Source organism: Cucumis sativus, chromosome 6 (genome assembly GCF_000004075.3).
Source record: "Cucumis sativus cultivar 9930 chromosome 6, Cucumber_9930_V3, whole genome shotgun sequence".
Lineage (NCBI taxonomy): Eukaryota > Viridiplantae > Streptophyta > Magnoliopsida > Cucurbitales > Cucurbitaceae > Cucumis > Cucumis sativus.
The window spans coordinates 8,379,163-8,516,581 of NC_026660.2; the positions used below are offsets into that span (position 1 = coordinate 8,379,163).

At 31.9% G+C, this 137,419-nt stretch overlaps 8 protein-coding genes and 4 long non-coding RNA genes across 14 annotated transcripts; 3 read left to right on the forward strand and 9 right to left on the reverse strand.

Annotated features, from left to right (window-relative positions):
- Nucleotides 1-21,177: 21,177 nt before the first annotated feature.
- LOC116404381 lies at nucleotides 21,178-21,700 on the reverse strand. The gene is made up of 2 exons (XR_004217226.1): nucleotides 21,593-21,700; nucleotides 21,178-21,494 (listed from the first exon to the last, which is right to left on the reverse strand). It is a non-coding gene; the product is annotated as an uncharacterized LOC116404381 (long non-coding RNA).
- Nucleotides 21,296-26,945, forward strand: LOC101212949 (probable flavin-containing monooxygenase 1). Its single transcript, XM_031886719.1, has 5 exons — nucleotides 21,296-21,778; nucleotides 24,816-25,056; nucleotides 25,162-25,337; nucleotides 25,427-25,782; nucleotides 26,499-26,945. Exons 1-5 carry the CDS (start codon nucleotides 21,323-21,325, stop codon nucleotides 26,839-26,841), a joined length of 1,572 nt encoding a protein of 523 aa, XP_031742579.1. The 5' UTR covers nucleotides 21,296-21,322; the 3' UTR covers nucleotides 26,842-26,945.
- LOC105435783 lies at nucleotides 23,608-32,311 on the reverse strand. Its single transcript, XR_969735.2, has 3 exons — nucleotides 32,026-32,311; nucleotides 31,080-31,088; nucleotides 23,608-24,318 (listed from the first exon to the last, which is right to left on the reverse strand). It is a non-coding gene; the product is annotated as an uncharacterized LOC105435783 (long non-coding RNA).
- A 1,524-nt stretch (nucleotides 32,312-33,835) lies between these two features.
- LOC101211087 (protein ROOT HAIR SPECIFIC 17) lies at nucleotides 33,836-37,766 on the reverse strand. 3 transcript variants are annotated; one of them, XM_031886522.1, is made up of 11 exons: nucleotides 37,670-37,766; nucleotides 37,162-37,554; nucleotides 37,014-37,079; nucleotides 36,834-36,924; nucleotides 36,626-36,702; nucleotides 36,218-36,306; nucleotides 35,904-36,087; nucleotides 35,623-35,804; nucleotides 35,243-35,345; nucleotides 34,774-35,105; nucleotides 33,836-34,658 (listed from the first exon to the last, which is right to left on the reverse strand). In XM_031886522.1, the coding sequence occupies exons 2-11, from the start codon at nucleotides 37,390-37,392 to the stop codon at nucleotides 34,199-34,201; spliced, it is 1,815 nt and encodes a 604-aa protein (XP_031742382.1). In that variant the 5' UTR covers nucleotides 37,393-37,554; nucleotides 37,670-37,766; the 3' UTR covers nucleotides 33,836-34,198. The 3 variants fall into 3 exon arrangements, with proteins under 3 accessions (XP_031742382.1, XP_004139967.1, XP_031742383.1); XM_004139919.3 differs by lacking the exon at nucleotides 37,670-37,766 and having other exon boundaries at nucleotides 37,162-37,631; XM_031886523.1 differs by lacking the exons at nucleotides 37,014-37,079; nucleotides 37,670-37,766 and having other exon boundaries at nucleotides 37,162-37,631.
- A 17,283-nt stretch (nucleotides 37,767-55,049) lies between these two features.
- On the reverse strand, nucleotides 55,050-55,856 carry LOC101212709 (calcium-binding protein KRP1). Its single transcript, XM_004140007.3, has one exon. The coding sequence runs from the start codon at nucleotides 55,693-55,695 to the stop codon at nucleotides 55,354-55,356; it is 342 nt and encodes a 113-aa protein (XP_004140055.1). The 5' UTR covers nucleotides 55,696-55,856; the 3' UTR covers nucleotides 55,050-55,353.
- Nucleotides 55,857-63,759: 7,903 nt separating this feature from the next.
- On the forward strand, nucleotides 63,760-65,700 carry LOC101210597 (frataxin, mitochondrial). The gene is made up of 5 exons (XM_004139917.3): nucleotides 63,760-64,100; nucleotides 64,517-64,589; nucleotides 64,698-64,745; nucleotides 64,831-64,925; nucleotides 65,318-65,700. The coding sequence occupies exons 1-5, from the start codon at nucleotides 63,775-63,777 to the stop codon at nucleotides 65,445-65,447; spliced, it is 672 nt and encodes a 223-aa protein (XP_004139965.2). The 5' UTR covers nucleotides 63,760-63,774; the 3' UTR covers nucleotides 65,448-65,700.
- A 6,770-nt stretch (nucleotides 65,701-72,470) lies between these two features.
- Nucleotides 72,471-74,010, reverse strand: LOC101210838. The gene is made up of 2 exons (XM_004139918.3): nucleotides 73,308-74,010; nucleotides 72,471-73,232 (listed from the first exon to the last, which is right to left on the reverse strand). Exons 1-2 carry the CDS (start codon nucleotides 73,482-73,484, stop codon nucleotides 72,756-72,758), a joined length of 654 nt encoding a protein of 217 aa, XP_004139966.1. The 5' UTR covers nucleotides 73,485-74,010; the 3' UTR covers nucleotides 72,471-72,755.
- A 2,212-nt stretch (nucleotides 74,011-76,222) lies between these two features.
- On the reverse strand, nucleotides 76,223-81,819 carry LOC116404606. Its single transcript, XR_004217553.1, has 2 exons — nucleotides 78,454-81,819; nucleotides 76,223-77,844 (listed from the first exon to the last, which is right to left on the reverse strand). It is a non-coding gene; the product is annotated as an uncharacterized LOC116404606 (long non-coding RNA).
- A 3,083-nt stretch (nucleotides 81,820-84,902) lies between these two features.
- On the reverse strand, nucleotides 84,903-86,709 carry LOC101210352 (uncharacterized GPI-anchored protein At4g28100). Its single transcript, XM_004139916.3, has 2 exons — nucleotides 85,591-86,709; nucleotides 84,903-85,487 (listed from the first exon to the last, which is right to left on the reverse strand). The coding sequence occupies exons 1-2, from the start codon at nucleotides 86,161-86,163 to the stop codon at nucleotides 85,146-85,148; spliced, it is 915 nt and encodes a 304-aa protein (XP_004139964.1). The 5' UTR covers nucleotides 86,164-86,709; the 3' UTR covers nucleotides 84,903-85,145.
- Nucleotides 86,710-97,083: 10,374 nt separating this feature from the next.
- On the reverse strand, nucleotides 97,084-99,175 carry LOC116404652. The gene is made up of 3 exons (XR_004217634.1): nucleotides 99,001-99,175; nucleotides 98,572-98,778; nucleotides 97,084-97,363 (listed from the first exon to the last, which is right to left on the reverse strand). It is a non-coding gene; the product is annotated as an uncharacterized LOC116404652 (long non-coding RNA).
- Nucleotides 99,176-115,187: 16,012 nt separating this feature from the next.
- LOC101212222 (putative cyclin-D6-1) lies at nucleotides 115,188-117,250 on the forward strand. Its single transcript, XM_004140005.3, has 6 exons — nucleotides 115,188-115,649; nucleotides 115,719-115,805; nucleotides 115,896-115,991; nucleotides 116,066-116,267; nucleotides 116,352-116,482; nucleotides 116,598-117,250. Exons 1-6 carry the CDS (start codon nucleotides 115,476-115,478, stop codon nucleotides 116,856-116,858), a joined length of 951 nt encoding a protein of 316 aa, XP_004140053.1. The 5' UTR covers nucleotides 115,188-115,475; the 3' UTR covers nucleotides 116,859-117,250.
- A 14,509-nt stretch (nucleotides 117,251-131,759) lies between these two features.
- LOC101211981 (transcription factor MYB10) lies at nucleotides 131,760-133,151 on the reverse strand. The gene is made up of 3 exons (XM_004140004.3): nucleotides 132,835-133,151; nucleotides 132,593-132,722; nucleotides 131,760-132,471 (listed from the first exon to the last, which is right to left on the reverse strand). The coding sequence occupies exons 1-3, from the start codon at nucleotides 133,043-133,045 to the stop codon at nucleotides 132,003-132,005; spliced, it is 810 nt and encodes a 269-aa protein (XP_004140052.2). The 5' UTR covers nucleotides 133,046-133,151; the 3' UTR covers nucleotides 131,760-132,002.
- Between the last annotated feature and the right edge of the window lie 4,268 nt (nucleotides 133,152-137,419).

Genomic DNA, 137,419 nt, shown 5'->3' on the forward strand with positions numbered 1-137,419 from the left:
TCTTGTATGCGCCATTTGTATAAACTTCTTTAACAATGTAAGGTCCATCCCATTTAGGTGTGAACTTATTTCCTGTATGCCTTGTTGTGATGATCGGTCTCCTTACGGCAAGTACTAGATCACCGACTTGAAAGGAGCGAGGTTTAACGTGTTTATCAAAAGCTTTGGACATTCTCGCTTGATAACATTCCAATGCTTGCTGAGCCTCTAATCGCTTTTCGTCAAGTGCTTCTAATTCTTGAAGACGTAACTTCACATTATCTTCGGTAGTCAATCCCTCTTGTACTGCCATTCTTAGTGACGGAATTTCCCTTTCGAGAGGAAGGACAGCCTCCACACCGTAAACAAGCGAATATGGTGTAACCCCTGTAGGGGTGCGATGAGTCGTCCGATAAGCCCATAATGCCTCGCCGATCTTTTCTTGCCAATCCCTCTTTGACTTGGAGACAATTTTCTTTAAAAGATTACACAATGTTTTGTTGAATGCTTCTGCTAGTCCATTCGCAGCTGCGTTGTACATGGATGACTTATATTGCTTGAATTTGAATTTTTCACATAACTTGTCCATCATACTATTGGAGAATTGCTTTCCATTATCCGTCACGATTCGATGTGGAATACCGTATCGATAGATGATGTGTGTTCGAATAAAGTCTGCCACGTTCTCCTTCTTGGCTTCTCTCAATGAAATGGCCTCAGCCCACCTTGAAAAATAGTCTGTTGCTGCTAGGATATAAGAATGTCCTGCTGATGATTTTGGTGTAATGGGCCAACCAGATCGAGTCCCCAAGCCTCAAAAGGCCAAGAAGCCACAGTTGGATGAAGAGGTTCTGGAGGTTGGTGTATGAAGTTTGCATGGTATTGACAAGGCTCACACTTCTTCACATAGTCTATTGAATCTTGGATCATCTTAGGCCAGTAGTAGCCCATTCTTCTTAGCTGGAATTGAAGCTTTGGTCCCGATTGATGTGCTCCACAAACACCTGCATGTACTTCCTTTAGAGCTTTTACCGAATCTTCCTTTCCGAGACATCGAAGGAAGAGCCCTTCAAGAGAACGGCGATATAAAGTTCCCTTGTAATAAATGAAGTGTGCTGCCCTTCTTCGTATCTCAATTTTATGACGAGAATCCTTTGGAAGCTTTCCATGTTCAAGATACTCTATGATGGGTTGACGCCAATCTTCTTCATCAATCAAATAGGATGTTGCCATGTTCACTTCCTGACATTCAGGCCTAACTGGGGGTATAATCCATCGTTGACAAAGTGGTATGTTCAGAGTTACATCATCTGGCATGGTCAAGGCCGTGGCTAAATTTGCCAATGCATCCGCTCTCTTATTTTCTACTCTAGGGACATGTTCTAACATCACATTATCAAACTTTTCCATCAATTGTCGAGCATAAGCAAAATATGGCTTCAAGTCTTCATGTTTCACGTCATATTGAAGCGAGAGTTGATTGATTATCAATTTTGAATCACCATAGACCTCTATGAATGACACTCCGATTTCTAATGCTATTTGAAGGCCAATTATCAAAGCCTGATATTCAGCCACATTGTTTGAACACAATTCGGAAAGTGCAAAGCTATAAGGCAACATATGCTTCTCAGGAGAAATGAGGACAATGCCTGCCCCCGCACCACTTCTTCGAGCTGCACCATCGAAGTACATAGTCCAAGGTTCCATAACTTCTGTGAAGAAAACCTCATCGTCTGGTAGGTCATCACATAACTTCCAATCCGAAGGAATTGGGTGGTCTGCTAAAAAGTCTGCTAGCGCTTGTCCTTTTATCGCCTTTTGGGGAATATAGACAATGTCATATTGTTGGAGTAGAACCGCCCATTTGGCTAAGCGTCCAGCGATGATTGGCCTGGATAGAACATACTTTATAGGGTCTGCTTTTGCCACTAGATGAACCGTGAAGGCCTGCATATAATGCCTCAACTTATCAATGGCAAAGAAAAGTGCAAGACACATCTTTTCGATAGGAGAATAGTTAACTTCAGCCCCAATTAATGTTCTGCTTAGATAGTAGAGAGAACGCTCCTTTCCCTTTACCTCTTCTTGTGCCAGTAATGCTCCTAAGGACCTTTCTTGTGCAGCAATGTACAATATTAGTGGTTTGTCAGGTACTGGAGCTCCCAGCACTGGGGGAGTAAGCAAGTATTTCTTTATGCTATCAAAAGCGTTCTGACAAGCTTCATCCCACACAAAATTTTCTCCTTTTCTCATCAACTTTTGAAAAGGTTGACACCGACCGGCCAAGTTAGAGATGAACCTTCGGATGTAAGCCATCGTCCTTGGAGACTTCTTAGGTCATGCAAACTTTTAGGTCTTGACATCTTCTGAATGGCATCAATCTTGGACTGGTCTATTTCGATCCCTCGATGCCTTACAATGAAGCCAAGAAATTTTCCTGAAGTTACACCAAACGCACACTTGAGAGGGTTCATCCTTAGCTGATATTTTCGCAAGCGATCAAACACGACTTTTAGATCCTTCAAATGGTCTTGTCGTCTCTTTGTTTTGACTACAAGATCATCAACATAACATTCAACATACCTGTGCAACATATCATCAAACACTTTCTGCATGGCACGTTGATAAGTAGCGCCGCATTTTTCAATCCAAAGGGCATCACCTTGTAACAGTATATTCCCTTTGGAGTTCTGAAAGCTGTCATTTCTTCATCTGAGAGGGCCATCCGTATTTGATTATATCCAGACGACCCATCCATAAACGACAACGCCTCGTGTCCAGTAGTTGCATCAACCATGATTTCGGTGATGGGCAAGGGAAAATCATCTTTAGGGCATGCATTATTCAGATCGCGAAAGTCTACACAAACGCGAAGTTGTCCATTTTTTTTTCTAACAGGGACAATGTTTGCTATCCACGTTGGATATTTGACCTCGCGAATGAATCCTGCTTCGATCAACTTGTTGACTTCCACCTCGATTTGAGGGATAAGCTCCGGTCGAAAACGTCGTTGTGCTTGTTTAATCGGTCGATATCCGGTTTAATTGCAAGATGATGGACTGCTACTTTTGGGTCAAGTCCTGGCATCTCCTTGTACGACCACGCAAAGATGTCCCTGTATTCGGTGAGCAAACTCATATATTTATCCACCTCTTCGTTAGAGAGGGACGCACTAATGAAGTCGGAACGTGGTTCCTCTATTGTACCAAGGTTCACCTCTTTTAGCTCGTCTACAGTAGATTGGCCACCATCCTCTAAACTTTGTGGGACATTTTCTACATCTTCTTCATGAGTTCCAGTCTCCGATTCCTCAATAATGGTGATGTGATGACATGAAGTTTCACATTCCCCTTGTTCCGACCCTTCTTTTTCAGGATTCGTTAGTATAACATCATGTCTTTTTACCTTTAACGAACCTTGACTTGTATTGAGAGTAACAAAAGTTTTTCTTTTCATGCGAGAAGGAACGTTGCTATGAATTTCTCCATTTTCCTTTGTCTCGCAAGGAAACTTCTTACTACGATAATTATCGACATCTGTATGCTTAATTCGACGCCAAACTTTCACACGAGACATTGGTTCCTTCTTCTTTGTATCTATGTTGGAATCAATGTTGTCGTGTGATCCTTTATCCCGAGATGATTAAAAATCGGAGCACGGGGTGCTTGTACATTTTTCTTTTTAGACACACCTAGCCTTTCAAAGGCTGATGGTCTTGTAGTTGTCAAGGCATGGCATGTGCTTTCTTCCTTTATGGGAGTCGTAGTTAGCCTTCGAAAGACCGAATGTCTCTCAAGGTTTGGTACTGACTGGAGCCTTTCTCTTTCTGCCTCTGTCATGCTTAGCCTTTCAAATACTACGGGACGTGCAACAGATGGTCTAATTCGATCAAATACTGAGATTCTCTGATTATCACCTTCTTTTACGTCAGTATTGTCATCCTCCTCTATAGTTATATGATTGATGTCAACCACTTTTTCCTTCCCCTTTTTAGTTATACGGATCGGTTCTGGCGACTTGTATCCGAGTCCTTTTCTCGACACGGGTATAGAATGTCCTTCCCGTAGAAGCTTCTTTTGAGTTGAGGAGAGCTCAGGTCGGTCATGAATTTCCAAGCTTTTAAACTCGGTGTGAGCTGTGAAGTCATAACCTGCTTTCGCCATCAATTTGTAAGCCTTGGGGTCGAATCCGTCTTTCGTTCGCCTTTGGGGCAAGTTTGCTTCCACCAGATCTACCTTTACCTCTTGCTTCGCTATCTTAGTTAGTGGTGTAGTGAAGCTTTCTTTTATGATTTCGATGTCCCAACTTTCAAACCTTTTGGAGACTCCATGAATGGTGATTCGCCTTTCTTGCGCCTTGACAGAGGGACATAACGCAAAACTGGTGTGTTTGCAGCATTTTCATCTTCAAGATCATACCCTTTGTGCTGCGAGTGTATGCTTCACCCTTTCCAGAGTTAAAGGTTCTCGCACTTTCATGTGGTTCTGTGGTTGCGAGTGATTTCAGTTGTGAATTATCTTCTCCTTTTGTAAGAGGGGTTTCTGCAGGCAAAACTTCTAAAATATTATTATTCTTTGAATAAAACTTTGCATCTGCGAAGTGAGACTCAGCTTCTGAGAATGGATTAGAGTCGGCTTCAACCTTCTTTACACCGTCCTGATAAAATTTGAAGCACTGATGCAGTGTTGAAGTTACTACTCCGTTTCCATGAATCCAAGGACGCCCTAGTAACAACTTGTAAGTAGTCCTTGAGTCTATGACATGAAACAATGCACTGGCCTTTAGGTCGCCAATTATGAGTTCTAACCGTATCATGCCTATTGCTCTTTGGCTACCTTGGTTAAAACCTTGAATTACTAGCTTGCTATTTGAGAGCTCGTCCATCAAGATGCCTAATTGCCACATAGTCGACTTTGGCATTATGTTGACAGCTGAGCCATTATCAATGAGGATTCGATCGACTCTCTGTTCTCGAACGTATCCAGAAACATACAAAGGTCTATTATGAAGTTTAGATCCCAACAACAAATCCTCATCTGAGAAGTCTATAGACATACAATAAGAACCACTCTCATATGTCATAGTCGGAGTACTCGAACTTGATGCTCTTGAATTTAGCAATGCATCAATAAGGATGGTTTTGGTCTCTTGAGGAAGTGATAATAGATCCTCTACATTAAACCTTGAAAGGTCTTTTGATACTCCCTCTCCTTCTAGTGATCTTGGAGGGATTATTTCTTCCTCCGTTGTGTTGATAGCATGACACGCAACGACTTCTGGGTCTTCATCCTGATGATCACAAAGGAAGCTTTTTGGAAGGAAGTCTGCCAAGGTCACTAAGCGTTGAGGTCGAGAGAAATTCATGTCTTCATTATGTACGAGCTTAAGCTTATGAGTCTTCTTCTTTTTCTTATTCTTTTGAGTCTTATTTCCTCTTCTATAGTTTTGGTAAGAGCGAGACTCTCTTTGGGTCGGGATCGACTGTCTTTTCTTTCGGTGGGTCACCACTATCCACCCTTCATCGTCTTCTTCGATTGGTCTTTTCTCTCCTTGAGGATCCTCGTATGAGATTTCCTGAAAGAATTGGACAACTATAGGCTCAAAGGTCCCGAACTGGACCAAGCTTTTCCTTTGCTCAAAAATCAATCTCGACGAAGAAGCCTCAGACATTATCGTCACTTCAGCGTGGTTTGTTTGAGCTACTTCCTCCAAATCTAGCTCAATCCTTTTCTCACGAGCCAACCTTAGAATTAGCTCCTTCAGCACGAAGCATTTCTCTACTGGATGACTGATGACCCGATGATACTTGCAGTAATTGGGATCATCTACCTTTCCTGCTTGCTCAGGTCGTTTACATTCTGGCAGCTGGATCAGCTGCTTCTCTAGTAGTTGCTCTAGCATGTCAGCGATATCTGAATCAGGAAATGGGTAAACTTTTTCCTGCCTTTCTTTTAAAGTCAGACGTCGCCTTTCGCTTCCATCATCCTTCTTTTCAACCCTCGCTTCCTTTCCTTTGGAGAATTTCAGCGGGGTTGTGTTTACGACCATAGATTCTTTCGGTGCTTTTCACTATCTTTTCAGCACCTTTCATCTCTTTCTTATCTTTCTTTACTTCAGGAACAAGAAAATCTTTAGTTCCTCTACTGGCGATGCTCAACTCCATATCATGAGCTCGAGTTGCCAGTTCTTCAAATGTGCGGGGCTTTATTCCCTGCAAAATGTAGAGGAGTCCCCAGTGCATGCCTTGGGTGCACATTTCTACAGCCGACAGTTCGGTGAGCCGATCTTTACAGTCAAGACTTAGAGCTCTCCATCTATTGATGTAGTCGATGACTGGTTCTCCCTTTCTTTGTTTCGTATTTGTAAGCTCCATCATGCTTACAGTACGCCTGGTGCTGTAGAAGCGATTGAGAAACTCCTTTTCTAGTTGTTCCCAACTCTCAATGCTTTCTGGCTCCAGATCAGTATACCATTCAAAAGCATTTCCTTTCAAGCTTCGAACAAATTGTCTGACTAGTTGATCTCCTCTTGATCCTGCATTCTCACATGTTTCGACGAAGTGAGCAACGTGCTGTTTTGGATTGCCCTTTCCGTCAAACTGCTGGAATTTTGGAGGCTGATATCCAAGCGGCATTCTCAAGTTGTCGATTCTTTTGGTGTATGGTTTAGAGTACATGAAAGAAGTCTGAGATGGGCCTCCATATTGTGCTCTGATGGAGCTTGTGATCATATTTGTAATTGTTGAACCGAGAGAGAAGCCACAGAAGTTGATTGTTGTTGTGGCTGATTTTCTTGTACCACGTTCTTCCTTTGTCATCAACTTTAACGACAGGAGTTTGACTCGATTCAGCAGTTCACGAGTCTGCATCTGCTCCTTTAAAGCTGCAATTTCGTGGTCTCGTTCATCAACAACCTTCATCAGGAGATTAATTTTCTCTCCATCTCCGCCATGGCAGTCTCGACTGCTACATCAGCCATCATGACGGACATCACATCTGGGTGTGCTTCTTTCAGTGACCTGCTAGAGGCAGAATCATAATCATTATATAGAGGATTTTCCTTGATGACAATTCCAGCTTTAGGAGATTCCATCAATTGCTTCAGGATGCTCTGCGCGATAGCGGAACCTTGGTCTTGCCCATGGATGATCCCCTTGGAACGACTACGGGTGATAGGTCCCGTGTAGGTGTCGCTTGCAGCTGAAGATTTGGATGCAGCTTTCTTTGATGCCATTGGTTTGCTTGTAGATGTGATGAGAGAGAGATGAGAGGTAGAGATGGTCCCACTGGGCGTGCCAATTTGTTCGCACGAGATTTCCGGAGAAATTTAATTCGTGGACTTGAACTTGGTTGATGTTGTATTTTTGTTGATTTGATGCGATGCGGTTCAATCTCTAGAATTTGATCCTCTGATTCTCTCTCAACTGTATGTCTACGCTTGATTTGGGGGAAGCGGAGCACGTGATGTTCTTGAAGTTTGTTGAACGTCTACGCTTGATTTTGGAGAAGCGGAGCACGTGATGTTCTTGAAGTTTGTTGAACGTCTACGCTTGATTTGGAGAAGCGGAGCACGTGATTTTCTTCAAGTTGGTTGAATGCTTACGCTTGATTTGAGGAAGCGGAGCACGTGATGTTCTTGAAGTTTGTTGAACGTCTACGCTTGATTTGGAGAAGCGGAGCACGTGATGTTCTTGAAGTTTGTTGAAACGCTTGATTTGGAGAAGCGGAGCACGTGATGTTCTTGAAGTTTGTTGAACGTCTACGCTTGATTTGGAGAAGCGGAGCACGTGATTTTCTTCAAGTTGGTTGAATGCTTACGCTTGATTTGAGGAAGCAGAGCACGTGATGTTCTTGAAGCTTGTTGAACGTCTACGCTTGATTTGGAGAAGCGGAGCACGTGATGTTCTTCAAGTTGGTTGAATGCTTACGCTTGATTTGAGGAAGCGGAGCACGTGATGTTCTTGAAGTTGGAGTCTTGGGAGAAAGTTTGTATCTTCAAAACAGCTTCAATCTTCGAGGGTGGTCAACTTCAGAAGTTAGGGAGTCTTCTAGCTTTTGGAAGAATTCTCTTCTAGCTTTTGGAAGAATTCTCTCTGGATCTTCTAGAGTCAAAATTTTCCAACCTCTACAAATGAGAAGAATTCCTCTATTTATAGAGTTTACTGGTGGGCTTTATGGGTTTGAATCTGGTTGGTCCATGGACCAGACCCATGGGCTCAACCATATGGACTTAGGTTATATTTAGTCTTTGGGCTCAATTAAGCTTTTTTTTTTTTGGCTTAATTGAACTTAGTCCAAGTAAATAATATTTAATTGAACTAAAATGATTAACTTAATCCAACGATTAATATGAAAACATGTGGCATTCTTAGAATGACCAATTTATTTATTTTAACTCTTTAATTTGGAGCATGTGTCAATTTTAATTAGTCCCAAATTTAATTATTTGTATTTTTCATCATTAACTTAATAAATGATGTGGCAACTTGTGATTGGTCTCAAAATTTCTTATTCAACAGCGCCAACTAAAGATAATCATTTCAAATATTAGATTCAAATTAATTGAGTATATAGCAACATTTTAAAAAATTTGTAAAGTATAGCAAAATTTATCAAATTCTATCAATGATAGGAGTCTATCACCGATAGACCATGTTGCAAATATTAGTCTATCACTGATAGACTCAGCGATAGCCTATCACTGATAGTTTTGCTATATTTGCAAAAAAATTTAAATGTTGTTATATCTTAATTATTTTTGCTAAAATTGCCATTAATTACAACTACTCATATTTTATTGTTGTTGTTATTATTATTTTATTATTATTCTTATTCTTCTTCTTCTTATTATTATTATTTTATTGTTATTATTATTATTTTATTATTTTTTTTATTTTTGTTGCTCTATGTACGTATCTCTATCTATCTATATATATATATATATACACATATACATGCTTTTAAATTTCTTTTTAAGCAAAATTTTTAACTTGTAAAAGGGTTGAATATTGCAACATTTGTTCTAAGCTTACAATATTAAAAGTTTAAAATAACAAAATTCCCATAAAAATAACTTTTTTGTAAAATTATTTTCATAAAATTAAAAAAAAAATGATTTATTTTTTATTCTTCAATCACACATACATATATACACACACAATTGGTTTATAATTGATTTATACCATATCCTTCACTTTATCCTTCCATCTCTTATTACCTATATTTTTAATAACAAATAATTTCTAATTTTTACGAATTTAAAATTACTAAATATTTTTTTATATCAAAATTGAACATTCAAAAATTAAATCTATACAATATCAAAAGTTACACAGTTGAATTTTAAATAAAACATCCAAATATAAAAAAAAAAAGTTTATTTTATTAAAAAGTTAATTTTGTTAAAAGCGGAATAAAGTAAACAATAAAGTTACCATTTACCTTCCTACTTAAATATATTATTCCACTATTTTTTTTATAATTAAATAGTAGTAGTAGTAATATTTAAAAAGAATAATTTATAGATATATTATATTAACAGCTCTAATCAAATGAGTCATTAGGCAACTAGACAAGGATGATGTGATAAAAGGAGTAAATTCTATTTATGCTTTGTTAAACTTCTCATGATATGCATATAATACAAGTTTTCCTCTCTATCATCCAGCTGCAAGCAAAGAGAGGTTTTCTGAAAAGTTCAGAATCGAGCACAAGGAATTAATGTTCCTATTGAACCTCTCATGTAGCTAAACCCTCACCACATTTTCAAAATCTCGCATAAAAGAGGCGTACAACAAGGACAGCTAGGCGACGAAAGAAATTTTTATGTGATCAAGGGGGAGGAGAGTATTGTCACCCCACGAACGGATCATGTGATATGAAGACACTATGCATTAAACTGAGAAGGCATTGAAACTTCCTTCCCTCGAAGGAAAGTGATGACATTTTGTTATCCTTATAGTGAATCGGTGATTGATTTGACTCTATCGTCCAATCAATGATAGAATAAGGAAGTGACAGTAGCACGTGGCATTTTGATATTTGAGGATCTCCACCGCCAGCCAGAGGTAATCATTTTAGCAAAGAAAAAATCACCAAAAAAAGGACTTGAAATAAAGGAATTTCGCTCAATTGATGAAGTTAGTTCACCAAAGAAAGATTAAGGAAAACCACGAATTTTCTATCAATTATCACCCTGCCAAGATTGTGAAAAGTTCCGTGGGATTTTGAAAGCATGGGCTATTTTAGAAGACAACTCTCCAATGAACACATGGTTTATCTAGAAATGTTTGCAAATCTTTTAGATTCTAGTCAAATTCTGGAATTTCAAATACATTTATACTTTGAGTCTTGAACCATGAATTTCCTATCATAAAATCTTGAACTATATGTTGCTTATGATATCTCATATATTTTTAATTTGTGAAATAGTACTTTTATGAATTATGATATGATAAAATGATTTTTTACCTTATATAATGAAAATACTTTATCCCCACAGTGTGATTTGGATAAAATGCCCTATTCTTGCTATGTGATCTATAAGATGTCTCATAATTGATACGTGATCTAGTATGGAATAAAAGTTGCTTGTTGTTTGATCTAACATTGGTGGACATACCTTGTATTATAGTTATAATAAGATATCAATTTTGATCTAACATTGGTGGACGTACCTTGTTTGATCTAACAATGATACCAATTCCCTGTTTTCGACCATAAATTACCCAGAAAACCTATTATTTTGCTTATACTTGGACAAGCAATATGAAAACTTGTATTCAACAAGGACTTAGTAAGAATGCGATGAAGAGAGACACAGTGAGCATCTTACATGGAATGATCATGACCAATGACTCACTGAATAGAGTTAGATATAGACATACACAACACTGCACAATAGATTCAAATCTATCACACCACGGGGTCCCTTGTTCAAGACTTAGATTCAGTCTTTAAGGGAACAACCTATCTACTGACCTTAAAGCGGGTAGGAGAAAATTTCATCTTGCACTCTATGTCCCTATCCATCCATCTGGTCTTGCCCTTGAAATGGGAGGCTCATTAGCCTAACGGTATTGAGCTACCCTCACTAATGCAGATCTAAGGATAATTCCCTATGAACAGAAGTTCATAGTTAACTCAGGAATAAGATTAAGTTACCTATGTCATCAATAATCGAAATAGTCAATTTTATATAGTCGACGATGTTATAACTTGAAAGTGATCATTTCATGATTCCAATCTTATGTAAACTGTTTACATATGATGCCCCCAAGTTCCATGTCTCTATATGAATTATTCAGAATCACATCGTTGATACTAACTACAAAGCATACCGCATCTATAGCGTGCTCGGAATAAAGCGCTCACTCTTATTCATACACTATATATCGTTTGGGTTATATACTCAAACTTAGTCCATGTTTATGTCTCTACATAAAGTTCAAGTCTACACTAGTTAACTTCGAAACCTTAGTTTACTGTCTTCAAGATTATAGTATTCAATTTTCATTAATAAGTCTTCAATAGCCACTTTATTGAATATAATATAATTTTAAACTAATAACTATGAGTTTTAGAACATAAATTCCAACAATAAATACAAAGGCTACCTCCTCAGAACAAAGTGTGCGAGAATCTGAAGAACAAGTTCAACTTCATCCCATACCTCCCTTCTATGTTTTTGGTGAGCTTTAAGAATAGTTGAGAGGAATCCATACCCCACTCTCCCTTCAATGTAATAGGCAAAAATTGGAGCTACTACACAGAGGTTCGACCTCTTTGTTTATACTTTCACTTTTATCTTCTTTTTATTTTGTATTTGTAATTTGAACCCCTTGACCAAAAGGCCTAAATTTTTATTATAAATGTCAATTACTACTACTTTCATTTTCCCATTTTTTTTATCTCTTCACAACACTAGTTCTTTGTAAACATGATATAATGCATGGCATAATTAGTACTAGAGAATATGGATGTTCGTATTATTCATCTTGTTCAGTTGAGTGTTGAAATTAATACCTCCTTCTGTTCGAGAGAAAGAATGAAGTGTTGAATATTGTCACTCGAAAGAGTGACGACCTGGACTTAACTAAACAGACGGTGATGAGAATGTAGCAATAATTTTATCATTGAATTTCTCCTTAACATACATATCAGAAATGCAAGTGTGTGTGACAATAAGACATCGAGAGGTGCTCACCTTAATATAGGATGTGTTATAAATAATGCAATCAAATAGAGTAGATATAAATCATTTGGTAACTTTGAGTATTTGCATCCGAAAAAGGCGAGCAACTATGGCAAAGGCACCAAGAAAATGCTCATAATGATTTGTATGCAAACTAGGCCCTAAATTTGAAGTTAACAAATGATTTGCATTGTCTCAATCAACTAATTAACCTCGATTGAGTCAAGTTACATGGACATTCTTTCTAAACAAAGTTTAGTTCATATCACGCATAACCACTACATCTACCTCCATCTTGTTTCTCCACACACGTAGTATAGTTATACTTAGAGTAGATAATACTGTGAATATGTTTATACTATATAAACACAAAATGAAGTTAAATCACATGTTATAGCCTTGAGTTCAACGACTCTTTGTATTCGACCTCAAGTTACATGGAAAACCTCTCTTTTCGCTTGTAGTTGGGCAAGAGAGAGGAAAACTTGTACGTACATAACATACCTTTAGACATAGCAGTGCTTAAGTAGGTGTCAACCACTTTGATTGCATGACTCTATCTTAGTCACATAGTTAGAGCCTAAATTTCACATCTATGATAGCTCTAAGTACAACATATACACGTGAGCGAAACAAGCATGCAACAAAGCTATGGGCAATTCCATGACAAAAAAGCCTATAAATACAACGACATCTCCTTTATTTTAGGGTGAGTGACCAGCCATGAGAGAATAAAACTTCATTCCTAACCTTTCTTTTTATGTTTTAGGTGAGATCTTAGAGCGAGAGTTATAAGGAATCCCACGCCCCATTTTCCCTTAATTTTATATTAATCATAAATGGAGCTAAAGAACACAAGAAATTGTGGTCAACAGCTCACACATTTCTCTTCTTGATAGTTTAAACTCCATGACCAAGAGGCCTAAAGCTTTTACTATGACTGTAATATTATTTCAGTTTCCCTCTCCCATATCTTTACTTATCACGTGCATGAGTTTTCTATGTTACAAATTACACAAAGAAGTAGTTAGTTTCTTGAAAATATGAAAGTTTGTATTACTTATCTTCTTTAGTCAAAGCTCCATTCAACGCCTAATTCTATTAGAAAGAATGAATTGTGTATTGGAAGTTAACTACTTGAGAGAGCAAGTAACTAAGACCTCATTATACAAGTGTTGGAGGAATTTTAGTAATATTATCACTTCTCTAAATCTCTTTTTAACATACATATCAATAATGCGAGTGTGTGTGACGTCAAGGTGTCAAGAGGCTACTTTCCATAATACAAGACAAATCATAAATAAAGGAACCCCAAGGGTTAGATATGAATAGCATCACAATTTCGGTTTATGCATCTAAAAGACGAGTAAGTATGGTGAAAGCTTTGAGAGGATACCCACCTTAATTAGGAATTAAATATAAAATTTATATCGCTTCAAGAAAATACTTACTTTTTTTGTACGGCGTCATAATGTAAAGAGCTTTCCTTCATTATTATTGCTTATAATAACAAACTGAGTTCAACAACGTACATAATCACCAACTCCATTCCCCCTTTCACTACACACTTTTAGTGTATATAATAATAAAATTAGTTAGACAATACTATTAATAGAATTTAATTATTGTATAGATACCACATTAGACCTTTATAAGCATTTTAATCTAAGATTACTCAAAACTCCATATGCTCGACTCCAAGCTTACTCTGGAAGCATCTCTTTTCACTTTAACATTTGAACAAGAGGAAGGAAAACAAGGAAAACTTGAACGCAATAGATACATGATCAATAGAGTTAAGCAATAGATACATGATCAATAGAGTTAAAACAATCCATAAGATTAAGTTAGCCCCTTTTTATGGCATGATCTTAACTGTCTTCTAATTTAGTCACACGTTTAAAATTACACTGCCATATTCACGATGAGATTAAACCAAATACATAAAAGAAAACAACCACATGCGCATGCAGCTTCCCTCCTCATTCGATTTGGCTATTTAAGCCATTTTTCACTTTCCATACTTTCACTTCATTTTTCAAATTAACCAAAAAAAACTGGGTCAAATCTCTTGTAAATTCTTTCTCAAGATCAATAAAAATGTTCTCTCAATTCTTTTAAGAAATGTCTCGCTTTTGTCTGAATTTCTTCTTGAAGCTTCTTTGGGAATTCTCAAGAACTTAGCTACTTTTCTATGATAATGGAAATTCTAGTATTTCTTTCCAATTTTCTTTCTAATTTCAATCGTTAATTGAATTTCAATCTTGCTTTTGTATGAATTCTTGTTTGATTGGTTTGGTTACCCACAGTTGCATGAATTTACTTTAATGTTTAATGGTAATAAGCATGATTTTTGAAGCAAGATTGATTGACATCAAGCACATGTATTTTTCCTTTTGTTATTTTCTTTGATTTTCAATTAAAATTCAATTAACTAATCATTCTTTTAAGATAGAGACTTTTCTTGTTTTTGAAGGATACAACATTCAAACCTAGAAACTCAAAGCAAACATAAAAGAAAGCATGAAAACCCCTCAGATGAAAAAGTTTTCTTTGAGTTTTACTCTGAATTTGGATTCTTGTTCATTAACAAAAGTTCACTAGCGTTTTTGAGCTAGTTGTGAATTGAAATTGATTACAAAGAATTTATTTGTTGTAGGATTGAAAGAATGATAGAATGCTCCATTCCTATTTTAATTTTTGATTGGGAGAATTCTGTTTCTTTGTGCTTAATATTCTAGAATTCCAAAAAGATTTACTGCTTACATTTACTTTTTTATATTGTCACCATACCCCTACCCCATCCCCATCCTTTATATACTAGAATTCTTACACACCACAAGAAATTTGATCTTTGGTGTCCGTTTAAAATCGATATTAATGGCTTTTAGTATCGGTTGACAACCGACATCTATGTTAGTGTTATTAAAGGCCTTTAATATCATTTTCCTTTGATGTCGGTTTAAAAACGACATTAAAGGCCTCATTAATGTCGGTTTAAAAATGACATTTTTTATGGTGTTATTGAGTCTTTAACGTCGGTTGGCCTTTGATGTCGATTTAAAACTGACATTAAAGAACCCAACAATGTCAGTTTAAGTCTTGTTTCAAAGTCCATTTTCACAAATATATTTTTATTAAATTGTTGCATTATTATCCATTTTTTTATTTTGCCAAATAGTTAAAAACTGACATCATGAATCAATAAATATTTTTTCTTATGCCAACAAATAAATAAAATTAATATTATTTTATAAACTATAATATTTCTCTTTTTACATATGTATATATATAATAAAATCTTAATATTGTGGTTATATATACATTCTACAACAATTACATGAACAAGATCTTAATACAAGACTTAAATAAGAAAATCCTAAATGTCTTCTCAGTGTTCAACCTTCATCGATCGCTTGGCTACCTACACAATCGCTTAGCTTTCAATCTGATAGGACTTCAATCGTTCTACAAACAATATCTAATCAATCATTTAATCTTTAGAATTTTAACAAGGCAGATTTGAAAAAAAAAAGTGTAATAAAAACGTTTCTAAACACTATAGTATAATTCAAGTAAAAGATAAATACATTTGAAACTAAATCGATGAGCCAAATATATGTAACAAAAGGTTGCAAGTATTGGTAAAATTAAATAGAATAAATACCTCAAAAATCAAGCTCCACAACAAAAGGCATTATAAACTGAATATACGTTTGGACTCGAGCAATATCTTTCAAAAAAATAAACAATAGAATATGAGTCAAATCAACTCAACATTCCAAAATCAATCAAATATTATAAACTCAATGCTTATCTCTACCGAACAATCTAGATATTTCTATCAAATCTATGATTTCAACTCGCTATTATTTCTTAGTTAAGTGATATACACCAAACAAAAAAAATAATCAAGAAATGAAACATTTTTTATTTAAAATTTGTGTTCCTTAACATAGACTTTTTGGGTTCGGCCCCAAACTTATTTTTTACTACGTTGTTACTAATACTTGTTTGATTTCTCTTTTAACGACATTTTGAATTTTCAACCTAACAATGAAGTAAAATACTTATAAAATACAACAAAATTTCTTATTCTATCAATAATACACATGAACTTGTATAAGATCGTTATTCGATAACAATAAAATTTTGCTATGTTTTGTAAATGATTTTAGGAGTTTTGTCATTTACAATAATTATTTTTAACTTTTATCAATGTGTTGAATAATATTTATCGTTTAACTAATTAATCTATTACCTATTTTAACTAATTAATCTATTATCATTGGATAGATTTTCATTTTTATTTTCATAAATTAAACACAAGAGAATAATTTTGGTTCATAAAATTCTAATAAAACTTCTCATTCCTTTCGTTCTCACTCATCTTAATTCTAAAACATCCTATTTTGGGCGTATTTTATTGGTAGGCATCTATAAAATTTCAAATCAAATTACCCTTACATGGAAAGAGATGGAAACTAAAATGGCCTTTTAAGAATCAAAACGTAAAGAGGAATATTTGCTACAAAAGTTTCAACAAATTGTTTTTTATATAATTTAGAAGTTGGAGTGGGATAACTAAAGCACCTTTAGTTTACTAATTTAAAAGATAAGAAAAATTGAAGTTGGTAGTTTTTGAGAATATGCTATACCAATATAATATGTTGTTTTAGAATTTTGAAAATATGATAAAAATTTTAATTTTATAAATACTTTCATCTTAAATGCTATTATTCTCAAGCTATCCTTCCATAATCTATATTTTTTAGTGTCCTATTCATCTCTTCTTTTAGATCATTTAAAAAAATATAACAAAGTAGAAAAATATTTAAATTGTATAGAACGATTTTGAAAACGGAAAAAGTCCACAGGCGTACAATGAAAAATTCAAAAAATGTCCTGATTAATTGGCATCTAGCGTGCGTAGTATATTTGGAAAACAATTGTTTAGTATTTGGAAAACGATCGTTTATATTTGGCTAGTATTTCCTACACGATCGTTTAGATTTGGGATTGATCAAATCTAAATCTAAACGATTTTTTTCATAATTTTTTGGTACACGGGTTGTCATATTTCAACAACTTTTTTCAAGATTTTTTTTGTATTTGTTTATATTTGAAAAGCTATAGTTTAGATTTGGTATACTATCCTTTATATTTTATCGTTCCAAATCTAAATGATTTTTTTAGGATTCTTTGTACACGATCGTTTAGATTTGACTATTTTGCTACACAATCGTTTAGATTTGGTTATCCAATATCTCAACCATTTTTTTCACGATATTTTATATTTGGAATAATCAAATAACAGTTTGAAAAAAAAGTAATTAGATCATTTATATTTGGTACACGATCTTGAACCAAATAACAAGTTGAAAAAAATAAAAGAAAAATTGCATAAGAAGAGAAAAAGACGATGGAAAGAAAAAAATCGCAAAAGAGAAGAAAGACGACGATAAGGAAGAGCAACTCTGAAATATTTATTAAAAAAATGCTAGTTTCGTGGATTTTTTCATTTTGTTACACAGCCGTAAATATTTTGTCAGTTTGTTATATTTATGATAATAAATCTATTTTTCCCACTTTTTAAGGTCGTATTTTTTCACTCCTTTTTAAGACCCTAATCATTCTTTTTTATACCAAGAAAACAACTTGTTCTTCCTATATCTTAACCTTGGATTTAGGATATCATTCAATGGGACATTATTTTCAATATGAAATATAATGGTTGTTGATCAGATTGATTTGTGATTTTTCTCTACTTTCTTCGATGTGTATTTTGAGTTAAATCTAATTTTAAATTATTTTGTTTTATTTTTTTACGTTGGTTTTGTTTTGATTTTACTTTGTATTAGTTTTATATATCAATGTTGTGATGTACTTATATTATATATATTAGTTGATTAATATATTTACTACGTGATTTTCATTTTTTTCAAATTTTATACAGTTTATTATAGTTTATTGATTAAATAAGTATATGAATGGTATAACTTAGCTTAGTGTATCGTTACAAAGTATATCAACATATTAGTAAAGTGAATCATTATCAGGTATATCAATCAAGTTTATAAGTGTATGAAGTGTATAAGTAGGATTTCAAGCATATCAAGTGTATTTAATCAATTGATTGAGTGTATCGGTGAAGAATACTAAATGCATATATGTAGTACATCAAGTGTATTAAACTTATCAATGTAGCATTTAAGTGTATTAAGGCCAAAAGGGTGTCAAGAAAAATCAAGTGTAATAAGGAGTGTTAGACTATTTGACAAAAATGAAACTAGTTTTACTTTTATTTAAAGAAAGATAAAAATATATTCTTCATCTTTAGGATCATTTATAAATAAGGAGTTAAAAGATCTTCCTTAGATATCTCTTTTAAAGAAGAAGATAAAATATATTCGTCATATTTAGGAATATTTTATTGTAAAGAAGTTTTTCTTTCTTGGCTCTTTAAAAAACAGAAGTTATGAACGTAAAATCCATTCTTCATGACTGTTGTTCAAAAGTTTATATTTTTTGTGAAGAATTTGTACGAAGGTAAACCGGTTACCTTATGCATTATGACAAATTATTGAAGATCGTCAAGGGATTTGATAGAGTATCGATTGATAAGAAATATGAATAATGGCTGAGATAATTGTACTGCAGTCAATAAATTCAAGGGGACCTAAATTCGTCTTCGAAGAGATTCAAGTTTAACGTTAGAGGGAGCCCTGAGTTTATACATTTAAGTTATGGTGATAACTTGTTAATGTAACTTTAGGGCTTAAGTTACAAGCTTTTAAATCTCAATAATATTTCTTATATGAGCAAAAAAACTCTCCAGATGTAGGTCGTATTGTTCAAACTAGGTTATCAAAGCCTTATGTGTTATTTGTTGAATCTCTACTTTAGCTAATTCTGCAGCTGATAACTTTAAATATAACTAAAGATTATTTTTTATCATACTACTTTTCAAGGAGCATTATGTCTATCAAGGTGTTTCATGTGTATCAAAGGTACCAAGTGTATCAAAGAGTATCATGGTTCATCAAGTGTATCAAGATTAAAAAATTATCAAAGAGTATCATGGTTCATCAAGTGTATCAAGATTCAAAAGTTATAAAAAAGTATCAAAATTATATTAAGTGTATCAATGAATATTTAGGTTCATTAGTTGTATATCAAGTGTATCAAATGTGTATTAGTAGAGCGAGGACATTTGTGACATTTTACATCTTGTATAAGTGGATTGAGCTTGTCATTTTTGCAAACAATAAATGAGTATTCTATGGACTTAATTATTATAACTTGTTTTGTTTTTTTTTAACAAGTGCCTTGAAAGATAAAGTATTGACTTAATCAAAATACGAACAAAAAAAAATTAACGCATGATAGTAGTTTCATACACCATTATTTGTGTAATTGCATTAGATCCATTGAAAAAAACTAATATATCATGTATTAAATTAAGAAATGTTAAATCCTACTGTATTTTAGGGGAGAATTATTTTCGAACGATTCTACCCGTTGCCAAATTCTAAATTTACAATATTACTTTATTCTACTCCGGGCCAAATTTTAAATTAAGAATATTAGCTTATGTATTAGTATCAATCTTAAGTTATTTTTTTTAATTTATAAAAAAGTCTCACACACATATTGTCATTCTTTTGTTGTGTATTAATGTCAATCTTAAGTTTTTGTCATTTAATATACTTTTAAAAGAAAATAATGAAAGAAAACCCCTTACTACCTCTTCTTTAATAATCATTTTAATTTCTTATTTGGTTGGTGATAATTAATCATTTTAATTTACCCTTACAATATTTGTTCAATTATCACTTAATAATAAACAAATATAAATTTTATAATAAATATAGAGGAGGGAAAATGTCATCCACATGTGAACAAGTAAAGAACTATTATCTATGTGAATAATTTTTTAGAAATTATTTAACCATATTTGTAACCATCTTGCATTCAAACAATGTAAGTTTGGTCCAAATGCCATAACTTAAAAAATATAAGTTTTTTTTTTAATATGGAAAATAAATAACTTGTAACATTTTGTAGAAATAAATATAATAAAAAATTCCTTTTAAAATTTCACAACAAGAACCATGAATGGTCCAATTTTAGTATAAATGTCGATGCATGCTTTGAGTTTAATTTGCTATCCAAAGTTTTTAATGTTACCTACTCATCTTTTGTGCCAGCTAAAAGAAAAAATCAATCTAAAGTAATGCTAATATTTATATTTTATTGCATTTGTTTTGTAAGTTAATTTTTATTTTCACTTATAAACTGCATATTTAATGGAGCATTTGGTAATATGATGTTTTGAACATTTTCAAAATAATTGGAATCCGAAGGAGTTTATTCGTAAATATATATATATGAAATTATAAGTGAAGAAGTGTTAGAGGTATTGAAACTTTGTTATAAATGAACATGCCTACATATTTATTAAATTTAATTGTTTTTCACTTTCTCTTTAATTCTAATCTAATTGTTAATAATATTATTTATTAAGATTTAATTATAGTTTATTTTGTAAGCTTTTCACATTCATTACTTAAAATTATACTTATACAACAACTTACTTAATATACTAATATGTTCTTTTTCAAACAACAAAAATTCAAATTAGTCTACACAATGACTCGAGCAAAAACGTCAACAGAAATATGAAAATATAATAAAAATTCAAATGTTAGAAATGTAAGAAAAATGTTTGTATATAAAGAAATATTTATTTAAGATTTACTATAGTTATTTTTTAAATGTAGTATTTATTCATTTTAGGTAAGATATATATTAACAAGATTCTCACACATGCAACAACGTCCATTTTTAGTTATCTAGAAAAATGAAAATGTGAGTCATCGTAATGTTAGAAGTGTTTCTATTAAAATATAGCACAACCATACCTTCTCTCTTACTGTGTGATCCTTCATCATAAAAACATTTTTTCTTTTTCCTTTTTAACTTTTGGCAAAAGGTAGAATATAGTCATTTCAATCTCTCAAAGCATCAAAATTACTCAAAAGGTTATATTCGAGTTCTCTTCCACTGTACTCTTTTTGTCACCTATAAATTTGGCAAATTTTCATTTGTATTTGTATACATATCTTTGTAAAGAAAAATAGGTAATATGTCGAAGATGATGGAACAAAAGAAAGTGGCCATCATTGGAGCTGGAATAAGCGGCCTAGCGGCTTGCAAGTTCATTATATCCAAAGGAATGGTCCCAATTGTGCTCGATGCTAGAGGTGTCATTGGTGGTGTTTGGAACGAGACGCTTAAGTCGACCGTACTGCAAACACCTACACACATGTTCAGATTCTCAGATTTTCCTTGGTCGAAATCAGTGACTGCAGAATTTCCAATGCATAATCAAGTTCTCGATTACATCAAATCTTACGCCGAACATTTTGGATTGTTGAAGTACATTAGACTCAACTCCAAAGTTGTTAGTATTGAATATGAAGGTTTCTCTGATGAGGAGATTGAAGGTTGGACTCATTGGGGCCACTCCGGCAACGCCTTTGCTAAAGGGAGCAAATGGAGGCTTAACGTTGTTGATGCTCAGACTAATGCTCCGCTTCAGGTGAGTTTAATGTTGTTTTTCATTGACTACTCATCCTTTTAAAATATGTATAATAATGGAGTCTTTTTTAAAATAGCAAAATAAATTAAAATATTTATAAGATATAACAAAATTTTGGATTCTATCAATAATATAAATTAACTATCTATCAATGTTATTGATAAGTGTCTATCAATGTCTATTATTGATAGAATGTGACATTTTGACATATATGGTAATTATTTAGTCAATTTTACTATTTTTTTTTTTATAATTTCTCTATAATAATAATTTGACAAATTTATATCTTTAGTCTTTGAATTAAACGTATGTTTTCTTTACCTCTTTCACTTTTTAAAATGTATTAATTTAAATAAGAATAAGAATGGATGGATTTCAAAATTTTAAACATTTTATGTTTTATTTTGTCCCAAAAATTCAAGAATGTGTTTAGAAAGTCCCTAAATTTTTTATTATAATTAATAATCATAACATTTCATATTATAAAATAATAATTGTCTCAGAAAGTATAGATATTTTTTAAAATTATTTTTCTAATTTCTAATTTCGAATTTCATAATTTCAAAAAGTCTATTTTAATTCCTAAATTTTTTAAAAGGACTTATATTTCAGCCCTTACTGTTAGGATTTTGTTAAATATTTATGAAATTATTTTAGATGAGTGGATTGCCAAAAAAAAAAAATAAAAAAAAAAAGATAATCACCATTAGAAATCTAGGGTTTTAGATAAATTTATTTTATCAAAGAACTAAAAAATTTATTTTATCTCCAATATTTTGATTGTCGTCATTTTGGCACATTAGAATTCTACTTCACTATCTCAATTTGTATGCTAGATGATTTCCTGTCGTTCTGATTCAAGTATGTATTGATTGTGTTTCTATGTGAATACACTAGTAAGATTTGTTGATCTTTTATTACTTTAGTTAATATGAGTAATATAACGCTTAATCATCCAAATATAAGAAGCACATCATATCATTCCTTTTAAAAGTTAACAAAATTCTAATACAACCTATATTAAAGTAAGTTTTCTGTTTTTAAGTTTGGAGATTAAAACAAATATATTTAAAAGTTGACCAAATAAAAATTAATAAAAAGTTTAGAACCAAAATAAGATTTAAACCCTAGATTTATATATCCTTATGAATTAATTGGATAAATTTACGCTAACATACTAATATAGCTTTAGTTAGGGATATGTTATGCATAGATTTGTATAGAGATATTTTATTTCTAAAGGATATCATCTTTTCCATTTTGATTTCCATAATTTAATTGTCCAATTACTTTCAAACTTTATTTATGATTTATTTATAATATACCTTTTAAATTATATCTTGAGTAAAATAAGAAAAATGGTGAATTATGGAGATCACTTTCTACCATAAATTATACGTAAAAGTGTGATTTTAGATAGTTACTAAAAATAATATATTTTAGAATAATTAGTTGAATTTTATATATAAACATTTTCAAATATAACAAAAAAGAAAATCAAAATTGTTTACAAATAATAGAAAAATATATTGTAATAGATATAGGGACACTTGCAAAAGTGACAAAACAAGTTATCATAATTAAGTCTATAGAACACATACTTTATTATTTGTGAAGATGATAAAAACAAAGCTCAATCCACACATATAAAAGCTTGAATTTGATTATTTTTTTGCTATATTTGCAAAATCACAAACACATTTTTGTAAAATGCCTAAACTATATTGGCACCCAATACAATTTTCGATAGATTAGATTTAAACTTTTTTAATAAAATAGAGTGGGGAATGGATGCTAAAGTCTTTTAATGGTCACATACTCAAATGGAGTTTTGATGGTAAATCTTGAACATATAAGAATTAAGTAATAAAAATTTAATTTTATCTTCTAAAAACATTTAATTGAATAAAATTCATAAATTCTTTAAACTATCGAATAAGTTGAGGTTGCTATTCAACATAAAATTAATATATTAAATAAAAGAGCAAAACTTCCCTGCAGACTCTCCACATTTCATAATCATATTAGGCCACGTTCCAAGGTTTTATATATATTCTTCAATTCAGAATTTTGCGTGAAATCACCGTTTTTTCGAGGAAGCTTTCTTTTCGTTTCTTTCCTTTGTTTATTCTTTCTTTTTCTTCGTCTTCTTCTTATTCTTAAATGAGTTTTGGGGTTTTGTTAAACGTGAATCTATCTCCACCTTTACGCTAATTGATCCACTCGGAAAGAAAATCCCAAAAAGAAGAAAGAAAGAAAATAAAAAGAAAAGAAAGAGAACGAGCACAGAAAACCGGCGAAAAAAAAAGAATGATTTCACGTAAACTTCTGAATTGAAGAGTTATATATTAAACCTTGAAACCTGGCCTAGTAGGCTTAGGACACTTGGAGGGGTTTGCCAATACAATTGGGGAGTTTTGCTTTATTTTTCATACCTTAACTCTTCTAGTGCTTCCTCTTCTTCTTTCCCTATTTTTCTTTTTCTTCCAAATCTCACGGTTGCAATAATTTTCTTCTTCAGATTAATTGGGTTTGGTAGCCTTTGGTTGTTAGGATTTTAATACACACCAAAAGAAGAAAAAAATTAGTTGAAGTTGGACTGAGAAAATGAATAGAGTAAAGCTATGGTGAACAAGAAGAAAGATTAAGTACAGTGAACTTGAGAGATTGAGAGGGAAGAACAAAAATAAACAAAATTCAAGCAATTACAAGAAAAAGAAGGAAATGAACAGAGTAAAGAAAAGAAAAAGAAAAAAAGTTGGAGCCACAAGATTTGAAAGAAAAAGAAAAAGATGAAAAAGTAGAAAACTGACAATTAACGAAAAAGGAACGAGAAGAGAGAGGAAAATATTTTTAAAACACACATGGCACCGTAAGAATGGGCCACGTATCTGAGGCAGCAGGTCTGGGTTCAGCTAAGCTTTGCTCAGCTCACAATAAATGAATGCATGTACTTAGATTCTTGTTTTGAAATAAAGAAAAATTTTAAGTTTATTGGCGGTATTAATTTTGCATGGCAATGATTGAGGGTTTGTAGGAGGTTGTAGCGGATTTTGTAGTACTCTGCATTGGAAGATTCAGCGACGTTCCAAATATTCCAAATTTCCCTCCCAATAAAGGCCCCGAAGCTTTCAAAGCCGGTAAAGTTCTTCACTCTTTACAATATTCCGCCATGGATTTCGACAGTGCTGCGAACCTCATCAAGGACAAGCGAGTCACCGTTGTCGGTTTCCACAAGTCTGCTCTTGACCTTGCCATGGAATGTGCCAATACAAATGGTAAACTCTCTTATCAATTTTCTCTCTCCTTGAAACATTTGATTATATATTTCTCCCTCCATGCATCCTACTCATCATCCTTATCTTCTTCTTTTTAATTTGCAGGCCCTAAAAATCCTTGCACTCTGCTTTACAGAACTAAGCACTGGAACCCACCTGATACTACTCCATGGGGGATTTCTTTGGGTTTTCTCTACATGAATCGATTTGCTGAGCTTATGATTCACAAACCTGGAGAGGGTTTGCTTCTCTACCTCCTCGTCATTCTTTTTTCCCCAATTGTAATTTTCATCTCTCTCATTTATCTCTATTTTTCTTTTTCTTTCTTTCCTCTATTTTGAGTTATAGCTTTAGGATTTTGTGTTTTCAGAGATGGTTGATCTCGAAGCTAGTGGAAACCCACATAAAGAGGAAGGTAAAATTGGCGAAATATGGGATGATCCCAAAACAAAGCTTTCTACAGGACATCAGCTCGTGTGTATACGCAGGATTGCCTAATAATTTCTACGATAAAGTGGACGAAGGAAGTATAATTTTGAAAAAAGCACCGAGTTTTAGCTTTTGTGAAGAGGGTATCATGATCAAAGGAGAAACCAAACCGGTTCACTCAGATTTGGTCGTTTTGGCTACCGGATACAGAGGAGATTTGAAGCTTAAAGATATTTTTGCTTCCTCTACTTTTCGAGATTACATGTTTTTTGGCGATTCAGTAGTTCCCATGTACAGGTTAGGCTTTTGTTCTTTTCAAAATCTCCATATCTCGCTTTCAACACTATCGAATTCCTAGCTAGGGAAATTTTCTTCACATTTTTTTTTATAGTTAAAAGCTTAAATTTAGCAGAACGAGTTGATTAGTAGGCTGATTTTACTAGATTACGTATCGGTAGAAGTAGCTTGGAATCTACATAACTAAAATCATAAGAAAACAAGATTGTTTACATTATGAAGTATCAAATTTTAGCACCATGCATATAGTTTCATCATAATATGAGTCCAACTTGAATCCATCCCCATATCAAAAGCCTAACTACTAAATCTAATACAACTAAGTTAACATTATTTTTACTAACAATGGAGTCTTTCGTTGTAGAAGCGAGTACACATTACATAAAAGTACGTATTTAACTTGAACTTCCATTATTTCTTCAATCAAATCATGTATAAGGACAGCAAATTGAAAAATCGTGTTGCAATTCACACATGTTCAAGAAGGTAATAGATGGATTCGGTTGTTCTATATATTTTATTTATGATGCTAGTGTTTCGTCTTACAAAAGACTTAATAATGTTTTTTAAAAAAAAAAAAATCAAATAAATAATAATATTTTTATGTACGATATTTGTGTTTCGTCTTACCAAATATGATGATTCGTCTTACGAAAGCTAACTTCTACAAACATTGAATCCTAACAATATTTTGTATTTTTGCTCCATTTGTTAAGGCAATGCATTCATCCTAGAGTCCCACAGCTAGCTGTGATTGGATTTTCAGAAAGTAATTCAAATTTGTACACGTCAGAAATACGAAGTCGATGGCTGGCGGAGTTTCTGGATGGCACATTCAAACTACCAAGCGTCAAAGAGATGGAGAAGGATATAGCTAACTGGGAGAAGTGCCTGAAGCTTTACTCAGGCCCTTTCTACAAGCGAGGTTGTATTGCCACTTTGCATAATTGGTACAATGATCAGTTATGCAAAGACATGGGGTGGAACCCCAAAAGGAAAAAAGGCTTCTTTGCCGACTTGTTTTTGCCTTATGGCCCTACAGACTATGCCTTCCCATGACAATTACACCAACTTAAACCTATCTATATCGCTATTTTATTCTATCCAATAAAAATTTATATTGTCATTGCTCTAGTAAAAGCAATGCAATTTCAGCACCTCCATTTACCGATTTTAGTTAGTTCAACTTGTTGCCTTTCGTGTCTTTTCGTTTGGTTTTGAACCAAACTAACTCTAAAGTTTTATAATTGATCTATATATATATATATACACAAACATATGGTTAATATACTTTATATAACCGAGTGTTAATAAAATATCTAAATTAAAGATCTTTTGAAAGATTGAGTGAGAACATTTTTGGAAAGCATGTGAGCTAAAACTTAACGAGTGACTAATTTTAAATACTTGGAAAGTAGACACACAGATTTGTGATTTTAAATAAGTTATCAAACAGTTTCCATAAATATATTTTTTTGCAAAGTAAAATAAATATATGTTTCTCAAACTCAAGATAAAAGTAAAATAAATATATGTTTCTCAAACTCAAAGAGTTTATCTCTAATATTCCCTTCCATTTGCTATACCACATAAATCAGTGTGTATCTACGAGACAAAAATCTAGGCATGGAAACCTTATCTCATGATATGATACTTGCGAGACAGAATCTAGGTATTAGTAGTGCCCTATTTCATTATAGCTACTATGAGATGGAAAATCTAGGGTGTCCATAGAGGCTCTCATCTCTAACCTAGTACTAGTGATGAGAAATCTAGGTATCTACTTAATACCCTCATCAAATGACCTTTGTGCTCAAGAAAAATCTCCCCTAAAGGGCTACATATATTTCATAACAACTCCGGCATAAACTAAAACATGCTAAAACATTTCATACTGTGAAATCATGTAATCTCAAATTCAATAACTTGTTTAGAAATCGTTCTTGCATTAAGCAAATCACAAGTTCTAGATAAGCTTTGCTAACACATTTAGTAAACTCAACTATTTTGCTCAAACATGCTTTCAACTTTCTAACCTTTTAAACACATGCTTTGTAAATCTCAACATGAATTAGTAAATTAAGCTCAAACATTATATGTCAAAACATGTTTTCAATATTAACTAGTATACATATTTATAAACCACTTTAAAAATTCATTTTGTCACTCACAATCTAATTTAGCCAGTTCACTAGTGATCTGTAAACTCGACCCATTTCCTCCCGGCCTGATGATAACTTGTAAAAATACAAGTTTTTATATTCTTTTAGATAGAATAATGAGACCAAAATATGTATTAAATGTATCAAAACACGTAGTTTATCTTGTAAATTCATAAATATTCAAAATTACACTTTACATAAGCATTTATGTCTGTTTCACCTTGTTTTTAGTATCTTAAAGCAGGATTTGAACAAAAGAAGAAGATTGGCGAATCACAAAGGAGCTCACATGAAGACTACACGAGAATTTATCAGCATGCGAGAAGTTGTTCGTTAGAAGACAAAATTGGTAGATGGAGTTGATGTGACTTGACACAGGCAGCTTTTGCCACTAACATGTTCAGGAAAATAAAAGTTTCCTGCTCGAATATGCCTATAAAAGAACTTCATCGCCACTAAGAAAATGAGGCTTGGATGGGGCAAGAGATGCTTGAATGAGCCGAGTGGAAGGTCGGTTGAGAGAAAAGTTAAATGTTTGTACTAATCGACCCAAACACTAGAGAGAGGTGGAAATGAGGAAAACATTTCCACCGTCTGTAAAGTCCTTCTTCTGCTTTGTTGTTAGTGATTGAGTGAAAGCTTGAGGTCCAAGTGGAGGAGGGTCCATTTTCCATCTCCCCCTAACTTGTATTATTATCTCAATTCTTTTGCATTTTTGTATTTCTCATTGTAATGTATTTGTTCATATTGTATAGTGGTCTGAGGCTTATATTCTTTAATACATTGCATATTTATATCTTTTCAATCCATCACGTCTTTACTGTTTACTTGTCAATGTGTTATTTGTAGTTTAGGTATCCGATAGATGCTTGATAAGAAGCTTAGCTTATAATTCTTATCGAGTTAGCTGAGCAATATTCATTGTGTTGGAATTTATGTCATAAAACTAGTAGATTGTAAATATAATTCATTGATCGTTATTAATAAAGTGTTATTATTGTAATAATTGTTATTGATTAAATTATTAGTTTTGTCTTAATAACCCAAATCCAATAAACTAATATCCTATGTTGTTTAATGAGTCTTGAACAATATGTAAAGACATATAGGGATCAATATTCAAGATCAGCTTAAAGGGTCTATACTCTATAGTATAGGGATAAGATTGGGTACCTTATCCTAGTAACACTATGGATACGACTCACTTTGTATTTGATACAAATACAATGATAAAACACGTTCGTGTAGTTGACATGCGAGTGAGGGTATCCTATGCAATAAGATTGCATAAGACCGAACCGCGAAATAGTAACCACTATATGTAACTTCGTTAACTAGTTATGTTTCCATTTCACTAGGACAATCCTGAGTGTATTATGAACTCGTGCTTGCAAGGGATTGTCCTTTGATTTGTATTGATTTTGTTTCCTTAAATGGTGTCTTCAGGTCTTGAACAAAGGATCCTACTTTAGACGTATGACACGAGAGGGGTTCATTGGAAGAGCAGTTGGTACGAATACTTGTGAAGAAATATATCTACAGTGAGTAAAGTCTTTAACTCACGAATATTGATTAATGTGGTTAATGAGTTTAGCCAATTAATCTCATATTGGTTGTCACCCAACATAGAATTTGAAATGTTCAAATTTACTTATATTGGTTATAATTAAAGTTTATCAAACTTTATTATATAAATATATCCCTTGTGACCTTATATCCCTTGTGACCTAGCAGCATCGTCCTTACTATTCTTAATAAACCAAGATGAGTCCTTTCAGGATACTTTGTCCTCACTCACATGCATCCTAGGAAAATTCCCAGAGGGTCACCCAACATAGAATTGGTCCAAGTTAAGCACTCTTAACTTTAGAGTTCTTATGATCAAGCCACCAGCAATAGGAAGGTGCACCTTGTTGGTATAGGTAGTAACTTTTAATTCTTTTAAGTATTTCTTAACATTACTTTCATGTACTCATTTCATGTATTCAGGATCCCTCTCATTCAGATGTGATACCGATTCATTCATGTTTTTCTCCTAATCTCGGGCGTTACAAATAGAACGCTCAATAAACTCATTTAGAGCACCAACTATTTATATATGTTCGACCCCGACCTTACCAGAAAACCTCTCTTTACGCGTACAGTAAGGCAAAAGAGAGGAAAACCTATGCTAAAATATTGAATATTATTATGAAATTAGCAACGAGTAGGTAGAATGTGCTCCTTTTATCGCATAGCCCTAGCCTAGCCGCCTACTTAAGTTGCATAATTAGAGCCCATCATGACATTCACGAATTTGTGTTGTAATGTGATTTGCGGAACAAGCAGTAAACTACTGACAAAATCTGCATCGTAATATGCTACCAAATTAAAACTCTACATTTCTAGCACTACAAGAAAATGGGGATCTCCTGATACACAGAAGTGTTAGAAGATATATGAAAGTGCATCGAAAAAAGATCTCCCGACGCATAAATGCCCGTCGGGACCGATATCGAGAGAAATCTATAGGGAGAGGAATTTTCGACGCCTTTATGGACAGTGTTGAGATTTTCCATGAAGAACTCCGAACGCTACATGTTGTGCATTGGGAAATCCTTTGATTTTTTTTTTAAATGTATATATATGCGCCCTTAAGTTCCTAATATCACCCTCCTACATTCCTATTATGTAGCCTTAAATTTTTTTAATTCCAATTAAATCTTAACTACTAATTAAAATTTAATTAACTAAAATTAAGGGTGCAACTAAATTCAAAACAACACTCATTTCCTCTTCATCCCAAAAACATTGTAGTAGGATAAATACGCAACTACATCAAATTAGAAGACAAAAACATTTTAATATAAAGAAAACTATAGAAAAATCGAATCTTAGTCATAAAAGTATAAGGTATTATATACTGAACTATAAGCATTTACGTGGAGCTTCCTTTGCTATTTTGAGCATGATATTTCTTTCTATTTTTACATGTAAAGATCAGAAGAAAATTAAAAATTTTACAAATTAAAATAACACAAAACAAAATTAGACAAAATCAGGGCATTGTGAAGGATGAGATTTCGGATGAAGCGGTGATTAGTATTTATCAAAAATGGGAGAAAAGTAGAATGTCAAACCAATACAAGAGCATACCTTGCAAATCTTTGGAGAGACGATCGTGATCGAAGCAGCCATTCAAGTGGGTTCCATGGAGATGAAGATTGACGATGAAGAGGGTTTGAAGACAAGAAAAGATAGTAGTGAGATGAAGAGAGGAAAGTTAAAAAGAAAAAAGAAAAGATTGGGCATCTTTAAGCTCCGTGTTCTGTGAATAAAGAACAAAAATAGATAGGAGATCTCCTGACGCATCTTAAAGACATTAGGAGATCCCACTATTCCTGACGTCGTAAAGAGAAACATTGGGAGAAGTTAAATATATTAAAATTATAATTTTTTTGACGTCATGCATAACGGCGTCATGAAAAGTTTAAAATGTTTTTTATTACACTACCTTATACCAATGTCGCCTTATGTCGCGTTGAAATTGTCAACCTTTTTCGACAAAACTTGTACGACATCGAGAGAAGCTTTTTCTCCCGACATCTGTGTTATGCATAAAAAAATACATATTTTCTTGTAGTGTAGGATACCATAATCTAACATCAATAGTTCCAAGCAAATATTTAAGTATCGTTTTAACAACGTGCAAATGTGATTCTTTAGGACAATCTTGAAATCTAGCACAAAGACATACACTAAACATGATAGTAGGTCTACGAGCGGTCAAATAAAGTAAAGATTCGATCATACCTCGATAAGTCTTTATATCCATAAATTTACCTTTTTCATATTTGTGAAGCTTAGTGGTAGTAGTTGTAGGTGTTTTTTCACTTTTACCTTCCTTGAATTTGAATTTTTTGTGCAAATTGGTTTGTGTATATTTTTTTACTTATGAAAATGTCATCCTTAAGTTGTTTGATTTAAAAACCAAGTAAGAAACTAAGTTATCCCATCATAATCATCTCAAACTCATTATGCATACACTTAGAAAAATTATTCACACAAACATAAATTTACAATACAAGTATCTGGTTGTTACCTTAATAAAGAGCATAATATCACTCTTTCTCATCTTAAAACCATTCTCAAATAAGCTTTTTGTGCAGCTCTTGGAATCAACAAAAGACCAGAGACTTGTTGAATTTCCTTGTCTTCTCCGGCCCAAAACTTCCAGACTTCTTCTTCTCTCAACTTCTTCCCCTCGAAAATGCTCCGAAAATTAACTGAGAAATGGATGGGTAATGAGTTTGGTGGTGATGGTTTTTATCACAATATTAAAGGTGCACCGAAAATGCTTATTACTTCCTTCCTGCTCCTTCTCTTTCTTTCCACTTTTCATTCTTTCTTTCTCTTCCTTCATTTCTCTTTTATCTCTTTAGAAAAAAGTAAATCCTTAACTAAAATTCTTTACTTCCTGAATATAATGTACTTTTACTTATATAAAAATTTCTCTCACCTCACTTTTCCTTCTTTATAACAATACAAAACAAACTTAACAAGCTTACTAACTAAGGAGCAAAATAATAAGAAGCTTAGAGTTTACAGGACTTATGTTCCATGTGACCTAATGGAATTTGTAAAAGTTGTGTAAAGAGTTTGGTGTAATTAAGTTGTTTTGCTTTGAATTTTATTGTTATATGTTTGCTAAGTTTTTATCCATTGTGTTTTTATTAGGAAAATTCTCCCCCAATGTTTTGGACGTGAGTTGTAAGATTGAAAGGTATTTAAACGTAGAGGTCGGTACGTGTTGTTAGGGAGTTGGTATATGCCAACTTTACACCTCTTCTTGTGGCTAGAGATGATGCTAGGAAGGGGTGTGTCAAGTACTATGCTCTGAACGCTTTTTGGTTCCTTGTTATGCGTTGATTTCTTCAACACATAACTTTACCACATAACTTTATAACATGCGTTGATAATCTCCATGTTGTTAATATGAATGTTCCTTGTTTTCACAAAATCTTGCATAAATACATTGTAAACATGTAAACGTATTGTAGGCAAATTACATAATTTCTAAATGTTTTTTATGCACTTTTTTTCTTTGGACGTTTGCAAAAATAGCAAAAAAAACTTTATTATAATAGAGCTCATGTCACTATACATTTTTTAAATTGCAAAGGTAGCAAATTTAAAAATACATCTAATTACTTGTCATACAATATGAAAAAAAAAAAAGTATTATGAACTATTTTTTTCTAAATTTGGTGTCTTCGATAAAATTTTTCGTTTTTTTATTTTTTCATTTTCACAAATTATCTTGAATAAAGAAGTGTGTCAAAGAAGTGTGTAAATTGTATTTCTACAAGTTATAAACGTTTGTGTTTATAGTTGATTGGAGGGAGGTAGAGGATGATAGAAGGACATTATTAGTTAGTTTTAAGATATTGGAGAATTAGAAGGTCTAATTTCAAGCCAATCTTTAGGTTTATCAAGAAAACGATATAAAATAAGAATATAATGATATTTTCAATACTAGAGGCGTTTTGGTAAAATTCTTTTCTCTGTTACGATTAGGTAGACATGCACGAATTGTCGACGAAAACCAAAACAAGTTATTTAGGAGAATTACCTTACAACTATAGTTAATACCGTTGATATAAAACAAAAATAATAAAGACTTCATGTTCAAAATCTTTACCTGATTAAGATTAGCCCATCGAAATAAATCATTTTTGTTAGTTTTTATTTTGTCACTGTAAACTTAGTCAAATGATAATTAGCACCCATTCTTTTCTTTGAGTGTAGGATGTGACATAAATTACCATACCAAACGTCCATAGTACAGTCATTATTAACTCAAAAAGGAAAACAAATTGTAAAAGAAAGCCTATATAAATAAAAGAAAGAAATTAAGTAAACACATCTGTTCAATTAAACAATAAATATAATGACATGCAAAGAGCCTAGAAGGACTTTTCTTAAAAGAAGAAAAATCTCAAACCACCGTCCATTTGTGGACAATTTATTCAATAAATGGCTGCTTACTAATAACAGAAAAGGAAAGATGAAGCTCGTGCCTTATAATCCCTATCTAAACCTTTCTTTAATGTACAAATTTCAAAACCTATATGCCAAATTTTCTCCTTTACCATCACTGTTATGTACACAATCCAGATTTCCTATTCCTATTACTTACTTCTACGAAAAATGTTTGTGCATTTGGTTGGGTAACAAAAACATTACCCTAAATTTTTTTTGTCAAAAGCCTCTGTTTAGTCTGAAAATAACTCTTCTAATTCTGTTCCTTCAGTCTTGGCTTGAACACCAACATCAGAGTCAGTGATGGACCCCAATCTTTTCTCTCCCAAATCGCCTACAACTTCTAAGAATTCCAACCCTGTCCAATCTTGTTCTTCTTCTGTTCCTGCTTGTTCATTTATCAAATTGTTGTTGCTTTCCTTAACATTTTCTCTATGATTGTCATTAATTTTGTTCACGACAGATGGATTTCTCCTTTCATTTGAGTTAGAATCCTCGCAAATGCAGGCTGATGGGTTTTCATGGAACTCGCCTCTTCCCGGCTTCACCTCATTTGGCTCTCCCATGAATCCTACTTGATAAGCTTGGACCTTGGATGAAAATTGTTGCCATGTCATGTTGTGTCGGTCTGTGAAGAGTCGGTACAGCTTTTTAGTGTTTGGTCGGATTGTTGGTTTGTGACCAAAGTATCTCCTGCAATAAAGAAATGTATTGTGTCAAAGCTTGAAATTGTATTAGTTGCTTAATGATGTTAGGAAGACCATCGATTAAGGGTGTGATGATCATGATGTGAATGTAGCACGTATACCTTCGACCTGCTAAAATCTTTGCCATGTTGCCATTGTTGTTTGTGACAAAAACATTGCTTTCGTCGCAAACAATGAAGTCTAGAGCAGCCATACGAGAAGAAAATGAAGAAAATGGTGCCAACTCTTCCTGGCTAGCTAGAGTCTCCTTAGTATGGAAATTTGGAAACATTACTTTGAGTGGAGCTAGAGTTTTCTCCCCTCCATACACTTCACCAGATGCCACATAAAGGTGTACGTCGCTTTGAAATCCCAGCCCTTGAAGCATGAGGGCGACTTCTTCCGGAGTGAGAGGGCATCTTCCTTGCCTTCGTTCCTTATCTGGATTGCTAGCCTGCAAATCATGAATTGAGTTTCATATCCCAATTTCCAATTTTCAGTCCAGGTTTAGTACGCATGTTTGGATAACTTTTCAAGTACTTGAAAACTTATTCCAAATGTTAGTGTTTCTCGAACAAAATGAAAGCTTACGTGCAAACTTTTCCATCTTTTTCGAATCTGTCCAAGTTCTTGCCTTTCAATTTCTCCTCCACCATAATAACATCCAGAAAATGCAAGCATGTCAGGCTCAAACCTATATGATCATACACCAAACTTACATCAACTGATATCCAATTCATCACTCATAAAAATGCTACAAAGATTCAAATCTAGATGTTTGGACAAGTAATCCCATCTAAATGGGAATAGAATGAATATAAAAATAAATTCGGCTAATCACATTATTAAATCTGCATTTACTTATAATCTTGTTAGGATAGATGCAAATTTTAGAAACAGGGTAAATGAGATAAGTTACTGACTACTGCTAGCACACTTTCAAACAGGTAAAGAATATTTGAATACATTACCTCAGATGTAGGGCAATAAAATGTTTGCTTTTCTTTCTCATTCTCTCAACCAATATTTTCCCCATTTCATTGATCTCATCAGTAAACTTTAAAGCATGATAGTTAACTCTGCATCTCAATTTCTGTAAGTCAGTTGTCAACTTATTTGAAAGCCTATAATCAAATTTTCCAAGCCGAACAGCCTGCACGGCACAGAAGAGAACCTCAAGAACTTGATCCAATATTTCAGTGACCTAAAAACCAATGAATCGTCCAAAGGTGCATATGTTTTGTATACTTACATGCTTCTTTTTAAGAACAGGAAGAACATGTGTCTCGTAGCATTTTGGATCACATTTCCTCGGAACACGCATGCTATGAGGAGTCAAAGGTTTCCCAACTTTGATTGGCAATTTTTTTACAATTTGAACATCTTTTGAGAGATATTTAATAAACCAGTCCACATCAAAAACTTCTGCAAAATTGCTGCAACAAACACCACAACTTGCACATAAGTACACCATTGGTTTACCAAAGTTTATTGCCACCAACATAATTAATCATATAACAAAAATAGCCTCAAATATACTGAAAAGTATTTGTTTTTATTTCGAACCTGCTATCCTTCCAAAATGAGTTTTGATCCAACTTGGGAACAACTAAAGTGGCATTCAAAATATAAGCTGCAACAACAGCATCTGTTATCTGCATCCATATTTTAAAGCATATTAGGATGAAATGAAAAAGAAAAAAAAAAACACATTTAAATAACTGTCTGTGGAATTTCATTTGATTCCAATAATTAAAAATTTTGATATGATTAAGGCCTAAAAACAAGGTCAGACTAGACGAAGCCTTCACAAAGTCAATTAAAAACTTACAAAAATAAAAAATAAAAAAACTAAGCCAGCCGATACATCGATTTCAATGGATAAAAAAATTAATTAGAATATATATTTTTTGAAATTTATTCGAGTCAACTAAAAGCCAACCAAATATTTGTTGGCCCTAAATCAAGAGTTACCCCAGTTCTTTGTTGATTAAGGCCTCCGCTTGTAGTAATCAACAAGTATCTATCGGGATCGGTTTTCTCAGCGGCGGCTGCAATTCATAGAACCCCCCCTCAGATTTAGGGAAATAAATTTATACGTTCAATTTGATAATCATCAATCATCGAATAATAAAAGCCTAAATTTTAGGAAATAAGTGAAATGGAGATTTTGATTCTTTACGTGTGAACTTCTTGCTGGCATTGCTACAACCATAGAAGAAACTGGATTGATCTGTAACCCACACATCACGTACAAATCTCTCTTCACTTTCCTAAACATTGATTTAACAAAAAAAAAACGGTGTTAGAAATTCCGAGAACCCTAAATTCTCCGCTAAACCAAATACATAAAATTCCATACCGAAACATCGAAGGATGATTTCAATTCCAAACCAGAATTCGATACACCCTCAATGCCTTGGTCTCTCTGAGAATTAATAATAAACAATATAGAGAATATAAAAGAAGAACATAATGAGGGATTAAAATAGGACAAAGAATAGCCGCACCGAGGTTCCGCCATGAAAGAGAGTTAAGTGAAGCTGATCACGATGAACAACAGGGGAAGAAAGGAGGAGAAAGAGAGCAACAAAGCAGAGGAAAACACAACCAGCAAGTGCAGAGATAAGCGGAAAGATATGGTAGTAGAAACGGCGGCGACGGAAGAAAACGTCACGTAGAAGCTGGTGAAGACCGGCGAGAGTTGTATCGGCTTCATTTCGCCGCTTCTTGGCCGTCATGACTATTCAAGAAACAGAGACGTAATACAAAATAGATATGAGGTGACAGCGGTGGTGGAGGTGGGGGCCGAGAGGAGGCTCCGATGAACAGTGGGGCGTTGGCTTTTGCAGAGGACCGAGTCGCCCCCTTTGGACGACGAGTATCTCAACGATCTATATAAACTTTCTCCCACAATTTAACAAAATAAATTAATTAATAAATTTTAGAGAGAGAGAGAGAGAGAGAGAGAGAGAGAAGAAGAAAGAGAATGTTGAAGTCTTTTAACTCAGTTCTCACCTCGAACTAATCGTATCCAAAATCTTTGTGTGGGGCGCTGCTATCCTGCGGCTGCTCACATCCTTTATTCATCTACCATACCATTTTTAAACCAACTTTCTAAATTTATTCTCTATTACGTTTTTATATCCGTTCCATTTTCATTTTCATCCCTCCAATCTCTCTTCTATTTTATTTTAAACCTTCTATTCTTAATCAATTTCAAAATTAACCTTCTTACTACTTTACTTATCACTCTTTTTTTCAACTACAACAATTACTACATATCAATTTCAATTTTATTTAAATATTGGTCTTCAACTATCTTTTTTTTAAAATTTTAAAACTAAAACACTAGTATAAATATTCATCTATTATTGTCTGTTTAGTTGTTAAGTCTTCAATTTGGTTTCCACTCCGTTTCATAAATTTTAAAATTCTATCCTTTTATCTTGATTTGGATTTTTGTTTTAATTTAGTTTCTAGAATTGACTAATTATATCTATTTATAAAAAAAATTACTGATTTTTTATTTTGGACGTTGAGGTGAATGAGTATCTCATGAATTCAAATTTTAAATTTAATTTCGATAGTGATCTGCATCATATAATTTAATTACCCATGCTTCTTTTAAATTAATCAATCAATATTGACATTAAAAAAATTAATTAATTATTTAATGAAAAATGAAAGTTGAAAATATTAAAAATGGGTGGAACAAATCAAAATAAAACTCAATTAAAAAGAATTTCAAAAACATTAATACTGTAAGATTAATGGAAAGTGGAGGGACTAAATTATAAAGCAAAATAAAAGGAAATATAAATTAATAAAGATAAAATTTATAAAACCATTAAAAAGAATAATAACAATTTTTAGAAAAATGGGGGATTGATGGAATCAAAGATCTAGTGGGAGAGATATTGCCGTCTCACCAAATTCAAACAAGATTGAAGATTTATCACTTTATCTTTTTCTTTTCTGAGTTGGAAACTTGAAATCTAATTTCGTTTTACTAATTATCAGAAAACGCCACGTGGATTAATGAAAAAAATAAATATATTTTTTAACTCTAATGTTTTTGTCTCTCCTTCTGTATTAATCCAATAACATACTAATTTATTAAAAAAAAAAAAAAAAAGTATTTTGTTAGTTTGTATTTGAAATCTACCTATTAGTTATGCTTCGTTGGAACTGTTATTTTAATAAATATTTTTTTTTATTTGTTTTCTTATTCAATTCAAGTATTGTTACTTTACTGTTAGATAATAGACAATTTGACCTAATATTAAATTGCAAAATGACAAAAATGTCCTCACAAAATATTTACCAAACGAAAAAAAGTTCAGACCAACTATGAAAAATAACAAAAATGCACATCTAATCTAAACGATGTAGTGTACTAATATCCTTTTTATTCAAAATGTACCAAAATTTGTTAGATTTGGTATACGATCTTGAATCAAATAACACCTTAAAAAAATGACATTTATAATTGACTGAAAATAAAGAACATAATTTCAAAATATATATATATAAAATTGCAAAGAAAAAAAAAGAAGGAAGATGAAAAGAAAAGAAAAATTGCATAAAAAGAACAATCATGACGTTTTTTCTTTTGTTTTAAATATTTGAGTGTTTTGTTATATTTATAAAAATTAACCTAGATTTTAAATTTCTTTTACTTACTACAGCCATGTGTTATTTGTGCTAAAAAAAACCATATTTATTTATTTATTTGAATACAATCTAGCCGTTTAAATATTATTTTGTAAATGTTGAGCGTAGATTTAATTAGATGATTATAATAAAGAAGTTGGCACAGATTATTAAGGGTTTTTTTCAAAAATATAACAAATCAAAAAAATATTTACACGGTATAAAATAATTTCGAAAACGAAAAAAACTCACAGACCCACGATATAAAATAGCGTCTACACGCGATTAATTGGCTACTCGCACACGTAATATATTTAGTAGACGATATTGTACAAGATAGTTTAGATTTAGATACACGATTTCTAGATTTGACTATTCTTTCGTACATGATCGTTTACGATTTTTTTTTCAAAATTATTTGGTATATCATGGTTTAGATTTGGCTACAAGATTGTTTAGATTTGACTATATGATCATTTAGATTTAGCTAAATTTAAATGATTATTTTTCAAAAAAAATTGTTAGATTTGGCTCTTCATTGGTAGATGATCATTTAGATTTGATCTTTTACCAAATCTAAACTATTTTTTTTCAAGATTCTTTGTATCCCTTAAGATTTGATATTTTTTTCAAGATTAGATTTGGTTGTAGCACAAGATGTTTTATATTTGTTAGATTTGGTTGTAGCCAAATCTAAACGTGTACCAATATCCCAACAATTTTTGTTCAAAATTGTGTACCAAGATCTTTTATATTAGTACACGATTTTGAACAACAAATAACAATTTGAAAAAAAAACAAAAGAAAAATAGGTCTTTTATATCTGGTACACGATCTTGAACCAAATAACAATTTGAAACAAATAAAAGAGAATTACAAAAGAAAAAGAGAAAAAGACAATGGAAAGGAAAAGAAAAATTGCAAAAGAAAGAAGTGGAAAAGAATGGAAAATTTGGGATATTTAAAAAATAATGGTAAACTTCAAGAGGCTTTTTGATTTTGTTACATGGATCATAAATTTTTGGTGTTTTGTTATATTTATGAAAATTTCCCAATTATTTATGATTCGACTTATGTTTAAATGCTCCTAATTCATATAAATTATACTCATTTTATCTAATATTCTTTAAAATAAATCATTTTAACAAGTAAAAAAAGTATATTATGTTTATTTTTTCAAGGTTTTCATCTTGAATTCTTCCATAGTGACAAGAAGTAACGTCACCCACCTCTTAAAGAAAGACAAGAAACGTTTATCAATTTTTTAACTTTGATGTTGCAGACATATTAGAGCAGCTTTTGGAAAAGCAACTTATTCAATTGTCGAAATCCAAATAACCAGAACAAGCAGAAAAAATAAATGATCTTAACTACTGCAAATATCATCAAGTAGTTAGGTCATCCAATTGAAGTACTTTGTGCTTAAGAAGCTAATTTTAAAGTTAACTTATGAAATGAAGATTGAGTTGGACATTGATGAAATAGCTTAAACAAATCGTGTTTAGGTGGCGATAATTTCTAAGTGTTCCATCATTGATAGCATCTCACAATAAAAACAAAAAAACCCTGATTTAGTTTGAAATCTTTGAACCTATAGTTGTTTGACTCCAACAAAAAACATTATGATGACAGACTCTTAAAACAAAGTCGAACCTGTTGAAGATGATGACAAATGGTGGATTCTTGTGACTCGTTAAAAGAAAGAAAATTCAAGTTTCGTTCAAAAGAAATTGCTTCTCCATCAACATTACAAAAAAGAAGCAACACTCATAAAAAGAATGGGAAGAGAAAGAAGAAAACATTGGAAGACGATGATCTCCCCCAACCTCAATGGCCAATAACTTTGTCAAGGTTCCTTCCAAGAAACTTCCTTGACGATCATTCAGAGAAGTATTAGAAGTCATGTTGTTAGTATAGTAGAAATCGATGACAATCATGCATCTTGTGAAGAAGTTGATGATTAAGGATAGCTAGGGTTTTTTAACATAAAATATCATGGTCGTGTAGAAACTGGATGCATGAAGATAACAAAGAAAATTGGTCATATAGTCTATAGTCTAAAATTGTCTTAAGATTGTTATCAAAAGCACAACCATATCAAGTATAAATATATATATAACACGTATAATATAACGTGAGCCCATCAAATTCACATTATCTCCTTAAGACAATTTTACTCACCCTATTGTTGGAGTTTCAAAAGTAATTGTCCCTCAAGATAGAATATATCATCTTTCTTCTAGAAGTAGCACCAAGTCCAAAACATCGACGAACGAAATTTTGTGGATGTACTGAGAAATACTTTTTGGAGAAGACAAAAGATTGTGGAAACAAAAATTGCTCTCACAAACTGAGAGAGCGCTTAATTTAAAGACTTATTGTGGCCATTTGAATAGTCGCGCCCTTTCTCTAATTTGGTAATTCTCATGAAGTGAAGCAACCATTTCATGAGGGACATCATTTATTCAAACATATTCTTCTAAGACTCTCAACTTGAAGAACATCAAGCGCTCCATTTCCATATATCAAATATACACATTCAGCTAAGAGATCATCAAAGAATAAAGTACTTAAAGATTGAACCATATCACATCAAATCAACACAAGTTAAATCCCACGAAATCCATTTCTCTAGAATCCTCGTGTGCACAATAATAATTGATATTTTTTTTATGTAAACAAAAATACGCATGTACTATACTAAAAAATACCTAATCAAGAATTTAGTTTAAAGACTATATTTATAACATTGGTTTGGTTCGAATTTCATTTGTTTTTCCAACAAAAATCTAATCCAAACCTAACTCTTTTGGTTTTCTCCACTACAAAGGGAGAAGTAGAATGTGATATTAAAAAGTCAAACCAAACCATTGGATTGTTTATTTGGATTTTTATAGGCAATTTAATTTTTAATTTTTTGTTTTGCCCAGAGAATCTTTGTACATTTCTTGTTATTTAGTGAAATGTTTGAGAACTGAAATCAGGGCAATGAATGTACTCCCAAGAATTCACAAAGGTTTGAAAATTCTTAATAATATGTTATCAAATGAAAAATTGCATTAGATGATAAAAAAAAAATTAGAAAAAAACGGCTTATAACACATATTTTTTTCATATTGCAAATTTGGAAAATATAATGATAATTAGACGATAATCTAATTTTAAATTGATTACTTTTGCAATTTTGAGATGTAAATGACATGATTATATTATCATAATTTTTGTTTTGTTGCAAACTTTCATTCCTCAATTATATAAAACTTGTGAAAGGTCAAACTTAAATAGCGAAAGGGTGAAATAAAAGGTGGAAGACTGTTGGTGATTGGGCAGAAAATTACATAATTGGTAAAGTATGGTGTGAGCGGTAACATGAGAACACCCACACTCCACGGAATTTGTAATATCTTAATTTTGCGGGGAAGAGCCAAAGCGTAGTGCTTGGGTCAGGTTTGTCTTTCAATGTTTCACGTGCAGCTCACGTGGCTTCACAAATCGCATTTCATTTTATTATCATTATTGTTATTTTGGAGCCTCGGAACACGGCTGACGCAGAATCATGGCGCGTGTTTTGATTGGCCAGTTAGAAGACAACAGGACACCAGGTGAAATGATGAGGAGTTTACAAGACACGCGCTCTGGCGCTCGTGGAAAGAGAATCAACCCGGGAGTCATGACGTTTGCCGATTTGAGTTTGTTTTATTTTTTGGTTTAAAATATTGTTCGACTGATTTTTTCCTTTTTGTGATAATTTGAATGTGTTAAATCCACGTGGGTTTGCTTCATAGAGTTGCAATGTATCAATGCCTTATCTCTTTTCCAAAATTTAAAATTCAAAATTAAAACAAAATCACAATCTAAGTAAAGAATAATTTATCTCCACAAAATTCCACTTTTCTTATTCAAAAAGTCTGTGAATTCTGTTATTTGCCCTCATTAAAGCTTACTTCCATCTTCCATCATTTGAATAACAATTCTGGAATTTCAAAAAGTTTCTGTGTTTATTTTTGTGAATTTAGCTACGGATTTGGCATCCAACCTCACTTAAGTAAAAAATAAAAAACTACTCACTATTTCAATCTACCAATAATTTCACACATTTTTTATCTCCTTATTTCCATTAACTTTCATGATGTAATAATTAACAATTTAACTCTAAAAATAACCTCAAACAAAACATACTGATATTTTAAAATTTTAGTTTAGTTCTACCCTTAGAAATCAAGGGTCACAAGCACAACCAAAAAAAATTTAGTTCAACTGACACATGTATGTACCTGAAAACAAGATATTTCAAGTTCTAATTCCGAATTAATATCAAGAATAATGAGTTTTTAAACTACCCTATAAAACAGGGTACCTAGAAAAGTTATAACATAAATGGGGTTGAGATCGAAACTGTTGTAAAAAAATGGGGTAGTTTTTCGCGTTGAAGGAAGTCGTGTACAACTCAACTTCCTAAAAAAAATTCCAAAAAGTTAGTCCATTATTTGAAATCTAAACGATAGTTAAGAACTTTGGACTCAAAGAGAAAGAATGCATAAGGAAACACCATACTTAAACACCAATTCTAAATGATTTTGATACACAAGTTGAAAAATGTGTGAATATCAACATACTCAACTCTGGTACAGAAAATCTAAATCAAATTCCTCATATAAAAAAAAGTAGCTCAAATAAATAAGGAACTGGATATAATCAAAAGGAAGATGTTAAGAAGATTTAGAATATTTTTGTTAAAGCCAAAAACACAATTGAAAACCAAAAGCCAATTATGACTGAAACAATTTCCCACTAAAAAGATCCAAAACATGGGTTTGTGATTACTGTGGAAAGTATGGTCATATAATATCATTTTGCTACGAACTTCTTAAAATGAATGCCTATCAATATTCCACTCAAACAAATGCCTATACATACCCAAACAACCAAAAATGAAATGGAGATTAAAATCCACTTCCAATAAATGCAATGTTGCCTTTACTATTGAATTTTATGTCCTAAAACTCGTAGATCGTAAATGTAGTTTGTTGATCGTTATTAATAAAGTATTATTATTATTATATCAATAAAGTGTTATTGATTATATTATTAGTTTTGTCTTAAATAACGTAATTTCAATAAACTAACATCCTAAGTTGTTTGATGAGTCTTGAATAGTATGTAGAGACATATATACATGGATAAATGTTCGAGATACAACTTAAAGGGTCTATAGTATAAGGATAAAACTGAGTACCTTATCCTAGTAACACTATAGATATAACTCACTTTGTATTTGATAAAAACACAATGATCCAACACGTTCATGTAGGTGACATGCGAGTGAGGGTATCATATGCAATGAGTTTGCATAAGACTGGACCACAAAATAGTAACCACTAGATGTAACTTCGTTAACTAGTTAGGTTTCAATTTCATTAGGATGACCTAGGTAACTTAGTCTTAATCCTGAGTGTATTATGAATTTCTATTCATGAGGGATTGTCTTTTGATTTGTACGGGTGAGAGTGGTCAGATTGCCGAATCAATATGCTTATCATTTTGGAGACAAGACCGAGTGGAGAATTAGAAATATAATCACACAAGATAAAGTTCACTCATTTTCAACTTTAGGGTAAGTAGATGAGTGTATCCTTAAATTGTGTCTCTGAAACTTGAACAAAGAGTGTTTTCTTAAATTGTGCCTCTGAAACTTGAACAAATTGGGACTTGTCACGGCCCGACACATATCTTTTCTTTCCATTTTAGTACTTTATGAAGTGTTGCATGGACATTCTTAATCTTATTGTCGAAAGTCCTACATTATCAATACAATGCACTTTTATCCACTGTCTCTATTTCATTTCTTTATTATCCATCTTGTTGATGTGTTTTAAGTAGTTTAAGTTTATGCTTTGAACTTGATAAGGATTCTTTAGTTATAAGTCTTATCGTGTTTAGTTGAACTCGATTCAATTGCTTGCACTAAAAGAAACCTGGGAACGACCGACGTAGATAAGTGTCAACGAAGAATACAGAACACGTCGGCCAAACTATTGTCTATGAAATTATAGATGTCGGCAACGACATTGAGAAAAATCCATCGATGAAACATTGACCAACATTGTGATGGCCCATGTTGGAAAAACCTTATCTCCAACGCAGAGAAATCCAACACGTAGAGGATGTCAGTAACTAGCTAAAGCCGACGTGACCGTTGTACATCAGAATAACTAATTTCGATGTCGCATCAGGAATAGGTTTTCCCGACGCATGGCCAAGACGTTGGGGAAAGTGACCTATACCAACATTGGTGGTGCATCGACAAAGATTTAGTTTTTATTTTATTATTTTGTTGTTGTTAGTGTTGAATATTGTCTTGGTTTCCTCATTTGGCAAGAAACATAATGTGCAATAAGTTATAAAATTTAAGAAATTACAATTAATAATAATTCGAGTAGTACGATATATATGTTGAAAACATACAAATAATATGCTAAAAAGGTTTAAAAAGAATTACATTAAAGTAAACAAAAACCTACACCTATCTTCTAGATATCCAATAGTCGTGAATGCCACATAAAAAATGTAAAACCTACAAATGACATAAATGTATAGTTAGAATACCACAATCCAAAATCCAACAAATTAAATGTTAAAAAGTACATACCCCAAGTGTTCACAACCCTCTATTTTACTGACTCATATCCTCGATCCTCCTCCTCATCTCTTCCATTTGTCGTGCATAGTTTTCTTCCATTCTTCGAACTGTTTCTTTCATTTGTCTATCACGGTCTACTATTTGTTGATCAAGATTTACCACTAGTCGATCCCGCTCCTCTCTTAGTCTTTGTTCTTCAATCATGCGGTTAGCGTGTTCAAGATGTCCTTACGTTGGCTAACCTCCGCAATGTGTGTCTGGTGGTCATAAGAGAAGGAAGAAGCGGAAGCATAACTTTTTTGCACTTGAGTTTGGGACCCCATCCAAGACCTTTTGAGTAGCTCGATCGTCTACTCAAGACAGTCTCGTGTATCTTGTTCCAAAGAGTGGTTGATAACTCTCTGAGATGGGTTGGAACTGAAGTTCCAACATTTGATTCTGCACAATAATACAAGTTGAGGTTATGAGAGATTATCGAAATTTAAATAGAAAGTAATAAAAAGTTTTGGTGAACTTACATGTGCGTCATCTGCTGTCGATGAAATAACCTCGCCAATCCTACTAGCGTGTGTCTCTTGAAACAACTCCACACGGTCCGATGGGTGATTGCATTCTACAGTGAGCTCGAATTTTCGCTAAAGGAACGACTTGGATCCGCTCTTGTGGTTGTAAGGCTGAAACAGCCTTACAAGCAGTTGATTGCTCCTACAATCAGATGAAATGTAAAACGTTATATTCAAACAAAAATTAAAATGAATTACTGTTAATTGATTTTAAGGTAGATGATATAAATCGCCTTTAACTGTCGAGTCATGTAATGGTCACAAAGAAAGTGTCAATCTGGGCAATGGGTTTGGACGTGCTTCTTTAGGGTCGTTGTACTTCTTGGTTTTCTTCCTTGAATTCCTTCCATACGTTGAGCATTTGATGTCAACAACCGATTAAAAGATCCAACACGAACCATTGCTACAAAAGAAATAGATTTGATAATTAGTTTTTTACATACGTAGGTTTAACATATATATATGTTAAAAAATTTGCATACTTACTTCTAGGCCGTCCTTGACGACCTCAATACACTCTTTGGGGTACATCTGCCCATTTTAGGGTATGGATTGGAAACGTGTCTCGTGTTAACACACCGATAGTGTCGCTGAAACGAGGGGCGTGTGGCGAGACAAGTTTGTCCCCTCTTGGAGGGATTGAAATGGGAATCCTCCTATTTTACTGTATATATCTCTCCAACTCAATGTTCCTAGAGTGTTATTGCCTCCTCAAAACGGGAGTGGGAAAGGGTTGAGATGGCTTTACAAAAAAAAAAAAAAAAACATGTCCAAACGCCTCCAGAATTGAAGTGTTGCCCACCAAGGACGATTCTCCTGCGTTATCTAACGCCTCCAAATTGAGAAAAATGTTTGCATCATGATTACCAATCGAGAAGCTAGACATAATTCCTGCAGATATGTCTCATTTTCTTCTCAGCTTTAGTCTCATTTTCTTCGAAGAAAAATTTCAGTGGGGTCGTATTTATGATTGTAAATTCTTTGATGACACTATCTTTAATCTCTTAAGTGCCTTTGATTTCTTTCTTCTCTTTTTTTTTTTAATTTATAAGATTAAGAAATTTTTAGTTCCCCTACTAGTGATGCTCAACTCCATGTCTTGGGCACAAGTTGTCAATTCTTCCAATGTACTTAGTTTTATTAATTCCTTGCAATATTTAGAGAAGCTCCTAGTGCATACCTTAGGTGCACATCTCCACTGCACACAGTTCTATGAGTTTGTCTTTGCAATATAGACATAGAGCTCTTCAATGATTTATGTAGTCGATAATTGACTCTTCCTTCTCCAGTACTACAAAAAAGACATTACTTGACACGTGCAGTTTAGGTTATAAGTTCTAATAAAAATTGTCAAGTAAAATGAAAAAAAATGTTAAAAATAATAAAAAAGTGGAAAAATGCAAAAAAATTCAATAAAAAAGTGTCGAGTCTAGTTTTATTTAAAAAGTAAAAAGTTATCTATTTCTAAATAATTTTTCCTCATTTTCTTTAAAAAATTTATCCTTGAATCTCCATTGTTTTCTCTTTCCAAATTTTTATCCGCACCATTTATCGTTTTCTTATTCCTTTTCCACAAGACTCCAAATAGGATTTTAATTTCTTCTTCCCTTCCCTCACACGAGTTTTCCTTTCTTTTCTTCTTCCCCCACGATCTATCTCACAATCAACGCGGGCCCAAGCTCCCATTGTCTGTCGTGACGTTGTGGACTGTATTGTATCATCACAGACCAAAGCAGACGGTGAGGTTCACTTCTTCGCTTCTCTTGTTCTTTTCTTTGCTCCAACATACTTCGTCGCAGACCAAGACATTCCATGGTACTATTCTGAAACGGATCTGCGGAAGAAAATTAGAAGAAATATGCGGAAGCTGATGCATGCCAGATTCAAATCATCTCCATTGTTGAAGGAACTTTTAGAGCAATCGAAGATGAACAAGTAAAAGTAAAACAAGAATTTGCTATGTTTTTCTTTCTTTCGTACCTTTTTTTTTTTCAGGTTTCAACCCAAATTTGGTTAACGAATTTCTTTTTTTTTTCTTTTAGTTAATCTCATGGACTTATTGTAATCATACTGAGTTTCATGCGATTCTTATACCCACTGTTCAATTCCAACATGAATTCTTCAGTTCAGTTTGTTGAGTTGGAGGTTTGATATGGATGATGTGTTCAATTTAAAAACAAAGGAGAAACACCCCAGTATTGGTCTGCGGAACAATTCGTATTAACCAGTAAAGGAGAACATCATATTCTCAAAATAGATCGTAAAGTTACACTTATGGCTTTCTTGTTCTTTTTCTAGTTTTGAGTTTAGATGTAAGAGCTAATTTGAGCTTAGGGTGACGAGAGTGCCAAACATTTTTCTTCCTTCTTTTTGAGTTAATAAACTCAAGGGTTGGTGAGAGATTTCAAGTTCTGACTTCTTGTTTACATGTTTCAACTAGGTATGTTGAATCAACTCATTCGTAGTTTGTTGGAATTCTTTTATGAATTGACTGTTTTTGTAGAAATTTTGTTGTATCAGCTTAATCCGTTCACAATCTTCCTGTAAATTCTTGAAAAGTTTTGTTTGATCGTTATCAATAAGAAATACATTTCTTTGTGAACTAAATCTTCAATTCCTTGATAGTTTTTGAAGTCATATTTAGGGTTTGTCAATGTTCATATACTCCGGCAAAATACAGTGAAATTTGGCAATTCTTCAAAAAAGCAATATTTTCTTGAATACGAAACAAAACCCAAAAACAAATTGTTGTCATGAGCAAAAGTTTTTATTTTCCAATGTCTATTTTTTTATGTACCTTTTTACATATAGCACTACAAGAAATAACATATACGATAGCTAACGAAAAATGTTATGATAGACTTTTATAGCCTTTTTCGAAAGTCCTGACAGTCCATGTTATTAAAAATTTTGAACTTTTTATAACGTTTTCTGAAGCTATAATGAGTGTTATTGTAGGGTATAAAGATATAGCTTATATATGTTGCTATAAAAACATTTCATAGCATTTTTTATTAGAGCTATCATAAGTTTATATAGCTTAAACAATGTGCTATCTATAACATATAATAGCATTTTTTTCAATGCTATAATATAGTATTTACAGCTTTAATATTAAGCTATAATAATGTCATTTAATCCTTTTCAATTATTATAATAATTATAATAACCTTTTAATTGCATTTCCTTTTTTGCTATATAAATGTCTCCGTAGCTTTAACTTATGGCGATGAAAGAGATAACTTTATTTTCAAATTTTATTTTGAATTAATTAGCTTTTAATAAATTTTAGTTTAAGCACTCAACTTTAGTTAAATCTACACATAAATGCTTTTTAACCAATAAATACTAATAACTTTCATTCATAATCTATTAAAATTACAAAAAAAAAAAAAAATTCAGCAATTTAATAAACTTAATAATACAAAGGTAAGTAAAATATTGAGTGATGAATGTACCAACAACACAAGTTTGACAATGCTAAACTAATAGAACATACAAGCAAAACCATATCATGTAAGCGCTCATTTATTTCATTTAAGCCACAACAAAATTTTGAACTTGATTTGACCCACAAGATTATGGATGGAAATATGACACGAAATATTGTGTTGAATTTGTTTGATCTTCAAAATAGGGACGGTTGCATGAGAGATTAGATTAGTTGTAGCTTGTATCATCCACCTGAAAAAACAAATTTCATGAAATAAGTAAACCAAAATCCATAAGAGAGGCTATATATGATCTCTTAACGAAAAACTTGAAGACTAATGTAATGTTTTAAATATTAACGAACCAAAATTAAGAAAATGAAAAAAAAATGTTCAATGACTAAAATCAAACTTTCAAAAGTTCAACCACATCAACAAATAGAAATCAAGCCAAAAACTAGATTTAAAGTTTGATCTAATCAAATATAACAAACACTTAATGGCTAAGCCCCAAAAAATAGGGACTGTATCATAATATCGCTTCACCAAATTTTGCTTCCATGATGTATATCCATGTCATATATCTTCCTCTGAACGAATGAACCTTGAAAACTTTCTTAATATTCCAAAGAAATTTAATATTTATATAAACACACATGTTAAACAAAATCTTATAAAACCTATCAAAGAAGAAACGTAATCAATTCATAGAGAAAGATATCCATAATGCATAAACCAAAGTAAAACACATCCTATGATCAGCCAAAATCCATCTTTCCAAAAAATAATCCATTGATCATCTATAGTTGACATTATTCACAGTCCTCCATCAACATTATTCACAATCTTAGATTGTTCAAGGTAGCTTAAGAGGAGGCAAACCTTTTCAGAAGAAAATTACCATGGACCAAAGGAAATGAAGAGAAAATCATAACATATTAACTTATTTCCTCTTGTTGAATGAAATGAAGATTTTTTAGCACAATACAACTTTAAAGTTTGTCCATTCTACATACCTTGGCATCACTCGTAGCAAAAATATTTTCTTCAACCTCAGAAATATCCATTGTTCAAAAGCTCACTGTTAAAATCAATATTGAATGCTTATGTCATCTGCATTGCGAGACAATTATAAAACAATTTGAAGAAAGAAAAAATGAAATTCTCCAACGATAACAAACACATTGTGCAACAACACATCTCAGGAAATTAGATAAGGAAAAAGGTAAAGTTAAAGTCAACCCACTTTACCTTGCTAAACTACAGAGTTCATTTTCTAATGCAAACTTGAAAAGAAAATAACTTGCTGAAAATGTGGAAAGGCTTCACTGTTTGAACAGTGGTCTTGAAGAGAAAGTAAGATTGTTAGAAGGCAATCTGGAGTTTAAAGGCAAATACATTCCGCAACAACAATCTCAGGAAATTAGATAAGGTTGAATTTTTAAATATGTTACCTTTTGTTTATAAGTTCCTCCATGTATAAATGTTTGAATTCTTCTTGCTAATCACTAACAGTACTTAAATGTAGATTCCATTGAATGTAGGCAGCAAAAGAAAAGATAACTAAGGTTCTTACGGACAGTGTGACAAAATTATCATCGTTTTTCTATGATTAGTAGCTATTCTTTCCCCCACTTGTAATGGATTTGAAAGGAATTGATGGAAGAGCGCGAGGAGAGGTGCACTCCTATGCCCTTATTGGGCTTTCACTTGTTTCGTTGGCCTGTACTTTCTTCTATTTTTGCCTTTGTTATTATTTTATATTTTTTCTCAAATGTGTTTGTCAATGTTTGAATTTCAATATTATTGTATGCTTCTTTTTACATAGATTTTTTTAAATTCAAAACAAGGTACATTTTAAAACTAGGCACATGTTTTAATTCAATATTATTGTATGCTTCTTGTTTTTTTTCTAGTTTTAAGTAGCATATGAGATTTTGTCAATGTTTATGTATAATAATCTAGTATTTATAGAGATTTTTTTCCACAATGTTTGAATTCAAATGTGCCTTGTTTTTTGGTATAATAACCTTGCAAAGGAAGGTGAAAACTGGTACGAATTTATCTTGGAACTAGAATGCAGAGATAAGACCTCTTGAACAATGAAAGATGGGAGAAGGTTAGGCTTTTTGAAAGTCTAGCTAGGTTATTGCTCTCTTATATGCAATTACAACTACAAGGATTGTAACACCCTCAAATTTGAAGTATTTCTCACAGTTTGTCTGTCGATTTTCTTATCTAAAATAATATTTGGTGTTTTGTTATTATAGTTTGGTATGGGAGAGAGAGTTTATGTATTTTTGCCTTGAGAATATAATGTTGAATTAATCGATTGGTTTGATATTGGCTCTTGAAGGTGTCATTGTGGACAATGTTCAAGTTTTTGGAGTAACGACAGGTTTGTTGGAGCTTAATTCTCTATCTACTTGGGTAAGTTCGTGGATATCACAATTGAATAAGGAAATGGGTTTGTGAAAGTATTGAGTTCTTGTCGTTATGTGTAGGTTTGTTTCATTGGACCTTAGTTCGAACAAGAAACTTAGGTAACCTTAAAGTAATAGGTTTCTACTACTAGCCTCTATATTAGATTTGAAATGTATTGACTGTACGGATCTCACTGAACTGAGTATGATTGACTGATATATAGTTGGAGATATGATGATTAATGTATAGTATGGTTGTCTGATATGTGGATGTGAACATGATGACTAACGTCTAGACTGGGTGACTAATATATTAATCTATGGACAATGTACTTTTGAACTGATGAGGGTGACACATATATATAGTTTATTTGTCTAATGTGTTATTATGCTACTGACTGTTATTGTGTTAGTATGGTTAGATTGATTGTAAATGTATTGAACTGAAATGGTTATATGATGGGGGCGCAATTTGGAAAGTACTATGAATTGACTGTTTGGTGCTTAGAATGGACTGAGGGAAAATTGTTAGCTTTGTCTATTGGGTAGTGTGCCTTGTAGGTTTTCCACGAGATCACCACCTGTTGTGCATCCTTCGAGAGCATTAGACTGATAGGTGCATTCCTCGGGAGCACTAGACTGATAGGTACATTCTTCGGGAGCACTAGACTGATATATGCATCCTATGGAGGCATTAGACTGATTATGTGTGTCCTACGGAATCACGAGACTGTTATGATGCGCGGTATCTTCCAATAGAAAGTTAACAATTTTAGTTTTCCCCTAACAGGACCAGTGGTGGGCCTTTTACTGGGTACCTTCCAATAGGATGTTTGTTGATTTTTTTTATTTAATTTTGTAAAGTCTTATGTTTAAAGGATGTATCTCATATTAAAGTAATGACTTCAATTTAGTTCGAAAAGTTGGATCGTTCCAAGTATTCTTCTTAAGTCGTATCACTGAGTTGTTGTTTCTTATGCCTATGTTAGGAACAATATTCACTATTTTCTTTCATTAATTAGATTGCATAACTTTTCGAAGACTTTGATTCAAAAGTTTGAATGACACGGCTAAAAACTATGTTTTGAGTTTGCGTTGTGGCCATGGTCTAAAAGGGAGAGAAAAGTTTATGAACACTGCCCACGAAAACAATCCACTGTTTCTCGAAAACGCACCCCCATTGTCCTCATGACCTACCGGCCGTCTCTTTTGATGCCGCTTACTCCTTCATCCTGGTCGATAATTACTCCACTTCTTCTCCTCATGTAAAGTATATATAATATATCAATAATTAAACGTTCTTACATCCTATGGACTTTGTAATCTCTGTTGTGAATTGAGTTGAGGTTATTTTTTAGTTTGATTTTACTGTGTTCATGGCGCAACTGAAAGAGTGGAGGGTTTTGGTTCCCTATCAAGTGGTGTTGGTGAGGTAGACAATAGGGAGGGGTGATTTGATTAATGATTTAAATGTCTTTTAAGTTTGTTTGTATCTTGTTTCAATTATGTCTAAAGAAAAAAAAATGTGTGTTGGCAATTACTTCTTATCTTTCTTCACTTATTTGTTTTTTCTCTCCTTCGTTACTTAGAAAAAGTAGGTGTTAGCTTCCAATTTTTTGTTCTAGTATACTATAAGAAGTTGCAAATTTCTCTATCTCATTCTCTGTCTTTCCATCCGTTTTTTCTAATTCCCCAACTGGGTGCTCTCCTAATCCTCTTCACTTGGGTGTTTTTCATTCATGGGTAACTTTTCAAAGTTTTGTTGACTATGTTGAAAAGCTTAAAGTTAATTTAAAGTATTCTTTAACGATCGTGTAGCAAAAAATAATGTTAATGGTCATTTACCAAATGTATTACATGTCGGGTGCCAATTAATGAAGGGGACATATTATGTATTTTTTATTGTAGGTTTGTGAACTTTTTTATTTTGCAGCTTTGTTATACTTTTTAAAAAACATCCTTATTTAATGGATACTAATTAATGAGAATAATTAATATATATTAAATTAAATTAAAGAGTACTAAATTTAACTTTAAATGAAATATTAATAATGCAAACTTCCCACACATATATATCTATGATTTTCCCTACTTCAACGATGGCAGAAGGAATGAATTATATATAACTTTAGAATTAATTATAAGAAGTATTTTATGACTGTGCTGTGATTAAATTGGAATATATATGTACATGAATATGTATAAAACTAGATATTTAAATTATATCATAAATCAAAAGCTGAGAGAAATAAAAAGATTTATTGAATCATTAAGCAGTTCATTGAATGACAACTTCAGGTTGAACCATCCAGTTTTTGACTTTGTATCATGGACTTTTTCGCTGCATTTAAATCAAACGTCGAAATGCGGCCATTTGGATGGTTCTTCCTCATTGGGTATTTAATTAAAACATAAATTACTTTTTAAATATTATATACATAATTAATAAATTGGCGAAATATTGGAATAATACCATATTTAACTTTTTCATTCAACTATTTCCGGTATCATCTTTTATGCATTCATTGTCTGATGAAATTAAAATATTTGTATGGTAATTTACTTCCAATTTTATGTTTCATTGTTCATTGTTTATCTATTTTAAACTGTTCAGCTTTCTTTTTCTTGGAGTTTATCCTTCTATAATTTAGAAACTTTAGAACTAAGAAAAGTAAAGGTAGTTTCTTGCATAAGAAAATAATAATAACTTTGCCATTCCTTTCATTATTTACTAGTTCGCAGTTATATAACACAAAGTAGAATAGCAACGCTTGGAATAAAACGAAATTAAAGGCAGAAGCGGCTTCCTATATTCCTCAATTCAAAATGAAACCACATCATTTCATCGAACTCCCCACAGGCATGCGCGTGCATCTTCAGGTAGAAAGGCAGACAGGGGACGACGCTAGTTTTGGAACTTCGATCCTCTTTCCAAAGGGGAAAAAAAAAAAAGAAAAGAAGAAGAAGAAGAAAATGAAAAAAGGTTGAATTAAAACTCGTTTTCGAGAGCAAGTTGAAGCCAATACAAAGAGTGTTGCATCAAGTCAGGGCTTAATCTGAACATCAAAACACAAAACTCCATTTGATTCAAAGCGCCATCGCCATCCAAGTCGCCTTCCCTCATCATGCTAAGAAGCTCTTCCTCAGCCATGTCACGCACACCCAAAAGCCAAGAGTTTCTCCTAAGGCTCTCCAATGTGATCACCCCTTTCTCTTTGTCCATCAGTACTTCAAAACCATTACACAGCTCCTTTATCAGCCCCTCTCCCCCCAATTTCTCTGCCATTACCGGAAGCAAATCCTGGAAATTAGCACCACCCTTTTTCGACATTTAATTTTTTTTTTTTTTTTTATTTGGGGTATGAGAATTTTGGTTGAAATTGTGCGAAACTTTGGGTGGAGAGGAAATTAAATTTATAAGGTGGAAAGATAGGAAAGTAAGAAAAGACGGAGAAATTGGAGAGATGCGATCTCTTCAGCATATGACAGCGCAGCAACAGAACAGACTCTCTCTCACGTTGCCCGACTTCTTTTCTTCTATTTGCAAATTGCAGCTCACCTTCCTAGAACCTTTGATTAGGCTATTCTCGTCATTTTCCATACACTATACCATTTTTCTTACTTTGCTTTAACACATGCTGTCATGAATGAGTGTTTTTAGTGAAACAAATCCATTTTTTTTTTAGTAAAAACAATGGGTTTTGTAACATTTTTAGATTCATGTCCATTTTTTTTTTTTGTTTGAAATATTTTCAAATGTTTTTATTTTAAAAAATGATTACCCGTTTTTTTTTAAAATAGAATAAAACCAAAAAATATTTACACCATATAATACAATTTTAAAAAAGGAAAAAGCTTACAAGTCTATAAAGCGAAATAACAAAAATACCCCGCGATTAATCGGTCACACACGTGTGAAAAATGATTTTGTACTCAATCTAATTGATCTCATATCTAGTCTTAACGATCTTATAGCAACAAGCTCGTAGGAAGTGTAATCGATCCTGTAGCAATTAGTGTAAATGATCTTGTACCCTTATATCAAGTCTAAACGATCTTGTACCCTTCTACCAAGTCTAAACGATATTGTAGCAAGTATCAACAATCTTGTACCCAGTTTAAACGATCTTGTACCCTTGTACTCAACCTAAACAATATTATACCCTTGTATCTAGTCTAAACAATATTGTACCAAATCTAAACGATATATTAGTGATAGTGGGTATATCCTTGTTTATCTGTAATAGACAACTGATCATTCAGAATATTGGTACACGATCATTTAGATCATGTACCAAAAGGAAAAAAATAAGATGAGAAATGAAGCAAGAAGAAATTTTGGAAGAAAAAATGAATAAATTGGTAAACATTTACATAAATAACCATAGTATTGTAAAATGAAGAAGAAGTAATAATACGAAGAGAATCACAGTACATTATTCAAGGACAAATTTAAAATTTATGAAAATACCATGATATTTTTATTTTGTTAGACGAATCCTAAATATTTTGGTGTTTTATTATATTTATGAAAATTAACGAAAGAGTAATGATTTATCTGACTTATGATTGAACAATTGAAGTTGATGCAAAAGAACTGACAGACATCCCTTTTATTTAAGAAGTTAAAAAAAGTGTTTAGTTGAAAAGGTCAAAATCTCCATTTTTAGAACTATCAGTGTTAAAATAAAAAGCAATCAAAAGTGACTAACCATACCATTATCAATTTAATCTTAAATGTATTATTACTTTTTTTATTGGTTTTGCAACTTCTTTTCTATTTTTCTTTTCTTTTTTCATTTTCCTTTACAATTCTTCTTTTCTCTTTTCCCTTTTTTTCATATCTTCTTAACTTCTTTTGCTTTTCTTTTTTTCCTTTTGTGTTACTTTTCTTATGTTTTTCTCCATTTCTTCTATATTCTTTTTCTTTTTATTTGTGTTTGTTTAAGTACCAAGCATTGAATTACAAGCATAGATAACATAAATAAAACATAGAGTATCAATAAAGTATTGAACATTGAACATTGAGTAGTGAATATCTAGTATCTAGTATCGAGAATTAATGATCGAACTTAAATATCAGCTAGTATATAACATAAAACATAAAACATAGAGCATACAACATTGAGTATCGATCATTAAACATCGTGCATAGTGTGTAGAGTATTGTGCATCGAGTGATGTTATTAGTTGCAAATGAATAGGTAGTTTTTCAGAGATGAATTGATAAATTTAGAAGGTGCTAACACAACCTAAAGACCACCTTTCTACTATATTAGGTCATTTTCCACTCAGACTTCCAAATGGAGGTCATTCGTATAGATCATCCAAATGTCAATATTAAATATCTATAAAATTTCTATCTAGTCCACAATCTTTAAAATCTCATTCTTCTAACCTAAAGTCTTGTGCTTGATTTTAATTTAGTTGCTAATTAAATTTCAAAACCTAACAACTTGGCGATCAATGCTCGAGTTTCTATCAATTTGATTGTAATATTTTAAGATTTAAACTTTTAACTTCTTTACTATAAACTTTCAGCATGCATTAGTCTACCTTAATTAATTTTAATTAATTATGAGAGTGCGTAAATTAAAATCAATTTTAGTAATGATGAAACTAGTGAAATTTCATTAATTACAATACTTCATAAAAAAATTTATCATATCCGAAAAAACTGCTAAACAAATTTACGAACTATAATAATATTTCATATTCTATCAACGTAAAATATAGATAGATTCTCTCAAATAACAAAATCTAATAAACTTCTATCATTTATAAAATCTAATTTTTTTTTAGATTTTTGTTATACTTTGTAAATGTTATACCTCATTAAGCTATATTTAAAAATGATGTTATTTTTAAATTGATTAATAAACATTAACCATTAATGATAAAGAGGAAGAATGAAAATTTAGTGAAAAATCCTAATTAGAAGTATAAATAAAGTATATATGGATCAAAAAATGTAATAAAAACTCAAATATAAACAACAAAATTTTTAACCTTTTATTTTTTTTGGATGGTTTAGGGTTTAGGGTTTAGATTGAAAATTGAAATTTAGAGCCTACAGGCACACCAAATTATTTTTTGACTTGGTTTTCTTACAGTGATTTTAGGAAAAAGTCTGATTTTTTCAAGTCAATAGAGGAGCGTTTTGAAGAATGTGAAAGAAAAATTTATTATTTTGCTTTCCAGAAAGTTATGCCGTGGAAAAATGTGAACCAAATAAACCTTCTGAATTAAAAATATAGAAGGATAAAATGTAGTGAGAAATCATCCATTTGGAGTGAGATTTAAAATCTGCGAAGGTTGCGTTCACGCCTTCACTCTCCATTTGAACATTTTTTGTTCAAGACATGTGAACTGTGCAGAGCCACTTTTTTTTTCTCTCTCTCTTCACTTGCATCTTCTTTATCCAAAAGATTTCAAAGCGTGTCACCTACAGACAGCACCAAACGAAGTCGGGCAATGTTCCCACATCACTGAACACAATTAAATTAAATATAACTACAATCTTATAGTTTCATTACCATTTTATATCTTGTTTCCGACAACGAATTTCATTGATTTGTTGTCTCGTCAGACGTGTTCATTTCAATTTAATAAATCGGTGCCATTTGAAATCTATATCAATGAATCTGAATTTTGTTGACTGTGATTAAGGAACACTCTGGGCAGTTTCCGATATGGTAATATGAATTATATTAATTCCCTCTTTTGTTAAGCGAGGGACTTTTGTCCGACGTCTTATGATAATATGAATAATTATCAAATTATGCTCCCTCTGTCCCTAGAAGGATCGTACTAACTCTTCCAATTCGCATTTGATCCTTCTAACGACACATGTTGAATTAGGTGTTCGTGATCACAATCCCATCATCAATAAAAAAATCATCCATTACATGAATAGAGATGGTTTCACTCAAACCAAACGTCATGTGATCTTGTGCCTATCATCTTTCACTTCTCTCAATAAGATGTAGTGCACCAATGAGCCACTAAATATGATGTCCATGTCCAAAAACCGTCCAAGTATTGCCTTCTTGAATAAAGCAAGTTGATTGGGGGTGAACTTCTCTTATACAAACAATCCCTGATTGGAATGTTGAATTGCCTACCATATTACATAGGAAGACATGGAAAAAAATTATTAGTCATTCTATGAAATACTCAATACTCCACCAATGCATGCTACTCGATACAAGATAATGCCCAATACTCACTCCTCAATCATATTACAAGTTTCTCGCTACCCACTACAAGAAAAACCATCTACTACGAGTTATTTTGGATTTAAGAGAGATGATGAAAAAAAATAAACTAAAGAAATTATAAAAAAAGAAAAAGAAAAAGATTGTTCATTAGCTTTTCAATGGACCATAGTTACACTTAAGGTAGAGAGAAAAAAAATACCAAAATCAACAGAGGAACTTGGGCTACTCAAAATTTCTTCTCATCTTTTTCTCTTGCTTAGTTTCTGTACAATATTATCCCGAGAAGTTGTTCATTAACTTTGGTAATGGTTGGCTACTTGGCTACTTGGTTTAGTTTGTCAAATAACTGTTTTAACTTTTTAGTTGACAATTTCACATAAATTAAGGGTTTAGAGTTTTGTATTAGAATATTAGGAACTAACTTTATTTTGAGTAAAAGTTCATTATCTCAATTCTTGGAGAGATTATAGGCTTTTCCATATGATACCCAAAAGTGTGAACTCATTCAAAGAGTGAATTCTATGAACTTTCATGTGGTGGGCAATGAGAAAATAGGTGCCTTGATTTATCCTCTTGTGCATGTTCCCAACAAAGCACCGCACCTGCCACCTATTCTAAGAGTACTAGTTAGGGATATATAGTAAGATTGGTAGGATATCAGTAAGGGGTATTATGAGTAATCAGTTAGTGGTGCCTTAGTTATAAATAAGAGGAGTTGGACACCTTAGGGGTGGATCTCTGTGGTGAAAGTTTTGAGACTTTGGGAGAGAGAGAGCCCTCTTGAAAGGCTATTGATATATTGTAACTTCTTTCCATAGTGAAATATATTACTTTTTTTGTGTACTTTGTATTTCCTTACTTTTTTTTTTTTGTTACACACCTTTACATTTTCTTGAAAGATATTAAGCACTTAGTAGATGTTGATGATGAAAATTTTTTGAACGGTCCTTAGCGGTCCATATTTTTTTAACGATCCTTAGTGGTCCATATTTTTTGAACGATCGAATCATTGAGTTCTATTTTAGCTATCTAATCACAACCCATCCTTCCAACGACCTTCTATCTCCCCCTTCTTTTGTTAGGAATTTGGAGTAAGGTAAATGACCCTATTGATACTCTTTCTATTAGGTTAATGATTCTTCACATGATTGAATGAGTGATATCTGGTTTGATTAATCTTCATTCTTTTGAGAAATTAGATGTTGTTAGCCATACAACTTTAGTGTCTTCAAATTTGTTGTTGTAATCTTAAGCTACCATTCGTTGTTGTCTTGATGTTTAGTGTAATTCAAAATTAGGGGTAGACATTCAAATATGTGTTGATGTTTAGTAATGATCCTAAACAAATATGGAGTATTTTTTTCTACATAATATGTTTAGCATTAACATCCAATATCAAAGGACGTTGACAAATATATACTGATGTTTAGTATAATGATCCTAATGTTGATTATGTTGTTAAGAGAAAACTACTTTGATGCTAATTGTTATCAGTTGAGGGTACTGATAAATATCTTGTTGTGATGTGGAAACAAGGAAAGAAATGGCAAGCCAAGCAGCTAGTTCTATCAATGGTAGCATGAAGGCAAGTCTTTTGTACTTTTACACTCATACATATTAATCATCTTAAAAAAGATAGTGTCTACTCATGTGTATTATACAGTTTATTTGGACGGAGCATATATCAATGAAATGATGCTGAGAGGTATGGTTTTCTTATTCAAAATATGTCATTCTCATCATTTTTTTGGTTGAGTAAAATGTTCGCTTCTAGAAGGGTATTGAGTCTTTTTCTATGTTCAAAATATACTTGCTCTTTATATATATCTTCTTTATTCTCATGATATTATCTGTTAATCATTTTTTTAAAATTATTAATATGTGATTAAGACTAATTCTGTGTGCGTTGGAAATTTTAGGATGTTGCTGTGAAGATTCTGGTGGAAGAAGATCTTCATACAAAACGTTTTGATGAGTTTCTTAGGGAGGTACATGTCTAAATTTTTAAACCCATAATATTCTCGCCCAAGATGTGAGGATTGTTAATGTGATTGTTTGGAAATTAGGATTGTGTTTCATGGGACTCAACACACAAACTTATTGTAGGTAGGCTATTTGTTTGTTTTTTGGTGGTGTGATGACGTGTTATTGAATACGGATCATTGCATGCAAAATGCTCTCCACTATTTTTTTCATCATGTGAGTTGACATGATCATTGCATGAAAAATGCTCTCAATGTCTCCACCACCTACTGTGACATCTGCAAGTGCAAGTTTTCCTAATGCTTGTCCAAGTGTAAGCGAAACAATGAGGTTTACCTGGGTGATTTAAGGTCGAACACAAAGAATTTATATATCAAAGCTTAGTTCTAGGGTCTACTTATCAAATGAGTTAAAAGAATATAAAAAGAATTAAGACTACATAAGTATCCTAGAGAGGCTATAAAGTTAACTTAGTGAGGGTTCTTGTCCGAATGGAAGAATGGATGAACTAACTTGTGTTAAGGAAGAGGTTGAAGGAATGTCTTATACTATCAAGCGAATAAGCTATACGACAACTTCAATGTGATATAAACCGCTAAGCTATCTCATCATTAAGACGTGCCTCTCTCGAAGTCATTGAATGCCACACTTGGTCTCCTTTCAGGATCCAAATGACTGAGACTAATTTAGTGATCTATATCTAGAAGTATTTATTTATACTACTTAAAGTGCTTCACGTTTAAGGATAACAACCTTTCGGCACCTATTGTCCATGCTTCTTCACCTTTCAGGATACAAATGAGGGAAGTCATCTCGTAAGGTTGAGAAAACTCTTCCTTACTTCTGTTAGTCATGTCCTTGCTACTTACCCTCTCTGGTAGTTGGCCACATACACTGGCCAAATTGATGAATGTAGCTCGACTAACACAACAAGCAATAAAAATAAAGACTACTTATTGAGAATGAATCATAAACCTAAACTATAAATAACTAAAGATAGATGAGTAGTAAACAAATGGATGGATTGAAAGTGTATAAATGTACGTTGTATTAAAGAATAAAGGCATTCGGCTACTGTACAATATAGAAACATACAATATAAAGAAATAATAAGATGAGAATAGAAGAGAAGGAATACAAGTTAGGGGAGGTGAGAGATGTAGTTTAGGCAAGAAGCTCTCACTTTACATATTGAACAAAGAGAAGAAAAGAATATACTTTACAACCAGTGGTAAGGCTAATCCTTGCCACTGACTCTTTAGGAACGATCGGTCAGTATAGACGTCTGGCCTTATGACCCATATAAGCCTTACACTTTTTCTTGATGGAGATATAGCTTCTTTTATAGCAACTTTTGGCGGGTAATCTATTGCTCTAACTATGTCAGTGGCTGAAAGTTGTCCTTTTCATCAAGTCACATTACTTGAACTACCACTTTTGTCTTCTAGCAAACTTCTTCTCTCGTAATGATTTGGTTTTCTTGCCTTATCTCCTTGCAAGTTCCTCTGTGATTTGTCAGCTTGTTCTTTTGTTAATAATTCTGCATTTGGATACTAAAAACAGGGTAAAAGCAGACATGAAGTTCATGTAAAGTGTATTTCTAAACAATTATGTGTTTGCAATATAAGATACGCGTTTTGACACATTTATCATGCGTTTTGGTCTCATTAGTCTACCTAAAAGGCCATAATACTTGTATTGTTACAAGTGATCAGCCACATGCCATTTAAGTTCTGAAAAGCTGCAGCGGCGCTTCACAAACGGTCTTTTTGTACTTTTTTAACTTTTGTGCCAACCAATTTTGTCTGCTAGTGCATCTAAACGCCTAGTTTTTTTTGCTGAATGCATTGGTAGGACACTTCTTCTGGCCTAGACGTTGGATTGCCAAGCTTCACTTCTTTTGCCTAAAAATCCTACGATATAATCACTAGAACATGGTAAAACAGAGATAAGACTCTTTCACTCTAAGTTAGTCACAAGTTAGCCAAATCGCCTACTTTTTCCTTAATTTTCTTTTATTCTCATGTGTTTGGACCTCATTATTTTATATAAAAGACGACAATAACTTCTATTTTTACAAGTGATTTCACCTACACTTCCCCCAAACACATATTATCATAACAGTAATTTTATCATAACCTGACGTTTCTTCCAAACACACCCTTAATTTTTTTCAAAAACTTACATCCCAACAGCCCAATTGAAAAATGGGCTTGCCTCTTATTAGAGGCCCATTTACGATGTCTTCACAAACTCTGACCGAGGTGCTCCGCAGTTTGAACTTCAAGCCGGTGGATGTAGCGATGGCTAAACTGCTTCCACTGCGTAAGCTTTCAAGGATACTGAAACTGCCGTCTTATTCTTCTTGCTCTTTCAGAAAGTTCCCTCATCTTCTTGAAGCTTCGAGTCCTCTCATCCATATCTTCAATAATGTTCATCAATTTCATCCTCCGTCTTTTTTACGAAGTTTCTGCTCCCGCCCTCTGGATATAGTCGGTGATGATTCTCGAGGCCCGGCCACCATTGATTACAGGTAATTTTTTCTTTTCCTTTCCTTTATTTTTCTGGGATTTTAATCTTATTTTAAGAGAAACTGTGTATTTGATGCGAAATCTTGTAGAAGTGAAAGTAGTAGGTACCAGCCCTTTCCCCCAAATTTTGTTTTAGCAATTTTGAAGCATTTGCTATTTGCTGATTGTTTTTTGGCTACGTGATTCGTGAATTCTTGTTTCCCTGTTTTTAATTGTTTTCTCTTATCTGATTTTAAACGAAACAAAAATTGCTTCGTGTTCCTTCAATAAAGTCTTGGATGTCTTGCCATCAGTTCAATTTTCTTTGAATGTAAACATTAAAAATGTAACTGATGGAGTTTTCCTTGTGCTCCAATGTAATAATAGAATGAATTTGATAGTGAGGAGGTCAAGTGATCTTGGCTAATGTTTGCTGCAGCTCTCTGATGCAGGAGGGAGAGTTTCACAGACTAGCTGATTTCGCAATACAGGGACTGCAAGAGAAATTAGAGGTAAATTTGTATCATGGAAGTTGGTTTCATATTATTAGCCAAAGGTAACTACTGCATAATTAGGAATTGCTGTTCAGATTCTGTGAACTTTATTTCTTTGCTTGCCAGGAATATGGTGATAATCTCCAAATTGATGGCTTTGACGTGGACTATGGGGTGAGAATGCCTAAGTAGTTCTAAAATTAGTTTAATTCATTTCATATTAATGGATGTTTAAATTTGTCCGATTTTCATTAAGCAGAATGAGGTACTGACCTTAAGGCTCGGCAATCTTGGCACTTATGTCTTGAACAAACAAACGCCAAACAGACAAATTTGGCTTTCTTCCCCTTTGAGGTATGAATTATGCTTCACGAATGATTAGAATCTACAATGTTTATCCTTTCCATTTGTTTCAAAGATCATTTCATACCTTCTGTCCATTTGATGACGAAGTCCAGCACTCATCTTTTTAACTTATATGAGCGTTAAAAGATTACTTGATCTTATTCTGATGGGGGGGGGGGGGGGGGGGGGGGGGGGGGGGGTCAGAAGTTGGAAAAGTTCTTTTATATAATAAACACCCTCCACAAAGGATCAATCGTACAAAAATATCCCTTTTATATACTCCTTGTATTCTTTCATTGTTTATTTTTTCGTTATTTCATGATGGAAGTTCATATTCTTTTTTAGGGAAAAAAAAAAAAAAAAACCCATCGTGACAACCTTAGTTATGTACTATCTTGCAGTGGTCCATCAAGGTTTGATTGGGATCAGAACTCTCAGACTTGGATTTATAGGCGGAACAAAGCAAACCTGTTGAGTCTTTTAGAAACTGAATTGACGCAGCTTTGTGGTGAGCCAATTGATCTTTCTTGAGTCATTTCAAATAACTGGGTCATGTTTGGTTGTTCTGAAGCATTTAGATGCGTATTTATGTTGCTCGTTCAGTTTGGTTCATGTTATTAACTATGGACCAGAGCCCTACTTTTCTTAATTTCGTTCTATCTGTTGCATGTTATATGAAATCACATGTTAAAAAATTCCCAGTGTTTCAACTATAACAATAATAATTAACCTACACTTAACTGAGCATGGCTCAATTACTCATGATACGAAAGTTCTTTTTAAAGGTCAGTAATGTATGTTTCCACTATTGGTTACTGCTAAAATTTCTGTGTATGGTTATATACACGATATTGCAATCTATTAGAATTTAGGTGAGAAGGGAGTAGGTATGGTTATTGAAATTGTTAATTTGTTGAGACTTGTAAATATTAGTTAGGGAGGGTTGGAGAAGTGGGAGAACGTCAACTAGAGTACAAGGAGTACGTCCAGCGGTTCCACAATCAATCCATACAATTCAGGTCAAGGATTTCATCAATTTGGAAGCATAATCCGCCTACATCTTTTATTCGGATGAAAACCGAGTTAAAATTAATTTTAAATTAAAAATGGTTAAAAAATTGATATGAAAAGGAACGATATTAGATGGATATTAAAGATATATTAGTAATTAGTTTACAAGCAGTTTGTTTGGAAAGTTGGCTATATAAATAGAGGGAATGGGAATGATGAGGAAACAATGAAAATTGGATCCATTTTACTTTAATTACACTAAATTAACATGCAAAAGCACTTAATTTAAATTGAAATTAGTTTCTTTTTTAAATCATAACTTCAAAACCACTTGAATCTCCGGTCGAACACGAACTAGGCCATCATTAGAGTTGACCTACTATTTTCTAGACTCAAAGTAGAGTTGTGGGACTTGATGGATGAAGGAATACTCAAAGTAGAGTTGTGAGACTTGATGGATGAAGGAATCGAGAGGTAAAGATATTTTGGTGAAGTAGTTTGATTTTTACCAACTAAAAGTGAGTGGACAAATCCAACCCACTCAAGATAGTAACTAAAGGGGTCAACCCGAAAATCATTTTGAAAACACAATTATAAGAAAAAACAAACTGCAACATGCATGTTTGTTTTTCATCAAAGCTTAACACGTAGAAATCTACTAACCATTAATGGACTTTTTGTCGTCGTCATATAACAACACCTAGATCACTCATCTTAGTGGAATTTTTTTCACTAAGCCAATTGGTATTTTTCGTAATTAGTCAAATTCAAACTTTGAATTTTCAAGTTAAAAGTTGACATTTTAACTTTTTTATCATTCTGTCTGTGTTGACTAATTTCAACCTCTTGAGCATGAATTCACATTTATTTTCTCAAAATTTAAATTACATTTAAATATATATTATCGGTCAAAGTTTGACATTTCAAAGTCAAAAGTTAACATTTTGACTTTTTAACTTTTATTATTTTCATCATTTTCAAGCTTTCAAATATGATTTTGTATTCATATTCTTGATATTTAAATTACATTTAAACATAACGCTCTGTCTCTAAACAAAAAATTGACCACCATATTACATATATTTGTTGGTTTCTCTTTCTTTACCTATTTCGAATAATTCGAATCATTTCATCATAGTGTTCTAAGTTTATTCCATATGAGTAGAAGTAATTGGCTAAACTATTTTAGACTGAGTAAATCAACATTCGTTAATTAACTGTCATTCCACTAACGTCTTATAGTTGCACTCCCTTCACTATAGATATATTTATGCCAATATAACCATGACTAGTAAGTTCATCATTCGACTGGGTCAAAATTATCGTACCTCTGAGATCACATCTTGTTCCTTAAGTTTTACTAATTCTCTAATGAACAATTGGTCTATTGTTCAACTTATAAATGAAATTCCTCTCGAGTCAATCAAAGGGTGGAGCCACTTATTCAAGACCTGGACTCAGTACTTAAGGGAACAACCTATCTACTATCCCTATAACATGTAGAAGTGAATTATATCTTGCACCTCTACGTCCCCAACTATCTACCTGGTCTTAACCCTGAAATGAGAGACTTATTGGGTCAGTGATATTGAGCTACCTCCACCTATGCAGATCTAAAAATAATTTCATGTGAACAGAAGTTCATACTTAACTTAGAATTAAGATTAATTTAGGGGTATTTTTAAAAATAGCAAAATAAATTAAAATATTTATAGCAAAATTTTAGATTCTATTACTGATAGCATATCAATGAGTATTAGTGATAGAATTTGTTATAAGTTATAAATATTTTTTAAAATCTACTATTTTTTAAAAAAATTCATTAGTTTATTTAGGTCACCAAAAAAAAAAGAAATAGTCAGTTTTAAACAGTAAACAACTTTACAACGAAAATGTAACTATTTCATGGTTTAGTCTTATGTAAACTCTCTACATAAGATGCCTCTACTTTCATGTCTTCACATGAACGATTCAGGATCACATCATTTGTGCTAACTATAACGTTCCCAAAATAAGATGTTAAAATTTTACTCAATTGCATATGATGGGTACCAATTTATTAGATAAGTTGTGATTAGAAACTAAAATGGATATGCTAAGATTTTGGCTAATAAATTAAGTCTATTTGTAATCATTATTGTAATTAGCCTGAGTTTTATTATTTAAATTGTATGACAAATGGATTGTATTTTATTTTTTTCTAACCATTAGAGTTGAAATTAGGTTGTAATTGCTTCAATCCGAACAGAAAGAAATCAAAGAAATTAGAGAAAAAATGGCACAGACCCGAAATTAGGCTTCAAAACCCAAAACCCAAAACCCAACATGGATTCGGCTTGCGGTTGGATTTCCAATCCATCTGCCCGAAGCCCGCACTTACCTTTTAAAGCCTACTATATGACATTTACCTCCCTCCTAAGCTTGGGGCATTTATTGGTTTGGTGCCAAATCATCCTGCACACACGACGTTGCATCACTTGGTGGTTTTCCCCTTTAGCGAAGAAAAAAACACGAAGCTAGATTGAGTACTTGAGGGCGAAGTTCACTTACCTCTTTTAGGAGCACACGAATGAAAATTTGGGAAGATTTGGAAGTGACAACACAAAATGAGGCTTTATGGATTCTGTCTCTGCAACAGTGGTCGTCAGCTGAAACAAAGTTCAAACGAAAGTAATGAAGACAACTAAATTTGAACAAAATAATAATAAAAAAAAAAACTCTGTTGTGATACCATGTTATTTTTGTATAATGTTGAACAATTAGCTCGCCTTGAAACACAATGATTAGCAAAAAAAAAAAAAGGACTCTTAACTGACACAATATACAAGAGAAATATGAAAGGAAAAGTAGTAATACGAAAAATATCAAATAAAATTAAACTCAAATATCATAATTAATTTTAGGAAAAATGCACTTTTGGTCATTCAAATTTAAAGTTGATGTTTATTTCATTCCTAAGATTTCAAAACATAGACTTTAGCCTCAGGTTTACAAATGTTGACGGTACCATTAAGACTTGGATGGAATAACAATGCTAATTTATTCAATTACATGGCACAAATCTATTTAATTTGTTATAAGATATATTAAAATTTTAACCTTTTAAAAACACAATAATAAGCAAAATTAAAATTATTTACCGTATATTAAAAAATCTAAACTGAATTTTCTTCGACCACTTGTGTTTGGAGACTTCTTCAACTAGATTTTTTTACACAAAACGCAGTTAGAAAATAATTCTTCAACCACTTCTTTTTTGTTGACACTGCAGCTGGTAGAAAGTAAGGAATTTGCATTAAATACCAAAATCTTTTAATAAAATTAAACCCCTTTAGCATATTGCAAATGTGATAATATTTATTAATAATATTAGATAAATAAAAAATTATGTTAATTTATTTTTATAAATACCAAAGTTACCCACTTTCCTTCCTCCTACCCTAGTATAGTTGGAATAGTGCAATTAAACTTTCAAAATATAATAAAATTTATATGCCTGCTTTTTCATTTTTTAGTTTTAATTATGTTTTTTTAGTATAAAACTATAACACATTAAGAATACTTTCTACGAGAGGATTGTAAACCTTACAATTCTTAATATTATTGATTATTAATAATTAGTATACTGTTGATGATAAATAGCTATTATATAAAAAGGTGGAAGGTAAATTAATAATAGGAAATTTGTTCATACATAAAAAATCTTTCAATAAAATTGAGCCCATATCACCATTGCAAATATGGTAAAAATTATTAATAATATTGGACAAATAAAAAATGATGATTTATTTTTATAGATACCAAAGTTACTCCATTTCCTTCCTCCTAATCTTATCGGATACAAAATGATACACATCACCTACATGCTTGAACACCTCCTCGAAATCGAAATAGAGATTCTTATCTGGATGCAACAGTAAAGCGAGCTTCTTGTATTATTTTTTTAGTGTGTAGTGAGCGAATGACTCCACTTGAAGAATCTGGTACTAATTGTCTGGAGAATCGGCCACAACTGAAAGAATCTTAAAGGAAGTGAGTATCTCAGTGTCAGTGTTAAGGTTTGGATCGAGGCAATGGACTCACTTGTCGTACTTGAAAGAAGACTTGATATTGAAATAATCTTTGAACCTCTTCTCGGTCAATTCTCTAAGACTCTGAGCTTCTGATTTCTCTTTGGTTACTCCATTCATATTAATAGAGCGACGACGATGATGGCGGAGGAGGGAGTTCTTAAGCGAAGTTTGCTGCCTTCATAATACAAACGAGAAAAAAGAGAATGAGGTATCACATGGAGCTCTGATCCACTTTGTTGTACGTGAAAATTTTATGACAATCAGAAGATAATTTGATAACAATTAGAAGGCAATCAAATTAAATGATTATTTCAAAAGGCTAACTAAAAGGTACACTTGCAAAAGTAGAAAAAAAAATTGTGATAATAGGGTCATGTTACTATATTTTCTAAATTGCAAAAGTAGCAAATTTAAAAGCTGATAATCCTTTAACACTCATCTGTTAGTTGTATGATATCACTAATTACTTATCCTATTTACCATATTTGCAATATGCAAAAAAATGTGTCATGGGCTGTTTTTTTCTAACTAAAATGAGAAAAATTAAAAATTAGAATGTAACAATTAAATGGTAATTAAATGTCTATTTCTTAAGGCTAACTAAAATTGAAAAAAAAAAACAAAGTAATCAGTACTTTGTCGTTGTGGCTAAACTTCCAACAGTTAGTTTTCATAGTGGGAATGAGATGATCGCTAATGTTATGTAGATTACAAAAATGAAGAATAATAAAAAAATCTGCGTAAAATTAGCAAAAAAAAAAAAAAATGTATGGTAATCAGATAACAATCATAATGTAATAGAAAAAATGTTAGCAATTGAAAGAAAATAGGATATAATTAGTTGATTATTGATAAACTACTTAGTAATTATATATATATATAAGGTTAGCAGATAGTAAATGATATCATATTGAATTAAATAATAATGAGATGGTAAATTAGTATTATTAACGATTAGATAATAATGTACATCAAATAACAATCAGACAATTATCAAATAGCAATCGATATCATTTGATAATTAGTGGTCATACAATTATATAGCAATCAAATGCAATTACACATATTTATCTATAAATACATTTTGGTCATCCAAGAATTTCAATTGGGTTGGGCTTGGTAATTTGTCATTTCCATAAAATTTGAGGAGATAGTTGCAAATTTAGCAATTAAATTCAAAATAATTAAGTATATAACAACATTTTAATTTTTTTTTGCAAGTATAGCAAAATTTGTCAAATTCTATCGATGATATAAGTCTATCACCAATTGACCATGTTGCAAATATTGGTCTATCACTGATACGAAGTTTATAGCGATACAAGTATTTTTTTAAATGTTGCTATATCCTTAATTATTATTGCTAAAATGGTCATCAATTGCAATTTTCCAAATGTAAAATGTTAAGTAATGATTTTCGTGGAATAGTTGCAAATTTAGCCGTTAAATGCAAAACAATTAAGTATATAGCAGCCAACATGAGCTTAGCTCAACTGACACTTGTATGTTTTGCAGCATTTTAAAAACATTTCAAAAACCATGTTGTAAATATTGATCTATCATTGATAGATCATGTAAATCTATTAGCTATATTTGCAATTTTTTTTAAACGTTGTTATATTCTTAATTATTATTCTTAAAATGATTATAATTACTTAATTTTTAATTTTCATTTTATATTTTGACAGGTAAATGGTTAGAAAACAATTTTTTTTTTTTTCTTTTGTCTTTGAACTTCTCCTTTTTTATCACTTCCACATGTCCCCTTGGCAACTTGATGGGGATGCCAACCCAAACTCTAACTCCGTATCTTTACGATCACACTCCGACACGGTGGCAGCACCGCCTGAGTTGGGCGGCACTTGAAAAGTAGCTCCATGAGAAAAGCTGGATGGCTTCAAATCTTGATCATTGATAAGTTGAGAAGCAACAAAATTTTCCACTACTCTCCTCGGTCACGTGATCCACAGTGTGCTAGACGCCGTAAAGTGGAGTAACCCCAATGCCCTGGTTGTAGGTGTAACGGAGCATAAAGTTGGTGGCGAAAGATGTGGGGATTTTTGGACTTTGGAAGTGAGGGAGTTGGAGGAAAACGGGTGGTGGAAGTGCAATTGGAGCTCTTGCTTGCAAGGAATAGTTGGGTGGTGAAAGATTAGTGGTTGGAGAATCAAGCTCTGGCATGAAGGAGACTTGGTTGTCCGTACCAGCACAGTGAGCCATAGTCACCGGCTTTTCTTACCATCGGTGACTAGTTTAGATCTTTTATAAATGGTAAACAATTTTAATTTTGCTTATTACTGTGTTCTTAAAAAGTTAAAATTTTAATACATTTTCTAACCAATTGAATAAATTTTTAACAGGTAATTAAATGAACTAGCCTTGTCATTTCATCTACCTCAACACTTAACCGTACAGTTGACATTCATTAGTTAAAAGTTAAGTTAGTCACTATTTAGAATCATTTTGTAAATTTGATTAGACTAAAGTTCATTTTGCCCTTAATTGTACGACTATAAAAGCCATATGAGTAATTGATGCCTTAAGATTACAACACTTAAACCCAGCGTTGCTATTGGGTTTAACTTCCACAACCAAATTGATCGACTAACATGAAAATCCAACACCTGGCTTAAAGGAAACGACTTCTCAAAACGTAAGAAAACAGAATGGAACGGAGAAGAAGAGGAACAGAAAACACAGTCCTTTTGACTAGTGAGAACTCCCACAAACGATAAAGTTTTTTCATGTCGAAGATTTAATGCCTATTTTCTCGTTTTTCCATACATTTTGTTGCCTTCTTCTTCAACCAACAATCCTCCATCTGCATCCAAGCAAAAAAGTAGACCGAAATTGATGTGATCAAAATTCCGAGTACTCTGCCTTGCATCACTGTCACTCCAAGACTCACCATAAGCAATCTAACGCTAGAATTGAATGCATAGCAACTTCTCCTGCTCCACTCCACCTCTCTCTGCTTCACGCCAATGGCTTCAATCCCACAGCCTGTTTTCTTATTCGAAATTTTGGGTTCTGATATTGAAATTGAAAAAGATTGTATTGAACCAGATGAAAGAGAAATCTCTCTGTTTTCTTGATTAATTCCGTCCAATTCTTTTTTCACCAATTCCCTGTTTTCCTTTACCGGAACCCTTACAGAATCCAGCGACAAACTTCGCTTCCGACCGTCAGATTTCGGTTGACGGTGGATTTTTCTCTCACGAACTCTTTTGATCTAAATCAGAACAAAATATTTATAAAAAGGAATAAAGTTAAAAAAAAATAAAGGACACCAAAATTCAGTACTGACCAGAATCGTACCAAAGACGATGGCTCTCGCAGTCCGAGAGAGAGCTGGCTTTGGCCGGAGAGAAATGGCGGAATTTGTGGAGCAGCGACAAGTGGGGCAAGATTGGGTTTGTTGGTCCTCCAGATCAAGATAAGCAGCCAATGTGGTGGTGGGTTTGGTGTGGCGAACGGTTGCCATGTCAACGCCGGGTTGGAAACAGAGCACAATGTTATTATTGTTCGAATAGACAAGTTTCTTTGGTTTCTCAAACACTATATAAAGAGACGGAAACGTGGATTTGTATGTTTGTGGATTGCGATTTGAAGTAGAAGTAGTACATACGGACGGGCATAGTCGTTATCGGCATAATCATTGAAACCATAAGAAGCAATACTCAAAAACTACAAAACTCAGTTTTTTTTATATATGCGCGTGTCTTTACCGAGGAAGGCGGCGACATTATAGAAATTGGACAAAATAATAAATATTGTTGTAAAATTATGGAACGAAACTATCACCACCTATGTAGCCCAGCAATATTTTTAAAAATATAATAAACCACTAAAATATTTACCATAATTTCAAAAATGAGAAGACAGATGCACGATAAAAATACAAAAATAAATATCACGCGTAATATATGTGAAAAACGACCGTTTAGATTATTTGTTTCTTACAATAGTATAAATTTGATAGTTTAGATTTGAAGTCAAATTTACACGATTTTTTAAAAAGACTTATTTGGTAAGAATCGTTTAGATTTGATCGTTTAAATTTGAATAGTCAAATCTAAATAAATTTTTTCATAATTTTTTCGTACACGATCGTTTAGATTTAGGTAGTCAAATCTCAATATTTTTTTTTTCAAGATTTTTTTGGTACACGATCATTTATTCTTGAAAAACGATCGTTTATATTTGGAACATGATCGTTTAGATTTGGTTATATAAATATCTCAACGATTTTCTTCACGATCTTTATATTTGAAATAACCAAATAACATTTTGAAAAAAATAAAAATAAATAAATCTTTTATATTTGCTAAACAAGTATCTTAAATCTTTTTGAAACTTTCATATAAATATCATTATTAAGAGATCCATATAAATATATTTTGACTGCATCCATAAGATGCATGTCCAGATTTTCCTACACAACCAAACCAGTTAAAAATCTTAATATGATTACATACACCATCGGAGAATGTGTCTCCTTATAATTAATATGAAGTCTTTGTGATAAACCTTGTGCAACTAATCTTGTTTTATATTTTGCGATTTCATTATCTTCAATTCTTTTTCTCACAAACACATATTTATATCCTATAGGTTTGACACCTGTGTTTGAACTACTAGTCCAAAAACTTACGTTTTGAAAGTGAATTTAATTATGCCTACAATTGCTTGTTTCCACAAATACAAATTACTATGTCGCCATTCTTCAATAGATTTTGATTCAAAATCTTCAATTTTTACATAATATCAAGAGCAACATTATATGCAAAAATGTTGTCAATTTTTTCCTATCACAACATAATTTATTGAAGTTTCATTATTATCCTCAGTTGTTTTATTTTCTTTGATATTCTTGCGAGGAGTCAAATTTTGGACTTTTTCTAAAACATTCATATACTTGATCAAATTATTGACTCTCTTACTTTTTCGAGGATATATATCTTTGAAACCCACTTGTCTACCACCCTTCTAGCGAGTTCTAGATTCATTAGTGACAACTTGTTGTGTTAGGATATCAATTTTTTATGGGACATTTGCAGCTTTTATATGTGACTTACTTACCCTTTTTTGCATCTACAAATTCATCTAGTAACTGATTTGCTATATTTTGTAAAAGAATTATTTTTTAACTTCAAGTTCACATTGATATGTACAAAGATCTAAATGAGACAATAATGATACATTCCATGTAATTTTTTTTTCCAACTTCTTAATTCTTCCTCCTTATGTTGGAACAATTGTCTCGTTAAAATGACAATCAGAAAATAGAGTAGTAAATACATCACTCGTCAAGGGTTCAAGATATTTAATAATTGATGGGGAATCAAATCTAACATACATTCTAGCCTCTTTTAAGGATCCATCTTAGAACGTTGTGGTAAAGCAATTAGAACATATACTGCACATTCGAAAAAATTTCAAATGAAACATATTTGGCTCATGGCCATATGCTAATTGTAATCGCAAATACTTATGGTAAGTTGCTGGCCTAATACGCACAAGTGACGCAACATGCAAAATAGCATGTCCCCACATCATACAGATGTAGGAAGCTTAGCTCTCATAAGTAGTGGCCGAGCAATTAATTGCAAACATTCTATAAATGATTATGATAAACCATTTTATAGTATGAACATGAGCTACAAGATGTTCAACACTTATTCCAATAGACATACAATAATTGTCAAAACTCTGATATGTAAATTCACTAGCATTATCAAGTTGAAAATTCTTAATTGTATGATCAGAAAATTGTGCTCTTAACTTAATTGTTTGTGCAAATAATTTTATGCAAGATTTTGACTTGATAATAAGCACACTTGTGACCATTTGTTGGATGCGTCTATTAATACCATGAAATACTTAAATGGACTACTTGGTGGGGTAATAGGTCCTTATATCACTACGAGTTTGTTCTAAAAATACAGGTGATTCAATTATCACTGGTGATGGTCTAGTTATTAATTTTTCTTGAGAGCAAACATCACATAATAATTTATTAGATCGAAGAATCTTATGATTCTTTAATGGATGTCCATGTGAATTTTCATTAATTTTTCACATCATTATAGATCTTGGATGTCATGGCCTGCACGATTGTCGCATCTTGCCTAGACAATCAACGAATCCTCCCTTCGAGATGACGCACCAAACGTCTAGAGAGCAGAACAACTCTGAAACTTAAGTTTTGAACGCGAAAGATAATTTTAAAGAAAATTAGAACATTTCATTAATAACGGCTATACTAGTACATTTGATCTTGGGTACCCAAGTCCCCTAAAAAAACATAATACAGACTTACTAGACTATGCTTGCCTAACTCCTAGATATTATGCGAAAAGACAGTGGCCACTACAAAAATGATGTGAGTATAAGGCACAAAAGGTGATCACGACTGCAAGTTCAACACTTGATGTTCTTTGCTACTTGAGGGAGATAAAACAAAAGTTTGAAAGGTTAGACGAAAACACCTAGTGTGTGCGTTCTTTCAGCAATTGCTACTAAACAAGTCAATTTGTTAAGCAACCTTATAATCAATTATAAAAAAATCAGTATTTCAAATAGTAACTCATAGTTTCATAGTGTATCATAATGTATTCTTTACATTATTGGAATTGGAAAAGGGCACAATAATCCTCCAAGTTTTTGGCGTTGCAGTTTGACTTGTTGACAAATAATCAAACATTTAGCCACAAATTCAACTATTTCTCATCGCATACTTGGCAATAATAGGCATTCAGAGTTCTATACATCTTAGTACTTCCAGGATGCATTCCATAAGAGAAATATGAGCTTCTTCTAAGATAATTTCCTTCATTGCCTTCTTATAGGGAACACATAATCTCTTTTCCTTTCGTAACGTGCCATTACCTCTGAACGTGTAATCTGATCATCTTTCAACCCTTACTTCTTATGCCAACTTTCTCAACACAGGATCTTTAGGTTTCTATTAAAAAATATCTTCTTCCATTTTGGGTTTAACTTAAAATCAAGCTATTAAATTCTCAACTGATCATGCGTTCAAGATGGCCTTACAATTTCTCAATTCTTTAGCAAGACTAGCTTCCCTTAGTTGAGCTTTTTTTTTTTTCCCCTTAATGTATCAACTACTAAATTGACTATTTCAGGATGGTATGTGATAGTGTAATCATAATCCTTAATGGTGCAATCATAATCATTAATGAGCTTCATCCAATGTCTCTACTTTAAATTTGGTTCTTTCTGATCAAATATGCACTTCAAGCTTTGGTGATCAATGAAAATGTTACACTTCTCTCCAAATAGATAGTGCCTTCAAATCTTTGCAACACATGGACAATGGCTACCAATTCTAAATCGTGCGTAAGGTAATTGAGTTCATGCAATTTCAATTGTCTAGATGCGTAGGCTATTTCTTTCCCTCATTGCATCAGGACACATCTAGGCTAATGAATTATTTGTGATTTATGGAATGAGGCGTTAAAGCTTGTTTTATGAAAATGACTTTTCAGATTGTATGCCTAAAAGGTTTTCAAAATGCATCACTCACTAAGTATTTGACTTATGATTTAAGTTTTCCTACTTAAGAATAAAATAACATTGTAGAAGAGGAAAGATTGGCAAGAGAAAACCTGAGCTTTTTATATATATCATTCCATGATTGGCAAGAGAACGAATCCATACCATTTTAGTAGTCACAAGAGTAAGACAATGATACTCTGCTTCTGTTCTTGAACGAGAGATTATAGATTGTTTCTTGGAGCCCCACGAGATTAAGTTACCACCAAGATAGACACAAAAGCCAGAAGTGGATTTTCTGTCATCAGGGTCTGAAGCCGAGTCATCTGCAAAGCCATATAGATTAAGATTACTTGACTTTTGGAGCCATAAGCCATGAGATAAGACTCTCTTTAGGTAACAGAGAATACATTTCACCATTTGCCATTGTAAAATAGTTAGAGAGTGCATAAACTGACAAGCTTTGTTAACACTAAAAAAGAGATTTTAAGATGAGTAAGAGTGGCATATTGTAAGGCACCCACAACGCTTCTACACAAGTAAGGATCATCAAAAAGTTTTTCCTCACAGGCAGATAGTAATTGGCCACTAATCATAGGAGTAGCAATAGGCTTGGCTTCAACCATCTTGGTTCGATGTAGCAAATCTAAAATGTATTTAGATTGAGAAAGAAACATGTCTCCTTTTTTTTTGGATAAGAGACTTCGATATCTAGAAAGTAGTTGAGCTTGCCAAGACCTTTTAAAGCAAAAGTAGAGTTTAAAGATTTAATTAACTCATCCAAAGCAATAGATGAACTACCCATAACAATGATGTCATCAATATATATCAAGATATAACAACAGACGATAGAAGTAGTTTTCACAAGTAAAGATGTGTCAACTTGAGAAGTTTGAAAACCAAGAGAATGCAAATAAGAATTTAACATTTCATACCATGCACGAGGAGCCTATTTTAGGCTATATAAGGCTTCATGAGGTGACATATCATTGGTGGAGCGGTAGAGACATGAAATCCAGATGGTTGTTCCATAAAAACAGATTCATGTATGTAACAATGAAGAAAAACATTATTTACATCAAGCTAACTAATGGACCAACCTTTCATGAGAGAAAGAGTCAAGAGAACCCGAATGGTAATGGTTTGACAATCGAACTGGAGGTCTCCATATAGTTAATATTGGGTGTTTGATAGAAACCTTTGGCCACTAAGCGGGCCTTGTAATGAGTAACCCAACCACCAGAGTTTCTTTTGATTTTGAAAACTCATTTGCACCCAATGATTTTTTTGTCAACTGACCTAGGGACTAAGTTCCAAGTGTTGTTGTTCATCAAGGCAGTATATTAATCTTCCATGGCTTTCTTCCAATGAGGGTGTTTATGAGCCTCTTTAACATCACATGGTTCATGTTGTGTGTAATCAACTGAATACGCCTTAGGTTTAAAAATGTCACATTTACTTCGAGTCATCATAGAATGAGTATTGATAACATGGGGAGCATCAACATGGGAAGGAGCCAATAAGGATAAAGTTTTGTAATTCCTTGGAAGGAGGATCATCATGGTCCTGCAAAACTGCATTAGAACCTAAATCTAAAGGGCACACATTAATAGAATTTGGATTCTCAAAATTATTAAGAATTGGAGCAGAGTTGTGCAAAACTTTATTATGGTCCTTAGGGGTGGGTGCAATGATGGAAGAAAAAGGTGGAAGGGAGATAGTAGTAGGAGTGAGGGAGGATGATAAGTGTGGGTTTATAGCAGCATAGGGAAAATATTATTCATAAAATAAAACATGACGAGAAATGCAGAGAAGACCATTAGGCAATAAGCATTTGTAACCCTATGGGAGTTACTATAGCCAATAAATGTGCATGAGTTGGATCTAAAAGATAGCTTGTGAGAATTTAAAGGACGTAAATTAGGAAAATACTTGCAGCCAAAAACACTAATGAAGAATAATTGGGTTTGAGGCCAAACAACTTTTCCAAAGGGCTGACATGATTAGGAACTGGAGTAGGAAGACTGTTTATCAGGTAGACAGCGGTGGAAAAAACTTCATCCCAAAAGGTAAGAGGTAAAAAAAGATTGAGACAGTAGAGTGAGACCCATGTCAACTATGTTTCTATGCTTTCTTTCAATTAAGTCATTTTGTTGTGAAGTATGAGGACACGTTAAACGATGTTCAATGTCATCTTGTGATAAGAGAGGTAAAGAGGTTTAAACTCACTACCACCATCAGTTTATAGTCGTACAAGATGAGTTTCCAACAAACTTTCAACCAGACTTTTAAATTTAAGAAAAGCCGAAAAAGGCCTTAGATTTGGATTGGAGATCAAAGAAAATCCATAGATAATGACTATTGACATCCATAAAACCAATATAGTATCAAAAACTATTCCGAGACAAATTATGAGTCATACCCCACAAATCACAAACAATGAATTGAAGAGGTTGAGTATATCGAGTATGTGAAGGAATGAAATCATGAAAAGTAGGCTATGGCAGTGCCTAAGTTTGTGTATAAGAAGGTATATCCTTCACAAGAAGAAGAAAGTAATGGCCCATAAATATTCTTTAAACATAACAGATTCTTCTTAACATAGATATGACAAAAGAAAAAAGAAGACCAAATGGAACTTCAAAAGAAGAAAACAAAGTTAAATTACATACCAAATAAAAAAAAAAAAACAGAAAAGGAAGCAAGGAAAACAACACAATAAAATACAAAAAGGAAGTGCTATATATAGAGGGTTAGAGGGTGAATAAAGTATGCCTTTATTCACTCATACCAAAAAAAAAAAAGAAAGGGAATCTCTGCAAATTACAAAACTGTACAGAAAAGGGGAGCACATAGTTAAAACCTACCACATTAAGACAAAGATAAGCTATGAGTAGACAAATGGATAACAAAAAAAAAAAAAAGAAATGAACATAGACAGTGCAGTTTAATGGATGGATGGATGAGATTTGCTTAGAAATAAAGAGAAAGAAACAGAATATACAGTTGCTTGCAAATAAAGAGAAAAGACTTCTCAGCAAAGCAAATTCAGAAGGCATCTTAATTGTAAGTAAGTAGGAACTGTGAACATAGTTAGTCAAATGCCAAATTAAATAAATATGTCAACATATTTATGAGGGATCCAATTCAAAAAATGGTCGAAAATGTGTTCAAATTGCTAGGCACAGTAGCAACAAGAAAGTGAAACCAACAAAACAAATTAGAAACATGGCAAACAAGGACATATGTTGAAACAAGGATGAGCAAAATTTAAACAATATGGCAGGAAATTAAACTAAGAAACAAAACTGCTTAGAAATAATTTTTCACCGAAGTACACTAACAAAAACAAGTATAATTCAAACGAACAAATGTAATAAAAAACATGAAACACAAAGAACACCATTACATAAGTTATGTGGACGTAAATTGAAGGAAGAAACAAAAGAAATTCAAATAATTTTTTTACCGAAGCACATAAACAGAAGTTATTTAAAAAAACTACAAAGGAACAAAAGTAATCAGAAACGTGGAAAGTAAACAACATCAGTGTAGTTTCAAATGGGGATGACAGAATATGAAAAACAATAGAAGTAAAAAACAAAAACGATTACAAATAATTATTCACGGAACAGAAATAATCACAAAAAATTATTTAGACAGTGCATAATCTAATCCTCGTCATTGGCGAAGACAGAAACTCGAAATCCAACCACTTACCTCCAACCCTACCTTGCTCGAACATCCCAAATGCAGTGGGTGATAGTATCCGTAGTGTAGAATGTGTTCAAATCAGAGGAAAAAAAATACTCGATCGGCAAATGGAAGTCCAAGCGGCAAGGTCATGTGGAAGGGAAAAACCGAGGCAAAATGTAAAACACAACCGTTCAACGAAACCGACAGAAGACCCATTTGTTTCGGAGGCAACACTGTGAGTGAAGCCTTCAACGAAAATTGGGAGGGCGAAGAGTGGGAGAGAGAAAATTAGAGGAAGATAGGTTTTTTACCAAGAAGAAAACGACGACCAAAGAACAACCGAAATACGTTGAAGGTGAGTTGAGGAAAAAAGGAAAAAGTTTTTTCAAAAATTAAATTGAAATCAATGTCGTTACAAGGATTGAAGAGAGTGGATGATTTCGATGGGAAGGATTAAACGACTTTAAGATGAAGTGGTGTTCAGAGATTGAAGACTAGTTGCGAGGGATGAAGACGAATTGAGAGGAAGTAAACCGAGAAGAATTGCGAATGGAAGACGAAGGAGTAAAGTGTGAAGACGAGTAATGGAAACCTACACGGGCCCCAAACGTTGGTTTGGGTTATTATAACCCAAGCCCACAGTGATAAACCGGGGCCCAAACGGACCCTAAAGGATTTTTGGAAAGACGTTGATAAACAATTACGAGTTTGCCACTAAAAAGTTCTTCAAAAGAATAAATTGTGAAACCTAAGATTCGAAGCCGGGACATTGAGAACGTGCGACGCACTATGGAGCGACATACGGCGTGTGGCAAGTGGCAGAAGGGTGTAACGCTCGCGAGGATGAAAGTTTTTTGAAGTATTTCTGATTTAATTTGTGTTGCATGAGGTGCGAACCCCTAACGTGGGGGACGCGCGCTGATGTTTGTCAAGGTCTTCTTCTGCTTATTTACCAAAATGCACTTGGTCTTTTATTGGACTATTCTCTTTGTTTGAACTCCGTTTTAAGTGCTTTTGGTTGCATTGAGTTCGTAACGAAGTCTTTTTTCATATTTCGTACAAAAATATCAAAATAATGAATATATGTGTACTATAAATTGAGAGTAAGGTACAAATATATAGGTCAATAATAGATCCAACACATATTAACAATTAAAATAAAATTTTGCTATTTATCCGAAGTAAGCCTTCAAATTTGATAATTTTTTAGTCATCCCTATTTTGTATAAGTTTTTGAAATATTGTTATTTGTTTTTATTATTTTAATGTTTTTTTAAACTAACTTGTAGACTACATCTTATCTGCTTAACATTATTTGTAGATTAATTACATTCTTTATGTTACATCCTCTAACAATTAATATATTCTAAAATCTTGTTACATAACTCAAAGACAATAATGAAATTGTAACGAACAAGTTTTTGTTAACAATAAATAGAAAAATAACAAATTTTTGAAACAAAAATGAAAATTGAATATATACCTCAACAACATCATAATGGAGATGTTGAAAAGATTCAATTCATCTACCCATTATAAAAAAAACTTGTTTATTATAATTCTATTATTATCTTTCAGTTATATAACAAGTTTTATAATATATTGTTAGAGGATGTAACATAAAGAATGTAACTAATATACAAATAAGATATACTTGATAATGATGTAATTGATTGTTAAACTACTGATCAATTTGTCCATCATTTGTCCATTTATACTATTGATAAATTTGATACACTTGACTAATATATTGTATATACAATTTTTTAAATATATTATTAATACACTTGATTAATATATTGTTGATAAACTTGAGAATGATGCAATTGGTTAGGTTTGACATACTTTATAATAGTACAAAGAAAACATTCGGTTGAACTTCTTCGCAGTAATAGACCCCCTCCCCCATTCACCAACCCTCACCCCTCTACACCATTTGTGTAGTCCACCATTTCACCTCCTTGTCACTTACCTCCATCGACTATGCACATTTAGTTGCAAATCGATGCTTTTCTCGTTGTCCATCTTCTTCTTTCTTTTTCTTTTTTTCCCTCTATCAGTTGATTGTACGTCAAACGTCGAATAGGAAAATACTTGTAATTCCAGATTTAGTGTTTTTCTCATATTTACAAAATATCAAACATGAGTGATACACATATAAAATAGCGTATTCAAATTGCTATCCATGTAATTTTTCATTTTAAAATTAAGAGTTTATGTTTTACAAATTTGATAAAACAACATTTATCAAACGAACTTTTACCTTTGGGGTTTTTTAAAAATAAAAAAACAGACAAAATATTTAGGTACAGAACAATTTTGAAAACGAAGAGAAAAAAAACATACATGCCCATAATAAAAAATACAAAAAATATCATAGTCAACACACGATTAATTGACCACAAGCGCACATAATATATAATACACGATCTTGTATCAAGATCTTTTAGATTTGGCTACACTATCATTTACATTTGCTACCTCCCAATGATTTTTTAAGATTCTTTGTTACACAATTGTTTAGATTTTGTTACACGATCGTTTAGATTTAGCTACAGGATCGTTTAGATTTGACCTTCCAAATCTAAACTATATGTACCAATATCCAATGATTTTTTTTCAAGATTCTTTGGTACGCAAATTGTTTAGATTTGACTATCCAATATCCTAACGATTTTTTTTCAAGATTGTTTGGTAGATGATTGCTTAGATTTGGCTACCCAAATTGAAATATCTAATTCAACTATTTTTTTTCAATATGTTTTATATTTGTTAGATTTGGTTGTAGCCAATTCTAAACATACCAATATCCCACCAATTTTGTTTAAGATTGTGTGCCAAGAGCTTTTATATTTGGTATACGATATGGTATCAAATAACATTCTGAAAAATACAATACAAAATTTATGATTAATTTAAAACAAAAATCATGATTTCAAAAAGGATTATAAAAGAAAAATTACAGAAGAAGAAGACAAGAAGATAAGAAAGACGATTGAAAATGAAAAGAAAAATTGCAAAAGAATTTAAGAAATATGGAAAAGAAAGACAAACATGGGATATTTAAAAAATAAATGATCAATTTCATGAATTTTTTTATTTCGATGGATATTAAACCTTTACTTTTCTTATTAATTATTTTTATTATAATTGAAAAAATACTTACTATAATGATGGCTTCTTCTAATATTTTATTAAACTAAGGAAATAGTAAATAAAGTGCTAAAAATGTGTTTAAAACTTCAATAGGCCTCCAAACAAAAGCAACTTAGTATTGATTTATGGATCACCGTTTAAAAAGAATTGGGTGTCCTCCCTAGGATGCACCTTTGTTGATGTATCCACGAACACGCAAACAGAATGATCTATAGTTATTTCAATCAATTTCATTCAAGATTAATTCACGAGAACACTAATAAAATTTAGAACAAAAAAAAAATTCTAATCAAGAAAGAAAAGTAGATTAAGACCATGAATAAAAACTTTACTATGATGGATGAAGTTCTAATAAAGAGTTTAGTTGATTCATCAACAAAAGTTTAAAATCTTAATTGATTCAGTATTAATTTAAAATTTCAAAGGACAGAATCGCAACTCTTGGAATTATAGTTTTTAATTGATGGTGTGACTCTGGAGTTCTTGACCTTTCAAAGACAATTATATATAGGACAGATGGACCCGGTCTGTGTTGAAATTTGGAACATTTGTTGAACTCCAACTCCAAATACGATATTTGAGAGTCACAATAATGAAACTAAATGAACTGAGGATATAAAATTCATATTCATATACCAAATAGAATTGAATACATTTAAAAGAAAACAAAAGTATTTACCGCTGTATCAAGAATTTACGGTAGGGTATAAAAGACAGAAAATCAACAGCTTCACGTGACACGATGTGGGCTTCCCCTCCAAAACAGTCCAACCAACTACGGCCATATTTTTACTAAGAACAGGCAAACAAAGGGCGTTAGCAGTAAGCGCAAAAATGAAAAAATAAAAATTGAGGAGGGTTGTGAATGTGAAATTGAATGTGCGTCATCAAATTGGAGAGAATCAACAGCCAGTGGCATGTTCTCTTGATCTGGGCTGCACATGGAATTGTGAGGCGGATGGGCACTGTACATAATTGCCCTCAAAACCGCCGAAACCGTCGGAATGTACGCCGTTTTGTTACGAGCAAGCAACCATGTCAGCCCCATCAATTGGCAGTCTCTGTTGAACATTTTTCTTGCTCTTGCCGTCGTGCTCCTATCTCCAGCCCCCTTTACCTAATTCCCAATACAATTCATAATTCTTAACCAATAACCCAATTTTCAGTAACCCACTGTACAAAAGTTTGGATTAGTCTTTTTTCTTCTTTTCTTTTTGTACCTTTTGAAGTGCGCCAAGGCATTTAGTGCAACCAGAGTAAGAGGCATTACGACAATTCGTCTCCAAATCACGAACCGCCGCTGTCGGGGATGCATTTTGGAAGCCGGAGAGATTGAATGCGGCAGGGCAAGACAAGGAACTTATCTGATGGAGTCGAATTCCACAGAAGCACAAAACGGCGTCACAGCTGGAATTCGGCTGGGGAATTCTGATGTTGCGCCTCACCAATGAGCTCTGAAGTGATTCTACGCATTTCTGGGAATCGTCTGGCATCAATGGCAGATCTATTTCGGCTGATGGAGCTGGAGCCGACACTTCCAACGCCGACCTAGCGTGAGCCGCGAAGAGCCATGCGGCTAGCACTGGACAGCACCGGCTCCGGTCTAGGTTCCCATTGCAGGCTTGACTCACTCCCCCGAATAGCTCGTCCGATAAGTCCAACCGGCAGGCTTGATTTTCGGTTTCCACTGGGAAGGCCGGAACCGAGTATTGCCCTCGTACGGACACAGCAACGGAAATCGGGAACAGAGTCGTTGAAATAACAAGTGTTGCAATTGCAAGTATGGAGATCATATTTTAAACTTCCTTTGTTCGGTTTTGATTTTGAAGTATAGGCTATTTGAGAAAACGAAGATTAAAGCTCATTTGACTAAAAAGGGCGATCGAATTTTATAAAATGGGAGGCATAGAAATGAAGACGAAGTTGGTATGGTTTGAAAGATGGTCACGGAGATAAAGAAAACAGGATACGACCACATGGGTTCTCAACATCTTCTAAAGTGAGAATAGAAAGAGAAACAAAGGGTTATAAATTGCCGCGGCCATTTCTGGACAAGTTTTATAATACATTTATTTTACCTAATTGGAATTGGAATTGATTTATTGGCATTTCTCTTTGGTATTCTAAAATGAAATCAAAATGGTATTCTAACCTAATGGATCGTAGAGAATGGAAAAGAAATAAAAAGCAAGAGATTCGTTTTGCTGGATTTGAGAGAGTGGTGTAAGAAAAAGAAATTTGGCAGTTTGTTTTGTGATGTCTTTTTTGGTATACATTGCAATGACCATTGGATAAATAAAGTTTATGTTTGTATAAGAAGTCATCAAATTGCCACTGGGTTTGGTGGAGGTCTTACTTTTTTGAACTTTTTGGAACTGTGGTGGAGTAAAAGTACCTAAACCAAACCCACCCATGGTTCATCTTCTTCTGTTGATGATGTTTAATTGGTGTATTAGGTAAGAAAGAAGAAATAGATGGTATGAGCATCTGATCCAGTTAGAGAAGTGACAAATATAAATTCCCAATTTGAAGTTGGAGATGAGAGAGAGAAATTGAGAATACTTGGAGGAGAGAAACAACAAACATTTACATTAGTGGAGTTACCTTAAAAGACAAACCTAAAACGTCAATCAAGTAGAAATAATTCCAACGAAAAGTTGCCTTTTAGAAAAGGTTTTGTCTCTTTCTGACCCCACATTCTCCGCAGGAAAGAAGGGCCCTTTCGTCTCTGTAAATTGCATTCCCACACGGAAAGAAACCTTTCTTTTCTTCTCCCCCTAACTACTCACCTTTGTCACCCATGCATTATTGTTCAAATTTCAATCATTTTTTTAGTCCAACATTTCAATGTGAACTGGATTTCCTTTCTTCTTCTTCTTTTTTAATGTAACAAATTTAAACTAAGTAGGTATACCAATTTCAACCTTTGATCTCATGTGTAACACTATGCAATTTATTGATGAGCTATGTTCATATAGCTAATATAAGGATTAGAATTAGAAATGTTGTACATGTTATATACTGAGTTGGAGAGAGTTTCTGGACCAACTAAAAAATTTGGATAGGTCAGGATGACTAATGCTTCAGATAAGCTCCAAAGTTCAAAATTTGAGTTCAGTTTCCTTGTTGGATTATTTATTTTTTCTTTTCACCAAATTTTCCTGTTTTTTTTATACAAATCGAAAAAAAAAAGTAGAAAAATGAATGGAAGAGACTACAGATGGGGCTATAAGCACTAAAGCACGAAGATTGAATTCAAAATTAAAAGTGGGTGGAGATAGGAATCAAAAATCCAGATTGAATTTGCTTAATATAAGCACAATGCACGAAGACTGAAGGACTGAGGTGAGACGAAGTAATGACCGAAGCACAAAAATGAAAAACTAAAAGAGTGAAAGGAATGAAACACATAGATTGATTTTGCCTTTTGGCCACTTTTAGTACTCGGTTTATAAAGTTATATATGAGAAGTTTGCATTAAAATTAGAGGTTTTTTAAAAAATATAACAAAACGTTAAAATATTTACGATATATAGAACAATTTTGAAAAAATAAATAAAAAGAACCTACAATGTGAAATATCAAAAATACCTCAGTCAACACGTGATTAATCGATCACACTTGCATGAGTAATCTTCTTTTAAATGATCGCGTACTATTGTCTAAACGGTAGTTTAGAACTTGATACACGATCGTGTGTAGTTCATTTTAAACGATAGAAAAAAAAACTTCAACTTTAAACCGTCGGATAATAAACTCTAAACGATGGCGAGAAAGTTTCAAACACCAACAATTGTAAAATATAAGCTTCTTCTAAACAATCGTGTAGTTTATTAAAAACGATGGGAAAAAGACTTCAAATTTAAACGATCATATAATAAACTCTAAACGATGGCGAAAAAGCTTCTGACATAAAAGATAACAAATAAAAAAAAAGATGAAGAAGTACACAACTTGTCCGGCAATATTCAAAACCAACAAAGGCATATATGAAATTTATGAAAAAAAAATAATCGGGCTCCATAGGCTTTTCTTATTTTGTTATACGGCGTAAATGTTTAGAGGTTTTATTGTTACATTTATGTAAATTTGTTGAAATTTATGTCTTAAAAATTGTAGTTTGTAGCTTAAAGTTAAATTCTATTAAATAAAGTGGTTATTAAAGACTTATTAGTGAAAATTGATTATTATAATCTTGAATCCAGTAAACTAAGGTTTCAAGACTATTTAATGTAGACTTAACTTTATGTAGTGAAACAAACATGGATAAAGTTTTAGTATATATATTGTCACGCCCTATCTCAAAGTCACTTCATGCAACCAAATGGAGGCATGCCGCCTAGACCCTCAACATAACCATAACACGTGATAAACGGTAAAGGCCTAGTTAGCGAAATAGCTTTTCGACCAATCCTTAAATATAAAGCTTTCTTAATACAAAATAGCGGAGTACTTAAACTTTTTGTTATCTTAGTTTATTGCTTACCTCACTTCTACATCTCAATCCGCTACTATAAAATTGGGTTTACTTGACGCTTAAAAACTGTAAGTATCGGTTTACTTGACGTTTGTGAATGCGTCAAGTAATCCAGTGTCAAGAATAAGGAAGTTGTACTTGACAGTTTTTAAGCATCAAGTATAATCATACTTGACAGGTAAAAAGCGTCAAGTATATGAGATTACTCGATGCTTTTTACGCGTCAAGTAATCCAGTGTCAAGAATAAGAGGGTTTTTGTTTGACAGTTTTTAAGCGTCAATAATTTATTTATTCTTGACACATTTTGCATGTCAAAACTTTTTTTTCAAATAAAAAATTGTACAACTTGAAATATTCATACTATAAGTACAGCCTTTGAGATTACACAAAGTTGCTAAACTACATAATTAATTAAACAATTGAATCAACCCAAACTTTCCATTAAAGAACTAATAACTTCAACAAATTGCATATACAATGAACCATACGTATAGTTGATCATTACATACTTAATTACAATAGTCCAAACTTCTAACAACATCCCAAATTTTACATCTATGTCTAAATATAAACAAAATATATTTGTAGCCCAAAGATGTACCATATCAACAAAATATACATGTCTAAGCTACAATATGAACCTTTTCTTGTTGTAAAATCGTTGTTTTTTTTCTCAAACAATTGAGCCCTTACATTTGTGGTTTTCTAACCTCTCCTTTAGCTTTTTTATTCCATGCCTTAAAGAAGATACTTCTACACCATAACTCCTAATTTTTTACCTGCAACATGTAGAAGACACATTTATTTTATAAGAATGATATTCTTTTCATCATTGAGATAGAAAGTGATATCCAAAAATATGTAGAACCTAGCCACAAATTTGAAACGGCTGAAGAAGGCCCAAATTAAACATCAAAAGAAAAACAATCTAAAGAAACATCCAAAGTAACAAGAAATAATACCAAAAAATATTCAGTCAGGGAAGCAAGAAAAGAACTATTCAGAACGTGGGTGAGATGACAATTAGTTATGTTTAACAACAAATATGATTTACTCAATACAAATCCAAAGGAGATGTTGCACAAATGATTTACTCGCATAAGGGAACGTAAACATCGTCATTTTATTAAAACTGTCAAGTAAAATGAAAACACGTCAAGAATAACAAAAAACTAGAAAAAAATGCATAATTTTTCAATTATTTTTCCAATACTTGATAGGTTAAAAGCGTCAAGTACAGTTTGATATTGTGCTTTTGTGGAATTCGACTCCATCAGAATATGTAAGTAATAAGAAAAACAGTTTTAATAAAATGAAAGGATAAATGCATTATATAGCCTTATAGAGGTTCTATCCTAATTAATGAAAATAGAAAAAGTCTTTAAGATATTGACTAATCTTTTTATCTTCCAACAACTAATTTCCAACCACATCTTTAGTACTAAGTTATTAATGGCAGTTACCTTAACTTGTTAAATTAAAACAAATAAAAATACAATAAAAATGTGATATTAAGTATGTCATGAGGTCTTCAAATTGTTGGCTTAAAAAAAGATTAATGTCTACTCCATAGTCCACCTCAATCGAGAAAACATTAACCTTTCAAATCTCCAAATGGTATTCGTCTCTTGTATTAGTATGTGGCATGTGAAATTCTCGGTGAACCGACCCTATCCATTCTTGTACATGAATGGTTGTTGAATCTTTGATGCTTTAGATCTTGTAGTTGGTCCTTCCGGAACGAGTGGAACATCATGATTCACATCAAACTTGTTGGTTCCTTACAATATCTTACATTTACTAGACCCGATATTGCCTTCTCCGTACATTGTGTCAACCAATTCATGCACAAACCAACTTTCATTCATTTTTCTGCAGTCAAACGCATCCCTCAATATTTATGTGGTACTTTTACCTTGGCATACATTTTCACAAAGGTTCATTCTCTCTCCAAACTTTTCGTGACTTTGATTAGACAGGTGATACTTCTGACCGCCGCCCCACCTCAGGATTCATTGCCTTCCTCGACTCTAATCCAATCTCTTGATCTTCTAAAAAGTAATCTACAATTTTTCGTTCATCCACAGAAACACAGTATCGTTCTCTCGCCACTACTACTGCCGATCTTTACTGGCTCTAACAGCTTCTATGTGATCTTCATGTTCATCTCACAACCCCACCAACATTATGGTGTGACAATGCTTCTGCTATATCACTGGCTCACAATCCTGTTTTTCATGCAAGAACCAAACACATTGAGATTGATTACCGTTTTGTTCGAGAAAATTTTATTCGCAAAGACATCTCTTCCGACAAACAACTTGCTGATATATTCACAAAGCCACTTGTGTCTCCCGTATTTCTTCACCTTCGAAACAAACTACTGACTCTGCCTGAATCATTCATTTGAGGGATGATATTAGGAAATAATATCAAATGCCAAAATCTACCCCCATAATCCTACTCCTTATTGTAAATTGATTGCAATTATTCTTTAACATATTTGTATCATTAAACCTTGTATAAATGTTCATTTTGATTAATGAAAATAAGCAAACAATTCAATACAGATTCGTTTAATAATTTTACACATATGAATATGAAGCTTCCTCAAGGAAAATACAACACATGGGTGGAAACATGGGATCAAATCAAGGTCCCATCGTTGACAAGAGCAAGTATGTTGTAGGCTTTTGACAAGAAATTGTTTTGTCCCATGATGCACTTCAAACTCATGTTGATTTATAGGATAAATTTGCAACAAATAATTATCAATGTAAGTTGAGAATTATACTCTTAATAATGATGACCACACTTCTTTGAAATAAAATAAGTCTTGCATTCATTTGCTCGACTATCCTTTAATGTTTCTTGAACCATATCCTTGGCATATGTGAAAAAATGTGTATGTTGGAAACTTGTGTGAGTACAACATTCATAAAACCATTTTTAAACCAAACCATGATAGGATTCTAGAAGACTAAAATGTATATATTTTCCTTGTGTATGGCGGAAAAAATCAAATTTGTACTTTCTTTATATTTTGAAACAAATATTTTGAATTAAATCAAATGTGTAAATGATTTTCGTTAATAAATAAATAAAGGAATTTCTCTCAAGTTTTTTCGAAATTAATTAACGTTCACGTTTCTGACAATCTCATATACAATTTATAGAAATAAAATATAAAGTATGCAAATAGTTATATATCAAATTATATGAAAGTAAAAAATGGTATATAAAATACAAAGTATGTGAAAAGTTATATATCAAATTATAGGAAGGTAAAAAATGGTATATTAAAAATAATGTGTTGTGCATGTGATTTGCCTTAAAACTAATTAGCCACCATTTTTAGCAATAATCAAGGATCCCTTTCAAAATTTAGCCATCAATTATAATTACCCGAGGATGGGTGTAAATTTAGCAATTAGATTCAATATAATTAAGTATATAGCAATATTTTTAAAAAATTACAAATATAGCAAACTTTGTCAAATTCTATCAACGATAGGATTCTATCATCAATAGATCATGTTGCAAATATTGGTCTATCACTGATAGACACATAAGAGTCTATTAGTGATACAAGTCTATCAGCGATAGTTTTGCTATATATACAAAAAAAAATTAAATATTGTTATATTCTTAATTATTATTGTTAAAATAGTCATCTATTACCGTTACTCTTTTTGAATTAGTCGTTAGGTAAGGGTGTCGCACAATTTGTGTAGTCAGCCGTATCAAGAGAGATGAGGCAGCATTATTCATCAAGGCCTTGAAGTTCAGATTTGGGCTCACACCTCACAATCTCCCATCATACACATCTGCTATCCTAATATCCATTAGAGGAAATGGTCCATTATTGGTTTTCTTTCTTCATGTGACAAGGCCCAATTAACCAACCCAACCCATCACTATCAAATACCCATTTTGCCTCACGTTTCTTGAATACTTTTTGGTTAATTTTATAAATATAATCCACAAAGTATTTAGGACTTGTATAACAAAATGAAATTTTTTATAAAACTGATTATTTTTTTAATATTTCAAGTTAGCCTTTTCTTTTCATCGTCTTTCTTTTCTTCATCTTTTGCGATTTTTTTTTCTTTTTATTGTCTTTTTCTCTCCTCCTGTAATTTTTTTAAATATTTTTGTTTTCCCTTCATTTCTATCTTCTTTCTTGTAATTTTTCTTCTCTTATTTTGCAATTGTTTTTTTTTCAAACTATTATTTGGTTCAAGATAATTTACCAAATATAATTTTTTTTTCAAACTGTTATTAAGTTGTTTAAAACTGTGTACCAATTATAAAAGGATGGTGAAAAAAATCGTTGGGATATTAGATTGCCAAATGTAAATGATTGTTATACCAATAGTCAAATATAAACGATCATGTACCAAATAATCTTTAAATATATCGTTTGGATTTGGGTAACCAAATTTAAAAGATCGTATAGCAAAAATCTTGAAGAGAAAAATTGTTGAGATTTGGCTACTCAAATTTAAACGATCAAATGAAACGATCGATCGTGTACCAAATAATTTTGAAAAAATTCGTTTAGATTTTGTTACACAAATTTAAATGATGAAATTTAAACAATTGTGTACAAAAAAATCTTGAAAACAATCGTTTAGATTTGACTAGCCAAATTTAAGCTATTAAATCTAATCGATCGTGTACAAAAGAATAGCCAAATTTAAATTATCTCTTTTCAAATATATTACGTGCACTAGATGTCAATTGATTACTAGCATTTTGTGTATTTCTCATGGTGAGTATGTGAGCTTTTTCTTTCTTCAAAAATATTCTATACCTAGTAAATATTTTGCTATATTTTAAAAATGATTCTATACTTTTTAGTCCATTACATTTTGTTTGGGCCATTTACTTTTTTCTTTTTTTCTTGTTTATCTTTATTTGAGATGCAAGGATAACAACTCTAGATCAAGGGATAAAATTTACTTTGAATGACTTAAGTTAATTTTCTATTTTCATATTTACTACACATGTAAAAGTTTATAATTGAAACGGAGTAAAATGACCCGAATTTATAATTAAAATTTAAAAATTACGAGAATATATTGAATATTAAACTGAAAAATTAGAAAAGACATGACTAGGAGGTTAACTCAAGTTGGGTTGTATTTGGTTGAGATTCTAAAGTGTTTAATTTTGTCAAAAAACTATTTTTTTAAAAAATAGTAGTGTTTGGCAAATTAAAATAATGCATTTTTTTTAAAACTCATTTATAAAATAATCTATTTTGGAGAAATCTTTAAAATCCAAATTCACATATAAACACTTATAAAAAAGTCTAACCAAATATTAAGTGTTTAAATTTTAAACTCATTTCCAAAAAAAAAATGTTTAAAACGAAATGTATTATTGAAGAATATTTTGTTATTAATTCAATCCAAACAAACCCTTAGTATTCTCAACAAATGTCGAAGAAAAAACCATAGTAAAAATGACCCAACAAAATTTAATCAAAATAAGCCTTATTTGGTCCCTTTAGCGACATTTATACCATGTAGCTTGACGCTTTGAAGAGACCTTTTTTTTTTCTACTTTGGAATTTAGGTTTCTCAATCATTTTTCATTTTTATGATCAAATTGTGTGTACAAAATGCCTCATCCATGCCACTGCTAACGTACATGCCTAGATTTGGCATGTAGTAAAGTATATATAATTAGATGAAGGGGTTCAATATAATAAATAATATATTTGATAAAAAAACTGGGTTAAACCAGGATTAAATAAACAAAACAATGTATTGAACAATACACTCAATTGTTTGATAAAGTTATTTTAATAAAATATTATAAGTGCAATTGTTCAACATAAAAAAGTTTTAGAAAGTAATGTACCCATCCTATGTTAAAAAATTAGTTTAGGAAAGTTATAGGTTTGCTTTGCATTAAAAAGGTTTAGAAAACTCTTGAACTATAAAATAAACAATTTTAATTGTCTTCCTTAGAAACATTTTAATTGTCTTCCTCAAATTTTATTATTTTCTTTTAATTTATTTTCTCCATTACTTTTCTACTTTTTCATTTGATTTAAGTGTGAGTTTCAATTATATTAAAAAATAAATTAAAATATTGACAAGTTATAACAAAATTTTGGATTCTATCAATAATAGAAACATGTAGATTTCTATTATTGTCTATCAATGTTATTATTTATTATTGATAAAATCTAAAAAATTTGCTACATGTTGTAAATATTTTGTCAAATTTATTATTTTTTACAATTCTCCCTTAAATAAAACATTTTTCTTTTTAGTTTCCTTATCTTGTCTCCTGCTTTATACATGGTCCATTTCTCATTTGGCTTCAAACACAACACACCCAAACTATACAAGTCTTTGACAGACTAATATGTCTATATTTAGAAAAAATTTGGGGTAAAACGAGAGAAATGCTAATGGAAAGAAAGCATATCCTTCGAACGGGTCGTATATTTCGTTCTACAAGATGAGATTATGTAACCTTAGTCTTTCCTTTTAAGGTATTGAGTTTGGTGTCGGAGAGCAGGACGCATTATGCTAAATCATACTTCTAACTAGAAAAAGAAAGAAAGATAAAGTGGAATAAATGAGAAAGTTTAAATGGAATAAATCAACAAGAGAAAGCCTAGGAAATGAAAGGCTATCCTTCAGACGCAAAGAAAATGAAAGTGAAGAAAGAAAAACCTATCCTCCTTCTCCATTAACCAACTAGTAAGAGAAAAGTCTACCCTTCGTAAGAAACTTAAGAAAGGAAAAGCTAGGGAGGAAAGTTGAAGTTAAGGAAGGAAAGCCAATGAAAAGGAGTGGGAGCCTACTATTTGGAAGAAAGCCTAGGATCAACTATTGGGAACTTTACATTTTCAAGTTAAAATAAATTAAGTAGCTTAAAATTAATGGTATAGTAAAGGAGAAACACAATAAAATTATAATTAAATTGGGAGGAAAAATAAATGAAGAAAATATATTGTAACTCTTATTTAATTGAATAGACATATTTGTAGAGAGACATCCAAAAACGAAAGGTCTAAAAATAATTGGAATATGAATGATGGTGTATTCTGCATGGGTGGTTTCGCGTGAAACATCCACTCATCATATCTCTCCCCTTCTATCTCTCATTCAATACATTGCCTCCAATTTTGTCTTCCTTCTTCCCAATAACTTTATTTATTTCTTTATTTACCAACTCTTTTACATTAAACAAAAAAGTATATATCTATATATATATATATATATAATTTTTTATGTCTACATCTCGAGCCAAATTGTTTTAATTTTACTTTTGAAATGTTAAGTTTTGTTTAATTGGTTGAAATTTATGTTTTAAGACTACCATTTGTAATTTAAAATTATATTCTTTTCAATAATGTAGTTAATGAGAGATATCGGTAAAAAAAATGAATACTATAATCTTGAATCCAATAAATTAAGGTTTCAAGACTATATTTTTGGATTTCAACTTTATGTAAAGATATAAACATGGATCAAATTTGAACATATAACCTAAACGGTCTATAACATATTGGTAAGGTTGGACATCTTATTTTAGAAACACTTTGGATGCAGTTTGCTTTATAATTAGTAAGAACGATATGATCATGAATAATTCATGTAGAGACATGAAAGTGAGGGCATCGTGTGTAAAGAGTTTACATAAGACTAAATTGTGAAATAGTCACTTTTACGTTATAGCACCTACTCTTTAAAATTAATTATTTCTTTCTACTGATGACATAGGTAACTTAATCTTAATCTTAGCTAACTATGAATTTCTGTTCACACGAGGTTATCTAACTACAAGAAATTGACTTTTTGCCGATGACAAAATTCGTTGGCATATCTTAAAAAATGTGTCAATTTCTCTTATGCTGACGAAATACAGCCATCGATCCAAACCATTAGTGTAGGTCCGTTGGAAGAGACTCCCTACCAACGACGAAAAAGAGAATGTCGGTGTATACTGGAACTACCAATGGAAGTGAACAAATGAAACTTTATCAACGCTAGAAATTAACCGTCGACGAAAGGTATATTTACCGACAACAAAAAATGTTTTGTGGGCATTTATTATGTCGATGGTGTAAGAATGTCATTGAAATATTTGTGCATTGCCAACGATATAGATCTACTATGCCAACAATTATAGTTCTCGTTGGTATATTCATGAAATGTCAACTCCTTAAAATAGTGGCGTGGGCATAAGCCTGTTTTTTTTAGAAAAATATTTTTATATTTGTATCGTTTTTTCACTACATCTTTTTGGTTTGTACCTAAACACAATTCAAAATATAGGAAATACTAGTTCCAAAAAAAGTTACAATTTTTTTACGTATAAGTCACCTAAATGAAGTTAATAAAACAAAAAAAAAAAAAAATGTGCCTTACAAAATATAATTAACATAACCATAACAGTAAACTCGTCCAAAATAACAAAAGTTTCATAAACTTTAGACCAACTTATAATTTTCTTGTCATGAAGTGATCTCCGTTGAAAGTTTGACCTGAAAAACAAATAAAAAGAAAACAATAGAAACATATTCAATAAAATGGTATATTTTTCACTTTACAAAACTAAATAATCCAACTAGTAAACATGCAAATATGTATATAGAGCATAAGTCGTCACTTACAATTTATCCCACATCCAAAAAGCCAACATTTAAACTCACATTTCATACTACATTTTAGACAAATATAGAAAATACATCTAAACTTACAATCATGAACTTTTCTCTACAGGTAAATAAGTCAACTAGTAAACCTACAAATATGAATATAGAACATAAGTTTCAACCTATATTTCATCCCACGTTCAAGAAAAAAAATCAACATTTACATTTCATCTTACATTTTAGAAAAATATAGAACATACATCTAAACTAGCATAATAAATGAGAACATCTCTAAACAAACACATCTCAATTGCTATCATAACTATAGGATAGAAACAAATTCAAACCATGGTATAGGTAAGTAGTCCCTAAAGCGTCAATGTATTGCAGTTGCTACCATAACTGCAGGAAAGCAACAAATGCTCAAACAACTTCATACGAAGAAAATGATAGTTCATACCTATTTGAAGTTCCTCCTTGTGACGCCATAAATTGCTTGATTAATTCTTTTAAATCGACTATTGACGTAGAGGTTCAGACTTAGTTGTGTGCAGTGTATGCCTATTTCTAATTCTAGGCGATAAGTCATTGCTCAAAGATCATTGCAGGGGAGATGCTCACTATGTCTCTCTTCATCGAGTAAATACTAAGTTATCGTTGAGTACAAGTTTTCCTATTGCTTGTCCAAGTATAAGCGAAACAATAGGTTTTCTAGATGATTCAAGGTAGAACACAGAGAATTGATATCAAAGCCTAGTTCTAGGGTTCATTCTTCATTCAAACGATATAAGAGAATTATCTATACAGTGTGATGAAGTGTAAGTTTAAACTATATTTACTTATCTACACTAGAAAATTTATAAAAGGGGAATTAGAACGTATGTGAGATGGACGTGTGAAAAAACTTGTACTGAAAAAAGAGTGAAGGAAGGTATCTACATTACTAGGCAATTAAGCCTTGATGTGATACAACTCAGTTAACTAGCTTATAATTAGGACAGACACCTCTCAGTGCTTAAACGTCACACTTGCTCATATCTTGGAATGCAAATGATAAAACATGGTTAAGCAAGATGTATCTAGAAGATTTCACTTACGAGACTTATAGCATTTCTGGTTTAAGGGTGACAACCTCTCGGTACCAAATGTCCACACTTGTTCTCCTTTCGGAACACAAATTATGGAAGTTATCTCGCAAAGGTAGACTTTGTCTCCAAAATTCTCCTAACGCGCGTTAGTCATATCCTTACTACTTGCTCTCTTGAGTAATTGTCGCTTTACACTGGCCAAGTGATGACTATAGCCTAACTAACACGATAAGTGTTATAAGTTAAGCTTCTTATAAAAAACTTATCACATATCTAAACTACAGATAACACATTGACAAATGAATAGTAAAGACATGATGGATTGAAAAGGTATAAACATGCAATATATTAAAGAATGTAGGCCTTAGGTCATTGTACAATATGAAAAAGTACATTGCAAAGAAATACAAAAATAGAAAGTATAGAAATGAACATTACAAGTTAGGGGAAATGGAGAATGAGATCTTCTCTATTCAGACCTTAAACTTTCACCTACAGACTGACCGAAGAAGAAAAATAAAGGCTTTTATAGACGATAGAAAAGCTACTCCTTTTCGTCCCTCTCCAAGGTTTGGCTTATTCCGGAGTACGGGTCCATTCAGACATCTAACTTCTCTTGAAGCCGCCTCTTCAACTCGGTAGGGATAAAGTCCTTTTATAGGCAACTTTCAACGAAACACTTTAACTTTTCTGAACATGTCAGTTTTGAACACATTCATTGTCAAGTCACATCAACTCCAACTAACATTATTGTCTTATAATGAACCTTCCTCGTGTTGCTGATGTGGATCTTGCATAGAAATTGTACTTGCTAGACAAGGTCTTTTCGCATAACCTTTGCACAAGTTCCTCTGCGATTGTAAGACATGCGCCTAAATAGTTTAGAAATAGGAATTAAATTTTTTAGCCAAGTGTTCTAAACTAGGTGTTTTAAAGTAAGACTACACGATAAGAGGTTGGCTAATTCATGAGAAAGGTTGGAAGTTAAAAGTTGTTACGTGTTTAAGAGTGCACGACGAGAAGAAAAACTTGGCGAAAAGAATCAAGGAATTTAAGAAAAATTTCCTAAGTATGCTTAATGGGCCATGTGCAGAGTTTAAGCTAAACATGATTAAGATGAACCTTGAGCTCACACGTGGACCACTAAGAAAGGGAGCTAGCAAGCATACAAGAGTTTGAAAATGACTAAGCATTTTAAGAAGTACTATAAATAATTAGTTATTTGTTATTTTTTAGCTTTTCAATAGAAAAACTAAAGGCTTCTAAAGTGCTATTGAATAACTACGCAAGAAGAGGAAGAAGAGAAATACTTTGGGTTAAGGTTAAGTTTGTGAGTGTTTTTCTTTAAAATTTTTAAGTGATTTCCAGCTTTCTTATACATTTTTTGATGATTTGAACTAATGATTCCAATTCAAATAATTTCTAAAGGAGGTTTATATGAAAAGTGTTTATGTCATTCTAAAGAATGTGTATTGTATTTCAATGTATTATTGTTATGGAATGACATTCAAGCCATTAGTTCTTTTCTGTTAATAAACTAACTTTTATGTGCACTAAAGAGGTCAAGGCCACCATAGGGTGAAAGGGGCTACATGGTGAATTGAGGCGGGACAATGTATGAAATATGTTCATTGCGTCTCAACCTGAGCAACAAGGACGAATCTATATATTCTCGAATGTTGTTGTTTCAGTAGTCTAAACGCGAAGTTACGTGACCTAGCATAAAGAATGATTTTGGATCCTTGATGAAATAAATGTTGGTAACTAATGTGTGTTATCCGAAATGAAATGTTTATATATGAAATTGTAATGTTTTTATAAAAAGATGATTTATGTGGTTTGATATCTTCAGTGAAATGATATTTGGAAAGATATTACGAAAATGATTTATTAAAACCTCATTGTGTCTATAGACTTATGTTTTTAAAATTTATCTTCCAGGAAGCAGGCGTTAAGACCAAGTGAGGAAGGTTAAAGGACTTGCTGGCGAGAAGGCTCATTTGGCATTTATTTTATATTGAAGTTGTAATATTTGATGTTTTGTTGTTGAGCTTATTGTAAATCGCATAGCTGAAAGTTAATAAAAGTATGAATTGGTTTAATTTCGTGTGTTAAGTTATTTATATTGGCAAAATTGTTGCACGAGAAGGGGAGCTTGGGGAGCAAAGAGTAGAAATCTTGGGGGAGGGTTGGGGTGGGAGAAAGGGGATTGGGAAAATGAAGGGAAAAATAGAAATTAGGATTTTTTGTTTTCAAAGAACCACCGACAATCTATAATAATCCATTGGTGTTGGTCCATTTAGCTCGATGGTAATAATAAACCATCGACAGATGTCTACCTATGTTGACGGTACAAAAATAAGTCGCCAACAAAGACCCGTGATTTACGCTAGTGCTTTAATTTTTACCATCGACGATGCCATTTATTGTTGATGATTAAACAACTCACTGAAGAATACCACTTCTGCCAATGACATTTAGAGGCTTGGGCAGAGGAAAAATTTCTTGTAGTGTCCTTAGATCTTGCATAAGTGAGGGTAGATCATTAATGTTGGCCAAATAAGCCTCCTAATTTAGAGGTAAGACTAGGGTAGTTAGCTGGAGACATAGAATGCAAGACCAAATTCACTCCTACCCATTATATATTTATTAGATTGGTTGTTCCCTTAAGCACTGAATCCATATCTTGAACAAGGGGTCCCACCCTCTTATTGGTCTGAGAGGGATTTAGTTTATTGGTTAGATCTTAAACCAATTGTTCAATAGAGGATCAGTGAGACTTAAGAAACAAGATGTAATCTCCGTGGTAAAACAATATTTTGACCTAGTCGAGATTATGAATAACTTGTGCAAGATTAACTTACTAATCATGATAATATCAAATGGACATATATATATCTATAGTGCGGGTAGTGCAACTACGAAACTTTACTGGGATGACTTATCAGTTAACAGATGTTGATTAGCTCGATCTAAAAAGAGTTTAGTCAGTTAATCTCGAATTGTTGAAGTCTATGATTTATATGTCTATTATGTTCCTCTACTAGCTTATATGGAATAAACTAAGAACAATATATTGGATTAGTTTAAATAGTTCGAATTAGAAAAAGAAGAGAAAAATCGACAAATTTATATGATATAGTTATCAGTTATCATTTAAGAGATAGAATTTGATGTCAAAATGTAATTTGAATATCAAGAATATGAATGTGGATTCATATTTGAAAGATCAGAAACGGTGGAAATGATCAAAGTTGTAAAAAGTCAAAGGTTTGATTTTTAACTTAAAAAGTCAAACTTTGATAGATTTTATATTCAAGTGTGATTTGAATTTCGAAAAAATAAATGTGGATTCATGCTTGGAAGGTCAAAATTAGTCAAGAAGGACAAAATGGTAAAAGGTTAAAGTGTTGACTTTGATATGAAAAGTTAGAGTTTGACTTTGACTATAATAGTGAAAAAGACCATTTTGCCCTTTGACTAAAGTTAGTGGAAAAATTCAACATTTTGTTGTATAATTCTACTCATTCTTAGTAGATTAAGTGGTTGCATACGATGTGAAGACCTAGCCCACTAAAGTTCACTAAGTGTTAGTGCTTAAAGACGTGTTGGACTAATTAAACCAATTGTCCACAAGAAGATCAATGATTAGTTTAAAGAGATCATTTTGAAGTTGTTAAAGAGTTTTGAGACTTTTATTAATTTTACCTATTATTTAAATTCACTAAAGTTTTTTTTCAAACCACCCAAGAAGTTCTTGCTTATCCTTCAAATTTGCATCTTTTTCTCTATTCATCCTTCACTAATCGAGTCTCACAAATTGGTTTTGTGTATGGAGAATAGCATATAAACACTAATCGGATTTAATAAATGAGGAGATTACAAGCAATTGAAAGCTACGAAAGTAATATTTCCTATAAACCCTAATTTAGTTTGTTAAAAGGTGATATTTGCATGTAAATTTCTAATAAGATTAGAATTAGTTAGAGTGCAATCCTTAATTTGTGTGCGCATTTCTAAATTTCCTTTCCAATTTTATATAAGTTTTAAAGTTTTCACTTTTAACCTTATTTTTTCTATTAAAAATTCATTTTTAGTCTAAAATTAATATCTATTAATTAAAGTAAAATGAAAAAATACATAACTCAAACTAAATTTAAAGAGTAAAGAAAATTGAAATTGAAATTTAACTAAAAGTGTTACTTCTATATTGAGAGTAAAATAAAATTTTAAAGATGAAAAAAGATATATTTTATGAAAGATAAAATAGAGTGAAAAGAAAAAGAGGAGCATGAGGGGATGTGTGTGGGGGCTAAATGTTGGAGAATAATTTAGTAAGAAAACAACTAAAACAACTCACCAACGTGGATTCTAATTTTGGTTTCTTCACACTTTCTCTTAAATCAATGCACACAAACACACCCAACATAACCAAAGTGAAAGCCTTACATATAAATAAACAAATCATTTCATTCTTTTTTCCTAAAGTGCTCTGCTCAACATATAGTTCATTATAATAATAATAAGAAGAAAAAATTCTATGTGAAGCAAAGCCACCCTTCCAAAATTAAAAGTTTATTACAACCTTCTCCAAACCTATTCACAACCAACTGCAGTCAAATAAAATAAAATAACATATAGGGTAAAAAATAAAATTGTTTTCAAATATTAAAAAGAAACGTTTTTAAAAATAGTAAAAGTTCATGTCATTATATTCTCTAAATTATAAAAATAGTAAATTTAAAAGTACATACCCATTTGATTATCATAAAAATCAAATTCTCTAATTATTTTTCATATTTACAATTTATTGAGGTAGTTGATTTTTTTTAAAATTCTTGTGTCAATTTTTCTATAAAAAGAATAAGTAGACATGTTTATACAATTAGCGATATATCAATGTTACATCATAAAAATAAAAACTTTAGTTGACAGATGAAATCAGTTTTAATATAATATCTAATTACTAATATTTATTGCTGTAGAAATGTGAAAATATGTATATACAATGCAGCCTTTTGTGCTTTTAATTTTTAATAATTTTATTTGAAAGGAAGGGATTGACTATGGGAATCCAATGAAATTTCGTGATAGGAAGGAAATTAGTAAAAAGAAACCTGCTCGTAATTTTGAAAACGGAAAAATCCACAAATCTACAAAAGAAAATATAAAAAATGCCCCAATCATCGTACACGAGATTAATCGATCACACGCGTATGTAATTAACTTTCTAAACGATCATGATACATGATTATGCAGGAAATTATACATAATATTCTTATAGGTAATATCAACACTGGTCACACATACACGTGTAATTCTTCTTCTAAATAATCATTATACGTAATTGTGTAGTAAATAATATACGATTGTTCAAATATTAATACACGATCTTGGTACAAATCTTAAAGAAGTAAAAAGACGTCAATATTTTTTAAAAACAAATCTGAAATTTATGAAAGAAATATTTTAATGTTTTTGTTATATGGATGAATATTAACCATTAGTTTAATCTTTAGTTTTTCCTCATTTATTGTTGGATCTGTGTATAATCATTCATGTATTCTACCATAAAAAGTATTTGGTTTTTATTAATAAAGTATTACCTACGTATCCTAATATATTTTGTAAGAAATCAAAATTTCAACTTTATATTACGTAATTGAAGGCATTTGGATATAAATATTTAATGGAAAGAGAAGACCTCTATGAAAGAGTTGAACAGATTAATTCAAAGTATGGATCTAAAAGTAGTTAACTAATTTTCTATCACCTAATATGATAGTTTAATACAGTAACACTTGAAAAATACAACCGAATAGAGATAAAAATGATGATACAAAACATTATATATATTTACTTTTTGAACATCATTCGAAAATTGTAGTATGAGTTATGACTAAGTTCTTACATTTCTTGCTATATCTTAGTCTAATAAATCTTAATATTAATTTTGTAATGAATAAGCTCTTTATTTGGTCTTTTTGAGTCATGTTAGCTATAAAGAGATATTGGGGGGTCGGGAATTAGTTAAATTCAAATGTAATAGTTTTCTTGGAACTCATGTGTTTAAATGTATTCCCATTGAATTTAGATATTTTAGGGTATTTACATTTTGCATGAAGCTTTACATATTCAAATAAACACTTTAAAAGAGTCTTTTATAAAAAGTTGTACAATACAACTTATTTTGTGAAAGATTATTAAGAAAAAGTGAACGGCAGTCCTTGATAATTATGGATACATGGCCAATTGATAATATAACCAATAATAAGTGAAAGAGTCAGAAAGTAGGAAATATTTTTTAATTAGTATTTGGGCTTGGCAATTTTAGTGGGGACATGAAGAGATAAACAAGAAGCTAAGGATGTTACATTCATTGGAAGGGTGGGAGTTTATGGTAGCATTAATTAAGGCCACCATTTGTGATTAAAATATGATGCCTTTTCCTTTCCAAAGTTCCAACACACTAATATCCCAATCCTACTTAATTATATATCATAAATCAAAGTACTAAAGGCTTCTCAATTTCATCATTTAGCTTTATGCACGCATAAATCTACATGTTATTGATTGAATTTTTATAAAATATAATAAAATTTCAAATTATTTGTCAAATTGAATCTCAAATTTTGATATATTTTATAAATATTTATACAGTTTTTATATAGTAATTTTATAATTTTAAATCTAACCTAAATCTAATTGTTTTACCAATTCTATCCATATATCTTTGTTGAATGCAAAATTTTTGGATCCATCGCAAATTACCATGACATCTATCAAATTAATGACGAAAATATAAATAATTGAATTTTGGACGAATTAAAAGTCGACATGTGTCCTAAACTGAAATTGAATAAATAAATTGGTAAAAGCTAATGATGCCACATGTTTTCATCATGATCGTCGGATCAAGTTATTTATTTTGGTCAAATTAAATATTATTTATGTAAGGTCCTCATCGCGTACCCTAACACAATGAAGGCTCTGCGGTAAAGATACTGTGCGAAGAGACTTCTGATAAGTAAACTACGCTTCACGAAAGGATTATACGACGATGGAAGTAGGCCTATGATTGATTGGGCCCCCCTGCCCAATCTAAATTCAAGATAAGGGTTGGACAGAGACAAATGGTATTTTGGAACTGAGCCACTACTCGTCGTCGGTAAGGGTAATCATTTTGTCATGGGTAAATTCACCGGAGAGTCGTAAAAAAAGGTGAAGTAGGGTCTATCATGGCCAAAAACTTGCTTGTTTTTATCATGCATTAAATTCTCTTCAAGTTTCACAATTGTAGACTAGCGTGAAAAACTCTAAATTTGACAACTAATGGGCGGTGAGGTAGGGTCATGCGATAAAAGATGCATTTCTATTCCTCCGTTGCTATATGATCATTTAAACTTTATCGCACAAGCTTTCCTCTCTATCGCCCAAGTATAAGCAATGAGAGGTTTTCTGGTAAGTCCACGATTGAACTCACAGAATATAAGCTCCTAATTTATCCAATTGTGTACTAACTCATGCGGTATACATTGTATAGTAAGTCATATGAACATTATATTAGCTACTCTAACTATTTACACTATCGTGCTTGGCGGCACAAGGTGAACATGGCGTTATGGCATAATAAGTAAGAACTCAACATAGATAGAGGAAGGAAAATTGAACTACCAAATACTACAATCGATGACTCAACACCTTGAAGTGATACAAACATTTCTTAACCAAGAATAAAGGCAAGAAACTCTTTAGTGCAAAGCCATACTTACTGGCCTTTTGGGATGCAAATATACAAGTTAAGCGATGCAGTTATTTAATCATTTTGAATGAAGTAACAGTAACTAATCCTCAATTAAGACAGACCTTTCAGTGCTTTTGCCACACACATTAACCTTTAAGTAATGTATGAAGAGGACGAGTTTGGCAACAAGAATGCATTGTTGCATTCTTCTCGCCACATGCTTAGTTAAATGCAGTTTTCACCCTCTTTGTGAATATAATCTCTACTTTTTCTCTTCTCTCGAACGAGCAAGGCTGAGATACTCATATTTAACTAAACAAAACTCTAACGACATTCATTATAACTTTCATAGTATTTGGTACATCATTCATTTCTATTTACCTAATCAATTACAAGTATATAGAAGAGGTAAGAAAATGAGAGAATAAAAGAAGAAATACATTGCTTTCATAACTTATATTGTAGGCCTTTTAGCTATGAAGTTTTGCTTATAGAACAACACAAAATAAAAATTGATAAAATGGAACTACAACAGATGTGTTATGCCATAGAGTTTGACTTCTAATGCTCCTTGGCTCTGATGTTTGCCTATAAATTAGGGGAAACAATGGGATTGAGGGGTCTCTCTCTCTTCAGCGTCAAGCTCTCACCTAAAAAACTCAAGGTAAGAGAGAATGATGGATGAATTGATGAACTTGCTCTTCTGGCCAATTGCACATACACCATTCTGAAGAGGGAAACTTTTTGTATATACACGCAGTGGTGCTGACATGCCAGCACGTGCCATTAAGACTTATGAAAAGTTGTAGCTATGTTGCGTAGTCTGTCCCATTTATCCTTTTCTGACATTTCCGGCAACCTCTTTTATTTGCTAGCGGCTTAATTGTCTAACATCGACTTCCTCGCATTGAAGAGGTTGGCTGAATCTCCTTGCGTACCACGTGCCATTTGTTGAGCTTCATTCTTCTTTGCTTAATATCCTACGATAAGAGCTCTTAAACAAAATAAAACAGGCATGGAGTTCTTTTGCGGTAAGACTTTCACAAAGTATGAAATTGCCTACTTTTTCTCTTTGTTTTCTTATATTTCCATGTGGAAGACATCATTATTTTACATAAACGGCTATAATAACTTACAAGTTATCACAGCCCCAAATTTAAAATAATGCTTGTCCTCAAGCATCATCTCTAGATTCTAAATATGCTTACTTCTGCTTCTTCGCTAATCCTTTTATAGTGTGTTTGTAATTGCCCCGCACACCGGCATTTCTTCTGTCCTTCACATACTTTATACTTGAAAATATTTTCCACTTCTAAACGCGACAAGCTTAAGTCTCAAAATACTTCTGCTTCTTTTAGAAAATCTTATTTTCTCTTTGAATGGCCACTGTTTTAAAAAATTATTGGTTTCTTTCTCTTGTAAACGTTTTGTTAACCGACTATTTATTTACATTTGACGTTGAGTGAAAAATCATAGGTACTCCTTGAGTCTGTTCCTCTTCTCAACTATAACTCTTATCGCCACTTATTTATTTTACTCTAATATTTTGATGAAGCTTTGCCTCTTATTTACTTGTGTGAGAGCCGACAACATAGAAGTTTTTATTTTAATTGAATTTGGAAATAAAGCAAGGATTAGTTTTGTTTCATGTTTTTTTTTTTTTTTTTGAAAGAAATGAATCCTTGATTTTATGAAAGCTTTGACTCGGGCCTTGCACACCCTCAAATTTAGAGTTGTGCAAGGTCGTCATTGCGAAATAAGGAATGATAAGATAAACTCGTAAAAATTTATAAAAGAGGATTGAGTTAAAGCTTGCTTGCCTAAAAATTGTGAGAAATGTTTATGAAATTCATTTCACTAGGGAAAGTGGCATGACCAGGTACAAGTTAGTTATGAAGGGATAAAACCCTATGGCAGCGGAAGATTTAAAGAATCATTATTCAATTTAATTTGAGAATCTTAAAATACTAGCACATTGGCAAAATTTAAAATCAAAATTCTAAATAAAAACTAAGCATGCTTTTAAATTAAAAGATACAGAGAACTTACTTTCAATTACCTCAATCTACAAATCATCGAATTGGGAACATCACCCATCGAAGAACTTCCTATCCTCTAGGATGAGATTAATTTGTAGGAACCAATTGGGATGGAAAAATGTTTACACATATTTGAGAGAAACTCTTTTCTTTTTCCAGAGAGAAAAAGCCTTGGCTTTTTTCTTGATAAATTTTGGTTAAATAAAACTATTTTCTTTTAGATAGTTATAACTCTCTTTTCTTTTTGGAATAGGAAAAGGAGTAAGAGAGAATTATGAGATTCTATTATCAAATCTACTAATGAATTAACAATTAATTAATTAGTTAATAATTAATATTTCATTCAAACCTTATTTAAATAAATATCTTTCCAATATCTTATAGATTTATATTAGGGGGAATTTTAAAAATAGTAGATTTTACAAAATATTTACAACCTATATCAAATTCTATCTCTAAATTCTATCCTTGATAGTCATTGATATACTATAGTAATAGAATCCAAAATTTTGCTATAGCTTGTAAATATTGTAATTTATTTTGCTAGTAAAGATCTCTTGAGTTGAGATTGCTCAGATTTAGTTTTTGTGTTATTGGAACACTGGATTTACTATAATAGGTTATCTATTGGTTGGATGAGTCTGAATATGATTTATGAAGCTTATATATTTTAGGTTTTAAATGTTTTTCACAATTGCATGTGTTGTAAGAGATATTTTTAAGTTAAGGCCAAGCAAGTTCGACAGGTATTGTAATACGCATATCTTCTATCTCATTTGCTTGCATAGAAGTTTAGAAGATAAGCTAAGAGTTTGTCCAAGAGTCTTGGACTAAGCAATGAAATTTTGTGGTAGAGGTGTTAGGACTCGATTTTGTTCGGCCATGAAAAGAAGCAAAGGAAAGATAGAGAGAAAATCTCAAACCTTGTTCAATCAAAAGAAAAGGCATAGAAATGGAGAGGACAAATCTTGGTCCTTCTTGGGATTGTAGCAGATAAAGATTGAAAGAAAAAATGCAGAAAGCAAATCTAAGGTCATCTCGGGTTTGAGCTTGATCGAGATTGAAATAGAGAAAAAAAAAATTCAAAGCTCTCAGGCCATCCCAAGGTTGTGCTCAGCCGAGACTGGAAACAAGAAATATTAGGGTTCTCAATTGATCTCAAGCTTATCTTGACCGAGATCTTAAAAGCGTGAGATAGACAAATTTTTTAGAAATATCTATTTCGTGAAGTTAGCATTTTTCGAATGCAAGGGGTGTTTTTAAAGACAAAAGACTCTCATTCCTCTCATTTCTCACCATTTCTCACCATTTCACTTCAAGAGCCAAGTAGAGAGAAGTTGAGATTTCTTGAATCTGTTGAAGCTAAACTAGAAAGGTTGTTCAGTCAAGGTTCAATTTTGAGTTTTCTTTCAAGAAGCTACCTGATAAGTTGTAGTGTTTGGCGAGATTGAGTAAGGAAGAAGAGTTAGAGCTTGAGATTTAAATCCAAGTAAGTAAAGGCTCCTTTTCTTTAATTAAGAAGCTTTTGAGCAAGTTTGCCAAATTTTTATGTTGAGTTGAACTCTAAATCTATATAGAAACTCGTTTTGAGCTAGGGAGAACTTGTAGAAACGATCTTGAGTGATCTAATATCATCCAAGAGTCCAAAGTGGTCAACGTTAGTAAGAAAAGAATTCTCTTAACTAGAAAAGGGAAAAGCTAATAAGTTAAAGAAGTTTCCTTAGTTGGAACTCAAGACTTGCTTGAGTTTTTTTTTTTTTTTTTTTTTTTTGTTATTTTCTAGACAAGAGGAAATAGGAAAAATCTATAAGCTAAGAACCTAGCCAAAAGTTGTGAGTGACTAGAATGATTTTAAAATAAATTTCTAAGCTTGATTTAAAAATTTATGTTTTAAAGCATGCTTTGAGTTGAAGCATTTGTATTAAATATAAATTGGGTCGTATCCACAGTGTTACGAATATAAGTTACCCATCCTTATCCCTTTATTATAGACCCTTTAAGTTGTATCTTGAACATTGATCCATACATGTCTTTAAAAACAATTCAAGGCTCATAAAGCAGCTTATGATCTTAGTTTATTGGATTTAGGTCATTAAGACAAAACCAATAAAATAATCAATAACATTTGATTGAAATTACAATAATAACATTTGATTAACAATGGTCAATGAATTAAATTTACTGTCAAGTTTTAGGACATAAAACCAACTATTTTTATGTTTAGGCAATTAGGTAGGGTTTACGTGATTGTGCATTTTGTGACAGAGTAATTTCATCACCTTGACTAAAGTCACATACTTGGAGCCTAAATGATAAATTCATGAATAGCCTGATTGCATAGAGTTTCCATGATACATGCATCTTTATACACTACAACACTTACCCTTGTAGATTCCAATCTCCTAGTTTTCCTCCCTTCAGTCATAAACAATTTTGAACCCTGTCATACACAAACGTATACCACAAAAGAGATCTTTCCTGTCATTCTCTTGGTTTCCAAAGAAGCTAGAATGGTGATCTCTAACTTCTAGAAATAGGGAGTGAAGAAGAGAATGTAAGATGGAGAGTAGGTTGTGTAGAATGCAGAGACAAATATTTCTTAGGTGGTGGTGTTAACTAAATGTTAGATGCTAGTGAGAGTGAATCTAAGTAGTCTTGGTGCATCGAACGATTCATGTTCTCGGTGGAAATGAATAAGAAGCTAATGTGTGGTTTATGTGATTTGTGAAAAGAAGGCAGTGTGAGCCTGTGTTTGTGAAATAAAAATGAATTTATGTGGATGTATTGTATTCCCCAAAAATTGGTTTTCTATCAATTGACCAAAATGCCCTTATAGTTAAGAATGTCGAACTGCATTTGATTACCATATGATTGTTATTACATCATCACCTGATTACTACTAATTACCAATAATGTCAATTGCAATTTAATTGTTGTCTGATTACTGTCGGATTGATATTTGATTGTTGTTTGATTACCACTTTTCTTTTTCTAATTTTAATTAGCATTCTAAGATAGTTATTTGATTACCTTTTGATTGTCATCTAATTGTTTTTTCTTTTGTTATATAATTTTTAACATTTTCATTAACAATTTGATAATGGGCAGAAATGTGTGTCATTTATTTTTGTGAATTCGATCGAGTATTTAAATAGATACGCAGTAGATAACAATCACAGGACATTAAATAAAAATCATAAAGTACTTATTATCTAATGAACAACCACATAACAATCAAATGAAAAATATCAATAAGATAATAATCGCATAGCAGTCATATGTCAATCATATATCAATAAAATAACAATCACTTGTCAATCAAATAGAAATTATAAAATATTTAATATAATCAAAATCACGAAGTGCTATACATATTTGAATTCAAATTATCTCAAAACAATAAAATAATAATCAGATAACAATCTAATAACAATTTGATGGTAATAAAGATAACAATCAGATGGTAATCAGATAGCAATCATAAACTAATTAAGTTTGACACTTCATCTTCGACTAAAAATATGAACCAAGAAAAAAGAAATCAAACCCATGTTGATAAATCTACACTCCTTAATCTCTTCGAACTCTATCAAAATCACCTCAATGGAATTGAACATCAACAATTTAAACATACTCGTGAAACAATATTTGTGATTAAATGTAACGACCCTAAGAAGATAAGACATGAAATGTGAATATACCAATATTTTGGAAAAACAACTAGGCTAAGAGAATAAGAACTTATTGGTAAATGGATTGGAACTTGATTGTTATATGTAATTGCTATTATCTTATTTTTATTTGATTTTGACTGTTTTTTTTATTACAACAGATTTTCAATGATACCAATTGTTGTCTGATTCGTATTTGATCTGATTGTTATTTTATACTAAATTTTTTATTTAATAGTTGTTTGATTGCTATTTAATATTATTGTTCTAATAAAATCAATTGTTATCTAATTGTTGTTTGATTACGATCTAAAATTGGTTGTCAACTATACAAATTGTTATATGGTAATGATTGTAAGATTGTCAATAATATTGATTGTTGTTTGACTATAACAATCAATAACATTGATTGTCATTTGATTCTTCTCGGATTATTATCTAATACTTTAAATTAAGAGACTTTTGCAAAAAAAAAAAAAAAAAGAATTATGATGATAGCAATGCACAACATTTTTTAAATTTGCAAAAGTAGAAAATTTAAAAGTGATGACCCTTTAATAGCCAAAATTGGTGTTATAAGCTATTTTTCTCTAAATGTTTTTGTCATTTGATGCAATTTCCCTTAAATTAGTATTGGTTGATATTTGAAAATGCACAAGAACTGGATCCAAACCCAGAAACTACCTCCCTCTCAATGAAATAAAAAACATTGCTTTAGTTGTAAACTAAATGCAAGAAGGCAACAATTAACCACATTATTATTTAAGCAATTTAATGACTAAAAAATGTAATTTATTAATTTTAGTTAAAAAAATTGTTAAAAAAAAATTAAAAACACCCTTTTATTATGCAAGCTGCAATCCTCGAGTTAAGGGTGTAAGAATAACTCGTCTAACCTCAACCCGGACTACCCAATCCCTATTATATGGATTGGATTGGGTTAGATTAAAATGTGGGTTGGGTTGGGTTGAAAAAATTGAAAATTTTCGAGTTGGGTCTCGTATTGGGTTGGAGGATTAACAATTTTGGTTCAACCCAACCCAACCAGAATTAATATAATATATATATATATATATATATATATATATATATATATATATATATATTATATTATATTTTTTTTATTATTTATTTAATAAAACTTAAAAATATAATTAGATTAAGTCCAAGTGTCCCTTTCTCTTCTAGTCTTCCTCATGTGTGCTTTCCTCTTTTCTCCATTTCTCTTCCTCATGTTGAATCTTCTACTCTTCTCATATCTCAAATCAGTAGCAACAGTGGCCATTCTTTGACAAAGCCTCTGTCTACTCCTCATCTTTTCTGTCGTGGTCATTCTTCACGTTGGAGTTCGATCAACCATTTACAAAGCAACAACTCTAGGAAATCGAGGCCATTTAAGCTGCTTATCATTCCACTAGCACCAAAAATGCTAACCAAATTCCACATCTGACAAAAACGAGGTCTCATGTGTTTCTTTCGACATCAACCGTCAACTACCTCATTCCATTTTTTCTCAACAATCTCCAGATTTTTCTCCTTTATCGTCCTGTCGAGATCTTTTCTTATCTGTACTGTAAAATGTATTGTAGCAAATGTGGGAAATTTGGGAAACATGGCTTGTGGTTTTCGAACTATATCAGGATCTAGGGTTTTTACTTAAACATATTAATGCTCATTGCACAATAGATTAGAATTTAGAAATAGAAAAAAAAGATATAACCCGACAAACCAACCCAACCAAACCCATATTTTACGGGTTGGGTTGGGTTGAAAACTTAATTCGGGTTATTCGGATTGTGAACCCAAACAACCAAAAAATATGGGTTGGGTTGAGAATGTCTCACAACTCAACCCAAACCTGTTTACACCTCTAACTCTACTCTTGAGATATTTTTCCATTAAAAAAATTCTGAAAAGAAAAGAGAAATTGAGAAGGAGAAGTTAAAATTGGAATTTTGAAAAGTAAATTAAATTGATTGAGGACTTTATTTATTTTGTTGTCCTATTTGCAATATTAAAAAAAATGGATGACATGAACTATATTTTCTTTGCTACATGTTGCAAATTTCCAATATTTCTTTCTATATTTTTATGAGTTAAGATAATTATTAGTCAAATTTAAAAGAAAAAACCAGTTTTTAAAAGTTATTCTATTTTACTTTTCAAGGTTTGGTTTTGTATTTTAAAAATCCAAGGTAACATTTAGTTATTTTTTGTTCCGTTTAATTATTTTTTGTTCGATGTGCATGTGTTTTCTACATCTTGGACTCGTTTCCAAATTCATAAAAATAACTATAATTGATAGCAATTTTAAAAATAATAATCAAGTGTATATCTAAAACAAATGCAAATATATATAACAAGTCTATCAATGCTAGACTTCTATCTCTGATAGTTGATAGTCTATCAGCAATAGACCAATATTTGCAATATAGTCTATTAGACTAATAATCTATCATTAATAGACTTCGACAAATTTTGCTATATTTGCAAATTTTTAAAATGTTGTAATGTATGCTAATATTTTGAATCTAATTGTTATATTTGCAACTATTTCAATTTATAATCAACAAACAAAATTGAATCTGATTCATATGTATTTGAAAATTGTGTTGTATCATTATAGTTACAACCACATTGCCCTTATTGTTCCAGCAGAAAAGTTAACAATTTGACATTACAGTTATCGTTTAGACCCTTAGAGGTAAAAGTGAAGATAACCATAACTATAAATATGACATCTTTACCATTATTTTTACGACTACAGTTACCATTTGACAATAAAATTTCATATTATATAATTAGCAACAATTCAAGTACATTTGCAATTAAAGTTTACTATCATTCATTTATTGATAAACGGTAATAAAATAGGAAAATTGCATTAGATGACAAATTTTTTTTTTAAAAAAACTCATATTATCTATTATTTGCATATGATAAATTTGACAAATATGACTAGTAATTAAGAGTCGTCGAATGATAATCTACTTTTAAATTTGTTATTTTTGTAATTTAAAAAATATAAATGACATAACTTTATTATCATAATTTCTTTCTCTTTTCGCTATTTTTGCAAACTCCCCCGGTAAAATAACCCTCACATGGACGGAGAGGACCCCACTTTTCTTCTTCCATCTTCCATCTTCCACTTTCACTTTCACTTCCATCTCTATTTCTCCCTAAATTAGTATTTCCCTTCCCAATAACCCAATCAAACCCAAGAGAAGAGTAAAATTGAAGTCTCCTCAACTTCCTTCTTTTAAGAAATATAATACCCCAATCCCCCTCTCCTTTTTCCTCATCCATCATTTCTCTCTTCTTCCTCTGGTTTCCGTTTTAATAATGTCTTCCCCTTCCCTCTTCCACTTTCACTTTCACTCTCACTCTCACTCTCACTCCCATTCTCATTGAAACAACAACACGACCCACTTCCTTTCTTTCTAATAAAAAATTTCTATGGATTTCGATCTCGAAAACCCATTAACTCATCTTCATCAACTTCACTCTGACGACGCTTCTCTCTTTCTCACTGAGTCCGATCACATGCTCTCACCCTCTTACCTTCATACTCTTCTCACTTCTCCTTCTGATTTCGCCGTCCGGCGAGACACCATTTATTTCATCTCTCAGGTACCCATTTTCTCCTTTTCCTTTTTCTTCTTACAATATTTCCCCCTCACTCTCTTTCCTCCTTTGCAGTGCTGTTCTAACTCTAACATCGATCCACACTTGTCTTATCTCGCTGTCAATTATCTTGATCGTTTCTTCTCCTTTCAGGGAATGCCGGTAATCCCCTTTACCCTTTTTTTTTTCTTTCCATTCCCCTCTTTGTTTTTTCTTCAATATTTGTTTTCCTTCTTCTCTGTTGTGTTACAGCAACCAAAGCCATGGGTCTTGCGACTTCTTGCGGTTTCTTGTGTATCGCTTGCTGCCAAAATGAAGCAAATTGAACACAACCTCTCTGATTTTCAGGTATTATTGCATTTTCCTTTCTGCCTTGTATCCTAGTCGCAAAAAATACAGACCTAACTCAATTTTGAAAACAGGGCAGTGAGGGATTCATCTTTGATCCTCAAACAGTACACAGAATGGAAGTTCTCATCTTGGGAGCTCTTAAATGGAGAATGCGCTCCATCACTCCTTTCTCTTTCATCCCTTTCTTCAGTTCCCTCTTCAAACTCAGAGACCCACCATTGTTGCAAGCTCTCAAAGGCAGAGCTACAGAGATCATCTTCATAGCTCAAAACGGTAAGGAATTAAACATCTTCGGAAAAAAAACGTATGATTTTCCCTTCACTGTATCAATAAACAGAAATTATGTTTGTATCGTAGGGATTGAGCTATTGGAGTTCAAGGCATCTGTAATTGCAGCTGCTGCTCTGCTGTCTGCTGCACACGAGCTGTTCCCAATCCAATACCCATGCTTCAGAAAAGCAATCATCAACTGTTCATACGTAAAAAAAGTAAATACCCCAGGTTCCACTTTAATGTTAAAACGTAATTTGATTTGTGTTTAAGAGAGAAGAAAGAAATAAATGCAATGAACTGATGAAAAAGGAAATGGGCGGGGAACTGCAGGAGGAGGAGGAAGAGGAAAAGTTGGTGAGATGCTTGAAGGCAGTGGAAGAAATAGTAATAAATGGACACGAAAGAAGAATGGATGAAATGGAAGAGAGGTCAGAGACAGCAGGCAATGTATTAGACCACCATTTTTCGAGCTCAGAAAGTGAAAACACGTCGGCCACGAAGAACAGAGGAGATAAAGATGAAGGGAAGATGAGAAAGGTTGGGTACTGCAACAATCAGAGGGTTCAGATGAGAGAGATCCAGCAATGTTGATGAGACGATCATGAAGATGGAAAATGACAGTTGAGTGGGCAAAAATTAGATTTTTTTTTTTCTCTCTTTTTTTTTTTTTTTTGTTGGTTTTGGTATTTGTATTTTTATGAATTTGTGGGGGTGAAGGTGAAGGATAAGGAAAGGGGAAGAGGAAGAGGAAGAGGGGAAAAGAGGGAATTTTTGTTCCTTTTTGTTGGGGAGGGACCAAAGACAAAACTTAACTTTGAGAAGGTGTTGTTGTTGGTAAGAAGGTGGTGGTGGTGGTGGGGAGTTGGATTTAGGTTTTGGGAGTGTTTGTTATTTTGGGTTTTAGTGTGTGGTTCTTTTGTCGCTTTGTTTATGGCATCAGAATAACTCATACTTTAATAACAAGTTCCATAGTTTTCCATTTCCTTCTTTTACTCTCTTTCTCACTCCCCACACACACATATATTTACAATCAATCCTCGCCACACTTACTCATGTAATTCTCTCACAAATATATGGAATCTAAGCTTTCATCAATGCAATCTATTAATTATTGCATTGACAATGGCATGTCCATTGTAGTCCTAACGCGTGACAACAATCTTTATTTTTCTCACACGATATTCATAAGAAAAATGTATTGAACGATGACCATTAGACATGATCATCTCTAACTCAATCCATTAGAAAATGTGATAGTGTCTTACGATGTACGAAGATTAGATGTTATATATTTATGAAATCAAGTAATTAATTATAAAGGTACTTGAGAAAAGATGTCTCATTAGTCCTCGTCAATTTCATTTATACTTTCTCTTTTTTTTAAGATCAATATCATAAATTATCGATGGATTATAATTTTTTATAAGATTGGTTTGATAACTATTATTTTATTAAATTTTAAATAATATTTAAATGAGTGCGAGATGGAATTACTTTTATTTGTATTCCACTCTCATTACAAATAATAATCCATGTAACTAATGGAACAATAGGAGTTAAAAAGATTTGAAATAAATGATTGTTTATAGATTTGTTATTTTTAAGTACAATATAAGCCAAGGAAGATTTGAAGCACAATCATTGGGGAGGCCAACCCACAAAATATATAAGTTAGAGATTTCTTTGGCACGTGTTCTCTCATAAAAAATAAAAAAAAAGGAAAGAAATTTGACTGCATAACTTTTTTCTTTTCTAAGAAAACATTTCATTTGAAATCTAAATTCTAACCATGAAAATAAGATTAATTTTATTTTTCCTTTGAGAATATTTCTAGAAATATGATAATAAAAGAGAAAAACAACTCATAAATTGAAATATTGTTGTACAAATTTAATCAAATAGCTAAAAAAAGGAAGTCAAGGAATTTTGACTAGGGTCAATTTTGTATCCCAACATTTTTCTTTTGAATTTTTAGAGATAAATTAAAAAGCAAAAGTTTAAATTCTCAATCTTTTTATTTTTATATATCTACACTTTTTGACTAATCCTTCAAGGGAGACCAACTACTTCTTACCCTCCTTCTCTGCCCAGTGCGACCTTGAGAATTCATACATAATTCAAACACATTATTACATGTCATTTGAAATTTGATTTAAATCACAAAACTATTAAGTATATAATATTATAAACCGGCAAAATACTTCACTCTATAGAATAAATTTGAAAACAAGAAAAGCTCACAAACCAACAATAGAAAATACCAAAAATGATCCATTCAACACATGATTAATTGACCATATGCACGCGTATAATTCTTCTTCTAAACGATCATGATATGCGATCGTCTAGTCAATGATACACGATTGTGTAGATCAAAATCGACCACATGCGTGCGTGTAATTCTTCTTTTAAACGATCATGATACACGATTATGTAGGAAATGATATATAGATTGTTTAGTCCTTTTTAACATTGGAAAACATGCTTCATGTAATTCTTCTTTTAAAAGATATCATGATATGTGATTCTACAGAAAATTATACACGATCGTTTAGTTCTTTTTAACGATGGAAAAAACGTTTCAAATATGTTAATCATACTAAGCTATCATGTTGACTAGGTAAACAATCATTTATATAATATCAAAGTGATGTTTAAACGATTTTGATATTTTGGAGGAGGATTTGTACGAAAGAAAGCGAAGATGGAGAAAGAAAGAAAAAAAATGAATAAAAATAGAAGAAAGAAAATCTTGTAGATTAGGAGATAAGAAATATGGAAGGGAAATATGAACAAACCCTAAAAAAGAAGAAGAAAGAGAAATGACGAATCGTATACATAACATTAAGGACAAATCTAGAATTTACGAAAAATTTCTACTCACTTCATGTGCTTTTTGACTTTGTTATACGAACCATAAATATTTTAGTGTTTTGTTATATTTATGAAAATTATCATGCAAGTTTATAACACAAAACGTTTATTTTTCAGTTTTGAAGAGTAGTATCTAAAAATATCGAGTGATATAAAATTTTTATCAGCATTTTCGACATAGGATATATTAGGGTGAATATTAACTTTTTAAACTAAATCCAATTTAATATATGTTTATATCAACATATCTATTATTGGTTACAAGAATGGTTAAAGTTTTGTAGAAGAAGAAAGTGAAAAAAATAAAATAGAAAGTCAAAAAGAAAACCTAATATTTCTGCACAGTTAGTTGAAATATTTGAAAAGAAAAGATGAAGACTTAGGTGAGGGTTTGTTAGAAAGAAGAAAGAAAGAAAATATGAATTTTGTATTTTGTAATCCATTTGAATGGTCCCCTATAATGTGATTTCTCTATCAAACATAATTTGGACCCATTTTTCAAATTTTTGAGGTCACTATTCTCACTGCACACAAAAGATGATAACTACTAGACAGAGGTGTAGAATGAGACAGTACACGAAGAGATAATAAAGAGAGAGAGATCAGAGAGAAGGATTTAAATTCATAATAATCGATTAAAAAACAATCCTCCAATTTGATTATTTCCACTTAACTAAAGAAGAAGACTTTAGGTTAGATTCTTGTTTGAAGTCTCTTATTTTTATAATTTATAAAGTTTCAATTTTATATTATGAAACTAATACTACTACTTGATTTAAACTTTATAGTATACTTCCTCCTCTGACTTAAATTGATTCCTCGAAATGTGAGTAGTTTTTAATTTGAAAATTGTTTTCGTGATCAACTTACTTTTCTTTAGGCCTGGGTCGTTCTTCTAACATTATATTAAACTGAAAATTGAAAGTGAGCATATATTTTGTGTAGAAAAGCCAAGTGTTCTTTCCTTTGTTTGCTTTTTGAGTTTTGATGGATAAGAATCCTTTGGTTGGAGAATGAGTCTATTTGGAGTGAAATACACGTAAAGAAGGATTCGATTCAAAATTAATTAGAGTGTGTGGGTAGTGGTCCATGAATTAAGAAATGATTTGTTATTAAACCCCCCCTAAAGTAGTGTCTTAAGTTAATTAAAGGGAATTGAAATTGAATTCACACACGTATATGACACATAACTCATAACATTATATATAAATTTAAGGGAATCTCATTGCCCTATTGCATGTTAAACTTTTGAGGGGGAACGAGGGTTCAACTTGGGAGTGATATTATGAGTAGAGATTTTTAAAACAATATATGTACAATTGATTATCTAAAAGTAAGTTTTTAACCATCCAATTTTAGTTTGATTCTAAGCTTTTAAATGATTTTTAAATACTTATAATTAATTTTGAATTACTATGTATGATTTCAAAAATCGGTTGTCCATAGTTAGACGAAAACGATTGTCGAAATATAGTCACCCATATTCTAATAGAATAATAAATTAAAATATTTACAAGCTATAACAAAATTTTGGATTCTATCCGTGATAGTGTTCTATCACTATAGCATATCAATGACTACCAGTGATAGAATTTGCTATAGGGTGGTGTAAATATTTTGTAAAATCTACTATTTTCAAAAGTTCTCCTTTTATTAATTTATTTTTAATAAATAGCTAATTTATTGGAAGTTGTTGGATGTCAGTTACTGAAAAGGGATCCTCGAAAATTAAACAGTTATGATGTTGGAAAACGATAATATGAGGTTATCGGCAATGGTTGCATGAAGTTGTTCGTCAACTATCATAAAAAGTAATTGTTTAAAATTGATTGGTGATTATTTTGAAAAGCGGTCATCAGAGGTTAGCTGGCATAGCCGTTGCAAAAAAATGATTGTCAACAGTCGTCAAGAAACAGGCGACAGGGACATGATTAGAGGTTGACTTGCAACCACCCTAAAAAAGTATATCATTGGAAGTTTGTCAACGATGACCATTGAAAAATGTCAAAAGTTTGTCAGTCATGGCTATCAAAAAATAGTCGACAGGGACGTGATCAAAGATTGACTTGCGACCACCGTAAAAAAAACTATCATTGGATATTTGTCAATGACGACCGTTGAAAAATGTCAAAAGTTTACCCGTCATGGCTGTCAGAAAAAAAATCATCGAAAGTTTGTTGGCAACAGTTACAAAAAAAAAAGAAGTAATCGAAAGTGGCCGACAACGGTTGTCAAAAATCACTTTATTAGTGTTGCTTTAAAAATAAATTTAAAGTGATTTTTTTTTATTTTTCAAAAATCATTTTTATTTTAGGAGAATGGTCAAAAATAGCAAATTTGACAAAATATTTATAAGCTATAGCAAAATTTAAAATTCTATCAATAACAAACATTTGATAGATACCGATATTTTTCTATCAATGACATTGATAGTTAGCGATAGAAGGCTATCAATTTCTATTATTGATAAAATATTTTTTTTTTGCTATAACTTGTAAATATTTTAATTTATTTTGTTATTTTGAGAAATACCCATTTATTTTATTGCTAAACATAATTATTTTAGATAAGAGTGATTTTGACAGTAGCAAAAGAGGTAAATGTAATCGGGGGCTAAAGGTTGGTGGCTCGACACTAATGCATAACGTCATGTCTGTCATTACCTTAATCTTTTTAGAAAATATAATGGAACAAAGGATAAGAATTTTCTTGTAGGGGATCATCACACAACCAAAGTAGCTGACTATCGAGAATTGGAGTTGAAATTCACCTCTAGCATGACACTCATCTTGAAGGAAGTGTTGCACACTCCTAAAATTTGAAAGAACCTACTCTCTTACTCAAACCATAGGATCATATCTCATTACTACAAAAATATACTCTCTTGACATTTTTTAATAGTCAAGAATTATTACACTTAACGGTTTTAAAATCGTCATTGAAGCCAACATCAAGAAAGTTGAAGTTCATAATAGTTAATAAACGTTGATATTTTATAAAAGTCAAGTATACAAATGTTCATGACATGTAAAAATCGTCAAGTATGTTGTTGTTAACGACATTTAAAAAAAAGAGTCAAGGTATACTTGTTTATGACATTTAAAAAACGTTAAGAATATACTTGTTTATGACATTTAAAAAGCGTCAAGAATATGAATGTTTATGACATTTTAAAAACGTAAACAATATATTTGTTTATGACATTTTAAAAACGTCAAGTATGCTTCTGATTTTTTTAAAAAAATTGTAATTCAGTTAATATTTTTGTTTCTGTATTGCCCCTGTAATTCATATAGTGTGGTCCAACAATCTCATAAATATGCATGAGGATATTCATCAAATACAATTTTAAAACTTTTAACATATATGAACATTTCACCATATATATATATGAAAATTTTGAAAACTATACAGGTGTCAGTTAAGCTAAGTTCATGTCGACCTTTAACATCATTTTTATAATGCTAGAACACACAAACTTTTGATAGAAATCTCTTTTTGAAACACTCTTATTTTAAATCATCTTTCAATATAGTAAAACAGAACCACAAAACACTTAAGAAGAAAACCCCTCTTCATTCTCTTCTCGTGGAGAGTGAATAGACATTTTCTTAATCTTATATGTTAATCCCTGTTGAATCAGATTTGATATTTTCTTAGCCATATCTTACTTGTCACTTAACATCATACCGCAAATAACTTTGACCACGACACTTTTTAAGAATAACCTTATCGCGTAGTTATATTTTTACAAGAAATTTTTCTCGCGAACTAACCAACTTTTACTCGCTTAGAACCCTTATCGCGAGTTTAAACTTCAAGGCTTCCTCACAGACTTCTTCATCACGAAACTTTTGGTTCTTATCGCAAAGTCTACCCAAACGCCTAGTCGTTTCAAAACTTACGCGAACTTTCTTTTGAAAGCGTTTAGACTTATTGATTCTACTGCAAACTCTTTTTTTCTCAATACTTCCTTGCGAATTAACTTATTCATCGCAAAACTTATTCTAACAATAAAAAAATTTATAGCTTAATCCTTTCCACTCATATATTCAAAGGCCAATTTCTATAGTAGTTTTAGCTAAAATTTTACTTTCTATACTCAAATTAAAAACAGATCTCACAAAAACAAACGAGGAAGAAGATCGGTAAGAAGAAGGTTAAAGATATGAGAATAAATAGAGTAAGATTGCATTATCTGGGTTGTTGAATTTCATTGTTGGGATTTGGTCAGCTTGTGGCGAAAAGAGATTTATTATTTTCACGACAAATCAAATTGACTCTTATGATTTAACAAAAACTCTATTATTAATCCTTACCCCCTTATTCTTCCTCTTTCGGTTTCTTCTATCTTATTATTGTCTCTCACTCTCTCCATCTTTGAATCATATCATTCTCCCTTCTACTCTATTAGTTTCCCTCTCAAATTTCACTTCACTTCAAACAAATTTGAATTCTGGATAAGTTCTTGTGATGTAATTGTTTTGATGTTAAATGAGATGATTTGTATGATAATTAAATTAGGGAGATGTTATAGGAAATAGAAATGACACTCTCGGATGTGATAGAGAATTTGATGTGGAAATTAAGAAGGAAAGAAATCGGTGGAGTGTTTCAAAGGATTGATTAAAGCTGTTGAGGATGCTAAGATGGAGCTAAGAAGAAGAAAGCAGAGAAAGAAGAAGAAGGTCGACAATGAGAAAGCGCGAGGATGAACGAGCGATTGATCAAACATGGAAAATTGAGTGTATATTCGGTATTATTATAAAAAAACTAAGCCTTCTGTGTTTTTCATTTATTTTTTTGCTATTATATGTAAATTGTTTGGAAACATTGCAATCTATCAAAATTTCCCTTTTTATTGTTCTCCCACCCAAATAGATAATAAACATATATATTTATTTAAATCATTATTCATTGTTAATTTAATTTATCGTCTTTTCTTGTTCAATCAAATCGACCATCTCTCCTCATTAACTATCTTACTTTGTAATAATTATAATTATGTTTCATTATATAATTAACTTTACTTTTCCAACTAAACAAAATTCACATTCTCTTTCCTTAGTTAAACTTTCATAATAAACTTTGATCTTTAAAAAAATTAAATATTCTCTCTTCATCAAATCCAATCAACTTTATTCTTTTTCCAAAATAATTATTCTCCCACAAATAATATACATTTCTCTTCTCTACCAAATACAAAATCATTCTCTTAAATAATCATATTTAACGAATATAATTATCTTTTCTATTTTCTACAATAAATATATATACACATATACATACATATTTATCTACAACCAAATTTCCACTATTCAAATTACTTAGATAACATCCGAATGATTTAATTAATTCCAATTTTCACCAAACCAAATTATCCTTGAAATAAAGCTCAATAAATTAAACATAATAAAACAAAACTAAGATAATTAACTCAAAAAATTATCTTAATTTTCGAGGTGTTACAACCAAGCTATGTTTTAAATACTAATTCTTTATGCGATGCAAGAAGACTAAGCTATGCGATAGCAATATTTCAAACATTGATAGTAAAAAAATTTTAAGTAGGGGATTGTTGAATGAATTTTTTTTATGTTAGAAAATTAAGGTATGTGATATAGCTATGTTTTAAACGCTAATTCTTTATGCAATATGAGAAGATTAAGCTATGTGATAGCTATGTTTCAAACGTTGTGCTAATGCAAACTTGAGAGTATTTCATGTTTTAGTTTTCAAGTATGTAATATTGATCATGACTACGCGATAACATGAGTTATGCAAGATAGCTACGCAAAAGGTTCGAACATCTCATCGCATATGTTGACATCCTAGGAGAGATGGTCAAGCATAATGAGATATATTAATGTCATGATCTTTATTACATATTTAAAAGAATAAAACATTTTATTACCATTTTGTCAACATAATCTCCCCGTGAACAAAAGAATTACAAAATTAATTTTCCAAAAAATTAATTTCCAACAGTCTATTGATTCTCTCATACTATATATGCACTTTCTCCACTCTTTCATTATACATGCGAGAAATTTTCATAAGCAAGAAAAACTTTCTTTAAAACATCTTCTTTGAGTTTACCGAGCAATTTTGAGTATTTATTTGAGTGTTGAGACTCCAATTGATTTCGATGCAAAATCAATTGAAGAACAAAAGTTGTTTTTTCTTGGGGACGACAAGGCAATAATTTTGTTTGCACAAAGAAGCAGAGCCGCGAAACTTCTTAAAGAGAGCGTGATCCACGACCTAACCATTTCTTAACTATTCTTTGTTTTTCTAGTTTTGCTATTTTAACCACTAGGTGTTTTGTCCAGTTGGCGAGATAATCAGTACGCGACTTGACTACTCGAGATATCGTACCTTGAGCAAGACACAAGGCAAAGTGCAACATTAATAAGAAGCTAATATTTATCCAACTTAATTTAACTCAATAAACATCTGTTTGTACCATGGACAAAAGGTTATGGATTCAAATCTAGATCGTTACTATTTTTTCAAACATTGAAAAACTTGATTAATGAGGAGAGACAATTTTGTTTTCTGTTAAAAAAACTGAACCAGTGGATATATGTGCAGTATATTATTTGACATTAATATCAGTATGTTGATGTAGACACAATAATGGCATAGAGGATAGTTATGGTTTAACAAGCATGTGAAACAAATCCCCCTTTTTAGCGCATGACGCAGTCATAGATCACTAGACCATATAATTAAAACTGAAAAAAAAAAAAAGGCAAGTTTACAATTATGTAGTTTTGAGGCACAAAGTTGGTGAATTATTATTTTGGTGACCACCGGGAGAACTTGAGTTTATATTATTCCTTCAATTTCTGGTATATGGTTATTAAATATTATTTGCGTTTATTCACTCTAATTCTCAAAGCATTTTTTTTAACATTATCTTCAAATTCTAAGGATTGGATGTGATTTTTGTTTATTTCATATCACTTTTCTAAACTTGGGGTATTATATATCATCTTTTAACAAGAGAAGAAGTGAGTTGTGGAGGCTTGGTTTGGAAATTTTAAATTGATTGGTATTAAGTATTAAGTAAGGGGTGATTCATAAATGCATAGAGAGAGTGGGGTAAGGGTTTTGTTGGGTGTAGGCCTTTGTAAGAGAGTGGCGCTTTGTCTCCTATTAATTCCTTTCACTGTTCCTTTGTTTAATTAATACCTTACCCTCTACCAATTCCTTTCACTAACTATATGCAGCCTTAGGTGTTACCACTGCTACCTTAGACAAATGCTTTTTCTTTTTATTTAAATCATATTACTGACAGTATTAATTATATGATATCCTTCTTTTTCTTTAATAGCCGAAACGAAATTTTCAGAATGTACCAAGGATTTCCCTACAATATTAGATAAGAAGGCCATGCTCCCCCCCCCTTCTTTCTTCCTAGCTTTACATTATTCTACCATTTCCTTCCTCTTCATCTTTCTATATTGTTTTTATTACTTTTACTATTCAACATTTATGATTTCTTTCTATTACTGTATCTTTTCAAAACAATCGTATATGACAAAATTGTTAAAAATGTTTATAAATATACTAAAATCTCATGGTGTCTATCCATGTCTAATAATGTCGATATTGGTAGATTTTGAAATTTTGCTATATTTTTAAAACTAATCCTTAATATTTTATTTTTTTTGTTTTTTTATTTTTAATTTTGTCGAGACGTTCTTATTCTTACATATGTTATTATTATTTTGTAAACACAAATGGGGCATTTGGGGGAGGGAAAAAGTTATGAGAATAAGGGTTTGGATAATCCTAGGACTATGATAAAACTAGTATATTATGAGAATATGTGTTTAGAGAACGATTATGATAACTCGTGTTTCATATGTTTTTTCTAGGGAAGGATTATGATAGATAGTGTTATGATAACATTTTTTTGGGTGAAGGATTATGAAAGGTAGTACGAGTTTCGTTGAGATTAGAAGAATTGAAAGAAAATTAGAGAGATTTCGAGCAATCTCGAGAATGAGTTTGGCCGAGATTGAAGGTAAAAGAGGAAATTTGAAGGATCTCGAGACTATCTTAGGGCTTTGTCGGTCGAGATTGGAGACAGAAAAGGGTTTAATTAGTAATCTCGGGTTGATCTTGGACTTATTCGACTGAGAGAACTATAATTTAAATGTTTAATGGAGTTGGATCTGGTGTTTAGACATGCAAAGACTTAGAATTTTGGTAAGCATGAGCTGACAAGTTTATAGGAATTTTATGATGATTAATTTAACTTTGGATTAGTATAAATAAGATTTTACCTAAACTATTTGTACGTTTTACCTTAAATTACTTTCGGGAAGGGATGTTGGAGAAAGAAGTCAAAAGGAAGTCTTCAACTATTGAAGAAAATCGTGGAGATCAAAATCAGTGCATGACAAAAATAATTTTAAGTTGATTTGTTATCAAATGATTAAAGCATGATTTTATGTTTCCTTGTTTGAGTAAATTGATTTCTAAAGAAATCTATAAGCAAGCTTTTACAATTTGTTATTTAAAGTATGATTTGAGCTTTACTAATATTTATCGAGATTTACAAGCAAGGTTACATGTTTTTAATTAGAGTATTTAGAATGTGTTTGAGCAAATAAATGATGAGTTATGAGTATGCTTAAATTTCCTTGAAATAGAATTGTTTACTTTTCTAGAAAGATATATGCAAAAGCTTGAGTTTAATGAAAAAGATTTTAAGCAAGAAAACCATGAAGTTCTATATACCAAGATCTTGACAATTAATGTGCACAATCAGGAATATGGGGTTTTGTTGACCACTTAGACAGCTACCGCCAATTCAGTTAGGATAGTATGAACAGTGCTCTGCTATCTTCACCGAGATTATTAGATCAGACATGGTAGGTCGAGCTAGTTAAAATGGTAGTCGAGTTTTCAGGGTATAGAGGTAACAAAGATAAGCAAGTAAAGATTTGTTTTAGAAAGCAAAAGATTTATTTAAGAAGTTTTAAAAAATTTATACTTATTGTTATATTTCATGAAATGTTCACTACAAGAAATTGGAGTTTTTTTTACGCTGAAATAGACATCAGTGAAAGCAATGGTGGGAAAATGCCTCATCCCTGTGGTAGTTGTTAGTTTGAACTCAGTATATGAAGTGTTTTTAGTTTATATTTTGGTCTAGGCAATATGTCACTAAGCATGATCATTGCATGTGATATGCTCATTATGTCTCTCTATATCTAAAAAATACTTCTATGCAACAAATCATTAGTCAAGATCATAGCATGGCATGCAAGATGCTCACTCTATACCTCTTCATTGCATAGTAACTAAATCCTTGTTGAGTACAAGTTTTCCTACTGCTTGTCCAAATGAAAGCGAAACAGTAGGTTTACTTGAATAATCCAAGATTGAACACAAGGAACTGATTCAAGACATTAGTTCTTGGATTCACTTATCATCTAGGTGGTAGAAAATAATTAAGGAATAACAAATGTAAAGAATGCGAGAATAAAGTAAACTACTTAAGTAAGCCTTGAGAGTCTGTAAAGAATGAATGAGATGATGAAATGGTAATGAAAATTAAGTTGTATGCGAGAAGTGAGTGAAGGAATATCTATGCATTATAACGTGATTAAGCAATGTGATAGTCTTGATGCGATATAGCTTACTCAAACTTGCTTATGATTAATACGTGCTTTTCTCAAAGTCATTACACGCCACACATTGTCACCTTTCAGGATCCATATGACCAAGTATGATTAGGTGAGATATATCTAGAAGAATTCACTTATAAATCATATAGAACTTCGCAATTAAGGACAACAATCACTCAGTGCTTAATGCCCACACTTATTCAACTTTTGGGATATGAGTGATGGAAGTTATCTCACAAAGGAAGAGAAAAATCTTTCATGTGCGTGTTAGCCATGTTCTTGCTACTTACCCTCTTAGGTAGTTGGCGACTTACGCTGGGCAAGTAATGAGAATAGCTCAACTAACACGATAAAACTTGTAAGCAAAACTTCTTATCAAGACTTATCACTAACCTAAACTACAAATAACACATTGACTTATGGAACGTGAAGAAATGATGGATTGAAAAGGCATAAACATGTAATACATATATATATCAAATAATATAAACCTTTCGCCATTGTACAATATGAACAATATATATATGTTATAAAGAATATAAAACTGGGAAGACCAAGAGATGGAAAATATTACAAGTTAGAGGAAAGCATGAAATATAGAATGTTCTCCACTTGAAAATTAAGCTCTCACTCTACAATCTGATCGAAAGAGAAAAAGATGGATTTTATAGACAGTGGAAAGGCTACTCCTTTCCGTCTCTCTCTAGGTTTTAGCCCATTCAGGCATTGAGATGGCTCATTCAAGTGTCTTTGTGGTTCATTTTGACCTCATTTCTTTGGTGAAGAAGGAGACCTTTTATAGACAGCTTTTGGTGGGAAAATTTTGATTCTTCTCAACCTGTTAGCATCGCATGCTGAAAGCTGTATGTGGTATGTCACATCATCTCCAACTAACATTCTTGTCTTCTAGTGAATCTTTCTCGCGTAATGACATAATTCCTCATCTAGAGACTGTTAATCGTAAGGCAAGTCTTTCTCGCGTAACACCTCGCGAATTCTTCTACGATTCATTTTCTTTTTATTCGTCAATCTTGCGTTAAAATATGGTAAAGTGTTGTAAACAGGCATATTGCTTATGTAAAGTGTATTTCTGAATACTTATAAATTTACAATATAAGCTACGCATTTTGATTTTTTTCTTAGGCATTTCGACCTCGATATTCTATATAAGAGGCTACAATAATGTGTATTTCTACACGTTATCACCCTGACGCTAAAAAATACACGCTAATCAAGACAAGTAGTTTCGACGACTTATTTCACGATGTCAACGAAAAATAAATTAAATATTTAATTTGGTCAAGGCGTTGCTGATGTCTATGTTGACGACGTCGGGTGAAAGTATAATATAAAATAATTGTTTCACTTCCCTTGACGCCATGCAAGAGTCGTCGAGAGAGATGGATCCTATCCCCGTCGTCATAAGTAAAGTGTCGGGAAGTGGTGGAAACTATTCTCAATGTTTTACTTATGACGTTGGAGAATAGGGGTGGTTTCCCACCTGTCTTCAAAGTGTGTCGGAAATTCTCCTATGAAAATCCACTTCCAGTTCTTGTTCTGAAAAGGAGAAGGTCAAGAGAGAAGACGGTTCATTAAGGTAAGTGGTCATCTATATTACCTATTTTCCATTTATTTGAACACAGAACACATAGCACAAATATATCCACAAAACCACAAATATATCAATGAAGGTTAATTTCATATCCATGAAACCAACTAGGAAATAATTCAGAGCCTCAAGCCTTCATCAATGGTTAAGGCAATATGCTATTTCTTTTCTTAATTGTTTTTCCTACAATCCACTATATAAGAGAAGAAGGTATATGGGCCAAGGGCTTTATTTTTGAAAAAAATCGTTTATTTTGATCTTTTACTTTTCAAGATTACTAGCATTTCTTTAGAATAGTTTTTCTTAGTATATAAATCTTGGTAATCGCATTGCCAAATATATGCATATATATTTGGGTGATTGTTCATCTAACGGTTGTGATTTAATTTTGTTAAATTATAACCTCTCATGAAATTAACTCTCTAATGCAAGTTTAATTAATTTATTTATTTGAAGTTGAATTTGTATGTTTTTTATCGAACTTCTCACGATCTTTACATATATTCTTGTAAAGTTACTTAGCATTTTATTAACGTATCTTAACATTGAATTACATAAATTATATGTATAGATTGTATACTATATGAATGTTTGATATTAAATGTATATCTTAGAATTACAATATGGTATTGAAGCAGCGAAGAAAGAAACAGAAGAGTATGATCATAAAGACATGGGCTGAATGTGCAAAGAGGAAAGTTGAACATTATATTAATGAGGTGCGTTGAAAAAAAGAGGTTGCTTCAAACAGAAAACGACCTTGCTCTGGTGGTCCCATAAAATTGATTGAAAAGAGAGGAGTAGTAGATGACAAGATCGAGAACCTAACATGTAAGACATATAAATAAAATTTCTCACTCGCCTATTAATTAAATGTGATTGATAGCCAATTTAATGTCCATTTGTTTTTTATCTTTAGTTTTGAAAAACTAAACCTATTCACTCCCTCCTTTGGACTGATTTGCATATTTCTTAAAAAGAACGTTCAGTTCTTAATTAAATTTTTAAAACAAAAACCATTCTTTCCTAGCTTTTAAATTGTGGCTTGGGTTTATTTATTTAAACCATTGATTATAAAAAAATAGCAAATGAAAAAAAATGTGGTTAAAAGAGTATCCATAGGCTTCATTTAAAAAAAAAAGAAAAAAAAAAGGTTTATTTCTTACTTTTGAAAATTGGTTTTGCTTTCTTCCAACTTCTTAATCGTAATTTTCATATTGTCTGTATAAACATTTAAATTATATATATAAATGGAATCTGAAGTAAGTTTTAAGATGAATTTTAAAAATTCAATGATTATCCAATGTTTGCGTAAATATTACCACAATTTATTACCTTTCTTCAATATATACAACATTGAACTTTTTCCAAATCGAAAATAATTTAAGAGTATGTGGCTGATTTACAAATTTGAATGCACCTGCTCCGCCCTTCAAAATCTCAGTTTTCCTTAAAGTGGCATATTCCAAGAGTTTTGGAAAAATATGGACAACAACTAATGTACAATCTTCCAAATGCATGATGATCATACATAACATCTGTATAAAGTAGGAAATTAGAAACAATATGGTTGGATGTTTCTAATATGAACACCAAGAAAAGTAGCTAGCAGAACAAATCACAGTAATTATGGTCGTAGGCTGTTTCATATTGTTGTTGAGGAGAAAACATTTCAATTCCATAGTCTACTGAGAATGCATTTGTTTCATTGTGATCCCAAACATATGGTTCTGTCCAGAAATCATCATAGTACCCACTGATCTGCAGCTGATCAATATTATAGTCTTCCATTCTCCAATTTATTACAGTCCCAAAATTATCATCACTTGAAGATGTTTGTTGGGACAAACATGAGCTGCTTTCTAGGATCCCAAATGTGCTTGAACAGTACTCCGCGAAGTCCTTTGATGTTTTTGCTTCATAAACATGAGACAAACTTAGATCCTTTGGTTTTCCCTCATGTTTTGTTGATGATTCTGTTTTCGGCTTCACTTGTTTCTTTAAGTGAGCATTCCAATAATTCTTTACTTCGTTGTCTGTTCTTCCGGGTAACTTTGCGGCGATAGTTGACCATCTTCAAACATTAAATAAATACATGATTTCATTAGTTATATTATATTATTTGTTCATAATTATACAATACAATATAATTCATTCAAACTATCTCCGATTTTTTACTTCATTTTGATACGTACCTATTTCCATGCGTTTGATGCAATTTGCAGATTAATTCATTTTCTTCATTTGTGTAGTTTCCTCGCTTAAGACCCGGACGAAGATAATTCAACCATCTCAGTCTACAACTCTTCCCACATCTCATCAATCCTGCAGAAAATTCCGCATCAAAATTAAATTAACTAAGGGTTAGATATGATCACTTTTTGAATATTTAAAAGTCAATTTAAACAAATGCGGATTGCAAAGTAGGTTTAAGTACCTGCAAGCCTTGGAACCTCCCGCCATTTCCAAGGGCCGTATTTCTCGATGTAAGCTCTAAGCTTTTGATCTTCTTCCAAACTCCAAGCACCTCTCTTGACTCCATCCTTATCAACAACAGGAGCTCGCACCATTATGTTGTTGTTGTTTGTTTGTGAGACACACATACAAAGAGAGAGGGAGAGAGAGAGTAGTGAGTGAAAGTATGACATAAACTCATATATCAATCTCTAATTAAGAATTGTATAGTATCCAAGTGAATATATTTAAAAGAGTTGCAATAGAATCCGCAGAAACTATAGGGAATGGAATATAAATAATTTAAGGATTTTAGAGTATGAGACATCTTACGCGTGGAGTGGGGGCCTATACTCCACAGAGGGATGACTTGAACGTAAAAGCCTACAAGATTAATGACGTCATTGGAGCGATGTCAATGCAGGAAAATATGGGTGTGAACATAAATTAAAAGGAATGGCTGAAGTTTAATTTTAAAAATGTGTAAAACGTAACAAACGAGATAGCTGATTATTGTTGTATTATTACCAAAATATATTCACAATCCTCACTCTTCCTTTATGTCTTTCTCAATGTGTGTTGCACGTTCTCCATCGCTTTCAATTGTTTTTAATAATCATTCAATTTACTTCATCCTCAATTAATCCTTTTTAATTTTCCCCTTTCCAAATATTAATAATATATACCCAACATTTCTCACATTTGGTGAGATATTATGCAATAGTATAGGACGAAGAAAAGTAGTCGTGTGTACGAATTGTTTAAAAAATGGTATGGTAGTGATTTGTGAGAAAATACTTTTTCATATTCCTAATTTTTTATTTTTGTAACGTTGCAAATATTGTATTTTTCTCTGCTTCTTATAAATATATAATTCCCCAATTGGGAAAACTACAATTTCTGGTTTCTATTTGTTGTGTCATTTCTCTCTTTACACACTAAATTTGTATGTGTAATTAATCCTTCAAATTATTTATCATTCCATACCTCTTTATCAACATTGGATTATGCCTCCCATTGTGTCCAAATGTCGGGAAGTGAATGTGACAACATCCCATTTAATTGATTATCAAGATTGGTTTCAACCCTATCATGAGTATATTGAACATGGAAAGCTTCCATAAAGAATTCCTGTCTTAAAACTCAAGGGAACCCGATAGACCAAAAGCTTGATTGTTTTGGTTCGAGCTTAGTGTTGTATGCAATAATGTTGTGTGCGCAAATATCTAACTCTACATGGTGAGTCATTGATCATGATCACTGCATACTATATGCTCACTATGTATCTTTTCATCATGTAATTACTAAATCCTTATTGAGTACAAGATTTCATATTTCTTGCCCAAGTATATATAAGCGAAACAATAGGTTTTCTGGGTAATCTAGGGTCGAGCAAAGGAAATTACTATCAAAGCATTAGTTCTAGGGGTTTCTAGTCTTCCTTTGAATGGTATAAACGAATTATCTATATAGTGTGGTAAAGTGCAAGTTTATGCTATATATACTTATCTACACTAGTCAAGTGATGACTATAGCTTAGCTAACACGATAAACACTAGTCAAGTGATGTCACCCAAAATCAATTTTCAAGTTAAATTAACTTACATATATGACTATCTAAAATTTAAATTGGAGCTATAATCTCAATTTAAAATTTACCATGTTGAAGACAAATTAGAGTATGGTCGAGAGCTCATATTTATATCAAATTTTAAAATTTGTTATGTTCCAAATTTAATCCCCTAATTCAAATTAAAAAATTTATCTTCCAATTAAATTAAATTAAAAGTTGAGAGATCCAAAAGGTAATACCAAAGCTTAAAATTTAGAAAGAGATTAAAGATCTATCACAGATCTATGATGAAAGGTGGTGAGGGCCAATGAGATTTGTCAATAATTTTCCTTCAAATTTCATCCACACAATGAGATTTGTCAATCTTTCCTTCTAGTTTTCTGTTTTTTCTTTACCTACTTTTTAAATTTTATTTATTTATCTTTATCTACGGAAGAATCACAAAATATTCTCAACTAAAATTAAAAAACCATAATTCGGTATTCATTTTATTTTTTATTTAAAATTTTAAAAAACAGTGCCTATTTTCTCCCCATTTTTTACTCATAGTTTTATATTTTCTATATAAGCAACAAATTTTAAAAATAAAAAACAAGTGTTTAATTTTTGTTTAGTTCATCAATTTTGGCTTTGGATTCTCTGCATAAATAGTAGAATAAAAATGAATAGATGAAAGTAGTATTTATAAAGCTTAATTTTAAAAAACAAAAAGCCAAATACTTTCTGTACAAAATCTTTAATTCCAAATACAAGCATAAATTTTGATGCTGATTCTAATGAAAGAGAGAATGAACCCGGAAAAAAGAAAAAAGCAAACTATAATCACATCGTAATCAAATCAAACAATACCTAACTTTGGTGTTTTTAAATGTTAAATTTGGGACAGCGATAATCTTCTCCACACAGTCTTCCCTGTCTTTGCCATAAACTTATCTTCTTGAGATTTTTTTGCCTTTCATTATGAAGACTCAAATATAGTGTTCACTGTGTGAAATGAAGAATAATCTTCGTTGCTCTCATAAATGCAGTACAAATGAAGGGACCTATATATAATTTCATTGGTTGAGAAGATTTTTGATTGGTTGAAGGGTTTTTGTCATAATAATTTATAAAACTACATCGATATGTACAAAACAAACTCGTCATGTTTTGTGAGAATTTCCTTCGAAACAGTGAAACATAAACATCATCTCGTGTCTTTAGTAACGTAATTAATATCTTTAGGTGTAAATATTTGAAAGAGAAATGTAAACTAAAAACTCTAAACCACATACTTTAATTAAAAAAGCTGCAATGTGAACTAGAACAATTTCGTTTGAATTGGGTGTGATTTTGTTCTATTCATGTTCTCAGATTTTCCATGGCGAGGTTCCCTTCATGTCGTCAAACTTCAAGGACCAAGTTTGACCTTTCTAGGCTTTTCATACCTCAAACGTCACACTCTATCTTCCTCAACCACACCTTTTTTTTTTTCTTTTTTTATATTATTCTCCTTTGCCTTCGATGCTGTATGGTATTCAATTTTAAACAACATATGGATATAAAAATTTCTCCTTATCCATGAGTTCAACATCAACTTAATAATGAACAAAATACTTTCATTCGCATATACCATAGAGAAATGATGTAAAATATAAACTATAACTAATTAACTATATATGTGGATATTATTATAAATATTGTTAAATAGATGTGTCCATCATGCTTCATATGTCACTCCAATGACATGTGTCTCGACGAGTTCTATCCATTGCCAAGTGTTACTCCTTCCACATTCCATCTATATTGTCAAATATCTTGGAAGACAACCATCTTTCGAGGCCATGTAATGTATCTCATGCATGCATAATTGTAAATCACACGATATTAACAATAAAAGTAGTTAGACTGTTATTTTCTGTTGTATTAGTTGTATTAGTTAATCTGTTATTTTCTGTTGTATTAGTTGTGTTAGTTAATCTGTTAGACAGTTATCAGTTGCTGCCAAGAATCTATAAATACCAAGCTTGGTTGATGTAAATATCCTAGACATACAGAAATAAAGAATTTACTGCAGTCAGTAAATCTTTTCTCCCAAATTCTGCTTCTTCTGTTACACGATATTAGTTGAAGTTCCAAGAATTTCGGAGATCGTGGAATATCCTGAGTGTTATAGATATCATTTTAATATTTTCTCCATATTGAATTTTGGTTGTGTACTCTTAATTTCACAATATAGTTTTAATAATAATAACTAATTTAATTCATTAACTTTTGTAATTAATTTTGATTCAATGAATGTCTTGTAACATCTATACAATTTTATCAATTAAATCTTTAAACTATTTTATTAAGATAATGAGTATTTAAATGTAATCTTAGTAAAAGGATTAAATTGACTGCGGCTATAACAATTTAGAAGTTTAATAGAAATAATGATATGTTACAAACAATATTTTTTGTTAAGTATAAATGAGGGTGTTATACACTCCAAGAAATAATATATACGATAGCTAATGAAAAAGACTATAAAAACATTTGATAGCGCTTTTTATTGGAGCTATAAAAATATATAATAGCGTTTTTATTAGAGCTATAATAAATTTAGATAGCTTAAATAATGTGTTATCTTTAACATATTAGCATTTTTGCAACAGTATAATATAGTATTTATAGCTGTAATATTAAGTTATAATATAGTATTTACAAATGTAATATTAAGCTATAATATAGTATTTACCGTTGTAATATTAAGTTATAATAATACTATTGTATCGTTTCCAATTATTATAATAATTATAATAACGTTTTGATAGTATTTCATTTTATGCAATATAAATCTTTCTATAGCTTTAACTTGTGGCTATGAAAGAGGTAACTTTTTCTCTAAAATAATTTTTAAATTAATTAGCTTTTCATAAATTTTAGTTGAAGAACTCAACTTTAGTTAAATCTACACACATAGATACTTCACAGCACAATAAATACATAGCTTTCATTTATAATGTATTAGAAT

Bases quoted from the DNA above. Each gene is read 5' to 3' on its own strand.
- LOC101210352 (XM_004139916.3), bottom strand. From the start codon at position 86,163: ATGATCTCCATACTTGCAATTGCAACACTTGTTATTTCAACGACTCTG. The intron at 85,488-85,590 runs GTACAAAAAGAA...ATTGGGAATTAG, and splicing joins GCCTTGGCGCACTTCAAAAG to GTAAAGGGGGCTGGAGATAG.
- LOC101210597 (XM_004139917.3), top strand. From the start codon at position 63,775: ATGGGCTTGCCTCTTATTAGAGGCCCATTTACGATGTCTTCACAAACT. The intron at 64,101-64,516 runs GTAATTTTTTCT...TGTTTGCTGCAG, and splicing joins CCGGCCACCATTGATTACAG to CTCTCTGATGCAGGAGGGAG. The intron at 64,590-64,697 runs GTAAATTTGTAT...TTTGCTTGCCAG, and splicing joins GACTGCAAGAGAAATTAGAG to GAATATGGTGATAATCTCCA.
- LOC101210838 (XM_004139918.3), bottom strand. From the start codon at position 73,484: ATGGCAACCGTTCGCCACACCAAACCCACCACCACATTGGCTGCTTAT. The intron at 73,233-73,307 runs GTCAGTACTGAA...GTTCTGATTTAG, and splicing joins TCGTCTTTGGTACGATTCTG to ATCAAAAGAGTTCGTGAGAG.
- LOC101211087 (XM_031886522.1), bottom strand. From the start codon at position 37,392: ATGACGGCCAAGAAGCGGCGAAATGAAGCCGATACAACTCTCGCCGGT. The intron at 37,080-37,161 runs GTGCGGCTATTC...ATTAATTCTCAG, and splicing joins TCTTTCATGGCGGAACCTCG to AGAGACCAAGGCATTGAGGG. The intron at 36,307-36,625 runs GTAACTCTTGAT...ATATGGATGCAG, and splicing joins TTAATCAACAAAGAACTGGG to ATAACAGATGCTGTTGTTGC.
- LOC101212709 (XM_004140007.3), bottom strand. From the start codon at position 55,695: ATGTCGAAAAAGGGTGGTGCTAATTTCCAGGATTTGCTTCCGGTAATG.
- LOC101212949 (XM_031886719.1), top strand. From the start codon at position 21,323: ATGTCGAAGATGATGGAACAAAAGAAAGTGGCCATCATTGGAGCTGGA. The intron at 21,779-24,815 runs GTGAGTTTAATG...GAGGGTTTGTAG, and splicing joins AGACTAATGCTCCGCTTCAG to GAGGTTGTAGCGGATTTTGT. The intron at 25,338-25,426 runs GTAATTTTCATC...TTGTGTTTTCAG, and splicing joins TCATTCTTTTTTCCCCAATT to AGATGGTTGATCTCGAAGCT.
- LOC101211981 (XM_004140004.3), bottom strand. From the start codon at position 133,045: ATGTCATACTTTCACTCACTACTCTCTCTCTCCCTCTCTCTTTGTATG. The intron at 132,723-132,834 runs GTACTTAAACCT...AATTTTCTGCAG, and splicing joins GGAGGTTCCAAGGCTTGCAG to GATTGATGAGATGTGGGAAG. The intron at 132,472-132,592 runs GTACGTATCAAA...TAATGTTTGAAG, and splicing joins CATCAAACGCATGGAAATAG to ATGGTCAACTATCGCCGCAA.
- LOC101212222 (XM_004140005.3), top strand. From the start codon at position 115,476: ATGGATTTCGATCTCGAAAACCCATTAACTCATCTTCATCAACTTCAC. The intron at 115,650-115,718 runs GTACCCATTTTC...CCTCCTTTGCAG, and splicing joins CCATTTATTTCATCTCTCAG to TGCTGTTCTAACTCTAACAT. The intron at 115,806-115,895 runs GTAATCCCCTTT...GTTGTGTTACAG, and splicing joins TCTCCTTTCAGGGAATGCCG to CAACCAAAGCCATGGGTCTT.